This window comes from Galendromus occidentalis, unplaced genomic scaffold (assembly GCF_000255335.2).
Source record: "Galendromus occidentalis unplaced genomic scaffold, Mocc_1.1 scf7180000077442, whole genome shotgun sequence".
Classification (NCBI taxonomy): domain Eukaryota; kingdom Metazoa; phylum Arthropoda; class Arachnida; order Mesostigmata; family Phytoseiidae; genus Galendromus; species Galendromus occidentalis.
This window is the reverse complement of record NW_003805430.1, coordinates 209,514-347,611: the sequence shown is the minus strand read 5'-3', so window position 1 is coordinate 347,611 and position 138,098 is coordinate 209,514. Positions and strand designations below refer to the sequence as shown.

The following is a 138,098-nucleotide window of genomic DNA, read 5'->3' as shown; positions in this document are numbered from 1 at the left end:
ACATCAATCTCAGACCATCGGAGAACAGGAGAGGTGACCTCCTGCGTCAGCTCTGGAACCGCATCCAGAGCGATTCAACGTTTCTCGAACATCCATGGGAACAGGGAAAATGTTGCGATTCGGATATTGCTTCGCTTCTTGACGATGTTAGGCATTATCATATATTCTGAGCCCGTTAAGTATTTCTTCCTTGGCTGATGAAGGCGATCGGTGGTTCTCACATTTTTCCGTCGTTCACTCCGACGTCGGCGTCGCAGCAATCTCTTTGGAAGTCATTCCAAGGGCTACGGCTATCAGGGATCGAATCACGAAACTACAATACTTAGATTTCATTTCTTCGTGATTAGAGCTCGGCGATTTTCTCCGCATGCGTTATGCAACCTCATATCAAGTTCGAAGGTGGAAAAGACTCCGAAAGATTGGTTCGGAATTTTCCGGAGGGAGCGAGTGAATCATAGCGATCTGAACATTCGCGCTAACGACCGACCGCCCCACTAGGCGACACTGAGAACGAACCAACGCGACGAACAGCCGGCTGACTACAACCAGACGTAGAAAACTCCGACTCCGCATATCGTTGAAGTTCAGGAATATCGATTGTACCCTATCGGATCGAATACGTCGGACGGCCTTTAGGATACGGATAGGATCAATTCCCCACCCGAACGGAACTTTTTCTGTTCGTGAAGTATTCTTTGAGGTCTTAGTTGTTCCGTGTTACTGCGTCCCGTCCCGCTTCATTGAGGGCTAAACATCCGGGAAATCATCCAGAAGAAAAGTGTCCGCAAAGAATTCGAGACCCAGCTACCCTTCGGTCGTTGTACCCCCGGGGGGTTGGGTGTTCGAAGCTCTCAAGATCAGTGACACCGATTGCGCAGATATTCGAGATGAAATGAAAGAGTCAATAATGAATTTCGATTTCAGGTTCGATTTGAAGTATCATTCCTTCGTTGCGCGTTTGGGCTTTGGGTTCCTCAAAACACCGCCCATTGTGACCATCGAGTCTCCGCCGGTGATCAAGCTTGAAATGTTTCCGATCCGATGAGCCCGCAAAACGAAATAAACGACAAGCGACAATTGATTGATCTGGTGTTGCCGTAACTTTTGACGGGGACGCCGATATTCAACGGTCGGGTCACGGGGCACTCGCTCAATCTCCCTATTCAAGTCAAGTCGTGGCTCCAAATCGGCCCTGCGAGACCTACTTGATGCCAAGCATGCGCCGGTGCTCGTGACGGGAGACTTATGCTGTGGACAGAAGCAAGTACGTGATAACTTGTGGCCATAACTCTTAGGTCGAGTGACTCCGGGCGGGCTCGCGATCAAAAGAAAAGAGAGACAGAGTTCGGTGAACTCATTCTGAAAACTTTAGCGACACTTTCCGCACCTCTGCCTCCGTGACACGTTCGAGGTGACCTGAAAGAAGGTAGTCGAGGTCGAGGGAAGTTCCTCCTACTACTCTGAGCATACTCGACAAGAGACCACCCGTGAAGCGCTGGTCTCGATCGACCGAGCATTGTTTGAGATGCGTAGATTGGAGCGCGCGTCCAATGCAGAAAATGTAAATTGAGTGCTTGAACACGATCAGAGGAACTATTGGTCTCAGGAACTCAGACGGGGACCCTGTATTCAGAGGAGAAGATTATCAAAAGGTACTCTCTCGGTTTCCGCCCGAGCGTTCTTCGAGCTTGGCTCGTCTTTGAGGCTAGAACTCTGTGGAAATCCGATTCTAAGGGAGCTTTGGCTCAAGCTCCTTTACGCAGCGATCTGACGGGCAGATCCAGAATGTTCGTGTAAGTGATTCGCGGTTTGAACTTCTTAATTCCGGCGCACGGTAGCGAGTCAGCAACGAGTCACTTCAAAGATCTCGGCCGAGAACTTCGATACTTCTACCGAGCTGAGGATGAGTGGTGTATAATTTTTGGAATGCTCCGACGACAGATTTCAGGCGGCGTGTGCCGTGGTCTAGTACAACTTTCAAAGATGTTGAAAGCTCAATTCGGGTGCAAGCAGGTTTTCTTCGATTTTCGTCGATGAGTATTCCGTCGACACCAGAGTGTCAGACTTGCTCCCGTTGGACGCAGCAAGCGTCGGGGCCCTGCTGCTCAGAAAACTAGACAAAACACGGATCCCGATTCTCGGATTGAGCCGCGGAGGTAACCCTTTCCAGCGCGAGGCTGACCGAGACCTCGCGACTCCGTTCCGTCCGCGAAATCGTCTTTTCGTAGGGCACTTCACGCGAGCCCTTCATGCGTATTGACACAAGATGGGGAGCGAATCGCGCCGAAATTTCCGACCATTCCGTTCCGTTTGATCGATATTCTAAGGCGAAGCAATTGTCAATTTCTTCTCGTTCCACGATAGGAAATTGAAATTTTATCACGAGGTTACTGAAGTTCGGTTCGTTCCGGAGAGGGTTTCCTCCTCGAGCTGTCGAAACATCCGACAGGCTTAATCTCGATCAGTGAGGAAAATCGTGGATCATGTAAGCTATGAGAGAAATTCGGTGAGCCAGCCGTCGGAAAGAAGAGGGACAGCGGAGTGCCATTTTATTTTTCATCAAACCGGAAATGGACGACGATGAAAAAACCCTATGTTGGTTTAGCTGGCAATGAGCGCAGCTCCGAAACCAGAATCCCATGATAATAATGTTATCTCTGGGGTTCCCACAGTGACATTTCGTTTGGCATCAAACCGGCGACCGAGCGAGTGAGCGAGCGAGCGACTGAGTCAGTCAGCCAGAGAAGTTCTCCGAATGAGAAGAAGGAGAGCAAGGCCTAATGGGGGGTTTGAGCTCAACCGAGAACTGGTTCGGAGGAACGCGGAAAGAACATCGACAGATGAAGTCTCTCGCTTTCTCGCGAGCCGACCCACTGGCTGCCATCATCTATGTATGTACAATCAGAAGAAGCTCTACAGCTCAGCAAACCGCCATTAAAAATGACTGATCTGACATTTTGACAAGAACATTGTTCGAGAGAAGAAAATTTTCTGCTCCGCCGACAGATTCTACAGGGCTCTCCGATGCTCGGAGTCGTCATCCAGAGCGGGGTCGCGATTCGAGTCGCCGCCGACCGCGATGTGATGAGCCTGGGACTGACTTCTACATGAATTCTACTCGTTGATCGTCTGGTGTGTGGACTGAAATGTACCTCACTAAGCAGCTTGATTCCGGGTTCCATTTCTCCCGGGAGCTGGAGGAGTTCCGATCCCGGAGGAGCCGCTGAAGAACGAAGTGGAGAAGGTTCCCGCGATGATTGGGGGCAGCGACAGCCTCCAACGACGATTTCTAGCCTTTCAATATGACCGATGAATGTTTACCAGATTCGGACTGCTGATAACGTCGAAATATATTGAATTGCGCCCCCCTTACAATTACCCGATTTCTGGAACTGTAGCCGGATCAATCAACGTCGATGACATTGTCTATAGCGACGCTGGAGCCGGATTCGCAATTCAGCGTAACGACGGCGTCTGGTCGCTCACTTGACGAGAAGATCGTTCGACACCTACTGTCGGAGCAGATCACTCTCATTGAGGAAATTACTTTCGGATATCAAGAAGGGTGTTGCTCGATTCGGGGCTTGTGTCATGTTTGATTTCAGCGAACAAGGTGCCCCATGAAAACGGAGATGCTCCCTGCCACGAGCACTCGGGATGAGGATTTTCGCAGCCGGAGCCTCGATACGCTGCGAGCGAAGGTAAAACTGACGAGGTTGCGAAAACGCTTGATGTCTTGCTGTCTCTTGTAATGGCTCTGTCTGTCAATCACAGAGTCAGTCAGTCATTCATTGAGTTCACGAAGGGTTTCGTGTCACGGCGTATTGTGCCAAAGTATGACAGTCGTCCTCAGAAGGTAGGCAGATTAACGTTTTTCCAGCTGACTCGAAACGAGACTGGAATAATGTTTCTGCCAGTATTCATATAAGACGAATTTATCCGTGGTGCGCCTTCTGCGACCGGTCGGTTAGAACATGTCGGAACCACCAAAATTAGTTCCATGCTGCTGGCCCGGGCGACCGCGTGATGCGTAGACAGGTCCCTCGTGACACCACGGGGTGGGAATCCTTCTGTTCTACAACATTTAATGGCTCCGCAAATTTATGGCCTGAAAAGCCAGCCAGGAAAGGTACGAAAAAAAAATCGGTTGGCCTGTCTCTCGAGACCGGTTCAAGAGAACCGAAATTCTATCGAGACATGAGCCAACGGATCCCTCGGCGACGGACGAAGCGACCGAGGTCAGTTCCAGCCTCGTGAAGAGATGACGGCGCCGACAACTGTTCGTCGGACTCTTCAGTTGTTTGACGAAGCAAATCGGAACGGATAGAAATCCCTCGCCGGGATCCAACTCGAACGACGTTCGGATTCGTTGTATTGTGGCCTTGCGCAAGAAGAGCCCTTCGAGTTCTGCAAATGGACGACGACGAGGATCCGGCATGCCGATTTGTACGCCTGATCCCATCCTCTGATCAGTCGTGATCGCTGACTGAGGGTGCCACAGACTAGAATCCGAGCGACTCGATCAGAGCGCTCAGATATGTCATGAAGCCTGTCCGCAGATCAATTTCTAACAGAAGCTCACCGGAGCCGAAGAACGGTCCGCTGCCGAGGCACACTCGGCCGAGTGCGGGGCGTCCCGGATTTGGAGCCGACCGCTTAGCAAAAATGGGAGACGGGCATTGTTGGCGGTGACAAAAGGCCTTTGAGGAAGACTTAGATTTATGACTTATGTCAAAATAAAATGCACCCAAGAGGGATAAACGCATCGGCCTATAATGCTTCCTTAAGTACGTCAGTCTTTTCTGGAGGATTCCATTATTTAGTACCGATATGCGATCTGAAGTCTGGCGCCAACGTAGAACTCGCTTCTTGATTCAAGCAATACTCACGGAAAACTCAATCTGACGGACCCCTACGCGCTCTCAGCTACTCTAATAGTTTGGAACCCGATTCCATCTCCTCAAAAGAAAAATTAATCAGTGGAACATCGTCGGTCTGCACGGAGTGAAATCATCGTTTATTTTGGAGAGCAGGATTTTTTCGAGTCCATCGAGTTCGAGATTTCATAGGCGGCAGATTAAGCTACTCGGGGAGGAGGGAGCCTGAGAACCAAAGTCACGAGCAGTCCGGGTGAATCTCTTATGGAGGAAATGATGAATTCGACGGTTTGAAGAAATAAACTCCAATGAAAACAATGTGGCCAGGATGATGAGCCCAAATGAAAACATTTCACGTCATCAATCTAACGAAGCTTTCAAACTTCGCCGAGTCATTCAGCTATGGACTGTGCAAGAAGAATCAGTCGGTCCCTCTGTGCCTGATGCAACGAAATATTCGGCGCGACACAATCGAACATGAGGAATTTCCGAAGTGCCCACGATCCGCAATACCAAGGATGAGACGGTCGCCATAAACACTGCGCGTACGGGAAGATCCAGAGAAAAATTGAGACTGAGCTTCACCGAAAACACTGAGGCCGCAGCTCGCTTCCCTTGCTCCCAGGGTGGAGAAATGCCCGACGCAGCTTTCGTGGCCGTTGCGGTGATCGCTGCTCGGCGACTTCGACTGCGAGGGAGAAGGAAGACATCCCAGAAGAAAGAGATGAGGAAAGGAGGTGGGAGAAGGGAGAAACGGAAGGACTGCCCGACGATCGACGCTAGAGAGCTCTCGACCCATATGACAGATCAGATGTGAGTTTGGAACTCCCGGCCTCTACCAATATCAGGCCTATGGTGACCGGTCCTCCCTGAATGGACGAGACAGAATCACCTACGTCATTTCCGGGCTCCACTTTTGGAATTCAGTAGACCAAGCGGAAATTCCATCCAAAACTCCAGAGCCGCACAAATGCACTGGGAGGAATGCCTGAATCCTCCCGTCCATCGGAAAGCCCAATTCAATTTGGATCAAGGATCGATTGCAGTTGGTGCCCGGAGCGAGCGGGAGCGGTGATTTCAGCTTGCGAACAAGCGTGGAACCAGAGTCGGCAGCACTTCTGCCGCGGCGAAAACTTCTCAACACGAGTTTTGTTGACAATGCCGCGACAGTGTGAACAGCGGCATCAGAACACGACAACAAAAGCAGTGTTTACGGACTCTTCGCACTTTCGAGTCTAAACAACCACGCCCCCAAAGTTCGGCTCTTTGTTGCGACGACGACGCGACGCTCGAGTCGTAGCTCGATCGCAATGATGATGTCCCGAAGACGGCTCCACAGATCTATGGATCGATCTAATGGAGTGTACCTAACACGCTGACCGCAGACACAATGGGTCGGCGGAACCCTTCATCTTCGGTCGCTTTTCTGCCTTTCATTAAAAGACCGTTCGTTCGTTCGTCCATTCATTCAAGCGCTTGCTTTCACGACGCGATCATCGAGTCCTCAGGTGGCTATCGGATTGAACGCTTCATCTACGGACTACAACACATTGCCCGCTCCAGGTGAACTCAAATCACTGCCGCGGAGAATAGCGATCGATGCTTTGCGCGGTCCGAGGTTCTCGAGAAGGAGCTCCAGAGCTCGATAGGGAAGCAAGCCATCTCCGATCATGTGGGTACCTGTCGGATGTCGTTGACAGCTCTCATCTTCTTCCGTGAGATGCGCGCCAGCATGTTTAAAATGTTTAGCGAGCGACTCCCCACAAAAGAGAAGAGGATGTTGGACCAGCATCACCACCACCGAATCTTTGTCTGTTGCGGCATCACCATCATCGGAACGAAGGACAACGCAGTACATTAGAGATGAAACTCGAGACGGGCCGACGCCACGCCTCGATGCGCTTTTTTTTCATTGCTCATTCCATTTTCGGTTCGACTGACTCAACGAGCGAGAGAATGTTGTTGAATAAGACGCCGCACCGCCTCCTCTGTGTTCACGGAGCGGAAGGAATCTCAGCGTTCTGAAATAAGTAATTCGTTGCGAGGATATCCGATCCCGCGGTGATGTCTAGACATCACCTACCGCTAACGCGATTACAGGCCCTGGCTACAGTCCTGCAAAATCGGGAGATGACGGAGCTTTCTCGTCTCCGGACTCAGCTCTTGCCTCAGAAGCAGCATCGAGAACAGCCATTTGGAGCTCGAGGCTGAACTTCCTCCGTAGGGAATTTCGAAGCCCACCGCAAAAGACCATTTCCACTGTCGATCAGCCGAATAAATGAAAGCACCGGAGGAGCGAGCTGGTCGCTCGTACCGCCAGCCTGCCAGCCCGCGAACGAGCGAGTCAACCTACCCCAAGGACTTTTCGCTGCTCTCCTGAGTCACTTACCAACACCCCTGTCGAGTTCTCCAAAGTCCTCCTCCAGCGTTGCGACTAATCGCCTCGGGAGATCGAACACAAGTGAATCCGTTCAGAGGAAAGCGGAGCGGGTGCCTCGTATTCGGAACGAATGGTGGACCAATCCGCGTGAATAAATAACGTGGGAGTCCCTCGGTCGGCCTCACTCCAAGGGACAAAACTCCAGCGAATGTCGACTTCTGTATTTAGAGAGGCTCCGCTCGAATCGGCACGGAAATCGGGAAACGCGATCTCGCGCAGAGGAGTAATTGGGGGGGACTAGAGATGGACTCATGCCCGAAGGACAGTGTCTCCGGACCGATCCCCTCCATTGGCCGGTATCCAAAATCCTCGAGCTGTTTGACCGTCCCATAATCGTCTTACTGCGCCCTCGGAAAGATTTCTCTGCCTTCTCGGGATGATCTTCTCCCTAGAAGATTCTGTGTCTCAGATACGTGTCTCGGAAGCTCTTCAAGTTTCGCCGCCGGCTCTTCCTCCTGAGGTTCCCACGAATCATCGGAGTAAATCATGCAAGAAGCTTTTGGTGTTATAATGAAGCGAGAAGAATTAAGAAATTGCTCGCTCACGCCCTTCGTGTGGTGGGAAGAATAAATGTTAGCAGAACACTTAGCGGAGCAGCGATCCGAAAGCACTACCGCTCCATACTTAACTCGGCACGAGATAGCAATCCATATCGCACGTGACCGAATGGGAGAGCCCATACCTCCGGTAGTTCGGCTTCTTACGAACTCTGTCTACTCACAACGCGAGTGCGCTGATTTCCCCTCCAAGAGTGTGCGGTGAATAATGCAAACATCGAAGCGGGACTGCTCTCATGAGAGTTCAACCAGTAGAATTTCTCAATTTTCCGCAAAACCGGGAACGCAGTCGGATTTCCTGTGTCAACCAGTCTCTAGCAAGAAGCCCAACCGACCTAGAGTGCGGCGAATCAGGAACTCAGTCTCTCTGAGAGGAGCCGCGGCAGTTCTCGCGCTGATGTTCGCGGACGGCCGTCTTGTCCAGCGTTGGGGACGTGTCCCGGATCGTGCCAAACTCCAAAGTATCACTCTCGACGTCCCTGACTGGGGCCGCCGACCTGCGAAAATCATTCCCGGATGCTCGGTGCGGGAAAATCCTTAGTACGACAGCGTAGAGTTGATAGACGATCATCAAACCCCATCTGACCTCTGTCCGAAGACCTCGGTGAGATATCGAATTCGAATCACGTCAGAACGAGCTGCAGACGGCCGCGCCCGCCGACCATGCCGATCTTCCGTCATCATTGACGCTGTCGGATCTTTGATTCCTTTCCTCAAATACACTATTGATATTAGACGATTCCCAAGCCGTGAGTGACAAAGTCGGTATCTAGAGAGGACCGCCTCGATACCTTCCCCACGAAAATGGAGTCGACTCCGGGCTGAATTGATCCGAGTCAAGTGCTCAATCGTCATTGCAGATATGGTCGAAATGCATGACAGAACTCCACGAAGCTCAGATACTACGATCGCCATATCGTGTTCGACTCTAATGTCTGGGCTTTCCCTTTTCTCCGTCCGAGCTCAAGTGACGACTCGGATGAAGGAAAGTCTCGCTGCGAAACTTGGGAAAATTCTGGTCTCCGTCTCCAAGTTCCCTCAACATCCTGAGTTTCGAGAGATAGATCTCCCGAGGATACATCTGTTCGGGGGATAAATTTCAGGCAAGTCGACGGTGAATTGATTCGGAGACGACAGTAGCGAGATGGAATATGAAGAATACGTTTTTTCCTCATTCGGTCGACGCCGATATAGCCGAAGGACTCTGAGCGATACGAGTCATTTGTATGATAGAGGGTTCTAGTCTGCCCCAGCGAGATCTGCGGACCGAATATTCGAGGGAGCAATGCTAAGCAGAGCTTCATTAGAGTACACTTGGCTGGTCGGACTAGCCGAGGGGCTCCCTACACGACCGACTAGCCACCCCTCGAGCTTCCCCCGTCTATTCATCCCCTGAACTCTAGCACCTCCTAGTGGAGAGGAAACCTCTGGGTTTTCACCCTCTCTTGGCGCTCACGAAGTCTCGTATAAAAGCGGGAGAGCATAGAGTACAGACCTAGTACTTGCACGAGATAGCACTTCGATCTCAGCTTTTTGGATAGCTCAGCAGCACTTCCCAATGATGCTCACGGTTAGTATTCTAGTTCGTGGTGACTCGCGGGAACTCATTCCTGGTCGTCTCTCTTTATGGAGGGCGTTCTCCTCTTCTTTTTATTTTCTGCTTCCCGAACATTCTTTGAGCGACGAATCTCCCTTCAGATGGTTCAACCAGGCTGTACAGACATGTACTCAGCCGGATCTTTCATCTACTCTGACGAGGATATCAACTCACCGACTTCGTCCGAAGACCTCACGGATGAATCCTGCCGGAAGAGGAAGATTCGGGGAGATGCGACGACGGCACCCGTGGTTCAGCAGAAAGTCAAGAAGACCCGACGACTTCGTGCCAATGACCGGGAACGCAACCGCATGCACATGCTGAACGATGCGCTCGATCGTCTGCGGACCGTGCTTCCGGCTGCGACAGACGACAGCAAGTTGACGAAAATCGAAACGCTGCGATTCGCCCACAACTATATCTTCGCCCTCTCGGAAACTCTGCGGATGTTCGACGGGAAAACCGAAAACTTCAATCAGTCGATCGCAGCCCTTGCACTTCAAGGATCTCAAACAAAGACATGCGACCCCGCGTTAAAAGCCACCGTGCGCGAACAAGTGAACCAGTTGCAAGCCGCCTCGAAGCTTTACACCGACGACGTTGTCACGAGTCCAGACTACTCGGCCAGCACGGGATCACCGGTCAGCCAATATCCCGTCAGCGTAGATTTCAGCGACTCCGGTGCCTACATGAGCGAAACGAGCCCGGTCAGCTTCGACACACTGTATTGATCCCCCCATTCGGATCAGTATTGTTATTCTGTGATATATGTAGATATTTGATGGGGTTTAATTCGATTTGGCGAGATGGAGGGGGCTAGTCGATTGAACCTCTCAATTCACTTGCGCTTCTCTTACCACCAGAGTTCCATGTTATCGTACGAGCAACGACTTCCAGAGTATACACGATTGAGTCTGCGTGTACCTGATGATAATTTCAGTGACGATGTTATTTCCGAGTGAGACGGGAGCGAGAGCTGAACCTAGCCTAATAAACCTGCAGATATATTTTGAAATGAGAAATGAACGGATCTTCTTCCGAGCTTTGCTGTCAGATTTCTAAACAATGATAGCAGGTCTCCAAACCAGCCAAGAGATTTTCGCGGGCCGATCAGTTTTTGTCTCGGCTTCGCGTCGCCTGGGGGACGAGAGCTTTTATTGTTAAAGGAAAATTAATGCTCGATCATCTAAATGATAATTTCGACCTGACGAGGTCCCTCTCGTGTCCCCTGTGGCGAGTAACTCGAAACTCGGCGTCCCGCAGACGAGTGCTTGGCTGGCTGTCCAATGACTCGCTATATGCGCAGCGAGTCCGCTTACCGGACAGCTAGCCGAGTCTCTGTCCTGCGCTGCGCTAGCAAAATATGTATGTACTTCTTTCGAAGAGTATCCAGGTGAGCTTTTCCTCGGGAGAAGTACTGAGTACTCGTCTTCCGAGGCTTGCGGAGATCCTGGACATGGCAATTTCTTGATCTTTTTCGCTGGAGCTCGCACGGCAACTCTAAATGAATTTCACAGATATCCTCGAAGCGCAGTGATTGAACCTTCCCAACGCGACCAGGCAGTTCGCCTCCGCCTCAGAGACCGCGCCTATTAGGTCACTGGTCAATGCAGCTTACATGTACATGCGGCTACGCGGTGCCTTCAAACCTTGCGTCATGAATGTACATATATAGGTCACTTGGATATGCGGTCATACACCGACGAACGAAACTGGCGGCGCGAGCCTTCGAAATGGAAATGTATCATCTTTTTCGCTTTCGTCTACAACGCCTTGACTAGTCCATTACGAAATCGCCAACTCGACCATGTTCATGCGCGGCAAAGGTTCTGCGAGGCTTCCACGAGGGCAATCCCGCCGAATGCCCAGACAGACTCCCAACGAGAATAAATAGAAGAGCGTACCCTGCACTCCAGGCTATACAAGGGAGATATATTTCCATAGCGGGGAATTCGCGACCTGCATCCTCCGGAACGAGTAGTTCGCGAACAGAGCGTAGAACTGGCCATCCATGATGTCGCAAGTCGTCTCGGCCATCTGTGAAGACAGCGGCACGTGCCATATGTCGGAGCGTTCCTCCCGTGTTGCGGCGGCGAGCAAGGAACAAACCCGGTGGAATCTGTTACATATCAATTACAAAGCACAACACAAAACAGTCATCAACATTGACGAGGTCACAGGGAGTTCACGAGTTCTTGCATAGCCAATTTATCATGTACTACCGTTGAAACATCTTGCATTGCAGGTTCTGGGACTCCCTCAGTCGCCGATATCTGTCATCGGAACTCTTCCGATCGGACCGCCCAGTCTTCAGGAGAAGTCTACCGGCTATCCGACAATTCCGAGTTCTTTGGGGAGCCTATCGGTTCTCAATCTCTCGCGGCTGATTTGGCATTTCTCGCGGGGAACGAGACCACGATTCGGATGCTCGGCAGGGAGCTTCCTTGATCTACAAGATCTGTTGATGAGATTTCCGCAATGTACTGACTGACTGATCGATCACTTCGAGCGTATGGAGCGGGTGTACCAACGGACGACGACCTTGAGAATTTCACACCGATTAATAGGGGGCGTCCTCGCATACCTACTCACAGACCGATCTCGATTGCCGGTGTGCCGTGGCTCGACTCATCCTAGTGAATGGAACAGATGTTCAACTCGAGGACTTGGTCCCAGATCGATCGCTTGCCCTTCACGGACTCCGACATTCACAATCCCGACCGTTCCTTCAAGTCGACGGTCACGAACGGTCTCGAGGGTTCCTCTCGATCAGCGCGACTCTCGGAAGCTTTCCGGATGCTCCTGGTGGAGAACATCCGGACCAGGCCGAACGCATGGTGGTTTTCTGAATGTTCTCTAAATGAAACAAACTCCAATGGATCCAAGAGAGTCGGCTGACGGTTCTGACCAAGAATAATTCATTGAGTTCATTTGTTTCTGTACTCGCGAGGATGTGCCGGGAGACGAGTGAGATCCAGCATTCGTCCTCGAATGATTTATTGAAGGGGCATAAGAGCACTTACATCTTAATATTTCACATGGCACCCAACTTTGCTGGAATGTTGTTCTGTTGGATTATGAAGTAAGCCGAAGCCAGTTCAGCGAGCAGCGTTGCGCAACATCGACACCTCTCCTTAGCAGCAACCGGTTCGCCCGGACTCTACCAACTAGCTCGGTCGGCGCTGTTCGTACCAGTAGGTAATAGAACGAGACGAACGTCCGGAGTTAAGGTTTAAGGTGTAATTCAATCGAGACTACGGCTCAAAGCAAGGCTCGTCGGGAATCGAACTCGCCCCTTGTTCGTTCTATTGAGTCCTAACGAATTTCCTCCAACGGAGTTCCACGAGTCTCTTCTTGATTGCGCGAGAGACTGATATGATTGTGGGAGGAACGCTAGCGGTCACAGGGCTGGTTAGCTCAATGGTTTCGGGGGTCCAGAGTGGCTGATGATGATTCACTAGTACACCCGCTTTGGCCAGGGAGGGCTGAAGTTGCATTGTTTATCGCAAACAAAGGAATCCTTGACCCGCAATGAGAGGGTACGGTGGTCATCGTTTTTAGCGAAGACCTACTCCGAAGTCGTCCCGCGAAGACGAGCGACCAACCATAGTGCCTATCGAAACGGGGGAAAATCACCTAAAACCCAAAGTTCAGACGAGAAGGTATTCATATGATCGAGGATTGTTACGATCCATGAGTTCCAACTCGGGTATAAGGGCGCTTGGCTGTGCTCCACCCCGGACGGACGGTCGGAAAGCCCACCACGACGTCGAAAAGAAGTCTGTAGTGGAAGTAATGCCGAACGACTCTCGAGCGCTCACTGTCTGCCGGAATTCGAGGACCCTAGACATTTCTGATCGAGGAGATATATTGAAGATCAGGTGGCTAACGCGGGGTTATAATCAGATTCAGGAGGTTAGCCAGCTGTGTGCTGGATGACAATGGGGTCCTGGCAGGATATTGCGAATGAGGGAAGGCGGTGAAATAAGTACCTTCCCCGTAAGGACGAATCTTCGGAACGACAACCTGAGCTCCTACCATGAATTTCCCAGGGAAATCAAAGTCGAATGAATTCGGGATGGAGCCCTCCGTCCTGATAAGTTCACTCATTTCGTCTTTCAGCAGCGATACCCAAGGGCAAGTCCTCGGATGCCTCGGATGTGTTAAAGCTCTCCACTGAGGGGCTGCCCATACGGTCGAATGATCTCCTCCATAGTTTCCGAATCAATCGAATTCCTAGAGAAGAGTCTCGTCCATTCATCGTGGAAGATTTCAGCGCAGAGCGTGTGAAATTCAAGAGGTCCTGCCGTCATTTGGGCGTGTTCAACTAAGGTTCAGAGGTCATCACGCCCGAAAATTTGCGCTGGAAAGGGTTGAAATGACGCTGCTCACGCGGTCGCGAGCGGCAGCTTTCGCAGGGGGGTTCCGTTAGGAACGAGTCTAATACCTCACATTTACAATAGTCGCGAGTTACAGCCTGAATTCGAAATATAACTGCGGACCTCATTTTCGAGGACGTTGGATAATTCTGGGTCTGTGGTCGAGCCCGGGGAACGCTTCTGGTGTCTCGCAATCGATCGTCGCGGAGTCATCGATTCGCAAGCCCGGTAGCCTGATTGACCCGTGGCGATCGTGGAACTGCTCATCCATTCATTGCAGAACCAGTCGTGACTTCCATTGAGGAAGGACGAGATTCCAAGTCAGTAAGGCAAGCGTTGGTCGTTCACCTCATATGAGCCATCCGAATCGGTCAGATCCCATCCGGATATCTCGATCGAACTTCAGGTATCCTAGAGTTCCATAGTCATCGCGTAGGTTTCGACGAAAATCACGATCTGACGACCGAAGGAAGCGCAACGGTGGACTCTCCTTCTGGGAGAGGGTTTGACCCGGACGAAACGGTCCCCGTGTTCCGCACTTACTCTCGAGACGTCACGTCGTCCGTTTCGCCGCGCAGTCACCTCCTCGCCGATAAATTAGCTCGAAGAGATATCACTGAAGCCTGCGCACAACACCGAACTTGCTGCCTTTGTTTTCTCGATATTTCTGTCGCCTAGAACATGAACATCGCTCTCCGGATAATACCGCAGGATTTCTTGAATTTCCCCGTGTTTTTTTCCACGTTCTCTCTTGACGTGATGCGCGATCTCTGGCGACACTTTTTTTTCTCAGAGATGGTGGCTCTCATGTGATAGTACAGACATACGTCCCACGTCACTAGAACGATTAATCCCAGCCCCGGATCTGTCTACGGCGAGCTCGAACTCGCTGGCCGACATTGAGGAGTCGAGAAAACGTGCACCAGAATCCAGAGGACCGATGTCCAGGTGGTGGGACAATGATTGGAAACAAAAATTGAGCTCACAACAAAACTACGACGGCGTTTTTCTTCAATGACAATCCTCGCGGAAAGGGTTGCATGTTGTGAATTTCATTAATCTGGATTAGCGAAGACGAAAAGAAATGTTCTCATCAGTCTAGCGATGGTATGATCGATTAGACGACTCCTGACGACAGAGGCCTCGTCCGCGCGCTCTCGTAACTCTGAGCCTTCGCTGTTGAACGCGGCTCTCAACCACTCACTCAGTCAGTTTAACCTTTTCGAGGCTCCTCAGACAATGGAGCTCCGTCTTCGAGGGAAGTCAGGTGCTCGGGGCCACCGAGCGTTCGCGATCGTGGAAAGGCAGTCGACGAAAAATTCAAAACGGATATGCTGGTTTGAAGCTGCGTTTAAAGTCATATTAATCTCTCTCCCTGGCACTGGATGTGTTTCGATTCGTCCGTTCGTGCGTCCGGCGAGCAACGAAATTCGTAGAATGTCGCTAAAAAGGGGTGACATAGACAATGCCTGCCTCAACCACGAGTTGTATGACCTGAGATGTAGAGAAGAAAGCGATGAAGGTTGAACCGGTTGATTCTTCTTTCGGTTTTTTCGCTCTATCGTGATGCAACGTCGCAAGCCACCAGCTGCATTCGAGTTTGGTTTTTACCCTCACGACATCGAGACAAATTCGAAGGAACAGTTTAATGGCAATGTGGCGGCAGCCACCGTATATGTATAGAATTTTTGATTTGGGCACACATACACACCGCAGACAGCGAGAAGCCCGATCGTATCCGTCGCTCATTCGACCTGATCGTTTAGTTTTTTATCGCCAATTCTCAAGAAGTCGGAGCGAGTTGAGAGAAATCGGAATGGCCGCCTATCTTGGTCGACTCGTCCTCTAGATCGAGGCGAGCTCTCCAGAAAATGACGGAAATAGCTCTCGACAATTTTATCGCGAATCGGGAGCGTTCACAGGTCCGATCGTCTGATCTCCTCCTCGGTGGGACGTCTGGGTGCTCTGTGACCAGAGAACTCTTCCGCCGAGCTCGCGATGGCTAGCTTAGGATCAAGTCGGTGAGCCATGTGTGGTGTATCAGCGAACAATCGGTAATTTGAGCGCCTTCGGTCATTCAGAATGAGTATCGCTGCTGGATCAGTGTCACGATCTCCGAATATCTGCTCCGCAAAAAGTATCTCGTTTCTCGCACGACACCAGGCGCTTCAGGGTGAGAGGAAAAGAGGAGTTTCTCTTCCCGAGTGGCTCCCATTGTGGAACGTCGGCCGTCACCGATGGGTGACACATTAACAATTCATACCGCAAACTCGCGATTATGATCCGGGATACTTTTCACAATTTGCTGCAATATTTATCTTTGGTCGTCATTGATACAATGAGGCGCAGGAGAACAGCGGAGTGCTTTTGCTTTCTCTCTGTACGGCTTTTGCTCCGGCTCGTCATGTGACGGGGGCTTGAGGCAACTGCGAGAAAAAATCAAAAAAAGAGCTTGATTGGCACTTGAGATTGCAAGAGTTGTTTGTCTGTTGCGAACCCTCTATCACCTCGAAACATGAACGAGCGGAAGGGAGCGACTGAGCGAGTGAACGAGCGATATGCGGACGTTGTACTGTTGGCCAGAGTACTCGATGATGAATTTTCGAACGAATTGGCTCCATCATCATCAATCATTCGGGTCGCGATGGTTCACTCTTTCGACAGGACGGACCTCTTGTGAACCGGCTCACCGGGCCACGGGGTTCGGCGCGGAGGGACTGTTCGCTGCTATGGCGGAGTTATCGCAGTAAATCGTGGCGCCAACTAGAACCATGCCTAGACTCTCAATGAGCGGGAACTGCTTGCGCACAAAACTTACGCTCACTCGAAAGCAACCACTGGGTCAACAGCGAAGTCGATGCACATCGTTCGACCGGCCGACCGACCGACCGACCGACCGACCAAGCAGAAGAAAGCTACATAGACGTCAGGGCTGGTTGGCTCACCCCTGTCATTAGAAATTCGTCGAGTTGTCCGCCTGATCAATGATCGATTATCGTTGGGCGTCTGTCCAGGAAGACATGTGGCCACAAAAAACATCTTCCTTGTTTGAAGACGGAGGTCCGTTAGCTTGTTAGCGATAACAATTCGCTAACAAGTTCAAGAACCTCGGAGGAGAAATCTTTCTCAAATAAAAAGGCGACAAAGTACCACCATACATCAGCGATATGCTGAAGATGACTGGTTTCGGGAGGGTTGGATCATAGCTTTTTGAGCAGACGGTTTCCGAATATTCGAGACGGAAACTCAATGGAAACATGCGCTCCCGTAGTCGGGATTCGGGATAGCTTCTCGAATATGCAGGATGTCGCGCTGAACTTGAGCCTCGCTGGCATCTATTAATAGGGTGACGAAACCTCAACAAAAGATAGCACTTGAAAGCGAACAAAAGGCAGATAGATCTCTAAGCAAAGTCGGAGAGTATCTTGAACCAGTCTGCAGCGCATTCTCGGCTCTCGGAATAACTCAACAATGAACGCGTGCTGTCCTTTCTGACACTACTGAAAGCTCAGTATGTAAATCGACTTCCCAGAGCAATGCCCTCATGTAGCTTCTGTGACTAGCGGCAGCGGGAAGGAGCATCGGCTATCAGGCTCGGCTTAAACATACAACACCGGAATCGTCTTCCTTTTCAAACCGAGACCCATCCGGAGATCTTCGTGGCTTGCCAGCAGTATGTGGGTCCGAGACTCAGTCAGATTTGCTCCAAGCGAGCGGAGTACTTGAACCGGTCGAAAACACAATGGCGGCGGACTGTTCATACAATGCAACGGTGGAGCTGGACGATCGACTGCCAAAAGAGCGTCTAGCTTATCTATCTGTTCTCGTTGTTCGACCAGTCTCGTTGTCCTTGTTGTTGTCGTCGTCGTCATCTTGTGTCTTGGGCACCCAACGTTGACTTCGGTTCTAGCTGCGTCTCGGATATCTCGAATCTCTCGGATGTCACTCGAGACAATGTGTGGCCCCAGCGGGACGAGCTCGAACAACAGCCCGAACGGGGGATTCCGATTGTCAGTCAGAGCCAGATCAAGCGCTGTCGAGTAATGTCTATGAATTTGATTGCTTTTAGTGCTTTCATTCCATGCGTCCGTCCTGCATGGTTCCCTGCATGCATGCATGCATGCGTGCGCACCAGCCCGGTGGGCGTCCCGTGCAAATGCATGTAGGCTTGTACGCGCAAGCGGACACGCAGCAGCTCAGCTGCGGAATCGAGAGCCTCCCCGCAGCGGCGACATGATGGTGTCGAACAGTCGCTTATCATCGTCGTATCATCTCTGTACGGTGATTGACTGACTGACGGATCGATTGATCGACCGACGGACCGAGTGTAAAGAGTTGCCTTTTCGGATCCAGCCCAAGGCTCCGCATCGTTGCGACCGCATCGAATGGGCGTTTACGATCGACTGACACGTTGTACACGAGATCAAACAACTTAGTGGTTTGTAACTTGTCTCGCGACAACCTCGTAAAATGGCGATAACTGCTTTTAACGCCGTTTCGGTTGTAGCAACTTCTGCGGCAGATTATTCATCGGTAACGCCTTCCTGTGGCTGAGGTCGCGCTTCGACGTGACATCGAGGCGTGAGCTTCTCTTACACGGAGCATGCGGGTGGCCGCAGGAATTCCGACCGGGTGATCATCCCTAAAACAAACGCATTGTCTCCGGCTGCGTAGGGGGTTGGGATGCCGTACGAATGGCCATTCTGGACTGATCCGAGGAGGACCGACGGACTCTCGTGTCGGGAACGAAAACTTTTTCGTATCAAGGGCGATGCTAGCCCCACACGGTCCGAAGGATACAGCCGAGTCTGCGCCACCGTCTCGCAAGTCCATCGGAGCAGAAGAAGTCGAGTCGACAGAGTACAGTCGAGGGAAGGATTTGTTTTTGAGATCTTCATTGAGAGCGTGGTCGAGTCCGGTGGCCCTCAGTCCGACCGTTCGAACGCGCGGACGTTGGCCACCCGCACACATCTCTCGTTGGGATTACTCTCCTCTGATGTCCTAATCCTGGCTTCGTCCATTAAAGAGTGAGAGCTCAAGATCTAAAAATGTTTCAACCGGTTACATCGCCGTCGCAGCGATCACAGTCACATCGGAAGAGCTACGAGCGAATGCTGTAATCACGCAGCTGGACTCTCGTGCGCCGAAATGTATCGAGTTCCTATTCGTTCTCGACAGGATTCCTGTCTCGCTCAGTATGAGTTTCCACTCGTTCCATGTATCGATGGGTATCACACGTCTCGTGGCTCAAGCGACATATATAATTCCATGGAATCGACTCGCCTGGCTCTGGATGAGCTGTTCTCTTGGGTCATATCAGATGACTCACTCGGATCATCGCCAGAAACCGAGGATGAACTCGGTGTCAGAATCCTCAATGAACGTTGGAAGGAGGTCGTCTCCATCTGAAACAAACGCATGGATCGATGCACAAGCAGATGTCTTCGAGCAAACGTGTGGTCTATCGCTTTTGTTTATGTAGACAAGAGGCAAACATGGGCCACCTGTAGCTCGAGAGGAAAGAAAGTCAAGAGTTGAATCCACCTCCACTCGTTGCTGGGTATCTATCCCGCCGCCCAGAAAATTGTCATCCGACTGTTTACTCGAGCAGAGAAGTGCTGCCGCTCGATTCCAAGTGAAGTCAGTCCGCCACCAAGTCGCGATAACGAGGGTCGAAAGCCACGAATCATGATCATGGATCCGATTTGAAGTCTATGGCTCAAGTCCGAATACTGCTATCTTTGGAGCTCCGCGAATCCGTGAACATTGTCCCGCAACGACTATATGAAGGCGTCAACCGTACGAAGAGGGAACATGGAGGATTCGATTCAGATGATGAGACCGCTGCGCCCGATTAGATGATATTTTGCAGGAGTAGTAGACGCAGGAGGAGGAGGAGGAGGAGCGGGAACAGGAAATTCCCGCTGCGAAGAAAACAGTGTATCTTAGATCACACAGATCGAAGGGGACATCGGAAGAATAAATCGCCGGCGTTTATGTGTTCGAAGGGAAGTGTTTTTTGAGTCGGCTCCGACTCTAATAAGTAACTTGTAGCTGCCGCGGCGTTGGATATTGTGTGTAGAAGCAGTTCATAAAATGTTCATCCCGTCAGAACAAGGGTACAAGCAGAAGAGGCGTTTCAGCAAAGTCCACTTTACGAGTCTCGCTATCTGAATTTACCTTCGTCGACTCGCTCTGCTTCAATGAAACCACAAGGCCGAATCTATTAATTCGTAGACGAGCAAAGGGATGGTCGGACTAAAGGAGGGACCGGCAGCTGCGAAAATCCCCGCAAAACGATATGAAACCGAAGACCTGCATGAGTTAAGGGCTTTCGGGAGATAATCCCATCTAGCTGCATCGCTCTGAGGGCAGACCAGCACCGTGCCTTGGCGCCTGTTTTGAATAGGAACCGGGTTCGATTGAAAGTAAACATCGGAGTGAGACAACCGGCGGACGGGAAACCGTTTGTCCTTGACCGTCGATCGGAGACGTCGATCGGAAGTGAAACCCCCTCGTTGTAAAAGCGAAATTCTATTTGGTCTTCGGACGGACTTCACTGCGACCGCTCTTCCGGTGGGACAGAACATCGCCGAAGTGCAATAGTTGTAAATCTGTCGGATCGAAGATGTCCTCCAAGACGGAGCTTTCGCGAAGGTCGCACTCGCCACATATCGAATTAGTCCCGGCTTCTAATTGACTTTCCGGATAGAAACAATCAGCTAGTCGACGAATGCGAGCGCAGCGAGGATCTACCAACGCCTCTCCGAGGTCTCGCCCGAGTTGGTCGCCTGGCAAAATGCACAAGACAAGTCGAGTTGGGAATCCCCGATTCGGACATCCCTCGGTGATCTGTTCTGTAGTCAGAGAAACGCGCGAAGGAAATCCAAAGCTCAAACGAAAACATTGTCAGACTGGAGGTGTGATTCACCTGCATTGCAGTCACTGTGCCATCCCTTTGCCGATCAAATAAACAGAGCTGGATTCGGCCGACGAGCTTGTCGTCTCTCGGCTTGTGAATCCTCGCTCGTGAGTCTCGCTGAAGCAGGTGGCGCTATTTGCCAAGCCATCATTGATACTCGCTTGATCCGGCCATGCCATGCAAGTTTATTTCGTTCTGTTGGGCCTCCGCGCCCGTTGATTCGTCAGAACACTCGGTGGAGATGAGTCGCCCCGCCATCGAGACACTGTCTACGACAGGGGGAGGGGAGAGCGACAAAGGTGTTGTAGATCTTTAATTAATTTTATCGCCCTCGTGTTTAATCAGCTGTTCCATCGGCAGCCAACTTGTATCGTCCCATATCAATGGATGCGCCATTACACGCATATCACAGTGCACATATTTGGCCACGAATGCAGCCTTGAGCTATTTTACGAGCTTCCGTGAGGAGCCGATGTCGACAGGCGGAGACACCTACCCCTCGCATTGATTCAATGGATTCCTCTCAATCGGCATGAGCTGACTAATTCTTTCTCTTCTCGGGGGTATTCCAAGGAGATTCGCGGAATTCTTGACACTCGGATCGGAAGATTCTGAGTTTGAAACCTGCAGGTTCGGGGGTATTCGGAGCCCGACGTTCTTATCCTGCTGTGTCCTCTGGGATTGACGACAGGAACCTTAAAAACGGTGTCGACTATCACGGGCTTCAAAGGGTTGCCTGTTCGATGTCCTCTGCGACTCCCGCGTACCTGTCCAGGTGCACAAAAGATGAGCAGAGCGTTTTAAATTTCACGAACCCGCTCGTATCGACTTTATTCGAGATATGCTCAGCGCTAGATACACTCACAGCTTCGAGGATGGTACAGCTCCGCATCCGAAGAAATCAGATGATAAACTTCGACGCTCGAGTTGCGATTCGAGTACATATCGAATTTTTCGGGTTTTCGCCATTCTTCTCCACCGACTTGGGAAATCCATGCGGAGCAGCCGAGAAGGTTCAAGTTGCATTCCTGTCCGCCTTCCTCCAGTGTCCTCGAAATTAAGCATGATCTACATTCAAAAGTCCCTCCGTCTCTCTCGAAGTCTTGGAGCGGTCGGCTAAATCCGAATGCGGAGATTTATTACCGGAGCTCTGTGTGAGATCCTTCGATATCAAAACGCAGACCTTCTAATCTCGATCGGACACGCTTACGGAGTCTCCGTAGTGAGGTTCTTTCGCAGAGAATTTCTTCCCTTCGACAGAGGAGGGGTTTCGAAAAGTCACTCAGCGACACCAAAGCCCGCTCATAGATTCAAGCGATGTTTACGACCCTTTGACGAAACAATTCATCGAGTTTGTCTTCGGTTTGCGGCGCCGCCGTCGTATCCCTGCCTGTTGCGTAGTGCCGTGTGAAATGTATGTTCTAGTCTTATCTCGTTCGCCCAGTCTGTGAACAAGCGAATTCACAAAACAGCGACCACCTCTCCGAGCCATAGTTCGCGCACGATTTACGATACTGATTTTCTGTGTAACAAGTCGAGCCAACACCGTATGCCACACAGGCAGGGACTCAATTGTCATAGAGACTAAATTGAAGTCAACAGCGATAGCACAGCGATTGAGACATTTCAGAACACGAACTCTACAGTAAACATGTTACTCAATCGAGACTTCCCAGAGCTCGCTCGTGGTTGAGGTTTTAGGATTCGAGCTGTGATGTCTTCATTTATCCCAAGCGGAGACGATTCCTTCCCTTAGTGGAAAATGAAGTACTCCAGACTTGTGATGAGCACGATAGTATCACAGAATATTCCAAGCGAAATTTCCCGGTGATTTGTCCAGTACAGCCGGAAACAAAGTCATCGCAATGAATCACTGAGGGTTCTGACAGCGTCGAGAATGAGCAACTCGTCGTTTGACTAACTGCCGCTTGGGTCGCCCAGTATGCAGATGATTCGTTCATTGCTGTCTGCGAGCTGGTGTCGGATCTCACAAGCTGCGTGTTTTGCATATCTACAAGGCGAAGACAGAGGTCAATCGGAGATGAATTGCAGTTAAATTGTCGTCGAGGAGAGATCCGTGAGACTTCCTGCAGGAAGTGATTGTCGCTTGCAAATCAAGTAGGCGAACCCACTTCTAAGCGGCAGCTCCACGAGGTAGATGACGGCAGCGACTTCGACCCAGGGTGCCCGAAACGCTCGGATTTGTTGTGCCTCACAGAGCGTGCTCCAGCCGGATGTGAACCGGAGAAGATGAGACTTCTGACTTGTGAATATGAGCAACGGTCCTCCAATCGGACATCTCCTACGCGATACGATGACCGGAGACTCCTCCGCGGAAGACACTCTACGAGCTTTGATCGGGAACATGGCGTTCGGCTCCATCCGACCAGGGACGTCATCAGACCGAAAGACATCCGGACCCCGAATATCGGTATAATGATCGGGACCCTCTTTATGAGTGGGGGGTAATTGCAATGAGACATCTCCCCGATCGGAGGTCGATTGACCGTGTTTATTTTGAGCCTACGTCTGCAAACTCTCGCTCGGATACCACCCAGACTGTCATTCGGGTCCTCCAAACAAACGTTGAAGATCTCCTGTTCGATGGACAAAAGACGAAACAATTTGTAGCTCAATTCTCTCCGGTCCGCTCGAAGAAGTCTCCTGCTTTGGGAGGTTGACGGAGCCTCGAGCGCGTTGGGTGGTTGCGAGCTGGAACAGTGAACCATCCGTGTGGTGCATTGTGCGTCTGTGTCCGCGCGCTCTGTCCGTCCGTCCGCTTGGCAGCGTGTGTACTCAAGCTCCGTGGACATTGTGTGGAGAATAACTTTGGTAGAACCACAAAAATTAGCCTTTTATTAGCGCTAGGTTCAGGTGTTACAATGCAAGTCAAGTGGTGGCGACAGCTCGACGCCCGAGCACACTGCACCGAACAGACAGTGGCTTTTGTTGATTTTAGCCAGGCTTGTTCATTTGATGCCACTCGGAGCTAAAGGCTCACAAAGGGACTCCATTCATCGTTGTATCCAGTAGCTGAACGGTCCTGCGAACCGAAGACATCACAATGGACCCTGCGTTTCTCGTTTCCTCCGTCCAAAAGTAAATAAGTCTCCGTCAAAATTATCGATGAGCGATTGTTTTTCCCCACTTGCTGCGGATTCTCCCTCATCTTCCCTCAATCTGTCCATCATATTGACTAGTAGACCCTCCTTAGACTCGAATGTCTTCGTAGCAGCTTCGTCGCATCAGTCCGGACTCAGGAGGAGGGGAGAGGGCAAGGATCGGGAAGTGTGGAAGGTTCGCACAGGTCTCGGTAGGATTTTTTTCCGACGTCGCCCCCAGGAGTTGTAAAAAGAATCATCCCCAGACTCCGTGTGAGCACTGGTTCCTCGTTGCGAGTTGTGCGGCGCCCTTGCGCGGCCAGAATTAGGGTTGCCGAGTAGGTGCCTGAATATGGATGGACCGACTAGGATCTTCTGATCTTCGACTCTCTTTCAGGTCCGGGAGTATTCCGAAATTTCCATAGGCTGATCGCTCTGTTTCTCACCATCACGAAGTCGCGAGCCTCACAGTCTAAAGCACTTCACCGAGCGATATAACCGCGGGAAGTAGCGGAAACCGGAGTCAATTTTCCGTCCCATGAACCCAAATTTTGCCCTCAGTAATCCGTTTCCGCAAAAAAGCTCCGGATCCGAAATTTCGCGGATGAGCGCAGTAAACTCGATCCGACTCCTGCTCACGGCTCGATAGTCATCGGCATGTTCACTCACAACCGGAAGGGGCCTCCTCCGAACTCCGGCCAAACTCGGATTCGACGATAAAAAGGACTCGCTCGGAGCGACGAAATTTCGCTCGGCTTCGTGCCGACAGCCTGGAGAGGCAGTGAGATGGGGAGCATACGAGGATATCATTCCAAGTTTATTGTCGTCCGCCATTGTATTCACCATATACCTACTGCCGGCTAGACGGTCGATTGCCTGACTTGAATCGTTGTCTTCGAGTGTCATCAATGTACCGGCGTTTCTCCAAGCGATCGCGATTCGGCAAAATCTGAATGTATAGAGAACGATCATTAAAAAGCAATCCCTGGGAGCTTTCCCTCTTGCTGAGGTACCTTGAGGAGTCTCGGCATATCCCTGAAAGAGATGCGAGACCTCGATCAGAGATCCCTATCCTTGTACGGGGAAATAGTTCCTACGTGAAGTGTAGGTTGGCTCAGTGGTTAAATGAGATCGAGATGAACTTCTCGGGTTATTCGAGCAGTCACGCGTCGAAATTACAGCCAAAAACGAAGATGCGGATCCATGTAATCGTAATCCACTATTCCCAGAACCGTGTGAAAACCGGATAAAATTTCTGGAAGCCGTCCAGCGAGCGGGATTTAGGCGCTCGCTATGACGCGAGGATCGTGCGGCTTTTGGCGTAGACAAGGGAAAAAACGGAGCAGCATTTCAGGCGTTAGAAATTAAGAGCGAGAGAAAACTCAACGGGCAGCGAGTAGAGCTCGATACGCATTCGTACGACATGACGGCAAAGTCCGGGATTAAAGAGGAAAAATGGCTCACGGCACGCGGTCCGCCGAACATCTGACGTCGTAACTCGGGAGGCGCGTTTCTGAAAACAACTCCTGTTGGATGGGTCGGCTCTCTGGAGTCTGGAATATATCATGCCCGTGTCCTTCACAGGCCCGAGGCTCATCGATCCCAAGCTCTGTGACAAGTGATGATCGCTCGGGGACATTATCTCGAATTTCCGATCAAGATCTCCGTCTGCGGCGACGACGAGCCGATTCCGACCACGTGCTTCATGCATCGTCGCACGTATGCCCCTCCGATGATGACAGTCTAGGAAAGTGGAGAGGAAGGAAAACGCCGAAAGAAAAGAGAACAGAGGGAGAGCCCGGCGATCGGGAAAGAATTAATGTGCACAAGTTTGTGCGAGCACAAGGCTGGTCTGGAAATTTACGGTGCTCGTAATGATTTGACGAGTACTTTCCTCAACTGTCTAGTAGTTGTTTTCTGGTGCGCATGTCTTTGGAAGACCGAACTCAGTAACCCGTTGAACTTCTCACTGCTAGAGCTCTGTGACAAAGGATACGATGCGACTTACGCTGATCGCTGTACTTCTCCTCGTAGTTGTTCGGGGTGCGGACCCGGAGCAAGCTATCGACGACGATGCATCGGAAGAGACTGTCACCTATAAGGTCTGTTCCCCTCTTATTTCCCGTCGGATCCCACGAGAGTGATTTTTCTGTTGTCCGACAACTTCTTGGGTGGCGTTTCCACGGAGACCGTGGCATCGCGTGGGGAATCATTGCATTGAACTCTTGTTTCCAGTCATTGGTCGATACCGTACAAGGGGTTCTGAATCCTCTGATAGCGAAAGCGTACCCGGTCGTTTCTGATGTCGTCACGAGTCCGGAGTTGTCTTCAATGTGTTCGAGTCGCCTTTTAACCCTGCTGATCGGTGCGCGGAACAATCAAGTCTGGGCGTTCAGGAGTGAGTACCTTCGCGCATGAATTCGTATCCGAATTTCGCCGGCATTTCAAGCTCATGCTGAACGCAATGGCTCCTTACGTGATTTCAGTAATGGCTGCAAACGGATACGTCACCCCCAACGTATTCGAGGGGTCTCTGGGCGCAATGGGCGGTTACTCCCAGTGCGTGAAGACGCGAAATCTCGATGGAAACTTACGAGGCTCGTACTGTACGACTTATCTCACGCTGCCTCGTCACCTAATCGCCGAATTGGAGGGAGATTTCCAGAAGTACGGCTACATGTTGGTGTGTTCCCACAACGAAGGCAGGTCAGGGGGATGTCAGCCGAATTCTTCCCGAAATGCGAGTTCTAAGCGTTGGCCTGATCTGCAGGGACGTCGTCGGCTAGATGCTTTGGACAAAGCCCCGGTCTGGGGCTATACGGGACTGCGTATGGGACTCTGTTTCCTAGACGGTTGCACTGAGGACGAGCTCACATACGTTCTCCGGAGCCGTGAGTATCACGGAACGAAATAGAATCGGCAAGCGTGGATATTTCGAGCGAAATATTCTCCCCAAGTGACGATCGCGATTTCCCGTTTCAGTCCTCGGAGATTTTGGTTTGAACGCCACAGTCGTAAGCTGTGAGACGGGCGAAGCGCGACCTTGGCTCTGGAGACATACTCTGATAACGTAAGCGATCGGAACGGAGCTTGATCGTCGACGATTATTCTGTCGAGTTCCGTGAATAAATTGCTCGATTCCTCGCCGTACCTGATTTCAGAGTTTTCGGAGTGGTATCTTCCCTGCTGGTGTTCACGGGCACGGCGGCTGATTACAAACGCTTGAAAAAACCTGCCGAACTCCCTGTGACGAAGGCCACAGGTACGTTGCGTCTGCAGCCCGAGAGAACCGATGTGGGTGAATCCGGCATCAGAATAACATCGCGCAACTACTAGTCGACGGCTCAGCGCGTATTACATTTTCTGTGAGAACGTGCCCTCGATTCCGTAAAAGACCTCAAGGACGCTGCTCGATCGGGGAGTAGCGCGCTCATATCCTCGGAGCCCAATGAATTCGCGGATTTCGATCTCGATCCGATGGAATTCATTCGCTCCCTGATTTCGTCTCGGGACCTGCCGAAAGTCTGCTGATCACCTTCCAGAGGCCTTCTCTCTTAATAATCCCCGATGTTCACAGATGCACCCGAAAAGAGAATCCTGCCGTCACCTGCTCCTCGTCCGAGCCGGATAACCGAATTCCTGTTGTGTTTTTCCCTAATTAAGAATAGCAGAACGCTTTTTGACATACGTATCCGCGACAAGTCTCTGACGTTCCTCTTCGGAATGAGAGTCTTACTAAGCCTTTGGGTTGTATACGCACACGGCTTCCTACTGAGCAAGTATGATAACGTGGGTGAGTTTCGGGAGCGTTCATCTTCCTCTCGTACAACTACCAGCCCTTCATAGGAAATTTTCGAGAGGAGAACTCAGAGTTTGATCGGCACCGCAGATCCCGGCTTCTCGTTATACGAGATTCAGACTCGACTATCCCACAATCTCGGGCTCGGAAGTTCATATTTGAGCGTATCGTCGTTCTTCTTCATAACGGGTTTTTTGATCGGGTATTCGATCCTCCGCAAAGCTACGAGAATTCAAAAGAAGAATCTTCCGTTTTACTGCTTGCGGCAATATGTTCGACGATATCTGAGGTAAGACGTTGACCACTGTAATCTCGCGCAATCTTGATTCTGATCCTCATCGCATCCTCATTCGCGATTTGACAGCAAATTTCATTTTCAAGACTCACGGTGCCACTGGCTGTAGTATTGATGTGCTTCCTAATGTCCGATCTCGTCACCTACGGAGCTGCGGACAATAAAGCCGATTTCTACAAAAGAGAATTCGACTCGTGTGTTTCGCATTGGCCGAGCATACTCCTACATTACATGAACTTCCTGCCTTGGAAAAATCACGTAAGTTCCCCGACATCCTCTCTCGAAAGCCGCCCTCGCACGTTGGGGTCGAGGAGGAATAAATTCCGAGCCCACATTGTTGCCGGCAACGCTCCATATTTTTCCAGTGCCTAGAGGAAACATGGTACGTCGCCACCGAGATGCAGATTTACGTCTTCGCACTGCCGTTGACATTGGTGCTCCTCAAGTAAGGCTTGAATTCGGAAAACTACGTATTCTCGAACTCATTCGCAAAGGGAACTTCTGTCTGAAGACTCATTCGTCTGCAGATCCAGGAGAGCTTTTTTGTCGATAACCCTATTGGTCGTCCTGTCATCGACCGCGTACACAATGTACGCTACATGGATCGATGATCTTCATCCCGCCTTGTCTTTTGGTTTCCCAAGTCTCAAGTGGGTATCCTGATCGCTAACTACGACCATATCAGTGCAATCAATGCCCCCAATTAGGTGTTGATGTTCACGTCGAACATTCCAGTAAAATACTGCGAACTGCCGAAATTATTTACCACAAGCCGTGGAGCCACGCTCCAACCTACGTAATGGGCATCCTATGCGCTTACTGCGTTGTCCATCACGGCAAACTGCGCCTGAGTTTGGCAAGTGACCGATCCCGATTTTAACCGAGAACTCGGCGAGATCAGTATGGTACGAAAATCGACTTCGTAGGGCGCTCCCGCTGAAGCATGTGCATCTTCCCCAGGTCTCTCAAGCGATCTTATGGTGGTTCTCGATAATGCTGACGATTTCACTCATTCTAATCAACACCGTGTGGAACGGTGCCGAGGACGACAGCAGCATCGCACATCGACGAGCTCTCTACGCGTTCTACGGCTCCTCGTATCGGACGCTATGGGCGATTGCGAAGTTCTGGATGGTTTATGCTTTGGCTACCGGTCGAGGAGGTATGGTAGCATTCTCGCTCCGGAGGCACTCGATCCACGATCCGCGCGGTCGAGCAGCGAATCGGTCATTTCGTGATCCATAAAGATATATTACAGGCATTCTGTTCCGCTTCTACAGTTGGCAAGGATTCCACGTACTGAGCAAACTGTCATACGGGATTTTCCTCTGCCATTATCCGATCCTCCTGATAAGGATCGGAAGAGTGAGCACACCCTACCAATTGGATCTCTTCATCCTGGTGAGTGGGAGCTTATGGAAGCCATGCCGATCAGGATTTGCGAACCTCAACCTTTAGTGAGAAATCCGGAAATTTCTTCCGTGTTTTGCAGATACGCGACGGTCTGGGTCGTTGGGTGCTGGCGATCGCCGCTGCTACGATTCTCCATCTCTTCTACGAATTGCCGGCGGTGAATCTGGAGAGATTCTTCGGGAGACGGAATTCCGGTGCCAGGCCCGTGAACGGACACAGCCACAAGAAAATGGAATCATCATCCGCGCCAGAAAAACCTCTACAGGTCATGGTCGTTAAGACCCCAGACGAATCGAAATTGTGAAGAGATTCTTGGGAGTTCGGCCATTAGTGCGATCTGTCCATTCGTTGTGTTTTTCCCGAATAAACGCATCGGAATTAGAGTTGAGTTCGGCGACGATCCGTCCCGCCACGATTCCGATGACTGCCATGATGATGTCGGCGCACATGAGCTCTTGAACAATGGTTCCGAGATGCGAAGATTGACTCGAGACGAAGCTAACTCACTGTATCTTAAGCATGAAAAAAAACGACCTGTGTCGAGTGACCTTTGAGCGGTCGTCTTCTCGAACTCGATGAGAAACAGAGACCCGGAGGCTGGCATACTGAAGACCTCGTCAAATGTGAATGACCAACTTTGATGGAGTGATCTCGCCTAACGGAACTTAGAGGCCAAACTCTCCAGCGGCTCCAGGAAGGGTGCAGCGTGACTTCGGATCGAGCCATGGTATCTGACCTGTTTTTCAGCATTTCAACCGTCATTCGGGACCCAGCAACCGATCGGCGGTGTCATCGAGTCTGGTCGTGGCTCGACAGCTATGTGTTGATTCAGTGAGTTCTTGGGCTGTCTGGAGACGCGTCCTGCGACTGGAATGCAGAATGCCGGTCGGTTCACCCCACCCGCTCCGGAGCGTCTCACAGCAAAAACGCGTCGAGATCGGCGATAGCACAGGCTACAGGTGGGGAAAGTTGAACTAAAAAGTTCAAAAAAGACGGTGAAGAAAGGATATCCTTATTTATGTATGCGTCGCCTTCATGGGAGAAAGCTCGCGAAGATTTCACCCAAGCGATCGGAATTATTCCAACACTGCATCATTCTACTCCGACAATTTGTTCCGTTCCGCGTGGTGCACTTCTCCTCGATTGAGACGACTAGAATTCTCGATGGAGAGCGGCTAACAGCTCCAGCGAAGAAAATTATCCGACCCTCAGCGAGTCGGACACCATGAATGGGAACTTCACGGCCTCAGCCGACGAAATGTTCTCGGCGTCATCCTCGGTGTGACGTGGTTACGAGAAAGAAAACTAGCTTCCTCGAGAAAAGTCAACAGGAGAGCCATCGACGATCCTTATAGTACGCTCTCGTTTTAGGCCTTTGTTTGAGCTTCCCATAGCCACGAAGACGGCAAACACACACGACGATCCGACCGCTTCCTCTAAAAATCCTATGTCGCTCAAACATTACCTCGGTCAAGTTTTACGAGACCGAGCTACGAATACTCTCAGGGTCGTACGAACGTAGGATTCCATGGTCGAGTCAACGCGGCGGACACCTTCGTGCTAGCCATTGGGCAATTGGCCAATGAGGAGCCGACGCACAACGGGTTGTCCGGGGACGATTTCTTATCGAGCCGAAATCATTACAAAGCTGTCTCCAGCATGAAGACTTTGTCTCTCTCCTATTACTTCATCAGTCATGGCGCTGTTTCTTTCCGAAATTCTGACTCTTCGTCAGGATAGCTCTTGTCGAGCTCGATTCATTGGCTCAAGTCGCCATATAGCAGTCGATTCGAAAACCTCGATGAAATGGATTCTGATCAGCCTCCGGAGTCTCGCCTTGATCTTAACAAAATTGAAGATGGCCGATACAATCGAGGTCTGAATGCGATACACGGAATATTCATTAAATCGATCGATATCGATTGCTTCTGTCAGTCATTCAATGGTATAGCCAAGGTTTTACTGGGACATGTATGGGTTGCTTGGCTTCGCTTGTCTTTTTGAGCCTCCGGACTGACGGCTCCCGCGTGAAAAACAGAATCGCTGCCTTGGAAAATGTTCCTCCTTAACGTGATTGTGGGAGGAAGGGGGACGAGAGCTGCTGACGGAAGGTACTCAATCGGAGGTTTCGAGTGAGTTCGACAGCTCAATCTTGTCTCTTATAGAGAGAGCCATAAGTGATGATTAGGGCCTGGAACTTCAGGCAGAATGCCATAAATGCCAGATTTTGCCTTTTTCGGCTTTTTCGCGAACTTTTGCCTTTTTCACGTTTCGCCCAGGCATTTTGCCTTTTTTGCCCCAATTTCAGGCTCCGGGTAGATGATATCCGGCGCTAGAAGCATTCTCGAAGCTCGAGAGAGCCCGTCCCATTGATTCGGATGTCTGCGTCGTGCAGCGATTCCCGTTCGAGTGACGTGCCGAGCGAACACCTCTTGTTTTCAGCTGGGCGCTCGATAGTGGTTTTATCGAGAAGATTCAGGTGTACGGATTTCCTGCTCTGAAAATCCTTCCCTTTCGAATTGTTCACGGCGTTTCTCTTAAGATAAAGTTGTACGCGATGCCGAAACAGAAGTTGTGTTCGAGAAGGAAGAATGAACTCTATGTGAAAGAGTTTGGAGCAGTAATTTTCATGACCGATGGAATCGTGCTCACCTGCAGGGTGTGTGAGAAAGAGGTGAACACAGAAAATAAATACTTTGTGCAGCAGCACGTTAATTCTGCGATGCATCAAGAACGCATGAGGAGACCCTCAAACGGAGATCAAAATCTGTGTCTCCTGAAGAACTTCCTGGATTTGTCGGAGAAGGAAAGCCATTTCAATATGGATCTATGTCAGATGTTGGTCGAAGCGAACATTCCCCTCTTCAAGCTGCAGAATCTCTCCTTCCGGAGTTTTCTACAGAAGTACTGCAAGAATGAAATCCCCGATCACACAACGCTGCGCAAAACCTACCTCAAGAAACTGTATGACGCGACGCTCCAACGAATTCGCGGAGTGGTAGGTGACAACCGAATTTGGGTGTCAGTGGACGAGACAACTGATGCTAAAGGGCAGTACGTTGTCAACACGATAATTGGCTGTCTGAATCCCGGGGGAACCTTCGGAAGCGTTTCTCATCGGATCAGAAATTGTCGAGCAAACGAACCATGCGACAGTCGCCCAGGCGTTCTTAAACTCTCTGAGCCTTTTGTGGCCCGAGGGAATTCAACATGACCGGGTGCTACTGTTTGTCTCCGATGCAGCTCCGTATATGAAGAAGGCTGGTGTCGGACTAAGAGTTGTTTTCCCGAAAATGATCCATTTGACCTGTATAGTCCACGGAATTCATAGGGTTTGCGAGGAAATCCGGATTCTGTTTCCCGAAGTCGATTCTCTGATCGCGAATGTTAAGAAAGTCTTCCCCAAGGCTCCGTCACGTATCCGAGCCTTTCGAGCCAAAGCGCCGAATTTGGCACTTCCGCCCGAGCCGATAGTGACGCGATGGGGGACATGGTTGTACGCCGCTCTGTATTACGCAACGAACTTCGATACCGTCAGGAGTGTGGTAGAAAATCTGGATAGCAGCGAGGCCGCTACCATTCGGAAGTCGAAAGACTTGTTAGAGCGTCCCGGCTTGAGAAGCCAGCTGACATTCGTAGCCTCGAACTTCGCGAGTGTGCCCGGTGCGATCACGAGCCTTGAGAACTCGAAAAAATCTCTGAGCTCGACAATCGGATGCTTTGAAGAACTTGAGGCGAGAATCAACTCAGCTGAAGGTTTCGTCGCCGAGTCCATCCAGGAGAAGTTCAAAAAAGTGAAGGAGAAGAACCCCGGCTATGAGGAACTGGTCAAAATAAGGGACGCACTACAAGGCAGGAATACAGACGCCGTGATTTCTCATCTTTCGCCGACAGAGATCTCATGTTATAGATATGCGCCTATGGTGAGCGTGGACGTTGAGCGCTCTTTCTCACGATATAAAGCTTTGCTATCGGATCAGAGACATGGTCTCACCATCGAGAACGCAAAATACCACATAATAGCCATGTGCAACCCGCATAATCGAACATAATAAATGCCTTTTTCGGTCGTTTAAAGTGCCTTTTCCGACGATTTTTGATGCCTTTTTGCCTGCCTATTTCCGAGTTTTTACGTGCCTGAAGTTCCAGGCCCTAGTGATGATGATCGATTCATCGGAGCGGGTTATTATACATAGTGCGAAGGCTATCAGATGGTGGGCGCGACCGTTTGGACGCGACCGTTTAGGCGCGGCTGTTTAGGTGCGACCCATTTGGGCGCAGAGCCGTTTGCGCGCGAGCCATTTGGGCGCAGAATTGTTTGCTCGCGGAAGTCTTGGTTGTCCGGTGAACGGCTTACGGTTTATCACCAACTCTCGTCCCAATCGCTCGGTTCCTGTGGAACGACAATCTGGATTACGACTAGACGGAAACGCCGGAAATACTTCCCCGTAGGCTTCCGAGAGCGAATCATGAGTTCTGAGTGGATCCATCTGCGTATGAAGATTATCATGCTCTTGGCGAAGAAAAAAGAAAGCGCTCGATACGAACACGGACGGCATCGGAGGTGCATCCTATTCTTTAACTTAGGGCTTCGAATTCTCCGCTCAAACCATACTATTCGGGATGAGCGAGTATTTAGGCTTAACTATACGTATTGACTTTTGGACGCGCGAGGCCAAGACGTGTCACGTTACTCTGACTCCGGCGATTCAGGGGCAGTCTGCGGTCCGCTGTTCGATGCCTGCATCCGGAAATTCCGTGCCAGCCCACGCAAGTAGTCCACCGTTGTCCTCTGACCGAATTCTCTCACAATTTTGAGAATTCGCCCATCGGCAGAGACGTACTCACTGCGCTTCGGTTCTGGATTGTGACCTGCGACGTATCTAGCATAAATTACATCCCGACTCTGTTGGACTTTCCGGATACCGTCTACGAACTTCCAAAGACTAGGATGATCAACCCCAAACTCGCCCTGCAAACGTCTGTGGGCTGCTTCGGCGAAATTGTTCGTCCGAGCTTCACCGTCCACTGTCTGTTGGTAGACGGACCACATCGCGATGGGGAAGCGAGCGGGGGCGCGGACGATTTCTGCGCCGGGAGCTAATCTCAAACGGCCGATGTAGTTATTTTCGAAATGGTTCAACACGGGCATCAGTTCTTCTGGCAATTCTGGTGCTAGTTCGCCCCTCGCGGTATTGAAGTGTTACGGCGGGACAAATGCGAGAGCCGGGATCATCCGAGCCGACAACGAGAAATCCGGATCTCGGTTGTACCGTTGAATGAGACCAATATCTCTGAGCTTCGCTTTCATGTTTTTGACTAGATGAAAGAGGCACCTGTTGATTTCAGCATTCGGGAAGACACTCCGGAACCCGTTGACTCTCGGCCGGCATTTTTTCTCGGATTGACGTCGAACACATAGTTAGTCCTCGTCGAAAAACCTAGAAAGCGTTGAACGACATCCACAGGAGCCTCGATTGCCCGTCCAACCGTGCCAGGACATCCATTGTGTGATCTTCCACGGATCGGCATGCATCGAAGTCGCTGCGAATTCGATACCTTATACTCGGAATCTAATTTGGAGAAGTCACGGGAATGGATTCCTGAGGATATGCGCATCCGTAGGATGAGAGTTTGGGAATTTGTTGCGCCGACATAATATCTTGTGGAAACTTCGTCAGGGTCTGGAGCTGTCAGTGTCTCCGTCCGGGATATAGGATAAATCATCCATCATCCCAGAGGTTATAAGTGATGATTAGAATCCCTCACAAACCAAATGTGATTGCAGGTAGACATCGCAATTGAGGCTCAATTTATTTTCGAAAACATCTGACGGTATTGAATAGGGGCGCTTCCTCGAATGAAGTTCATGCAAAATATCATGCCAAGCCTGGTTCACCATGAGTTCATGAGGGTCGCCCCAATCCTGAACGAGAACTATGACCCCCTCTCATTTTCATTCATTGCGAACACGCCTCTCGTCGGAAACGAGAGCATTCGCTCCATCTGATAGAAGACTTTTTTCGCCGATCCGATCAACAAACGGTTCTGGCAGCGTTGCAAAAGCTCGAGAGGGAAACGATCAGCATCGCAAATTGGGATGAAGAGGGAAACAATTCGCACTCGAAGAAGGCGAGTCTCATCTCCCTCTTGGACATGTTATCTCTAGAGCTCGGAAGTCCAGGGATTTCGCCATGAATGCCTACTAACCGATGGCGCTCCGGAAGCCACGCAAATCTCTCATCAGACGGCACCGACGAACGATTTGATGCGGCGTTTGCCCCGCCTATCACGCCTGTTTTGCCTATTCTAAGGTATTACAGGGCCTTTTCGCCGGCAATTTTCGGCAATTTTCAGTGCCTGAACTCCCGAGCTCTAGTAATCTCCCTTGCCATACGAATAGCAAATGAATAGCTACCCAGAAGACCAGGGATCTCTACAGTCAAGGAGTCGGACCGCGATTTCGAATCAGGATGCCCCCCAAGCATTTCACAAAACCTCTATTCACGCCCTGTCATTTGAGGCTGTACAGGGAAATGCCAATAAATCGCCTTCGGTAAGCGTGCCGGGGGTCATCATCCGATACAGGTATAGACTGACACTTTGCGCCTAGAATCTGCAGCTACATGGAAACAGCTATGAATTCCTACTTTAGCAGCTCCTCGAGCTCAGACAGAGTTAAGTCACTACGGTTATCGCACATAATCGATAACGTCTCATTCGAGTCTGGATTGAGGAATGGATGTATGCAGCGAGGAAATCCGCTGGCACAACCCAAAAAGAAGAAAGACACTCGCCGTCATCCGCGGTTTTCTCTGCTCTGAGTGGAGGATTGCGCGGAATCGGCGTCGCTGCCGAGTTCGAGTGTTCCCACAAGATGGAGCCGGAAAGCTTGCTGAACGGCGCTGTATTCTCGCATGATGACACCAGCGCGCTCGGCCGGAGCACGAAATCCCGCCAACTCTCCCGCCAAGGAAGCGCGGATATTCTCTCAGCCGCGTGTGATCATTGAGCTGTTTGTGCTTCGACGTGAGAGTTTTCAAGAGAAATCTCGAGCACTCGGAGCCTTGGCTCCACGCTAGCGTCCCCACCCGAGCCTTGGCTTCGATTTTCGCGTATTTCCTGCAACTTCTTCCAATCGAGAGCCACGAAGACGCGTGACCCACTCTCAGATGATTCGATTGCACGCCACCCTATTCGGCTCCCGTCTCGCCCCGATTGAAGATTCATAAGCGCCTGGAGCGGGCAGGGTTGCTCCTCGGATCTTCCAGGACGGTAGCGATAGAAACCATGAACGAGAACTTCAACCAAGCAGCATACGATTCCGGCGACTGAGGTCAATATTAGGAAATTGATCGGGACTCCGTGTCCTTGCCCTCCTGTGGATTGCTGCTCGGCTCTGAAGAGGGCGATCCGTTTCAGGATATCTTCGTTCGCTTCACTTTTTCTGCTGCAGCAACCGTATTTTTCTTCAATCGTTTTTTTCATCGACCTTGAATCTTCTTCTATTGATTTATCAAACGGCGCTCGGAGAATGTCGGATGTCAGCATTAGTAAAGCATACTCGTTCCATTCGGAATTATCCGCGTAAGAAGCGATGACCCTCACGGGCTTCGAGGCCCCCAGGTTCGGGAATCTTACGATGCCGAAGAGTTTGGGGAACAGAGTCCACGTGCGATCATCTCTCTGCAGCGGGATGCGATACATGTTATCGAAGCCGAAGAAATTGCGAATCCGTTCGAGGTCGATTCCTGTACCGCACACGATCAGTGTCGTCGGGGGAAGATCTTCTTGGGCGGTAGGCTCTAGGAACATTCTCCAGAACGTGGACGGCGGCTTGACTCTATAATTCCGTGATTCGACTTTGTAAGTAGATGACGAGCAACCTCGGAGACGAGCAACCCGCATTCCGCTTGGTACACTGATCGTTGAGGTCATGTCATCCACCAGAATCAAAGTGAAGAACATGTTCGCCAGGACCCACATGAAGAGCGCGATCGCGACTCGACGTTTCATTTTTCGAGAACCTTGAGCTGATGTTTCCAGGCCGCATAGTAGAGCCATGAACGAATCGATGAATGATGCGTCGCTCAGCAGCCAAATCGATGATCCGAGAAAAAACATGATGGCCAAGTTTGATTCATTCAGCACATGCCCTCGTATTCCGGATGCGACAGGATACTTTTCGAAACCGGCCGAGACAAGGCCATTGTCCACCACATACGGTATTCTAGCAGGGACTTTCGGCAGAAAGTCATAGATTGCGAAATGATAAGATTCATTGACGCAGGGCTCGAGATCGCTATGAACGGGGAGGAGAGCATATCCGGCGAACGGTTCACGGAACTCCATGTCCCGGAGGGTTTGTGACTTTGACGGTAGATGGGGACACGCTTTTCTCGTATCGCTCTGACTCCAGTACGCGATGCACGCATTGAACGGCATCGCCCAGTGGGTGTTTTCAATATTCATTTTGAAGCCGAACGGAAGCTTCACGGCTGATTTCCGGATGCAGACGGTGCTGACAGGAGTTGTTGCGCCGAGCGGAACATTCAGCATGATTGTTCTTTGAAGTCGTCTGGAGAATGCTCCAGCTGGGTCGCGATGGCCAAATCCACTAATTCGGGGGCTCGGGTCATCACGACCAAGAGGTCGGTCGCGTTTCTTCTTCGAGGGAGTTTCGAATACATGTGCACCAAGCTCGTTATGCGTCGATCCACGTTTTGAATACCTGAATAATTGTAGCAGACGAAAACTACTCTCTGCATTGGTCGAATCCTTACGTCGTGAGAGAAACTGTCGTCCAGAACGAAGCTCTTGAAGTCTCTGGTCAGGAGCAGGTGCGTCGAGGTCTTGAACCAGCTCCTGAGATTGCACTCCACAAGTTCGATTAGGAGCCTACTTCCCCCTTTGACCATATCGACCTCGCTCATTATGTCGGCCACAAACCCTTCTTCGATCACCGTCGCTTCATACCTCGTTTCGAAAGCTCCGTAGAGGCTTTCCTCCTCAATCTCCGCGTCTAGAATATCCTGCTTCGGACCCTCGCGAATGAAATACAGCTGGGCCAGAGCGATCGCTGTGAGACAGCACAGGCCGGCCCCGAAGTACCTCTTTCTGCGCCGAAGTAGCCTGAGGATCTCCATTTCATAACGAAAGGACCCCGCGGAGTCCCGTCATCCGAGGATTGAAGCTTGACTTCAGGCAGCCTGAGGACTCCGGGACAGTTCTACAGTCATGGAAACGACGGAATTCTCTCTGAAAAATTGATCAGAAGAATCGATGAAACTTCTCCGTAGCTGCGTGGATGGAAAATTCTCTGGATCGAACGCGGCGAAATGGGAATATCGGACCGGAATCGATCTTGTCTATCGAGACACGTCGCATCGATTGCCATATCATGGAGGATATCTCGTGGAAGAGCTTTGTTAGAGCTCTTCATTCGACGCAGGTGGGCGTCCTCTCTTTTTTGCACGGCTTCGAGTGTCAGCCAACACGGCAACGGTTACCCGATGACTGATGAGTTGATGAGATGAGCATAACACGGATATCGGGCATCGTTGCCCAGAATGTTTATCCAGGGTGGGAATACCCTTTCTGCCTGAGACACGACCGACCGCAAAGCCTTGTAATGCCCCACCGGAAAACGACAAGTATCGGCCAAGTCACGAAGTACTAGCATCGGAGAGCTTGATAATTTATTGACGCTTCGATGACGGATTGAGTACACTAGGAGAAGTCGACGCGACGGAAAGAGCAGATCGTTTCTGCAATTCATTGAATGATCATGATCCATATGATGCGGCTATACTGATATCAGGCTTGTCTTGAGGCGACCTTAACTCTCGGGGTGTCTTTCGGGACATGCAGAAACATCTGCCCGGGCTGTCTCTCCATTTCAGCCTGATATTCCAGAGAAGGATCGTACACCCCGTCGTCGGCGGGTTCCAGACGCACTGACCGTAGAATGGCCGCCATGAAAATTGTCAGCTGATAGATGGCGAATCGTTTCCCAACGCAGTTTTCGGGCCCCTCACCGAAACTTATGATTCTTGAGTCTTCTCGCCGCCCCCCAAATACCTCTTCGGCTTGGATAACGACGGCTCGTGGAAACGTTCCGGATCCTTATTGACAGTACACGTCGGGACGTGAATGGTTATACCCTTGTCTAGAGAAACCCCGGCTATCGTACATGGCTCACTCGTCACTCGGTCGGTGACGAAGTCCATTGGATACAGCCTCAAGGTTGCCCACATCGCAGCCCCGAGATATTTCATCGTGTGATAGTCTTCGAATGTCACGTTGTCGGGATCCGAGATGTTCTAAATGACATCCCGGTGAGCCTTCTCCTGCATTTATGGATGTGTGGCGAAGAGGTACATGGCGAAAGTTAGCGCATAGGCTGAAGTCTCGGAGCCAGTTACCAAAGAAATAGTCATTTGGGAGATGAGTAAGTCGTCTCTGAGTTTTGGGTTCGCTTTCTGACTCTCCAGCCAGGAATCGAGGAAGTCCAACTCTTCCGGATTCCTGATCTGCTCCCGACGCTTTTCGAGCAGCGATCTCGAGAACTGGTGGAAGTAGTTGTCAATTTCTTCCGGCGGATACTCGACGAAAGGCAGGTATTTCAGAATACTCGGGAATGCCATAATCAGATTGAATCCCAAGCTGCCGTTGAAGAAGCCGGTGAAGCTCTCGAGGAATTTGTTATTCGGATCATCGAACGCATCGATGTCCAAGCTGAAGGTCACGGCTGCTATTGGGTTCATGACTGCAGCGTGCGAGTAATGAGCCGTGGATATCTCTTCATTGGTGTCCGCAAGTTCCTCCAAGTTCGATGTGAGGAGGTTCGCCGGTCGTTCGAACTGATCTCTCATGAGTCTCAGTTTCGATCCCGTCATGACGTTCCTGCTAAGAGGCCGGACCAGTTTCCATTCCTTGTACCTCACTGCGGGAACGTCGTGATTTCAAAGTTTCGAACCGGTTTCCTGCGTCATCGTTCAAGCGTGGGCTTTCGAGAAGCTACTCGAGAGGGCTTCTTTGATCCCCTCTCGAGAGCTGACCCGCAGAACAGGACTCAGACCCGAACACGTACCGTATACGCTTCCATATTTCTTGTTGTATTCTTCGATCGAATTGAAGATGTCCACCCGGCCCTCGCAGAAGAGGAAATAGTAGAGATAGCTGCCGTACGATTCGTAGGGTATACCCTTATTCCTCCAGTATGTAGTTCAGTCGGAGCTTTCTCATGATGCTTACAATAAATCAGAGGCGCAGAAATGGAATGTTCAAAAAAAATCGCGAACCGGTTGCGGTATGTACGGGCCTAATTCTCGGGAGGGGTGTTCCGTGTCAACTCGTCAACGGTGATGATAAGACTTGTCTGTCACAAGTGCGGATGACTTTGTTTATGCTCGATTTCTTTCTTCTTTCTTTCGCCTGAGAACGATCGTTGGCCTTCGCCGTTCGCCGACCGAGGAACTCCCCTCCGGACTGCTTTGCACGGGGAAACATAGGCGTCCCAAAGGTGATATGTCCGATTCATATATTTCGCGTAGCACGGAATTTCGTCCAGCGAGACGCAACAAAGTTTTCTAGTCGGGTCGAGCAAATCGAGTCACTCTCGTGGCCCTAAATTCTGGTGGAAATTTTCAGACCGAGACGGGACGAAAGAATCTGCACGAGCCGCGACCGGAGCACGCAACCAAACGGAATTCAAGCGAACAATGAGTTGAAGAAGAGTCCTTGGCTGCGACGAAGGCTTCGGTTCGCATCCGCCAAATCTCAGCTCCAATTTATGGCCCACGGGTCAAGCAGCGATTTTGCTCATTGTTGTGAGCTAATGGTGCTGCGGCTGCAAATCTCCGTTTTGTCAATGGTTTAGGAAGAGTATATCTAAGGCGTCCTCTTCTCGGTCTTCGAGAGCACTGCAGCGCGACCGGAGGACTACGACAGACTGAGAAGCCGGTCTTACTAATATTATTCTTAGGATTATATATTGAACTCCGATTGAACTATTCAACGAGCGGGCAGAGGAGAACGCAAGAATAGAACGAGGAGCTAGAAGCTAATCTAATAGGATTATCCAGAATGGAGTGCTGCGACTGCCCTTAGGTGGTCTCGATTGCGTGAGAGGATCTCCAGGTCCCGCTGACCGGAGACTCCACGGGGTTTGTTTAGTATCCGGTGTTCGTTTCTCACTGGACTCCTCCGAACCATTGAACGACCGACCGACCGATCGGCCGACCAAGCGTACGAACGAGGGAGCCCGCTCCTGATGCTCGAGCCAAAACATCATTCACCTCCAAATCTGTGTACTGGCCAGTCTACGAGAACGAGTTTTTGCTGTAAGTTAATATGAAACGAATCTTAGGTTTTCTATCGATCCCATATCCCATGGATTGGGCGAGCCCTCGGCCGTGGGCGAACCGCTCCCAGTGCGGACCTGAGGCATCAAGAGCACTGAATTCGTTCAGATACTAATCGAATTCGTGATACATGTAACCAGAGACCGCCCGAACGGCCGCTTGATTGCATGCAAATCGTCAATGCAGAGGAGGCGAAGGAATGCGGACGGAACTCGCGGCTCGGGTCTCTCTTCAACGCAGAGTGATCTTCCTACACGAGTTTCAGTATGCGTCGTTGATCATAGATCACGAGAGTGCTCCAGACGACGGCGAGTTCGCTGTATGATCAGAAAACTCGCCGACCGATTTTCCCTCGTTCTGAGCAACTTGAAGCTTGAAGAAGTAGCTACTCAGCATTAATTGAAGTTGCAACGTCTCAAGAGGCAATAGAGTCCAAGCAGGCCGAGCCTCCAGTGAGGAGTTTTACAGGTCGCTGACTTCTTTACATCTTGTGCTCCCCGTCTGGGACTTCGGTACCCGATGAGTTGCGACCTTCTGAGATGGGAGTATCCGGGACATGAGTTCGTGGCGTCAATCGAATTTCCAGTCGAAGACGCCGGGGGAGTCGGAAGCTGCTGACGGAATTCCTCGGCGCCAAACAGCTCCCAGTCCACTCATTCTGTCGAGAATGAACTCAGGAATGAAGAGCATTCTTCGCCGTCTAGTCGCTGCACGCCCCCTCTCGAGTTGGAGTTGGTCTTCTTCCTCGGCAGGCGGAATCGACCGGGCGTGAGGCTCGTAATGGGACAAAGCATCTCTCTCTCTCGAGAAGTTCGCGTAAGAAAGCCAATGATCGAAAATGCAGCTGGGTGACTATGAGATATACAAAACTGATTTGAGAACGGGGCCAGTTGTCGAACAATGGAAGAGTTATGCCTCGCAAAAAGTCTATTTAAGTCGATGCTCCTAGTCTAACGGCAGCATCACACCACGGACAAAGAGCAAGTGTGAGCAAATAGTGTGATGAGATCACTGCGGACCACCTCGGAGATTTCTCAGGCTGGCTTTTATCATGTAGATTCTGACTTTGAATTTCAATGGGACGTAGTATGGTAGCCAGAGATGGCACGTATTCCGTAGGTCACTAACGACGAGCCCTTCGCAGCAATTTGAGATTTTCTTGTCCTGTCGAAGAGATTCCGAGAGGATTTTCACTCAATCGCCGATAGTGGAACGAGACCGTTCGTTCGATCAGAACCTCGGATTCGAATCATAGTCCGACGATGCGCTGCTTCCGGATTTACCATCGGGTTCCAAAGAAGCGGAACGCTCGGAGTATAGATTCGATTTGAGAGTGTCAGAGCGGTGTTGATGCCGGGTTTGTCATTGAATTTCTCTCGCGACCGAGTGCCCGCGCAATTGTCCCCCACCAGCAACGAGCTCTCTCAAGTACTACAAACCAATAGCGATAAGCTATCGTCCCTCTGTCCCTCGGCGATAAGCACAGGTGTGATGTACATGTCAGTGTGTGGGGACCCGGAGCTCCGAGGCGAGCCCAAGCGCTCGTAGAAACTCTCCCTCGTAGAGTTCTCGCTCTTCAAACGCTCGTTTTTATCCTCTGAAACAATCGATTGCCACAAGACGCATCGCCAGAGGACTTGCGAGGGAGACTTTTTGAGGTTTGTTTCGTCCAATAGACTCGGTGTCCGCAGGAGTTTGTGAGGTTTTCCGCTCGAATTGAATCGACGATAATCGAGTTAAGGGGTTTAAAGTAAAGTAAAGCGAGTTCGGGGCTTACCGAATGCTATAAATTGGAATCTTCGAGAAATTTCGAATAATTTTCCTCTTACGGAGCCCTCATCGTCCTGGCACTCCGAGGAGACCTTGAAAGAAGAGATTCCGCCGGAGTCCGCTCTCCGTCAGACTCTAGCAGATAGCGGTCTTCGACTAGCGAAGTGTTCGGAATTGACGACAGTGAACATGAACAAGTATTCTCGTTCGCTCGTTCCTACTCGACGGGGTCCCGAGCAGACCCGGGGACCCGATGGGGAGCGGTGTAATCACTCTCTCACTAAAACACCATTCCATTCATCTACTCGGTCGTGCAGGCCAAATTACCACCACCACCGCCACCACCAGCGGCACCACCATCTATGGCACACCGGCTCTGTTGTCCCAACATTGTTCGCGGTAGCGTTGCGAGTTGACTCATTCGGTACCGCTTGCAATTGCCGATAGCACGATGAGCTGTAACAAATTCGAGTCCCTGGGCTTCAAGAGAAGGAAGGAGCGAATACAACGCAGAGCGTCAACTTTCGGAGTTTCAGAACTATTTTGAATTCGGAATGCAGGAGGAAAGTGGTTTGCTGCAGCCATGCTGCTAGGGATTTCCGAGAATCGAAAGAGTAGGTGGGACTGTCGAAAAACAGCATCAAAAATCGTGAGGTGCTGAAGTCTCTCTGATTTGAGGACCGTTGGTTTTCTCAGCGATGTCGATTAGAGCCTGTCAGGGCCGATGGAGCCGAGACAATGAAGACCAATCTGCGGAACTCGTGTGCACGGTGAAATTTCTTGGAAAACCCATTTGACAAATCCGAGCGCTGGACTTGAGATCTTAGAGCTGAGTCATTATCGCTCATTCTCGACGACCTAATGCGCCTGAGGAGCGCGCGGATTGCCGGAATCAGGCGAAAATCTGCTTCTCTATATCGTAGTTGAGGTCAGTAGTTCTTTGTCTGGCCGCAATGCATTTCACTCGCTCCTCTGTCGTCGACCCAAACTGAATCCGAACATTGCTGCTGTACCCCAGCGCGTGAGCACTTGCTTCTCATTTGCAACAATTCAGTCAACCCCTAGTCGAGTGGTAGGTGGTGCCCGCCGAGCTCAGCTTGAGCAGGAACAATACCACTGAGGAAGAGTGCATAAATTCATATCTGCATATTGCGTTGCAAAGAGTTTCCGAGCGAATTCGAATAATCGCTCGCGGCTCGGAGCCTCTCGATGAAGCGCATTCGGGAAAACGCCAGCGCCATTGAACATCGCACCGTATTTACGCAGTCGAGACAACCTCATCGCTCTCGCCATGTCGCTGCTTCTCCCGATTCCAATCGAGCTCAAGTTCGAAGTACTCTCCATACCTGTCGGGACAGACTTCGCGAAGATTCATTTCTCGTACATATAATACCCCATCAGCCTACCCACATCGTCGTGTCTCCGCTCTCGCGTGTTTTAATCGAATTAGGCTCCCACAAATCCGCGGACCCTGATCACCGTTCTCCTTGGTTCGTTTCTCCTGTCACCACCTTGTTCCTCGTCTAGTAGCTTCTTTGTACCATCTAGGATTAGGCGCAGGTGCCCACAATGCGCTGAACGCTTGTCATGAACATTTCGCATCGGATCGGGGAGCTTGTTAAGCCGCCGCCGCCATCTCCTCCGCAAAGACTCTCTGACAAGTTGGACTGCATTAGCAACCATCGATTTGAGGTGCTCTGCGGATTCGAGCTCGAGCTCCAAGGACGACGCGGGGACAAAATTTCAGGAACGTTCAGCCATCCCGGTGAGATCGACCGCCTCTTCCTGCCAAACCTGGATATATTCTGAAAGCATTAATTTGACGAGAGATCGTACTCCTCCCTTGCTGAAAAATTTCCCGTCGTCGAGTTTGCCTCACGCAGACCGAATCGTCGCGGGCAGCGGAAACCTGTGTGATAATGCTGTGAAGCTTCTGACGCCTGTCAAAGGCAATCAGCTTGTCGATTCGATCCAGCGGTTCGATGGCGCGATCTGAAAATTTTGCAACAAATTCTTCGAAAATCGAACCCTTTACGAGAATTTTCACAGCGACTCTGAAGTGGCGGCCGAAGAGGCTTCACAACCCGTCTGTGTTCCTTTGTCGGTATGGTTTTTTTTTCATCCAAAAACAAACAGTGCGTGCGCGCCCGCTTCCAGCAGCGACTTCGCGGCGAGAACTCCACTGGTTCAGAGACAGATTTGTTTGGTGAGGGCGAAAATTGAAACTTTTTTTGCCCTGATTTCATCCACGCCAGGTCCACCGCCGCCGCTCGCACCGCTGGCCGCCTATTCGAGTGTCGAATTCAAATGGGAGATCGGCGTCGATTTCGATACTTTTTGCTCCAGTGGTCGCCTGAGCCGGCAACGTTGATGATGGTGGTCGGAACGCGAGTATTCGACATCCCACCGGCTGATCGGACAAACTGACGCAGAGAGCCAACTGCAAGCTTCACGAGGGACTGGCATTATTGCAGAGCGCATTCAGCAATACATCAATCGGATTCGAACATGGGATGGATTTCGTTTTTTGGCTCGAGACTTCGGTCGGAGCTTCCTCTCGCTGAGGGGCTTTGTGTCCCGATGCGTCGGGCCGAGTGCCTGGCTTACGGTACGAATGTGTTTATGTGACGAATTTTTGTTTTCAACTGCCGAAGACCATCGGGCCAAATCAATAAAGGGGTCCATGTGTTCACCTATTCACATTTGGACAACAACGCTAAGAGCGGCATTCCGAATGTTTTTGTCCACCTCCCAAAGTCCGAACTTCACCTGTCGACTTTGGCGCGAGGAACATCCTAGCTCCAAGAATCAAGACGGCCACCATTCTCGAGAATTCTCATCCAGGGAAACGCCGAGCGCTGGAATCCACCACGAGCGCTATCGAGGCATCGTGGAGTGTCTCTTGTCGAATCTCGTTCAACGCTCTGGAGTGGTCGTATCAAGCCGACGAGCCAGCGCACCATCGAGCGAACAGGCGGACGAGCAGGCAAGCAAGCCAATAGAATTTCACCCCTTCGTCTGTAAAGCCATTGTTTCCTGTCTCAACCTCGTATACCCTTAGACTGAGCGGCTGTTCGAGCGATCGTCTGCCCGCTCGCTCGCTCGATCGCCCGCCCGTCATTCACCTTCTATGTTGCCAGGCTGTAGGTTGCTGATGGCGCTTAATTCTTATCGTCGAGAGTTCTAATCAACTCCCCCCTTGTAACAGTATCCTTTCATCCCACTCCCCAAGTGTTCACTACTAAACAGCCCGTACCACCTGCAGGATGAACTGTCATTTCGGATCTCAAAGGATAAAGAAACGAAAATCCAAGGACTCTCTATACTTGAAACTGCCTAAAGCCGTCGCTTCGAGCACGCCCGAGCCTTTTTCGTTCCAAACACATGCTGGAGAGTTTCAGGTCTAAGGCTGTTTCCTAATTTTGGATGGATTCGACTTCGAGCCCCCCCCCCCTCCGATTTCGGTAGTTTTGAACTCCTGATACGGTACCTCGCTTCCAGCCTCATTCTGAGTGTTCTAGATTCTCGAAAATTAAGGGTTAGGGACACAGTCGGTCGATGCAGAGGTCCGCGTTCTTTTTTTTTGGAGGACGGGCGAATTTTCACTATGATATGCGGCTGAAAAGTCTCATCGACCGTGAAGCTACTCGGATCTCAAAGAATTCAGTGGTGAAGATTGCCTATCGATGGGAAATTCTGATGACGATGACCCTTCGCGGAAGTTGAAATCGTTCCCTGCGCTCAGTCAATGTCTTGACTTCGGATACATTCCCAATTTGTCATCGCGCTGTGCCTCGCAGAGTGGATCAAGTAATCAGGAGCACCTCATCATTAGCCCTATAATTGAATGAGCGGTCCTTTCACCAGAACACCCCATGAACCAACCCGGAGTTCGAAATCGAGTTAGCGACTGCGCGAGCAGCAACAGTTGAGAGAATTTCCTTCGCTCTCGTGGTGTGAAATTCTCAGTTTGGACAACATTCGAGAACCAACGCTGAGGAAAAAGATACCGGGACTGGGATTCTCTGTTGGAGAAGCATCGGAGCTCACCCTCCGTCCTCCTCGCTCCGGGTTGGGACGCTCTTTCGAAAAGTCAGGTGATCGTCTTCAATTTGTCCTGTGCGCTCCGGAAGGTTTCCTTATACATTGAGAATCGAGACGGATGCATCGGTGATGTCCCTGCATCATTAGCGAGCAGTCCTGCTACTCTAGGGTCCAGCCTTGCGGGCTCGTATGCTTCGCGTGATTTAAACTTGAGCGGATTTCGCAAACGCAAAGGCGAGCATGGAGGGCCTCCACAAAACGGATCCGAAAACTCAAGGACGTCTCCCCTCTGAGTCGACCGCTCCGATCGACTTCCACTTGGAGAGCACACTAGAAGAATGGAATACGATCTGCTCGCGGGCAGCGGAGAAGGACGCGGAGCTCGGATCCAATCCAGACCAAGTCCCAACCCCCTGCACGGGTCTGAACACGCTCAAGAGAATGAAAATTCGGGAAGAGGAATCTCCGCTCGAGATTTTTTGTGGAGGAGATCTGAAAAACAAATCAGTCGGACCATTCGAGACACTTGCCGCCGCAACGAGAGTCCAGGCACGGCTGCAGTCGGCTTGAAAACTTGAAAACCTCTCCAGTATCGATCAGAAGGTGCATCGCAAACTACTTATCGCGTCGCAAAATCGAGGTGATATGGAAGAGTTTTCTGATAGAATTCCTGGAAGCTGTTGGATGCATCGGACGCGGAAAGGAAAATCGCGAGGTCCGGTATCGCTCCTGCGATCGCGAAGTCCACTATCACCCTCGAATGTTGGCCGGAAACTCCTTCTCTCGGAACTTCAGAGTGTTCCGCTGACTCAATCCTCGAATCACTGATAGAAATCGCTCGCGGGAATTTAGGAGAGGACTTCAGAGCATTTTCGCAATGAGGCGTAGGCATTGGAAGTTTAGAATCATGTACCTGAATTGATTCAAACAAGCATTCATGATATCGCCGAAATTTCTTCAACCCGGGCTCGCGGCGGGAAAGGGAAGTGAGCTGCATCTCTCGCCGAAAATACGTCGCAAGCGGCTCGATCGCGCCGAAATCAATAGTCCGTGGTCCGAATCTCAGATTACGAAAGACTACCAACAAATCTTACATTCCATCCTTCCGGAGGTTCAACCCGAAGGTTTCCTAAATTATCCCTGATGCTTTTTTCGAGAGAAAAGATCAATTACATCTTAAATGCTCGGGACTTTATTAACATGAGCTCGCAGTGGCTCCCAACATCCATTGACATCTACCGACCGAAAGGTTGCAAGAAGTTCAAGGGATTCATCGCCGCCAAAAACCCAAAAGGATTCATCATGGGATTCATGGGTCCGCCCCCGTTGCGGCCCTGACCAGCTTCAGCTGTAAAGACGCGCGTCCAACGCAAATAACATTAGCGAGATCGGCAGCGCGAAGTTTCCTTCTCTTCAAACTTGGAACAGAAGGTATCGCCCGATAGAAAACTCGGTGTTGGAACATAAGAGGCTGTCCGGAGGACATTCCGGATTCAGCACTGAGACTTCGGAGAGCGAGAGGATCTAAGAATGGTGTGCTCGGAGAGCAGCCGGATAAGTGTACTCACGCAGCATTTGAGCCGACGCCGCAACTAGCACGTACGCGAACAAAACCAAATTGACGGAAGAAATCATGCTCATACTGATACGTGGGCGAGAGTTTTGGTCCCGGAATAGAACTTCTGCGGCTGTCTTATACTAGTGTGAGATAGCTCAGTCGGGATGCAAATGACCGCGAGTATATCCCGTCAATCGTGACTCAAATCGCTTGCGGGTTGGCACGCGCTCAACATTCATCAATGCTGCCTCATTTATAGCACCGTAAATCCTATTGCATTAAAGCTAGGAGTCAAAATATGTGGAAGCACGATATCCACAGCTCCGTCACAGCTCTGCATCCTCGAATGTTCTGATCGGTGAGTTACTTTTCGCCGCTCCATATCCACCACAATTATGACTCACGCGTGACGAGTAACGCCTTATGCGTAACGAGTGAGACCGGTCGCGACAGTTTTGCGACGCGCCCGGCTGCCGTATTCGAATAGAAACATACATGGATATTTACACGTAAAAACACACGTCCCCAGTCGCTCGGAGATTTCATCATTCCATAAACGAGAGGAACCGGCGCAAGAACAATGTATGTATATGTGGGAAAATTCGATGTGCTCACTAAACCACAGCCTGATGATCATCTCCCGGAATGCGCTGGAGATTCTCTTTCTTCTCGACGCGGTATCACAGTTCGTTGGGTCCTTGCTCGGGGTGTTGGATTTCGTGCTCTCGCTCCTGTTGAATGATGCTCTCAGAAAGGAAAAGCGCGACAGTGATAGGCACAGTTTTGCAGCCGTCCCTCGACACCTGCACTCCGTCGACATCGTCGAAATGGATACGGTCCATTAGAGCCTCCATGTCGATGTATCGAGGGTTCGCATCTAGTGCTTTGATGACGTCAATGGCGCATTTTTCGACGCACGATCGAGGCATCGCCTCGTAGAGGATGGTTTGGTGTTCATACTCGTTCGTCAGGAACGTCGGCAAGCTCTGTGAAATGAATGTACATTTATCATATTCAGGATATCAGTAAGCATGCGTATGGACTTTCTCCTCTGGTCCTAGTGTGATGGCGACTGACCAGGACCGGGACCGACAGATCATATGCCGCACATGACGAAGGGATTCGCTCACCGTGTTGCCTTCATACGAGGTGATGACAAGGAAAACGAGAGTTTTTTCAAACTTCAAAGCTCGCAGGATCGGTTTCAATTTCCCCTCTACGAAAGGGGTATCTTCCGCGAGATCTGGTATGTCATCGATGAAGAGGAAATTCAGAGTTGAGGCATGAATATTTCCGCGTAGCGCTGTGACGAGCTGATCTTGAGTCATCTTGTTCAGATCACCCTGGAAGATCGTTAAGGGATCGGGGTCAGTAGGTTGACGAATCGCCGGGGACGATTTCGTGGCTCATGATAATAACGTCATTCCGCTCCGAACGGATCCTCTCGTACCGACCTGCTCGTGAGTGGCTACAATTTTCTTCCACTTGGGATTGACTTCGCGAAATGTATCAACTGTCAACGTTTTGCCGGAACCCTCGGAACCCGCGAGGAAGAGAACGACAACTCCTTCGTGTTTTCGTTCCACATATCCGCGGATGTGGCCCATTAGAGCTGGAAGGGAGGCAGGGAGAGAGTATTATACCGCGATACTCATGTAAGACCAAGCCTGAAGACGCCACTGGAGCCGAGGATTGAAAAATGTTTTTCAGTCAACTCACCATCGATAGCGGCCTGTTGACAATATAGGTTCTTGTGGAGCGCATTCTCCAGAGATTTCAGCTCGACTTTCTGCATGATGGGGAAATTGTACATAAAACTCGCGATAATAGCTACGCCGGTGGCCATCAGAACGCTCATGCTGACTTTGAGCAGGAGGTACCAAATATGTGTCTGAAAGGATGGAAAGTTCGAGTCTCAATGTGTCGCGGGAAGCTCACAGATAAACTCTATGGGTTTCTCTTCGCAGTGTTGTGACTTCCTTAGGCCAAGCGGAACGGATCTCTCGATTGGGACTCTCCCGTGTGCAATATATCGATTTGGAATCATGCAAGTGAATTGGGTCTCAATTAGATGAAGTCTCGACTCCGAAAGTAATTCTCAACCATGAAGTCAGCATCGCAGCGCTATTGCGAAAGAAGGGCATTTCTTTTCGGGGTCCCTTCTACGGATATTCTGCTCGCCCGGAAGAGCGATCATCGACTTATTCACGACGACGGCGGGATTCTTAGGCTAATGAGCGAGACAGCCCGACGAGATTGGTTTTCATCGCGGATTCGGACTCGGGTAATAGACCATTTATTGCCCATTCATGTAGATTGGATCCTCGGCGCGATGAGATATTTATTGCGCCTACGGGTCGGCACCTAGACCTCGGGAGACTTGCAAACGGAGGAAGTGTCGACAACAATGACGAATGGTCCATGGCTTCGTTGATATGATGGGAATGGACTTACATCACACGCCGCCTCGAAGGGTTTATGAATTGACAGCGAGGAACTCGATCGACTTGATCTGTGGCGAGGGCAACTGTGGTGATGAGTGGTTATCGATGACGCGCCGTTCAGAGAGGACGTGTGCGTACTGTGCGTCGAGAGAACACTGATGTCTTCGTCGTCTTCGTCTTCTCTCCTAGAAGAATGGAAACTTGATTGAGAAACTTCTCCCGCAACCTGATAGAGACAGATGAGATAGTCTTAGGGTCGAGGAAACCATAGAGGTCGACCGGAGATATTCATGCGGCCAGCTAGAACTCACCCACGTGGAGTACGAATGGTGCAAATACTGTCGTGTTCACTCGCTCCACTCGTGGATAAGGTTCTTCTACGGCGCTTAAACTGAGTCTTTCTCCCTCGGAGGGACGAACTAAGTGACCAGAAAGGCGGTTAAGTTTTCCGACCCTCAGATGAAGCGTATATACATTCCACTGAGCACAACGTCGACACATGAGGGAGTAGCGATATGAGAGTGTCAAGGCGAGGAGAATAAATGCCATGAAATATCCCCAAATGATAGCGATGTCGAAGAAGCAGTTCCTCAGGATGAAGTTTCGGGAAAAATCAGTCGAGCAAGGATGGAGGAGAAGGTCGACCTCAACTTTATTTTTCCGGCCAATGTAATTGAGTGGAGATGGTGACCATCACGGCATTCCATTGAACATTCTCTCTCATATCCATGCACAAGCAGAGGGGAACAGAGGGGTGTTTCCCGAAGTATCAGACAGAGTCCATGTCATCCAGAGAGCTGCTGTTCCGGCTGGTCTAGGAAGTATTCCGTATGCAAGGTCATTTCCTCAAGGATGCGCTTCAGTAGATCGAGTTCAGTTTGTTGGTCGCAAAACTTCAGGCTGACACTGACAAAAACTTGGCAGGAGGTCCTCCTCGCAAGCTTCTGCGATATCGTCTCGCTGAGGGTGCTCATCTGTCCACCGATCAATTTCGAAGACACGGCCCCCGGCGATTTGAGGGATGGAGGCATCGCTACGCTGAGACTCGAGAAGGTCTTCGAATCGTCGCCGATCCATAGACAGAAAGACTTATTCATCCGGATGACCAAAAAATGAACTTTCTGCCCATTCGGCAAATCACCGGAAAAAGTGCTCGATCGAAACGCGCTCATGATCCACACTGAGAGCCCAATTTAAACATCCACGGGGGAAGCTTGTATCATGCGATCATCGAGCTCGGAGAGGGGCCGGCGGCTCGCAATGGGGGACCTCGATGCGGAGCGGGTTCGCCCTCGACCACGTGAAGCAACGAAAGGAGAACGCGATTCTCAGGAAGCGCGCTGACAGGCAGCCGGGAAACAAAACAAAGGCATCAACTTATGGATCCAACGAGCACACGGCCGCTGCTGATGCTCTCTGCTACTACTACTGCTGGTGCCGATGCCATTAACTCGATTGAGAGGAATCGTTGCATGCAACTCACTCGTAGAAGGAACCGGATCGCATTTTCAGAGTTGGCCTTGTGAAGCTGTATTGCACCTGGATGAGTACGCTTCGGCTATGTCGCAAACACTAAGAAAATGCACGATCAACGGGAGAAGCAGCATCTTGGATACGTACCTCTGACAGCCGAGTTGGACGCATGCAGCGCGCGCCTTCAAACGTGGATAGAAGCTTCAGAGATCGAAACGCGCACTCTCCACTCCGGAATCGTAACCAGAATCATTCCGAGAGGTTGGACCGGAGGAATACTCCTGACAAGTAGCGTTCGCTGCGACGGGCAGAGAGATAGACGCGTAAGAAAAGGCAACGATCAGCGGTCTGAATCCAACTGCGACCGTTTTGGAAGCGATAGTCCAATAGGGAACCCCATTTGTGTTTACACGGCGACCGACGACAGTCGGCTGTCACTCGTGCTGCTACAGCGCCTCCTGCGATCCGCGCAAGGATCCCATTTTTCGGCTTAACTTTTTTCATGGTCTTGATACTGAATGACCGCCCGAGGGTGCACTCCGTGGGTGAATCGGAGAATGAACTCAGATCGAAGTATCAGCCAATGAGGAGTGAGCGGCGTGAGCGATGTCAGAAGTTTCATGGGTTTCGGCATGAGAGCAGAAGCTTTCTCGGGACATCGATTCTTAAGGAGATATGAGCCTCAAATGGCTCTGACGAATGGAAACATCGCATCATGCTTGAGTCTTTGACCTGTCTGCAACACAGGACCGGCGTGGACTCCGGCAATCAGCACGGGGGGACTGAATTTCCAGCCCATGACCACAGTATCGGAACCGATTTTGCATCCGGAGCTAGATGATCCTCGAGGTGTGATTTTCGCTCCATGAAGAGGGGGTGAATTCAAGGAGGATCAGATGGAGCCCTCGCTTGACCAAATTCAATGATTGACCGTGAGTCAATCATATACAACATGTTCGAGAAATCAAGTCTGGCGGGACGATTCCGGGATGCCAGGGGGATGCGCATGCCGGGGTACGAGAATTCCGGTAAACCTCGTAAAGTTTCCCATCGCGCTGTGATGGGCAACTATAAAAAGTACCCACATCCCGATTCATGGTGGAACCGGTGAGAGTGTATCTGACCACCTGAATGGCCCTCCGAGATCATGGGTATATTTCAGACATCTACAGCGCCGAGTGCCGTTCTCCGAGGGGAATTCGGGGCTTTCCCGAGTTAGAGGTCGAGGTCAAATCAAAAGAACAGAAAAAGCAGTCATATGGAGAGTCAAGTCTACGTTCCTGAAGTCGAGAATCTCAGCGGGTTCCAGAACGATGGCGCGGTTCCAGAATTACCCCGATATAGCTGTCCACTACGAAGCATCCGGCAAATGAGCGGAACGCGCGAGGCACACGGTTCTCGGTCACGCTGGATCTCGCAATGTCGAAGGTAGGCAAGCGTTCCGAATGAGCCCGTCGGAGACCATTGTACAGAGTCATTCGAGCTCGGGAAGGGCGGGAAGAGCCGCCCGGTCCGGCGCGAAACCTCAGCAAAGATCATCAGCCCCCTTGTATTCCCCTTTCGTCCGAAAAACTCAATTGAGCGCGAATTAGCTCCCGAACCTCCTCAACGGGTTCTCCCAAGGCTTCATTATAGTACGATTATCGAACAGGATCGTAGAGAGATGCGAACGAGCCACACTGAGTGTACGGTGTAGAAGAGGGTGCAAAACACACACTGTATAGGAGGTGGCGGCGGCTGGCGGAGGAGGGAACGTAGACACTGCACTGACTGCTAAGTGAGCGACTACAACAGTAGCAGACACAGATGATCTCTGTGTGAGGAGTTCCGATCGATATGTTGTTTTGAGTGATCGTGCGTGAATCTTTGGTGCGCTTAGAATGTTGAGTTTCCTTCGCCGTAGATAGCGTCGCTTCTACGGACGAACCAGATCAAGGTAAACGATGGAGGGCTGCAGAGCCTGCAACGGCGAATCGCTGAACTGCTCTCGAGCCGGACAGTAGCTTGTCCGCCTTGTTGCCATTTCGAGAAACCTCTCGCGAGGATTGGGTTCACTCATAGAGATTTCAATAGAGCCTCCGAAAAGTCGCTCCCTCCCGGAGCTTGGCAGTCGAGCCGCAATCGATTAACCGGGGATTTCCTTTCTGTCGATTGCAGATGACAGCGAGTCACAAGGGATCCGGAGCCCATTGTGGCTCCAGAAAGAAAACTCAGCTGTCATTCGTAATTCGGGATCCGATCGAACGAGAACACCGCTCCGGCATCAACTCGCTCCAGTTCGATCCTCAGCTGAACCTCCTGTATTCGGCCGGTAGAGATTCCATAATCAGAGTGTGGAATGCGAGCGGTTACCGAGAACCGAGTTATAACCAATCGATGGAACATCACACCGACTGGGTGAATGATATTGTGCTCTGTTGTGGTGGCCGCTACCTGATCTCGGCGAGTTCGGACACGACAGTCAAAGTGTGGAATGCTCACAAAGCTTCATGTTTATCGACGCTTCGAACCCACAAGGATTATGTCAAGGCACTTGCCTATGCCAAAGATCAAGAACGAGTGGCCTCGGCCGGTCTCGACAAAATCATTTACCTATGGGACGCCAACACGTTGTCCGCTTTGAGCGTTTCGAACAACACGGTGACGACATCATCTCTCACTGAGAATAAGGACAGCATATATTCGGTTGCAATGAACTCGGCGGGCACGATCATCGTGAGCGGGTCGACCGAGCGGGTGATCCGGGTTTGGGATCCGCGAACGACACAGAAACTGCCAAAACTCAAAGGTCACGCCGACAACGTCCGAGCCCTCGTGCTGAACCAGGATGGTACGCGATGTCTTTCAGCCAGCTCCGACGGCACCATCAAACTCTGGAGTTTGGGCCAACAGCGGTGTATCGAGACGATCCAATGCCACCAGGAAGGCGTTTGGGCGTTGCAAGTCGATCCGAACTTCACCAAAGTCTACTCAGGAGGCCGAGACAAGAAAGTCTACGTAACGCATTTGTCAAACCCCGAGATAAGCGACGTCGTCTGCGTCGAGCACGCACCGATTCTGAAGATGCACCTCACCAACGACGGCCATCTCTGGGTCGCGACGACGGACTCAAGCCTACGGAAATGGTCGCTGGCGGACGAGAAAATAGGTACGGCGGCGACTACTCTCGAGAGAAGCGAAAAGAAACCCGTGGCAACCATAAAAGGGAGCGCCAGCATACGGCAGTGTAAAGTATTGAACGACAAACGCCACATTCTAACCAAAGATACAAATGAAAATGTTGCTCTGTACGACGTATTAAGAGGTAGTAAGGAAATTTTGGGGAAAATCGATTTCGAAGCCGAGGTGAAGAAACGCTTCAAAATGATCTACGTTCCGAACTGGTTCACTGTCGACCTGAAAACCGGTATATTGTGCATACATTTGGAGGATCCGGACTGTTTTGCGGCATGGGTCTCCGCGCGAGAGGTCGGCCTGACCCCTCCGGAGGGACAGGACCCCAAAGTCAACCTCGGATGCCTAGTGCTGCAATCGCTGTTCGAATACTGGCCACCTGCGAAAGATGAGGAGCAACATAGCCTCGCCACAGATTGGCCCGAGATCTGTGTTCCAAAACATACTCCGCTAATTTTGACAGATCTATCCGAAGGGAGGACGTTGGTTCGGATGCTGGTTGGAGACGCCAACAGGGAGGCGGAACAACAGCTTCTGCACGACTCGCTACCACTCTGGGCCACCGAAGTCATCGTGCAGAAGAACATGCCGCTTCTGATCAAGATTCCCTTCCTATTGCTACCTCACAATACGTCGACGGGGATCAAACCTCTGAGACGGGAAAGGCTTTCAGCGATCGACATGCTCCAAGTCAAGAAAGTCATCGAACACGTGCACGAGAAGGTGATCGGTCAGAACTCCCAGGAGGGGGGAACTGGTGAGAAACCCACCGCGGCCGCGGCTGCCACCTCCGCGACGACGGCAACGGCGACGAATGCAAATTCAACCGCAGCCCCTGCGTCGACGACGACGACGACAACGGTAGCCGGACCCAGCCCCGCGGACTCTACGACAGCTACGGCAGCTTCGACAGCTGCCGCAACGACTGCGGCCTCGACGGCCGCATCGAATGTCGGCGCAAGCTCAATGCCCGCCGCTGCGTCCCAAGGTCAGGTCGAACTTCTCTGTCACGATCAAGTTCTCGACCCGAACATGGATCTCCGTACGGTGAAGCACTTCATGTGGAAAAGCGCCGGGGATCTCGTCCTTCATTTCCGGTCGACCAAGTGATCTGTTACGTTCGTTGAGCTCGTTGAGTAATTCCGGAAGAACGGGGTGGTAGACCCAGAGCAAGCGATGGGTATATGGAATCGTCGGATTCATGACTATCGTTCCATGTAATAAATTATGTAAAGATATATACTTGAATTTCCACACTCGAATATTTTCATCCCCACTTAGCTCTCCCAAAAGTTCTCTCGAAACTATCCCTGATCTCGCTCACGTCGAAAGTCTTTACTAGCAGCTTATAAAAACAGGTCCTCTCGACACGAGCGGTGAACGAACGGCCTACTAGTCCCTGTGAACTCGACGCGGGTGACTGTACCTGAATCTCCCATTCCCAGTTTGCCCCTCTCACCCAAACTTCCCTATTCGAAGGTTTCGGTTCCAACGGCGCGCCTGCGGGAATGCGTTGCTTTCCCCCTACTCCGCCTTTTTCTGCCCGAAGAATCGTCATTGGAATAAGGGAAACTCATTTCGCAAGTGTCTTCATGCCGTGCCTCGACGGCGTAGGCGAAGGACATCGCAAGGAACAGATTTTGACATTTCAATATTGAGTCTTCGGTGTGAGCCCTCCATAAGCCTTCCCGGGATGTCACCGGAGAGGTCCGAAGAAGGATCAATGCACCTGATCCTTTCCAATGAGCGAGTAGCGAGCGTAAGAGTCACCATCTGCCCACCGGAAGATTCTTCCTCAAAGTGAATTCTAAGAAAAGTGCTATCAGAAGCTCGTCGAGATAAGTTTTCGCAATGAACGGTCTGCCGGGGCAGAGCGGCGAAACAATGAGACGAACAGGTGTTTCTTTAAAATTCAGATCCTCTGGTGCAGCTGAACTCTCACGGTGGGTCAGAGAGCTGCTCCACGCGCCGCGCTATGCACCCTCGCTGTTGCGGTTTGCTCTCCGAACAGACGATCAAGAGATCGTTCTCTCCATCGGTTCGAAATCAACACAAACAATCCGCCGTCCCTGTTGAGGGCTTTCCGAACGCCTCGCGACCCGGATTGAGTTCATTTGAAGGTTCGTCCACTCCATTGTTCCAGTTCAAACGTTTCAACCCCCCCGAAATCCACCGGAAGCCGTCCTCTGCGATGTAATGCGAGCGCAGTGAAAACTGAAAACATACCTACGTGTTCCCGAGGAGCGCCGATCGGACAGATCCCCAGCCAGCAGCGTCGAAAGAAGCTCGGAGGCGAAGCATGTCCCTGAACACGACGAACAGTTATGCGAGCATTCGTAGGAGTGAGCGGCTGGCCAAAAAAGCCGTTTATTTCGAAGAGTCGTTTTCCGTCCCATCAGTCCGCAACACCGACCGAAACACGACGGTCGGATCATCAGTGGATAATCTGGAACCTCGGCGGGAACGTGCATCCATAGCCGTTGATTTCCACCCCGATCCCATGGAAAGCAGAGACAGTGTGCGTGGAACTTTTGGGAGACAGAGTGTTCGGAGATCAATCCGGCGATCACTGCAGCCGCTCGCGAACATGCTGACGACGGGCCGTAAACGAAAGGGAAACAAGTGTGAACCACTCTACGAGGATCCAGGTAGGTCCATCTGATTCGCCGCTGCTTAATATTTCATCAGGCGTACCGCTGTGAGCTCGAGAAAAAAATTCCATGGCGGATGACCTGTTAGCCGTTGGAGTTACCCCGGGATCGAATCAGCTATTGGTCGCCGAGAGGAACGCTTTCACATTCAGTCGTATTCGGAGGCATCGCCAAGGACACCGACGAGAATCCGTTGGCGCGCGACGTTCCACCGGCGAGCTAACGGTCGAACAGGTGCCGCCGTCTCTTTCTTACGTGACAGTCCCGCTCCACTGAACAACGTGTGCACAAAGCGGGCTAGTGAGCACTTGGTTCGAGCTGACATTCCTGTGCTTCGATATCTGCTCTCGGGAGGAACCCTGGTCTGATTCAAGCACGGGTAATCGAATAATCACAGGATCCTTGGAGCTCTGAGCGGATTCAAATCGGAAACCTGACTACCGGAAGAGCTTGATTCGGGAAGTCCCTGTGGTTTCAGTATGTGCCTCGATTGAATCAATCAACCCCCGTTCTTTTCAGCCAACATGTCCTGTGTGAGGAATTTTCGCAACACGGTTCGTAAGTCGACGCTCGATTTCGATGAGGCGCTACCTCCGGGAAGAGCTCAGGGAGCGCCGAATTCTGGCGAACCGCAGGAAATACGACGTGTCGCACCAGCTTGCCCTCGACCTGTCCGGAAGGTTCCGCGTGAAGCCCCGAAGCCGATGCCGAGGACCTCGATCCTTCGTCAAGAAAACGCTCCACCGATCCCACCCCGACGACAGAGTATCGAGGAATCAAAACCCCCCTTGGCGGCGAATCCGCTGAAAGAGTCTCTCAGAGAGCTCCGAAATTTGGAGCCTCGACGAGTCTTGCGAACAATCCAAGAGATTCCCGTCAACTCGCCCAAACGCAAGATCTGCGTTGAAAATTTCTCGGAAGAAACCGCCGACGATGAGAACTCTTTGGTCGAGTGGAATCCGGACAGAAAACGCCGTAAGACAGTCCGATACCAGAGCAATAGCAGTTTGTGGCTTTTGAAGGGCAGTGGTGACGCAGGTAGTGGAAAAGCAAAACTTCGATTGAGCGTCTACGTCAACTGCGGTCACATATCCTTGCATGGTAAGTGTTCCTACCCATACTCCTCCCCACCTTATCCCGTTGATCTCACGCTTCAGCCGTTCATATTCCATTGGGAGCGTTCATATCGACGGCGAGATCATTCCGGCGCGTGAGGGAGGAGAGGATCGGGTAGATTGAGACCTTCATTTGATTAGTTCCCGCGCGTTTCCACGTATGGAAAACTTTTGCCAGAGTCGCATTGCCTTGATCACGCTGTCCCTTGATCGTGACAGTCTACTACTGCAACCGAACTAATAATTCTGAGTGCTGCAGTTATCCGCGGAGCGAATCTCCCCCTCTTGCCCGACCAGCACGAGCTCAACTCCTACATAAAAGTTGCTGTGGAGCCGAGAGACTGCAGGGTTCAGCACAGATCGCAAATCGTTCCGGCGACTGTGGACCCATTCTACGACTTCAGACTATCATTGTAAGACTCCTCTCAGAGCTCCCTCTCTCGCTCATTGTTCTGGCGGAGCTTTCGCTTGGGTAGATTTGCGTCATTCACATTGACCGAAACTTTTCTTTGTCTCTCACCAGCGAATTCCCCGCGACGCCGACGCAAGACGAACAGCCGACTCTCCTGGTGACAGTATGGCACCGTGATTCAAATTCTCGCCGAAGTCGTCTCCTGGGATTTCTGAGTTTCCCCATCAGTAAAATCGTTGAGGCGAATCGCATCGAGGGCTGGTTCCGCCTACCGAGCTTGGCAATAACGAAGAAAACGCAATTATAGCTAGAAAATAAAACAACTTGTGCGCTTCTTGTAATGGAAGATTTTCATTCCGAGACATCCTAACGTCCATGAGGTGAGGTCCTGGTTCAGGTGATCGGGTCGCGACAAATGCGGGCATCCTCCGTGTCGATTCTATGCCCGATCTTTCTTCATGAGCCCGCCGAAGTATTGCTTCCAATAGATCTCGTTCGGTCTGATCCCGAGCAGCTGGGACGAGGAATTCCGCATTCGAGACCGTAAACAGGTTGAAAAACGATGGATGCTTCTATCCACCTCGCGATCGGTTGCTGAAAGATCTTGCAGTAGGATGTAGGCGTTTCGGGCTTCCGGAATTATTTTCGACATCGTTTCCTTACACAGTCAACGCAGATCCTCGTGGCCCCGATATGTCTCATAGGTGTTGCTGGAAGCAACCTTTTGGAGGAAGCATAGAGCAGGCTCGCCCCGAGAACTTCGAGAATCTCCGCCTAGGTGTAGTCAGTGATCTCGGATTGTATAGGTCCTGATTCGGAAAACTAGGTCTCTTAGCCCGAATTCCTATCTTCGGGCGTTCATTGTGTTCCAGGATGGGAGAGAGCGGGGGTCCGAACCCTTAGAACTCCAAATGACTCGCCTTGGGAGGGTCCGATTGAAGAGAGCATGCAAGTCGTGGATCAATGCGCGGGCGAGATCCACGAATAAAAACAGCAGGAAGGTCAGGGGGTGGAACGGCGTGAGAACTCTCCAGGGTGTCTTGCCGTGCGGGTTTGCCAGTTTTACATGCGAGATCTCGAGTAGGCACCTGCAATTACGGCAAGCACGCACCTGCAGTTTTCATTCGAGAGAGGGCGTGCGAAAGAATTCGTCGCCCCGCTGTGCTGAGATCTGCTCTTGTTCAGCACTACTCTCACAAGATGAGTCTCCAGGAGGGCGCGCCGTTTCCGAAAGCGGATTCCGCGTGTGATGGGACACTCACACCTGATGAATTCCCCTCAGCTAAGAGCTGCTTGTGCGCTGGGCGAGCAGTTGCAGACTTTGCAGCCTCTCTCACGTATCCTAGCTCGACGATATACGGAAAGCAGAATCTAATTCGCCACTAAATCGATTGGGGTCATGAAGCATCGGTTTTCGCTATTGCACGTCACTCCGGTCGTACGTCCAGAACTCACCTACGCGTTCGTATCGAGCGATAATCGGCGCGGTGGAACGGAAAGCCGAAGGAATAAGAGAAAAACGACGGAAGCACTCACTAGCTTGGCAATGTCCAATACCGAGTCTTTGACTCGGGACCAGCCTGAATAAGGGTCTCTCAGGGCTCCGGAAATATGCACTGTACGAACCAGGACGACAGGAAGTTGACAGAAGTGAAGTAAGTGCTCGCTTAGCTGCTTGCTGAAGCTGTGCGCACTTTGAAAGGTCTCTTGAAACGAATCGACCCGCTGGTCCATCGTCCGAGGCTCATGTATCGCTCTTTTCGTCAGCGTTCGAGTCAACTGCAAACACAGAAGGATTGAGAGTTCTCGAGTAACTTGACCAGTTTGGGTCGTATGACCGCTTGCGATTTACCAAAAGACTCTGCTGGGTAGCGTAGAGCTTCTCTTCGAGAAAAATGCGGTTCACGTGCGTAAAGCAGCTTGATCGTGTGAGTACTGCTCTCAGATTGTCCACTCCTTCGCAAACTTTCAGAAACTGCTCGAGACCGAATACGTTGTGCAGAATCGGAGATGACACCGAATCGATATCCTCGGAGATACCTGCACAATGTATTGCTACCTGCGGGAAAGTGAGGCTTCAGATAAATACGTCGAGGACACATCGAGACGTGCGTCGGCGTTCCCCCCTCCCTCCTCTTCCCTTTTCAGTCTATACCCTGCCCCCGAACGCCACGGAGGGAGAAGAAATACGGAGTACCGTCAAACGCTTCGGAGGGAGAGAAAATACCCGTCGAGAAAGTTCCGTCGGAGTCGAGTTTAGGAACCTCAGAGAGTCCCACGGCGGCGGTCGAACGCAGCACGATGAGATCACGAATGTTGAGTTCCATCAGGGGTTTCGTAATGTCACCTTCAGCGACTATCACGTGCTGGAAAGATTCCCGCGGGAGACTGTCGAAGATATCTTCTCTCGCGGGCTCTTCGAACCGCTCCTGTGCACCCTTCCCGTCCTTCGACCGCAGCAACACGAATACTTTCGCCGGTCCGCACTTGAGAATTTTGAAGAGAACTATCTACAAGGAGAAAACAGATATGGGCAACCTGGTGACTTTCCCATGGTGGGAAACTTGATGATCGACACTTCCTCTGGATCTCGCTCCGATTCCGAATTCATCTCACCATTCCTATTCCACTCATAGCACCGGTCAGGAACACGACTTGTTGCGAGAAGAATTTGGCAACGAGGCTTCGGCCCACATCATACATCATTGAAGAGGATTTTTGAGAGACAACTTTCTCGATTCCATGTCCGTCAGACGGTCAGACTCAGTGAAATCTCTGGTCTAGGGATGAAATCGCGCATCTGTTTACGTTTCGGTCATTGCCGGCTCATAAATGAGCGGGAGGATATCGGCTGAAAGCTCGTCAGTATGAAAATCTAGCGCGACTTTGTTGTAATGGCATCCGACTCAGCAGTGAACGCAAGACGCGAGCCTCTGACTCGACGTGAAGAAGCCCTTACGGAATTTCCTGAGATATCATCATGTTCATGGTCTCGATGGGCTCGAAAGGAAAAAGTTCGGATCCGGAATACGTCATGTTTTTTATTATATTTACTCGAAGAATATCTAGCAGAGCCGTCAACTCTCGTCCTCCGAACTCTGCCGGCGGAATTCGACACCACCAAGAGCGAGCCACGCTCGTTCCGGCGAACTTGCTCGCTTCTCCGACGCTTCCTCTCTAACAACTGATAGACTTCTATATACACCACATATCGGGGGAAATTCCGTGTCTCTTGACATCTATGTGGCCTCACTAATTGAGCGGCAACAGATTCCCAAAATTAGAACATCTATCGAGCACTGGAGTCTGCTTTCCCGCTGCTCAGCAGCATCTACCTCGACCCACGTGTTCGACGGAGAATCGGATTCTCCTCCGCACTTGTCGCTCGCTTCCAAGATCGATAAGGAATATTCTGGACCTAGGTACATACAGGAATGAAGGATCGTGAGTTCTTCCACAGCTCAACTAGTCCTGGACTCTATTCAACATGTGTAAAAATGTACAATGGCAAACGGGCAGTTTGGCGGTTCATAATTTAAAACGTCGACTCGAGGACAGCTCGTCAAGCCTATAGTGACGTCATGGCCGGCGAACTCGCGAACGATTTCGGCACGAAGCCGTACTTGTTCAGGCGGGGACTGTAAACCCACAACCAATCGCCTTTTTGACGATTGAGATCAGCGTACACCCATTCTCCCCGTTTCACATCGAGCTCGTCCTTGACGTGGCTCTCGTAGTCGTAAAGCATAACGAGCTCCGAGCCTTTGGCACGATACGGTCCCGCTTGATCATCGATGGCGTTCTTTCGAGTACTGCCGTCGCTCCTGAGGGAGTTCTGATTACTTTTGCCGGCGTCGATTTTGAGCGTGCTCTGTTGGCTTTTGCCACCGCTCCCGCTGGATATGTTCGATTTATTACTTGGATGATGATTGTTCACAAACGCGACCTCGTTGTTGTTCACTTCGACGCGCATTGCGTTATAGGCGTTGATCACCGAACTGTTGTGGTAGGTGTTCTGAGATATCGTCCCGGATTTCGTATCGTAGCGGTATTCTTTCTGACTCTCCAGGTGCTCTTGTTTCTTCATCGAGGCGGGCATTTGACTCGTTGCCTCTTGCCGTGTCGTGGAGCTGTGCGCTTCCGACGCCTCGGGACTTTGAGCGTGCGATTCGATCATATCGGCTGGATACACGAAAGCTGACGGTACGAAACCCTCTTGACCGTCGGAACGCAAGACCCAGAACCACTCAGAGTCCTCTCTGTTGAGAACTGTGACAAGCTCGCCGCGTTCGACGCTGAGATCGTTCTCGTCTCTGGCAACGAATGTGTACAAAACGAGGTAACGGCCGGCTGGATCCTTGAAGAACGGGTGTACTTCGGTCCGGCACGAAAACGTTCCCACGGACTCCGCGTCTGAGTGAGCGATGCTGCTTTCCAAGGACGATTGGTGATGGTCTTCGGATGTTCTATCTGGGGGGATCAAGAGATGATCGTAAGGCATTCGAAAATTCAGACGCTCACCGAGGATTTGCGAAAACAAGTGAAAATTATTCCTCTTCGCTTAAAAACGTAACGTGTGTGGATCTCTACCTCGCGGTTTTTTCCTTGCAACGTTCAATACCATATCGGCCAAAGCTGTTCCCAGAGCCTCACTGTACGATTGCGGGATGAAGCCCTGTCTCGTCTCGTCTTCGCTCACGACGTAGATCTGTAAAACACGAATGAGTCGATTGGAAACGCGTCTCAACATCCCCCTCCGACGAATTTATTGAGCAATACGGTCGAGGCCTAATGAAAATGCTTCGCTTATACGCCACGGAGACCTTTGATGTGGAATCCGCTTTATTAACGCTCGAATCCCTCCCGAGACGAGTCGAGCACGGACCCCTCGAGTTTTTCTGAAGAATTGAGAAAGTTCCCATTGTTCCCCTGAACCCAGGTCCCTCAAGCTCCCATAAGTCTCATAACTCCTCGCGGAGCACTTCTGACCTTTGAATGTGAAATTCGTGTGTCTCAGACGATACTCGCATAAAGACAGATTATACCTCAAGCGTCGACTCCGAGCAGAACTCGAATCCCATAAAAAAGGTCGCAACGCTTGACGAGGTATGTCCACTTTTTCTGTGAGTGTTGATCCCGATCTACCCTGGTAAACCGGCAGACGCGAGATAACAACAAACAAAGTTCTTATCGCACCCAAAACTCGAACGGGCGTCCCGAGCTGCGGCTTCTACGGCGACATTTTCTCTCGGGCGCAGCAGCTACTTCATGGATAGATACATGCGAATATCCAATTGCGTCGCACACAATTGACCCCTGAACCACCGCCGCCAAATGAGTCGTCCACTCGCTGTCGATGTATGTATTTTCATGAATCTACACAGCAGATCCGTCCATCTCGGGACCTACGATCACATGGAGAGGCTCGAGGAGGACCCAACTTCCTCGGACTCGTGGAGTGCGAATGAAGTTCCGCGACCCGAGTGGGAGAGCAATCGTTGCACGATGCGACGTTCCGTCGACTTACCCAGTCGTTATCCTTGTAGAGTATGTAGACGATTTCGCCCCTCTTGACTCCCAACTCATCGTCCACTTGTGGAATGAAGTCATCGATGACGACAACCTTCGAATTTGCACTGAGACCCCGTTCTTTTTCGAGTCCTACCCTGATGAGCGTGTCGATGCTGGACGAACCGGTGACTCTTCCGATTTTCGGCGTCGCAATGCTCTCCAATCTTTCTTTTTTATTACGAGATCTCCCAAATCTGATGGGACACAAAAACGCCATGACGGTTGAAGCCGAAGTCGCTCTTCGCGACAGCTACGGTGGACAGAATCGTCGTTTTGCGACGGGGACAACGTCACTGCCGAGAGAACTACACGAAACTGTACTCCGAACAGAGCTCTTCCGATGGTCAAGCGCCTCCACCTTCTCGGTCCTGCCGGACCTTCGGGTTCCCAACAGCAAAACTCAGCAAGCCTCCGATAGATGATCAGGCTACCAGTCGTCAGCTAACACGCTAATCACACTGACTGTTGATGAGTCCGGTGAAGTTTATCAGAAGTGACTCCAGAAGCCGCTGTCGCCGCTGACAACAACCTGCTTCGTCTTCTGCAGCAGCATTAGCGGCGGCCCCGCTGCTGCTCTCCTCTCATTCTTCTCGCCACCTGACGACGCTCCAGAATCCCGCTGAAACGGCGGCAGAATTTGTGGAGCACCAGCACCAGATCGACAGGTTTTGCGACGGAAGCCGCGGGCTCTGACTTCTCGTTTCGATCTATCGTCACAATGAGCAATTATTGGCCTATCGGATTATCGACACGCATCGCCGTACCGCTAATCGCGGGAGCAGTTTCCCCGCGAAAATATAATCGGTGGCAGACTCATTCCCTAGCAGAAATTCACCTGTGGGGCTTTATCACGGTGGCGCGGCGGCGCTAGCCCCGATCTCGCCGAGTCTGCACCGAGAGGCGCCTCGGGTTCGCTCGTGTGACTGAATGGGATTCGGAGCGGCGGAGCACACCTGTTGTATGAACGGACGTACACGGGCTACCGCATCGACCCCTGAGTGAAGGCACCCCACTATTTTCGGAGCAGATGGCGCAGCTGCATCGGACGCAATTTTTCTGTTCGGAGGCTGCATGCCGGCGCCGTAGAAATTGCTTTTAGCGCTCGAAGCTGTCCAGTTTGACCCCAGCTCCGTAAGTGGTCGATGATAACAAGCGAACTATGTGGAAGTGGCTCTGGCCATTCATGTCGGCTGCGGGGCAGCTCTCTTGAGTTTTCTGCGAGCCGAAACTCTTCTGTGAACAAGCTGCCCTATCGAGCGCGAGAATCCATCCGTCGGCATTGATCTTCCCTGAGAGGAACTAACTCGCGGAATGCGGAGAAGTTCGCGAGAAGGACCTCCTCCAAAAATTATCAACAACAAACGTGCTCTTTTTCTGACATAAATATTTTATTCCGAAGAACCGTAGACCATAGACCATATTTTCGTGGGATATTTCGCTTGCACCGAACTGGAGAGAAATGAGAGAAATTGAGACTCTTCAGATGACGGGACGGGAGGTAGTGGCCAAGGCATGATAATACAATCGAACAGCTTACATCGAAGAAAATACAATACAACATTGCTAAACTATCAGTGGTTGTAATGTCCGCGAATTTGGGGAGGTCCATTATTATCATGGTTCAAGCCTGAACATGATAAACTCGAGATATCACCAACATCGTTATAATCATTGTCTTAGAATCAGCCATAGCTGTCAACGAGGTTGAGAAGGCTCGATTGGCGAGGGCTACGCGCGGCCGCCGCTGGAGCTCGAGCACTCCATTCCAGTGACGCTCGGCGCAGCTCCGTGGCCAGGCCATTCTCGAATCACCTTCAAGCTGTTGCTCCATCTCCATCATCGTCTTCATCTTCAGCTAGAGCTTGAGTGCTCTTCTTCTCGATATTATCATTGAGTTAAATCAGTCTTCGTCAGCGCGTTGATACGCTTGGATCAGCCCCGATCGGACCGTTGTCGCTACTTCGGATAAGCAGGACGAAATAAACCTTGCAAACGTAACACAGTCTCATAAGTATTTTTTCTTTGTCGTTCTTGGAGTTGATCATCGTATATTCCGTTTGTTTGTTTGTTTCTCTTCCGAGTTCTCATCTGGATATAACCATCATCATCGCTCCTACATTCGGCTAGATCAAGAGTAAGACACACGTTGTAGTACCTGCATCACAATATTCCGAGAGCTGTAAGGCGTCTGTGGGACTCAGGGAGCGTCTCGCGCACAGCCCGTTCCCATCAGGGACACCTTTCCAAAAATCAAAGACAAAGTGGCGAAGGAAGCCAACAACGAGGATTCATTCCGGAGTTCGGAGAGCACATGGACCAACTTTCGTTGAACTCCGACGCAGGCTTCCCCGGATCGGTGTTCCGTAAATTCCGTCCGACTACGTACTCGAACTCATGGTGGACAACATAGGAAATAGCTTCGGGCCGCGCTCGGGAGCCCGTGAAAAGGCGTACCCAGCATCGCTTTCGAACGTTCCCGTCGACAGACAATTGTTCATTTCACCCCTCGAATTAATGGCGATGCGGTTTTGCGGACTCTCTCGGACCCTTTGTCCGCTCACACGCAGTTGCGAAAACGTGAGGGAACCAAATTATCTCTCGATTCGCAAGCGCGAGCTTCGATATCGAATGAAGCACAACTGTCGTATATACGATGGAATCCACACACTAGAGTTTTTTCGGAAATTTTCGAGATTCAGACTTGAATATTCTCGCGGCCTCTGTCTCCGGATATCGGGCGGGTTGAGGCGACCGACCGAATGAGCTCCCCAAGAGAGACCGAATAGAAACCACGGTGATAGATAATGCCCGGTTTTCGCATCTGTGAGACAACTAGATTTACTGCGAGGGTCGTCGAGCTGATAATGTTTCTTCTACGTGATATTCATTTTTCCTGGGGGGTTATCGCATCCGCAGCCCGCGCTGGATTTTTTTCCCGACGAAGAAGATCGAAATCTCCTCAAAGAAAGATCTCGGATGCCGGGCCTTGCATCGGGAGGGGGCCTTTCCATCAAGTTGCGTCCTCTTTGATCGAATCGGCGGCAAGAAGACTGTTCCTCATACGGAGCATGAGAGGCTGACTTCTCAACGACTCTCGATATCTTGCTCGGAATGAGGTCACGGCATGGAGCTTGCATACTCCGCGTCGAGAAGCTTAAATCCAATGGATGAAGCATGAGATTCCGGCTCCATAAAACGATTCGTAAACTCTGCATCGATCATTTAACCTTGAGGTTGAGACTCCAGAATTAATGGACACGAATGAGTGGTCAGGTTTTACCTGCTATTCCTGTTTTGAGTAAATGCTTGAATGTTCCGACGTTCGGGAAATTAAATGTTACCTGGTGTGTGTATCGAGCATTGAAGGGACGAATGTGTGTTCCCGTAATCAGAACCCAGGTGAATCGTTCTGAGAATAATTGTCGGAGTATCGATGGAGTCCATAAAACAAGATTTTTAAACACAGACGATCGTCATCGACAGATCGAACGAAACGCAAAGCTGTCGCTTGAAGTCGTCGTCCCCTCCATTTTTCTCTTCTGCATTTTCCGAGTATCGAGATCGTTCTGGTCGACTCTCTACTCCTTGGGCAGCGACTTGAGGATTGCGTGAACTTCCTCAGCAACGGCCATCAACACGAATTCGAATTGGGCTTTGGTTTTGACCATGTTGACCCTCTGGTCGCGCACGTGTTCTAGGGTGGCGGCCACGTCGATTTCTTTCGCGCCTTTTGCGATCCTGTTAAGCACCATGTCCATCAGAACGTAGGTTCCAGTTCGACCCGATCCATCGCTGCAGTGAACTACGATCGGACAGGATCTTCCGCGGTACGACCTGTTCACTTTGCGCCTGAAATCCAGGAGGGATTTCGTTGATGGTGGAATTCCGTTCTCGGGCCATGAGAGGAAGTGGAACTGGGTGACGGTACGGGTCTCTGACGTCTTGAGGTTCTTCAGATAGAAGCTGCGAACGAGGTAATCGTCGCACCACACGTGCTCGGAAACGAGGTGCACTTCGTAGAGACCGTAGCTTTCGGATCCTTCTTCGGGCCAGTAGCGATGACACATAGACACTCCGTTTTCCATGAGTCGGGTCAGCGTGACAACGACGACTCCGCCTTGTTCCCAGACCATCTGCGAGGAAAGTATGGAGAGAAGATGATGAGATATTCGGTTTCTCTCTGCCCCGGAGGCATTTTCCCCTCTCCCTTCCCCTCTTCCCGAGGACAGTACCTGCCAGAAATCCGCGGCCGTATGAGCCAGAGGTCCCTGTGTGGCAATATAAGCTGGGTTCCCAGGGTCGTGGTCAGTCTGTTCGCCGAAGGAAAGAAAGCACGGAATGAATAGGGAGCGAGGATGTCATGTTTCAGTAATTAATTACCTGTTATCCACAGTGGCGTAACGAGGCGAGTCCGTAGCCGCTCCGTAGGAAGCCCTGCCCGACAACCCCGACGGGAATGGCGAACCTTTCGTGAGCCGGATTTTCGAAAACGAGAGGTCACGGAGCGAAATACATGTTCCGTACAGTCGCAGTATTACCCGTTTCTAGCTTCCAAATAATTTTTTCCGCGATATTCACGGGACACTCGGAGAGCTGCGTAATTCACTCATTCAGTTCCGTCTAGAGGTCATGTGGTTCCGTCAGATACCTATTCAATTTTGAGAGTGCTCTACTTAGATCAATTGGGTATGTGCTGATAGGGAGATTCGCCTCTAGGAGTGGAACATTGTCCGGTCAGAAATCGCAAGCTCACTATCATGGGCGAGGAGAAATCCGGAGACGACTCGAATCGCGCTAAAATCGCCGATCTGCTAAATGTCTGGGTGCGATTGGGCGGCTCCAGACGATTGCTATCCGGGGCGGTCGACCATTTTCCTCTCGTTACGCCACTGATTGTGTGACTGGAATTTAGAAAAACTGACTCGTTCAATCGCCTTCTTTCTCCGGATTTACTTACGATCGCGGAAGCGTTCACGTAATCGGAACCGTTTGGATTGCTCGCGTCGTTGAGGATGACTCGAGAATGATCGTCTGGAATCGGGTGGAGAGAAACTTTATGTCGTTGACCACATACGGATTTCCATTACTTCCTCCCAAGGCAACTCGTTCAACATGCATGCCACCGAACGCGAGATTCCTCTGTCCTGGAAGGGTCCGGACATCACGAGGATCTGGACAGGTCGTGAGTAATTCACCAAAAAGAGATCCGTCCGGAAGGATGCTGTCGCAGATAAAGGAAAACCAGCGAACAGAAGACGGTCGCCGAGCGGTGACAATCGCAGCTGGTCGCGCAGCTCTCATGCTAGGATTGCTTCATGGGATTCCTTCGAGTGTACAAGAGTCCCGAGGGTCATTCCTCATTCTTCCTCGCAAAATGAAGACGGCAACGATGGAATCGCCGTTGTGAATGCGAGCAATGGGACTCCATCCGACCATCACTTACACGGCAGAGTATCTGGGTAGCGGTTCTTCTTGATGTTCTCTTGCTTTTCGGCCTGAGCCGTGGACGAGGGATCGGCTTCGTAGGCGCACAAACTCTCCCATTCTTCTTCCAGTCGGTTCTTCGACTTGATGTGATCTTCCATGTAGGACTGCATAGATAGAAATTATGCCTTATCACGTGAGCCGACGTTGTCGAAGAAAAAAAATGAATCTCAATGATCTCGTCCTCGTACGACTCGGCCGCGGTTGCGAAAATCATAGAGCACTGCGTCGTAAGAGCCGATTCGCGCTCTGAGTCTTCTAGAACAACTTACGAGAATCATGTGTCCGGTCGATATATCCATGCTCGTTGCCACGGGCTCCTCGCTCCTGGAATCAGTTTCGATAAGACTAAAACGAGACTACGTAATCCATCTTCTCCATTCCTATCAGCTTTTATATATAGAAGATGCGTTCCATTGTATCGCTGCTGAATATAGCATGGATATGGCTTGTTTTGCAGGGAGTTTCCAAACACTTTTCCACGAGGAGGAGCTTGCAACGGGTACGTGATGTCACGCGCATTGTTCATCGTACACGCATCCGCCCGCTGAATCAGAGCCCCGTATAATATTCAACACGGTTACGAGAAGGAAACTTGAAGCAGAAAGAGTTTTCCGCTCACCACGAGGAAGTCGACGAACGCGAGCTGTCCGACTGCTGAGAAACGATCTTGACTTTCTTCGGAGAACCTTGAAGTTTCCCAGACTCTAACGCAGCGGCCAGAGGGCTTTCCTTCCCAGAGTCAGCCATGCGCTGGCGGCACAGATCCTATCGATTCAATTATGAGCATCGGGTTAAAGCATGGACTCAGAAATAAGACCCGACGTCATCTATTTCCGCTTGCTCTCAAGCCCCATCAGGGCAGGAAATTCCGGTTAGCAGCACTCAGGAATTTCCTGATCAGGGCATCGCGTCTGACGTATATATAATGGACACAAGACTATGGGATTTCCAGAGTCCTGCTAACGAGTTTGAGGGCAGATGTGAGCGTTTCTTCCCTTAATGTCCGGGAAGAAATTCCTGTTCCCGACCTGGCATTCGGGGTCCTCACCTGATAGTCGAACTTTGCAAGGGGATCGTCTTCTCCATTCAAATTATGGAGCTTCTCCTTGCTGAGCTGATGTCGGCGGACGACGTATATGACGGATATTGCGAGGAGGACTCCGACTACAGACCCGCATACGACAAAAGAGAATAAAAAGAGATCGCCGTTCCGAGGTGCAATGAGCTCGTACTTCACGCCATCCCCAATTCCAGCTCTCGAAATCGTGAGGTTCGTTTTGTCTCGTACTTCCTGCTTGAGTTTATCTGCAAGAATGTGTTTTGCTCCGTGAGGTGGAATCCTCTGCATCGATTAGTATTCCATCGATGAGAAGATCCACACCATCCATTGGGTGTGCCGGGGGAACAAAGCCGAGTTTCATCAGAGGAGTTCTTTGGGAAAGTTCTCTGGGCTCTTATTCATCGCCAACCGCCTGAACCCACCGAGTCTGTTGATCATCTCTGTGGCGTTGATGCCTTTTTCATTCGGAAGAACCTTGAAAGCGACCTGGTCTCCGCTGAGACGCGATTGCGAAATCGTCCCGGTCGGAAGCTCGAAGAGTTTCTCTAAGGTGATTGTCAATCGACTAGCGTCCTCTTTGGTCACCGTACTGGGGATGGTCAAACATTCTGGGTCAAAATCTCCGAGACATTCTCATCGGCCATCTCGAGAGCAGGTCGGAAGTTCCCAAGTTCGATTGGTCCAGATGAGGCTTACGCCTATCCAGAGCGAGCCAGACCTCTCTCGCCGATCCTTTACCTTTTATCTACTCTCTCGATGCTGACGTAAGCCGTGCTTGAGTCGACGGGCTCAATACCGGCAGCGGTGCTGTATGGATCGAGCATCATCATTCCTTCTGCTTGGCGCACCGGGATTCGACTCAATGTCTCGTCGGGTATTTCCGCGCGCTTCTTACCGCCATTCTCTGGAAGGTACGGGGCAATTCCAAATTAGGAAGAGCTTCACCTGATAATTCCGCTCGACCCAAATCACCCGTCTCGACAATGACTTCGGCCGTATCAGACCAGGAATAAAACGAGGATATCGGGCCGCCAGTTAGTAGAAACCTGACGCAGCCCATCCACCTTTACTAGGAAGAGAGCTTGGATGGGCGCATTCTCGATCAGCATCAAGTGCCCTCTCCGCGGAACGGCCCGGAAAGGGATAGGTGGGAATGGACCGATCAGACGAGCGAACAGCGTGAGATCCTCACCGAAATCGTTGGATATATCCTCAGGATTGTCAACCTCATGGAGAAGTTCCGATTTCATTTCTCGCATGGCCTTGAGACGTCTCAGTTTCTGTGTCTGAAATGTCGTCATCCCCTGACTCGGGACCTTCATTTTGGAGTGTCGCCGGAATGCACGAAAGTAAGAGGGCAAACTGAAAACACACTTACATATTTGTCTACATCTTCCTCGTCGTCGAACTCGCGATAAAAATAACCTGGACCCGGTTTCTTGGTATCCAAGCGCATCGGTCGTCTGAAGGGATCAGCCCGGATCTTGATCTTATCAACAAAAACCGAGTTGTCTGGCGCTAGTTCCTCTAGTTCATAGGTGACAGCCTCATCGCTTACGCCAGGCTCTCCGTTCTGCTGGAAAGTCAAATAATAATCAGAGAATTGACGAGGGAATCCTCCCTGTGTCCTCGTAGAAGATTTCGGCGATCGATGACTGAATCCAACGGCCACGCGAGAGGAGGCTCCGAGGCACAGGCCCCGCAGCGTCCAGGAACAATTGGCGAAGCTTACCTGTTCTTTGGAATCAACCGAGCGTCTATTCTCTTCCTCGAATTCGCGGTCTACGAGCGAAGCTAGCTGCTGCAGAGTTGACGTGTCGCGTAGCTCAGGTTCGTCATCTTCTAGGAAGCTTCCCTTTCTAATGGGTTTTAAATTGTCGATAAAAGAGGAGTCTCTGACCTCTCCCAGATCATCTGAAATTCAGGGATTAATTTGAAACAGTCGCTTGAGAATGAATATTAGCGAGGCTACCAGCCTTCGTCTGGGGAACTCACCGTTTGAACTTCCCGTCGCCCACAGATTATCCTGAATAACTTTCGCCAGCGGGTCCTCGTCTTCTTCTCCGCCTTCATCTTGTTCTTCCTGATCTTTATCGAAGAGTTCCAGCTGCCTCTTGCGCAGTGTTCTCCGGAGCTCGTTTGCCTGATCGGTGAACGCGGCTATGGCTCCTAGACCTCTGAGTTGCCTTTCAGGATCCTGACCCTCCCCCATGATTGAAGTTGACGTCGACATCGGAGGAACGAAGACCTTGAATGTTTGGAGACCGACTCAGAAATCGATCGACATCCGATGGCCTCGACGGCTTGGTCGATCATTAAATTCTCTAAAGAATTAGTTCCTTCTGCCAGCCGAGCGAGACGGTTCCCTTCGACTTCATTTCCTCTCCCGTGGATCCCGGCATGCCTCGATAGACCACTTTATTCCCCGAAGCTATTTTCGCTCTCGATTCGGGAGCCGACAGAAACCCGAGAATCTCGCTCCGCTCCTTCGAATATTCGATATAGGAGGATTCCCATAGATTAATCCCGATCGAATCTGAACCCACCTCATCTGCATAGGTCTCGCCATCGTTCCGACGTGACTCGACACCAAGTTCGCCGGCGGAGAGGTTAGGTGTGTAACTGTGGGGTAGACAGCGGTTAGGCAGATGCAATTCCTGGGGGAACTAGAAAGCTACTAGATAGCCCGTGGTCAACGTACCGAATGTAAGCTTGATCTGCGGGGTCCACATTAGAGAGCTGCGGCTGCGACGGCGACGACACTATATCGTTGCTCTGAAAAGCGAACACGGTTCCTCATCAACAGCGACAACAATGATCCCAATGAAGCTCCCGGAGAAGGTACCGAGTTCGCTCAGAATTCAGAACTGTCCCAGACGGGTTCCCGGGGACAGAGGATGCCCAAAGGCTGACCACAACATTTCGGGCTCACGCATGTTCCCTCCTCCCTCGCGTTCCCGAATCCTCGTCTTGACGCGAGGATTCGTGTTTGGCTAAGTTGTGTTCTCCTACAGAATACAGGGCGTTACTTGCATGCAGGAGGACTGCACTATAATCAAGCGAGTTTGATGCCGACACGGGATGCAGATGTCCCGATTCAAGCGCCGACCAGCTTGCGAACTACACGAATCTACATTTCAAGCGGTCTGCTCTTAATTTGCAGACCCCGTACATCCATCGGCTCCGTCAGGCAAACACAGCTCACAACGTTCGTTGTCTAGCTCAGCTCGTCTCCATCCACACGAAACCGGGAAGCTCGCGAGTCGATAATTTGTGCATGATCGCTCGCTTTGAAAACTGATCTCTTCAATGATTCCCGGCATCGGAATACCGAGACAGGGAGCTCCGGAAGCCGGGACTTATGAGCCGCCGCGCCGCGAATATCCTGTCTGCGCGTCTCGATAGGGTATCGACGCAAAGAGTCTTCTCGGCTTATCGCAAGCCCGGGCTTTGTCTCGCTGAGCGAGGGAATCCCGATAAGGGGATCACCCTCCTTATGAATGGGAGCAGTTTAGCTTTTCCCCGAGGTGAATCTTGATTATCCGGCTGCGAGATCTCATAAACCTCGTGTATCTCATTGCCTTTTGGAGGAAGCATGGCAGTGAGGTCGTATAGTGAGCGTTTCTACGCAGCATTTCACGTTCGGGATATGAACGGACTATGATGAGCACGAATAACACGAGACGGAGAAGAGGAAGTTCGGGAGCCCGTGTGTTTGTGGAGCGCTCCCGGGACCCTTTCCCGAAGTCGCTCGGAGAATCTTATTAGGTCGACCGAGTTATTCCTTGGATAGGAGCTCGGCACATTGATCTATTTTGGAGGGGGGCCGGAAGGGCGAGACCTTATTTTCGCGTGGGTCGCGGCGATGCGCACTTTTTCTTCACTGGGGCATCGAGCGAGTACGCTGTCCGCCGATCTGTCCTTCGAGCATTCCTTGAAACTCATGGAAGGTGAGAATACATGGAAGGCACAGCGATACGCATCGCAAGGAAATCGTCGTACTCGGTGAGAGAGCCAAAGCCTGGCTCAACTCATGTCGCTAAAACAAAGGATTCCCGGAAGCGCCGACTTCCGATATATGATCCTCATCGAGCTTGGCTCGCATTGTCGGAAGAGCGATGTCTGGGACTCAGGACGTCCTGCTCATTGTTCGCATTTTTCCAGGGTTGATGGCGACGACCGACCATGGAACGGGATCTCGCGTGGGCTGCTGCTCTCGAATTCATCGAGTAGTAGCTCTCCCCCCCTCTTCTCCCGATATATCGATCCGGCTCGATATACTTTCTCTCATGCTAAAACTGCGAAGGACGCCACGAGCTCGTCGAGAAAAAGACCCGTATCCATCGCTTGATCTTCTGCAGTAATCGGTGAGAGGGTTCTAGCGATGTCCGGTTCCGTGTCAGTCCACCATCATGCAGTATTAGTTCGGCTTCGCACTCTCCCGCTCCTGTTACGGGAATCGCGCGGGCCTACGATGTGGTGGAGTATTCAATTCAAGGCGAAATTATCACTTACCGTCACGGGTTCGGTCAGCTTCAGAGTGTGGGTACAACAAGTCGGATCGTAATCCAGCCCCTCTCGAGCGTTTTCTAGTAAGCAACTTATGACGCATTGAGTGTATTCGTCTTCCCAGCGATAACCGTCCTTCCAGAGGTCCGCCAGAAGCTCTTCGAGAATTCTGGGGTTGACTGTTTCCGTTGAGAGCCAATCCGCGAGTTCGGAAGAGCTGCGACACGATCCAAACAACCCATCTTGTAGAAGGAGAAAAAAAACGACTTTAGCGTACCTGTCATCGTTGGATGTCCTTGCGTAAGAGATCGAATCCCGAATATGTCGCTACACCTGTCGCGCACACGTAACTAATTGTCTTATGTCATCTCCAGCCACGGCCAGGATACCGTCGTTCCCCGCTCAGACGTCATTAGAATGCATACAAATGAGCTCTTCAATGATGGGGGCGCAAGTGTTGCGTTGATCGAGATCATGCGTAGATCTTAATAAGGCGGGACGTTAGGTGGTATGCGCCCCGACTGGATCACTTTCAGACCAAGAGCTTCCGTATGCGGGCGTGGTTGGCTGTTCATTTTCATCGGAGTTCAATACCTGGCGATTAGCTTCGACCCTAATGACGATCGCCTGCAGGTCGGAGCCATCGGTGGGGCGTGCTGATAACTATTGTTGGCTGATGCCAGTCTCTGAACCATTTCGATTCACTACCTGTAATTCGAGCCGAAGCCCGCAACTCATGACCCGAACGGGAAACCGAGCGATCGCGTGGACAGGATACTACGGTCGTAGGTATCAACAAAGATCTCTTTGGCCGACCTCGAGGGATGCGGCCAATTTTCGCTAAATGATCCCTCTGAGACACATCCAGACGTACAGCGGCGGAGCGAATAAAATAGGAACGAGAATCTGTTCCGTGATAGACTTCTTCATACAGAGCAGGGAACGTTGTTTACGGCTTTCCACCGGGGATCAACAAAAGAACAAGCGGGGCTATCTTTCCAAGGTTCATGTCTGGAAAAACGGACGAAGTCTACACTACACCGAACGATTTCAGATGCAGCAATACGTCGCTCTCAACTTTCTACCGAGAGTCGCCGACTACAAACACGACAGACACAGTCGCGCCCGAGGGAATTGCAAGAGGGAGACAAACATGGACCCGTCTCGAGCAGAAGGGTAGCTTGACAAGTCGCATCCAGCTGTCGACGATAGGGACGATGTTGCTGCGTGAGTCGAATCCTGCATATACCACCGTCCGAATTCTTTCCCATGATTTCCTGGTTCGGTGGCCTCAATTACCCTGGCTGGAATGGATCCCCCCTGATTTCTAAGCTCCAGGCATCCGATCTGGATTCAGCAAGTGTAAGGTTTCCAACCACGATCCTGTGAGGCTTCATGCTCGCTTTCCTGTTCGGTTCTCAATCAGAGTAAACTCCCCCGCATATCTCTCTCGACAGTCATTCAGTCTATGGAGCAATGATTTGTAGATATCCCTCATTCGGCACTACCGAGCGCCGCGATTCTAGCTGCAAACGTTCCTCACTCACCGTTGAGACAATATTCTTCATCCGAGCAAATGGTGTCGTCGTACAGGCATCCTGGGGGGAACAAAGTTTCCATCAATCCAAATCCTAACGGAATGGCTCGATCATCTATCATTTGGAAAGTGTTGAATCGGACAACGGAAGAATCCGCCGGAATCGTTTGCCGGAGTTCATCCGCCCGATGAGGATTTATTCTCGTCAAGCTGTTTTGTTGTCGGCGAGAGTCGAGTGCAACCCGACACGATTACGAGCAGAGCGAACTTTGCAAACGTCTGCCAACGACCCCACGAAGGGTAATTATCACAAGACCTCTACCGAAAGCACTGGCTGAATCTCATTGGGGTTTATTGCTTGTCCTTCTCGCCCCGAAGCGCTACAATCGCTAGTCAAGGTCAAGGCGCAGGCAATCGCGACTTCGATCATTCGAGGGAGAGAGTTCTTCCTTTCCCGGAACGAACCTTGTCCCATGGAAGAATCTCGGAACGGGAAAGCCCTCAGATTCGGAATCTTCATCCCCGTAATCCTCTTACAATTATTGCTGGGGAATGATGGAGCTCTCCAGAGGAAATTGGTTTCTAATCTCGCCGCCGGAGCAGAGATGAACGAATCGGATGTTGATTCGCCCTGAACGTTCGTCCACTCATACCTTGCGAAACGAAGTCGCATGAATTATGACTCAACTGGCGGAATCAGCGTCAGACAGACTGCCATCTGACCATTCCAATAACATCACTCGCTCTCCGAAAGTCCCGAAGCTGCCTTCGTGAGCCACCAGCCCAACGTGACGCGGAGACTTTGGAATGCATTCTCCAAGCTCTCTTGAAGTCGGCTCTACACAGAGCTCCAGTGAAGCAAACGAACCATAAGGAGGCCAAGTCACGACGGAAATCTTCCGGCGGAGTCGCCGCGGCGACACGTAATCTGGCCATACGCCTTGGCACTCCCGGAACGTGTCATCATCGAGCCAGTGTCCCTGAATCGCGAAACGCGCGATCATATCCTCACGGATTCAGAGGAAGTTCTCCGAAACCCGTCTGACGTCTCTTGCTATGGGGTAGGTTCCGGTATTTCGTCGTTCGTCATAAGCTGCTTGACGCTGGCAGGGGCGTTCCCAGGATTTTTTTTTGGGGGGGCCAGACTAGGTTTCCGGGGGGCCAGAGATCCAAAATGATGAGGTACCCTCTACTCCTGCATTACGCAAGAAGAATTTTGGGGGGGCCATGGCCCCCTTGCCCCCCCCCCCTGGGTACGCCACTGCACGCTGGAGAGAAGTCGGAAAGCCTGCTAAGACGTCTGGTACGGTGTTATTCGAGCCATCGAGAGCAGGTGAGGCTCGGAAAAAGGAAAATGTTTCATTCTTCGCCTTCGGAGAGCAGGAAGAGGGAGCGTGGGCTCGTGAGACGGGAGCTGTTTTTTTCTGAACGGCACGCCGTGCAGGGAGAGGAGTAAGTTCCCGAGCTGTATGTTCTCTGTTGTATTTCACGTTCGATTGCGTTCTAACGAGTTTTTTCTTGATAAGCACAATGTTGGGGGCAACAAATTCGTTTAGTAGTACTTACCGAGACCATTAATTGCTTCGGCTGTCGCGAAGGCTAGAGTCGAGAGCGTAACGAGGGCGACTAGAGCCCATTGTTTACGTATTTCGAATTCTTTATCGTACATTCTAAGCGACGGAGTCCATAATACGGAGAGTGTTTTACCCTGTAATATACGAAAGAATGCCAGTTACTCTCGAAGGCCCGTCTGAGACGGGATTCCTCAGCACGAGAATTATGCACGTCGGAGGTGGGCGCTATAAACGATATGATATGTTCGCCTCACGGAGTGAATTCGACGAGCAGATATAACATATGAAAACCCGAAGCGGGAGAGCGGACCCCATGAGGCAGGGTCGCGTCGGTGCCAGACTGTGACTCGTCTGGTATGCTACGAGGAGCTCATCTGACCTCAGCGTGGAGGCCCGCGAATTCGTTGGATGAGGGACTTCCGATTTCCTGCGGGGAATCGGCTTTCCGTCTAGTGGTATAATGGCCTCGGTGACTCGAGACGCATACTGTTCCTTGCTGTGGACGTTTTGTGGAATGGACGGAGTCTATTCCATTCCTCAATGAGCCCGCAAGGCTCAGAACGGCCTAAAACGTCACAGACGATCATCGACCACTGACCGCGGGGCGACTAGGTGGATTCTCCGAAGTTAGGGCTCTGAGGCTTTTCTAACCTTTATCGATATTCTAACCGCCCCCGACGCATTTTCCTCCTCCGCCGCCCTTGCGCTTCCTCTCCTGTACTTCAGACAGCGCAGTCGACCCGCACGACGATTCCATTTGAGACATCCGAGGAAGATTATTCGGCCGATCAGGTTTACGAATCAATTGTCTCTCGCACAACGAGTCCATCGTAGCATTCTGCGTCTGAGAGAGATGCGTAATGCATGCAGGGAACTTGAGGCAGGAGCAGATCAGGTGATTTCCCACCGGAAGCTCGTTGAAGCTATATCCTACCGTCAACCGTAGCACCAGCTTAGCGAGCTATCAACGACGCAATCGCTTAGAAGTGGGTAGGACAAAACCCAATCACAGAGCCCCTGTCCTAGAATACTCCACGCATCTTGAGCCGGAGCAATTAGGAGGCAGACCTCAATCCGCGTCAGAGAGCGCTTAATTCACGGCTCACGGCCTTGTCGGTATTGGAGGACATACGCTCCTTCTGGCTCCTCATTGCGCAGGGATAGAGTCATTGAATCACTCGGCGAAGGAAAAAGAATAGAGTGAGTGGAAACCACTTTCGCAGAACGGCGCTACTCGAGCACCTCGCTTTGAGCTGCTTCAAAAAGAAGACTCAAGGAACTCTTAATCAGGATCAGACCGGAGCGCCAAGTCGGAGCTTCTTGAGAGCATTATTGAGGTCGCGGATCGCGCGAATCATATCTTCCTCGTTTTCTCGGTCAAGATATTCGGCCAGAGTTCGATCCCTCCACGGAGGTACGTCAGTCAGCAATGTCACAATGACCGTGAGGCGGCATTTGGCTGAGATTCCAGCCAAGATTCACATCACTTTGATACCAAGCTGACTCATGCTCGGTCCCGCTCGTGGAGTCGTGGAGAAGCAGGGGTTCACCTATTCATTTCCGCTGACAGAGCGTCGATATCTCTTGTGGGAACCGAGGTCTGGGAGCGACTGGGTAGTTGAGCGCAATTTCCGTGAGCGGCCCGTTTCCGGTACAGCTTTCAAAGGACAGATCGTCCGCCGTAATCATCCACACAGTGCGCATGCACGTGGGCTTTGTAGCGAGGATCAGACCTGATGTACGACGACGAGCATAAAGGAAAACTTACAGTGGTTCAAGTTCTCGTCGGCGCGCATTTTCCGCGCCACACGCCAACAACAGCGTCGTTTACGCTGCCGAGAGGGAGGAATTTCCAGTAAACAAGTTTCCTTTGTCCTTCACGTTCGTTCGGGAGTCCGAGAGCCTTGGTCCATCATGTCATCTCGTAATTAAATTCGTCGATTCGTTCCGACTCGAGATTAGATATTTTCTCTCTCCGTGAGCTCGGAATCTGTCCTTCAGAATCTCACGCCGCGTCTGCCTACGGTCTAGCTGACCGTATAAACTAAGAGGACTCGGAGGCCACCGTCAAGCAGCCAGAGCACGTGGAGAACTCGATCCGATTCAAAGCGCAGAGCTTTCCGAGAGATCCCGTCTCATTGCGGCACGCGAAACCATCGCTCCGCTACCCGATTTGAACTCCGAGCATTCTAGGAAAGGGGAAACCCAAGCCGCATAAAGCTCCCTCGGACGGTTTTTCTGCGCAGAGTATCCCGGCCGCTCCACTTTCGAGGTCAAGTCCAATGGAGAACCTGTTGAACTCTGTCGCAAGCAAATCGCCCGACGTGCGGCCAAACTCCCCGCGCATCGAAGCGGAACCGAAATAGGAAGAGAAGCGTCAGCCGATATCGAGAGATCTTGACAATGGGTGATCCTCGAGGCTCCTTCTTCGGATACCGATAGCAACAAAGTGTATCGAGCCTTCTGGATAGCCTCGCGCGGACTTCCGCTTGACTCCGGGGAGGGATGGCTTCTCTTTCGAATGCCCCGGGTGCGCGAAAACAATGAATGCCTACTCCTATTCACAAAAGCTCTTTTATTCAGAGCACGATCCTCACTTTGTCCGACTTCTGGCGAGCTCGGCGACCCTTCGCTTCATCGGACTCAACAGCCGCGGACGTTACTCCGCCCGAGTTATTTGCTCTCTCACGAGCACTTACTCTGTCGGGCTAGGAGTTCAAGAGCCAGCGATCAAGCTGGGAAAGTCTCGAAAACCTCGAAATATATGTCAAAATGGGAGAGGGAAGCAATGCGGTCCTCCCGCAGAGGGTGTTCCCAAGTAACCCGTTTGTGCTCATGACGTGTCACCTTGGCTTCCCTTCGCAGACGACAAGCCAGATAGAAAAGGAAGAGTGGAGACTCTAAGCCACTTTCCGAATCGCCCAGAAGAGGAGTAGGTCTATTTTCGGACAAAATCATCCTGTCAGCCATCGTTTCTTCACGGAGACCGAATCAGAGCCATCGGATGACCTTGAGATAAAAAAGCTCCAACGTTCGCCGAGGGAAAGATGACACGGATTCGATTGGGATCGGAACCTTGCTCTCCACATCGATGATTTTTCCCTCCTCGTTCCCGGGTGCTGACGGTTCGCGGCCGGTATCGACGATGAAGGTTATTGACTTACGGCTGGACCTCCAAGTGATTTTGGGCGAGAACTCCGGAGAGAACCGCACTCCTCCAGCTGAGCCCATGACGAGACGAGGGAAGCGTCGTCTGTTCTCCACCGATGCGATGGAGCAAAGCTTCGAGTCTTCCATTCTCACGTCCCAATGAATAATGCCTCCGGACCAAACGCTGCTTCAAGCGTCGCAATGGCCCCAGTCTCCCTCAAGTTGCTGGAAACTCGCTTTGTTTTCCACACCTACCCCTTCTAAGGCCGGATTTTACTCCTGTGTGACGAGTTTACGGATGACGCGATGGCGTGGCTTACGGCGCCAAACTAGAACTTTCGCGCATCCCGCTTCCACTCGTGATTCCCGCTACCCGACAGTGTGCTCATCAGCTGCTGTCCTCGCTGGAACGGGGCGAGGAACAAAAATTGCGCGTCCTCGTCCTCAAACCCGGCGAGCGAACCTTTTCAGGAAAGCATTGGAGCGCACCACCCAAAAATAGAAGATCCCAATTTCTCAAGGTACCGGAGCAGATCGGCACGTCGAGCTCGCGAGGCACTGCGTATTGCAGGGTGAATTCCACCAGGGTCGAGTGTCGGATCCGAAGGGCCCTCAGAATTCCCCGCGGATTTCATGTGCAGGCTCGCAGACCTGCTGCTGCTTCAGCTCGGGGCGGAATGATTTCCCTCCGTTAGCTCAGCTCGAAATTCGCATCGGAAGCTTTCCATGCTGCAGTTCGATGGGGACGCGAATAGATGAGTGATTGAAACGGGATACCAAGGTCACATTAAGGCGGACCATGATGATTTTGACCGGATCCAATCTTCCCTTCAGGACACCGTAGTTGACTATGCATGCCGAGGGCGACCAGCCGAAGCGACAAGTCTCTTCATTAGGAGCCCAACTGTCAAACACGGCCGGTGGAGTCCCGGCTTAGGTCGGATACTTTCGGTATCCGAGATGCGCTGAGATGAATGTTGTTTTCGCCTCGCAGAGACCCGCTCATGAGTCATTCGTTCGGAAGTTCATCATCGTGTCCTTGTGAAAACCGCGGCACTACTCGAGGTTGGAATCCAATGATCTTCCGGCGGTCGACGGGTGACGCTGAGAAACTCGAAGCCGCGAGGAGTCTCGTCCATTAAAGATATTCAATCGACAAAGAGAGCGGAGGCCCCCTCCGTAAGTCTATAGAGCGAAAGGTCGATTTGTGACGGCACATACGAAGCTTCCAATAGGCGAGACGGACGACGTTTTGAAGCGGCATCGAGCTTACGAGAAGGCATATGTGCAATGACCCCCGTCGTAAATAGGGAGCATCACGACGATGTCGATGCATGAATGACCCGAATTCTCGGAAGCTACATCGAGGAATCTCCGTTTAATCCTCGATGAAAGCCCGGTGCAACGGAGGGACTGACTCACAACTGGGACTTCGGTCCCAGGGGCTGCTCATGTCGATTGCATCACGGCATTACGAGATGAAACTCAACACGGCCGCAACAGTCGTGCACCCTCATGCGACGAACGCTTACCGCTCAGAGGTCTCGCCAGAGCGGAGCCGCTCACGTCGGGGAATGATGAAGTGCAGGACCGGAATTGTCTTCGCGCCCATGTGTTTGTCTTTCGCAGCTCGCTAGCGAGCTTAATCGCGAGCATCGAGGGACCTTTTCTTCCCTTAATCCCCGGAACCTGAGCGAGACACAATGCGGCCGATCTGGGAACCTCTGGCGGCGACTTCACTAGGCCAACGTTCCAGTCTGCTACGAACATGAGGCTTACAGATCTTTTTCCCCGGCCTGGTTTGGTAACGCTGTCTCGATGGTTAGAATAAGAAGTTTGTGATTCGGTGAAGACGCCGGCGCCACTTCGCGAAGTGCCACGAAGTCTCTTTGTTTCCCGTAGACTTGTTGGGGCAATCTCTAAGTTCGGCCAGACGCTGAGAGAGTAATCCGATTTGTTTTAGTGAGGTCTTCATTGTTGTTTATGGTTCTAGTCTCGAATCTATTCTGGGCCGGGTTTCCAGAGAGGCGGGGTGACTTTACTTGCGAACCGCCGCTCGCACCGCTGCGCGGATTGCCGAGGGTAGCGAGGTGCGAACAACGAGTCTGTGCTGTTTGCCGCCATCGTCAACTTTCAAAGCGTCCGAACCGCCGCCAGGAGGAGTCTATCGCTCGTTCCCGCGCTCTGTTCGAAACTCCTAAGACATAGAGATTCCTCCGCATCGGTTGACCATAGTTTATCACGTCATCTCGTTTAGGATCGATACGCGTCCTGCCAACAGCGATCTTATTCCAGTCGTGTGTACACAATCGCGCGCACACGTAACTTTCGCCCGCGGCGGGGAAACGTGTGAACTATCTGATATTTGTGCATCGAAACTTTCGACAAACAGCTTCCTGATCCAGAGCGAAGATAGATTCGAAGTTGACACAAGCAGAGGTATCCCCTTCGATTCGCCACCATATACCAATCGATCCTTCGCTTCACATGAGATCTCAAATCAGTACATGGGGACGGCCGGAGCGATCGTCATCCGGCTCGGGAACGCCGATTAAACGCGTTACCATGGGATCCTTTGCCGGTCTTCCTCGGGCTCGCTTCTCATCCGAGAATTCTAAGGATTTCATTTCGGCGATTTCTCGGGCTAATCTCGAATGTCTCCTCGCAGTCGTTGAGCTTCCATGAAGTCGACCCAATGAGTGCAATGGGGTCACGAATGAAGCGGCGAAGAGGAAGCGCGGAAGATTTATGGAGCGAAACAATGGGAAGGCTGAAGCGAAGAAACGCTGCCATTGTTTCAGCGATGTTTCATTGGACGGAGGATACGGTCGGCATTCGACGAAGAGTCCGATACGATCTCTCCAGCTCTCTCGACCCGGGACTATCAGTTACGCCATATGTTCACATATTGGAGGGACTGCAGATAACTATAGCCTCTCTTCACGAGATCCTCCCGTCGAGTTAGAGCTCCCGCTACACAAGTTGTCGATTCTTTTCGAAAAGACCGACGGAGAACAGGCGAATAACAGGAGCTCCGGATCCGAAAACCACGTGCATTCTCGTCCCAATTCGGAACGACTTCCCACTATGCGACACATAAATAGAATATTTAATCCGACTGACTGAGAGAGTACCGCTTTCATAAGCGGCGGATTGCTCGTGGGTGCACCAGTCACCCGAGGAGCTGCGGGCTTTTGTGTTGAGTCAAATTCAGTAAAGTTCCGGTTCATGTTACATGAGAAGAGAGAAAAGTCTTCCGAGCTGACAGCTCGCTTTTTGAGTGGTTCATGAAAGGAAGCAGCACTTCGCCGAGACAAGGAAGAAGTTGATAAAGGTCTCTTGAGGGAACTCTGGAAATGTCCACCTCGGAGCCCGGGAGACAGGAGGCAGCTGGGGTCGCTGCAGGTGTCTCGGAGGTCTGTACACCGTCATCTGCCTGGAAAACTATGTTTCTCTCTCGCAGCCAAATTTTTATCTCCCCACCGAGTCCTATGAAGCTGACAAGAGGGGCGGGAAGCGAGATACTTGAAGAACGGGAACGGGAGACGCTCCTAACCTGAATAAAAGTTCAAATCTCCGGTGACGAGCGACAGCCAGATCGAATCGGAAGTGCTTCGATTCCCTTGGGTTTGGCGGCGCTCCCGAATTATCTCCGCTCACATCAGGGAAAGCTTTCGGCAGTCCTCTCATTCCAAAGAAACTATGCGGACATCCGGAAAAGCTCTAAGCTCCAGCTAGAATGTAAATCGGACTCCTCCGAGGCTCGACGAGCGACAGAGCATTTCTCACGATGCTGCGTGCCCTGCGCTCCGTCGGTACTCAGCTCGAAGGAAGCGGGACCGCTTATCCTCCCAGATGTCGAAGACGAGTTTTCGTATAGTGACACGATCAGATGTCATCGTGAGATCCGTTCAGAAGCGTGATCGGAGAGAATTATGGGAACGATTATCGATATCCTCAGCTCCCGAGTGCTCCTCAGGTCAGTCGTCGATCACGAATCGGAGGCGGAAACAAAGCGAGGTTTCCGGTCACCGTATCATATGCGATCTCCAAGAGGTCGGCGGGAGCAGCACGTCGGACTGAAGAGACTTCCGAACCTGTTCTCTTAGAGTCACCGACATGTCAACTACGGGGACTTCCCAAATCACCCTCCGGAAACTGTGGAGAAGGCACACGATGAGCTAGAACATCGAGTTTACTTACAATTTATGGCAATATGTTGGACAAGACGCTGTGCACACTTGTAGAGGAGTCCTTTGCAAAACATCGGCAAACCAATGGGGAGCTGACGGTCGCAGGATAAAGGCCAGCTGAGGACGCATGCGCGTGCTGACGTCAATGCTCTCCAAAGGGATGCAGGGGGCGCGATATCCTGGCGCCAAATACGAACAACCCCCGCATTCATCGAACAGGTGGTCGTCGACTTTGTGAGTGGCGATGTTGGACAATTCATCCCGATGTGCAGGACAGAAGACTCTCCGGCGAGGGAGAAGTCCTCACGAACCCCTTGCGTGGTTCAGTAATGCTATAGGGGTCACGCGAGCGCGATGAAGTGACATTCGGACAGCTTCAGACGAACAAAAACAGCATTCACAGAGCCATACGTGTCGACAAGCCGAGTCCATGATCAATGATGTGACACATCGGGAACGTTGGTCAGCGGTTCCCACGACCTGCTCACGATTTCATCCGGAAATTGACCATTTGAAGCTCCCGGGTTCTGCTCCTGAGCATTCTCTCGCCTAATCAGAGTCGTGCTCCCCTTTCCCGGAGAATCATCATACACTATAAAGGCTCAGACAATTATTGGCCGGCGATTTCTTGATCGCTGGGTGAGCCGAAGCTGCGCATCAGCCTGGCACGTGGATTGCAAGATATCTTCCATGAAGAATCTTGCCTTCCAGTTTTCATGGGATACCGTGTAGAACAAAACCGTGAAACCTGATTGGAGGTATCATCTGTGGAATATTCACCTATGGGACGCCTCTTACCGCAATATCATTGCCGAAGATCAGATCATCCGGGTTTCTATTCTAATTTCCCGTTTGTACGATCTCAGCCGGAATATCACGGGAATAACTCGCGACCATACATAGATTCGATCGATGGCCACCGTATTATATATTTTTGAGCCTTACTCGGGAATTGAGTCAGCAGACCTCGAGAGGGGGTAGATCGTCGAGCATCGTCTGGAGTCACGAACTTCTCTCGGCTCTCGACTTCCTGTGAAACTGCAAGCTTGGCTCCACAGGGATATGAATCCCCGGTTACCGCCCTGGCAAGAAGCCTCGACGAGTCCCAATGCCTTACTTCCTTTCTTCATCAGAAGTCGAGGATGGCGGAGATGCTAGATTTTTTTAGACGAAAAGGGAAATCGGATCTCCGCCGTCTCCGAAGCCGAATATCGTTGCAGAAGGAACCGACCCGGCCTACGATTTGTTTTCAAACCCCGCCGCGAAGGCCGTGAGACTTGAGACGCTTTGTTCTCGAAGATAAGAGCTCGAAGCTTCGCGTATTGGACTCCGGTCTTGATGAGCAAGGGCCGACGTCCACGACCCAGGGAGCTCCGAACGACGCGACGCATTCACGGATCTCGGGCTCGGTTAAGGGCTCAAGAGCCGACAGGAATGAAACACGCCGTGACGGACCACGGGGGGGGGGGGCCACGCGGGTGCCGGCTCGGTCTTCAAAGCAGATCTCGAGCACAAGAATCAAAAAACACGATCAGCCTTCTTCGATTCCTTCACAAAAAAATGTTATGCGAAGGCGAAGCGGACGCTCCGAGGTCGTCCGAAATGTTCGATGAATCGAGCTCCAGAGAGACCGAAATCGACAGGACCGGGATGACTGTTGGCAACCATACGAGAAGTATACGACCGAGAAGCCGAATTCTGTCTCCGGGATCGCTGATGAAATCGATGAGGGGGAGACAGAATTAGAAGCGAGAGCGGCAACGGCTGAAGAGGCGACGTTACATCATAAGTTGTTGAGAATAATCATAGAGCGACTGAAAAACAGAAATTCCCCAAATTCCCCGAGGGTTCCCCTTTACCACTCACGTTCCCTCGCGGCGAGAGATAGATCTAGTTATACAATCAACTCAGAACGCGTCACATATGGAAGCATGCGACGAACCACCCCAGGATATTTTCGCTCTTCCGGGAGAAAGCACGAGGGAAATTCGTTTCGAAGGCTCAGGGGATATATCTCAGTCCCTCCGGAAGATATATTGGACATCGCGAAGCGGATCGAGAACGTTCTCCGAGAGTCCGACTTCCGAGGAAGTCCCGTATTTCGCGAGCTCCGAATAGGAAGGGTAGCTTTTCAGACACGAGTGCTTACCAGGGAATCGAATCTCACAGGCTCCAGCGGTGGGCTCCTAGACAGCCCGATTCATCCATGGGATTCACCTTTTGGGATGAACATCCGATTCCAGTAGTCCCCTGTAATGAGGCCCCGGAATGTGTGGGTGCGTTCACCGACGTCACTCGGAGAGACCCCGAGCGGAGTCTGGTATGCTGCTTCCCACCGGATTGATATGATTGCTCCGCGCATTCGAGGTAAATTTTCAGTCTCATGAGAAATATTTTCCACCAAATGACGTCTTCGATCATGTGAGGAGACTTGCGCCCCGTCTGCACGCGGCATGGTTCCTGTTCGGAATGCGACTGAGGAGGTGCACTAGGAGGAAGTAGAATTTTCCAGGAGACTGATGCTCGATCTATCCGCCTCCACGAACCAGAACGTCTGCTTGGCTGAGAATGCGACCGAAGGAAGGAAGAGATCATTTCCGGCATCGGCGGGACAAGATCACCCTAGAAGTCGGAGAGTGCTCTAGAAAAGCGTCAATGATATTCAATACAGCGCCATTTTATTGAGAATTCTTCGAGAGGAATCGAATCGTAGAACCGTTCCGGTCTGCTCTCGAGGAGAAGTCAATGGAGCTTTCGCTTTGCCAGGTTGTCCCGAGACGAGGATCTTGGCTTGCGGTAATAGCGAACTTATGAGTGTTTGGAACTTCGGACAGTCTGGCGTCCGGCGAGATCTGCTGAGCCCCACGCAACATGAACCTATAGGACAGGCTTGATACTGAAACGCATTCGGTACATCTCCCCGGCCGGCCCTGCGAATAGTTTAGAGCTAATAGTTTCCGGATCAATGGATACTACATTCCTGACGCCCAAGTGATCCTTGATTACGCTCATGCCGTCACAGGCACAACAGTCGAAGACATGCGCGGGAGTCTCCGATGCCCGACCGTAGGCGGGTCCACATGCTAGAGTACTCTGCAAGGCGCGTTTCAAGTCGTGCTGGAGCGTGATCTCGCGTGATCCGATGTATTACGGCGCGATCTAGGGTGAGTCGACTCGAGATCTGATTGGATCACGAAAAATTGCGAGATTCCGACCTCATGGCGCCCTGTCAAAGCAAGCCGGCAAGGATCGGTATCTGAATCACGTATGTCCGGTAATTTTGAGTCACCAAATAGAATCCTCACTGCTTCCGCAGGCAGAGTCGCTCTATGCTGTAGCGTCCCGTGGGCTCGTCAGCTCCACTAGGCCTTGAAAGCATGAATGAGCCCCTAAAGGAGGATCCGGTGAGCTTCAACGTTCGGACCTAGGCTTTCCGTAACTCCAGACTCTGGGAAGGCTGTTTCGAGAATATCTTCCTCGCTTCGACCGTTCCTGTTGCCCGTGCCTGATGCAGACAACCGAGAAATTCGTGAGAATGTCACGGTGTCCTTCGGGGAGCCACTCCTGGGACGTCTGAGAGTCAAAAAGCTCCGAGAGCGTGGCTATTCCCAAAAAATTAGAGAAGACTCGGCGGGACGCGATCGATTCTAGCATTCTAGCCGAATTCGACGCGCCGCTGACCTCCGGATCAGCATACATGGCTTCTGCGAAGGCGGCTACTATGTATCCGACGGGATCGAGCTCATCAAAGGACAGAGGCGGACCCTGAGCCAAGAGCTCTCGAGCGACCAGACAGTCCCCGCGCACACGCCAACATCATCACATAGAAATCTCGGCTCGCATCATTCCAGCGACTTCCACACAACACTAGTCCGACGAGTCCTCCGTCTCTGCATTCGAGCCACGACAAGGCTTCGCAATCGCGGTCATCGACCGCAATAAAGGTTTTCTCCCAACATGAGGCCCTAGGGGTGACAGCGAACAAACGCGGTATTTGATGAAACGAAGGGTTCTCCGCCGAGTCTAGCCACGACTCTGAGGATTGTCCGAGCGCCAGACTTCGGCGGAGGCTCCGACAGGAAGCCGAACCCGGTGCGCTGTTATGCAGGAGGTCCGCGAGTCCAATCATCTCAGCCTCATTCTCAGGGAGAACTGCTTCATTTCTCCGGGAAACTGAAAACTCGGGCGAACGCGCAGAGTCGTTCCAGGGAATCAAGGCCGAGAGGGAACTTGGCTCGAATCGACGTGAGATTTCCACCATAGACGAATTTCCTTCTTGTGTTCTAGGATTCTAGAAGGTACTGCAGTGAAATCTCGTCGCAACAAGCCTCGGGGACCGGCAAAAGCTGCTCCTTGTAACGAAAGTTAGCTTCAAGGATACACGTTGCAGTGAGATTTCACTGCAATCCGTCGAAGTCGCCAATATGATCAAGCTCCTCCGTCACGAAGAAATCAAGAATCGATGTTCATGGTGACGGAATTGTGCTGCTCCCTCCGGTCGTTTATCGGGTTTCGATGAGCCCCGAGAACTGAAGATGGGTTTTATCCTGCGCTCGAAGTATGCGCGGAATGCAACTCGTACGGGAGCAATTCACGCATATACGATCACTGGATACGATCGTTGGTGATTGAGCCTCCGCGATGACCGGCTTGATCCGAGCCTGCTTTCCGGACGGCCCCAGCCCCGCCCCCTACGAAATTCTGACGCAATTCTATTTTTCCGATGTATTCTTCCTAGATTTCCCACGACAAAACGAGTGAATTTTCATCGTTCACTACACTCGCTGCGGGAAAAGCCTCTGAGGGATATTCCGCTTGAGAGCTCTCGCGGATCTGCCACGATACTTCCGATTGCTTTCCACCATCCGCCACACAAAGCTCGTCCGCGCACCTTTCGACATACTCTAATAACCCTAGGACGGAGAGGCGGTTCGAAACGTTAGTCCAAGTGCCTACTTTACCCACTGTATGAGTGAAAATCGGAGGAAATCGTAACAATCCTCGCGACCTGGGGCACGACCGGAGGGAAAGTTTTCCGCGTGTCTTTGGCGAGCGAGCAATAATCTTCACGAAAACGATTCGCGCTCCTGAGTGCGGACGTACATTTGTGTATTTCAGCCTCTAGGCTGAGTTTTCGTCGAAGAGAAGAGGAAATATGCGCTCTATGTGGAGGGATGTGTCTGGTCAGCCCAGCCCAGAGGTCTGTCAGAGTCGTCTCAGCTTCGCCATGTGGCAGCTGTTCACCGAGCGGGGCCATTTAACGCTGAAAAGACCGTTGGAAGGGTCCCCATCTCTCGCTGATCAAAAGGCCGTGAGAAATTCTCCCGCACTTTCCATCTTAGGCTGCTCCGTCCACACGCTTGCTTCTCCTGATTGTTGAATTGCATTCTACTGACCATGTCCCGTCAAACCTCAAATCACGAACGTGATCTGTTCCACAGGACCATTAGTAGGTCGCTGAACAGCTCATTTCCTAAATACCTTCACGGAGATGAGGCCAGCTTCTAGAGCAGAGAAAATCAGCATGACTCGCATGCAGCGGCCTCTAGCAAGAATGAGTACTCATCGATCTCTCCGCAGAATTGTCACCTTCTACACACATCGAAGTCAATTAATGCCATCCGCTACGAGGGATTTCTAGGTCAGATCGTCAGTAAGTCGGAGCGCTAGTCAGTCGATGCTTGTATGAGGTGTCTACTTCGGACAAACAGCCAGCCGGAATCGAATCCTGGTCCCCCAACCGTATTCCTAGGTCCCATCCCTCGAACCGTCCCGGCCGATCGAGCCTATGAGGGTAGTTGATTCCTCAATTCACAGTCCCGAATCGGAGAAGTCAGAGCACGGTTTCTTTGATTTTTCGCGTAGTTGTGATGCCGATGCCCCACCTCTTCAGTAGAAACGAATTTCAGGAACCATGTCCGCCGCGACAACACATTCATCCACAGCCTCGTCGTTGGTATCCCTACCCACCATCTTGGTAACGGCTCGGATTCATCGGGTGTAAGTCTGATACATCGAATCACCTCGGCAGCTTCTCTTACACGGAGAGGCGATGTCCACTCAGTCAGCTACGAGGCAAGAGCGACTATCTGGAATAAGCGGCGCTGGACAGTTGTGGCCGAGCGCCCCTCGTGATCTCAGAAATAGTGCGATCCTTATTCGGATCATTCCGGCCTACGATTTCGGTCGGAGGAACCGGATATGATCGCTCGAGGCTCATGGAACCCGACTTTGCTCAAAACTCAATTCAATAGCGCTTCTTTCGAAAGGGTTTGAAGTACTTCAGGAATTCCTTCTTTCTGACTTCTTCGGGGTATAACTTCGGGGTTACTCTCGAGAATACACGTCGCCGATTGTCGAGTTGGCGGATGCGGAACTTTCGATCGAGCCCCCGGCCAGGAATTCCCTCCGTAGGTACAGTCGTCCCCCGCACAAGTTCATATACAGTCACGGGGTCGTTGGATGTCAGCGTTGTATGTAGGATTTTCAGAACTGCTGTATGATATTGCGCTCGCACCCGGCAGCTTCCCCGCATAACCTGTGATAATGACAGGCCGGAAATTGAGGGATAAGAGCTTTCTCGATGTGAGCAATCGTATGCGGCCCAAGGGGAGTCCGATATGTGTGCGAGGGAAATCGCGAAGAAACTCAACTCCCAAACGCACTACGTTGGAATGCGAATCCAATCCCAATCCTAGGTCCCACGCGTTGCTGTTTGCGTCGATCGCTCATCTCCCTTCCCTCAAAGATGAGTTCCCACTGGTCATAGAGTCATCGGTTTCGGATGAGTTTTCAAGTCTTTTCGCCTCAATACACCTCGTTTCTCGCTCCTCCAAATTCATCGGATCGAGCAGGTGAGGAACGGTGTCGACTGATTGTCGGTTCCTTCCCGGCTCGCATCAGTTCCGACCGAGCAGCATACGCAGGTATCGCACTGGAGCAGCCACTCAAGGACTTAGCAGCGACATCGATTTCTCGTTCGAATTTCCACGAGCTCACTGGGAGAAGAAAGACGCAGACCGAAAAAACATGCATAGAGAGCTCCAGGGTCATTCCAGCGGAGATATCTAAGTATATGTAGCTCCGCTGTCCGTATCCGAATTAGATACCGATCAGTCTGGCTGTATTACCTTCAAGCCACTCGCGGCTCGAAATCTTTTGCAGTTCTGAAATGAGGAGCCGGATCTGTGAGTAGGGGCCTACAATAGTGGGACAATACAGACGAACCACATCAATATTTTAGGATGTCCCTCCATCGATCGAGACCCGAATAATGCTCGAGGTTGTCCGCAGAATCGAAATCGTCTCAGATTGGATACATGGGATTCCGGAAGCGGAGCTATATACAGGTGGCCCCGATAAAACTACCAGGGAGCTTTTTGACAGGTCGTAGGTGTTGTCTATCGCATCGCCGTAGGCTCCCCAGACAGCATATTCTCCCTGCGGATAATGAATGCTGACGAAGCCGTCTGGCAGACCAGCCTGCTGTTTTGCGAAACTTGAAATAGCCCTTGAGGAAATTAGTCGGAGCACTTGTTTGAGCGAGAGAGCGATATCCCTACTGTAATATTCTCGAGTTCGGAAGACCTCTGCCCCAAGAGGAGGCCTCGGAGCGAAATAATCCTCATCTAGGAGCAAGTGAATGCTACATTCACGAGATAAATCTCTAGTGAAAACATGAAGAAATCAGCCACAAATGATCAGCTGGAGCTCACCGGAAGTTTCAGGAAAGCGTCGTACCGCGAATCCGGTATTCTTGATGCGTTGCATAAAACCCCCTGCCGCTGCATGCTACACCCGGCTCAGCTGGACGGCAAGACGCTGAAATTATCTCCTCGCAGACGAGCATCCTCGAAAACTTTTCCTCATCTCAGAATTTGGGAAGAGCTGAAGTTCGAGATCAGCATAGTGGGAGGAGTTCAAGGTGTCCGAGGAGATCCATTCCAGAGATGAGATACTCAGCTCCTCAGGTATGCTCCCGCGGTCGTGTGGCACCAAACACGCAATCAGCTGTCATAGAAAATATTAATTTTTTTCCGGATCCGGCGGACCATCTGAGCCTTCTGACCAACGGCAATGAAATCAGATACAACCGGCGCGGCGATGCAAGGAACGGGACTGAGACATCGAGCTCTCCGATGCGAACGATCCCAGAAACGGAATTCCGAGGTGCCCTAGGACAGAGGTTCCCAAACGGGGTTCCGTGGCGGATTGCGCGGAACTTTAAAGCTTACCTGCGGAACCCCGGCGGAACCCATAGGCCCTAGGGGTTCCGTGTAAGAGAAAGCTTGGGAACCACTGCCCTAGGACATACAATTGAGAAATGGAATATTTAGCTTCCCAGGTGTGCTCCCGTGGTCCTCCTAGCTCTCAACAGGCCATCAGTTGTCATAGGACGCCGTTCACATTCGACCGAGGGCAGCTGTTTCTTTCCTACGTGAGTTGAGCAGAGGACTGACTGAGAACCGACCCAATCGTACCTGATAATGTGCTCGACACTGAGTCGGAAACGGCTCAGGGATGGCTTACCGACAATATTTGCGGGACGAGTCCGGAATGCAATACTCGGGCTGTCGAACCTTCGAAGAGCGTTATCTGATGAAGTGATGTAGTCGAATCGTATCATTTGATCTTCTCTCCCGCGTCAGATCTGCGGGCGCCATTCTGCAATGGATACATCAAACTTCTAGACGAGCTTGGGATGATGGATATTTCGGGGTGGTTGTCATTAACTCGTTCTCGGCTGGAGTCAGGGCATCTTCCCTCAGATGCTCCGAATCGACGTTTCTATGCACAGAGAAATCTAGGGACTGAGTTGATTGTACTCTAGCTCGGGTGAGCTTATTTTTCAGAGCTCGATTCTGCGGAATCCCAGGATCGAGACCGGAGGGCCACGCGATCCAGTGTGCAGATGCACCAGGGAAAAAATCCGACACTCTTGTCCAGAAAGAGAAATCCGGTCGCGGCTCCACTTAGAAGAAATCTCAGAGCGCCGTCATTTCCCGCGAGTCAGGAATCGGGGGTGGTACCCGGGAATACGTGGATGATAGGGCTTCCACGAGCTCGAAAACGACTGCCGTTGCAAGAATCGTCAGCACTCTATTCGACACTCGATACAATGCCGAAGACTGTGACATCGGCCTGTCCTTGGGTGATCCCAGTCGAATATAACGCCCCCGCACGATGAGAATACCAGGGATACTTGAACGCTTACGTCGAATAGTAAAAAAAACAATCAATTCGTACCTATGTGCGGAGCTGGCAGCTTTCGTACTCGTCTGTATACCCTCCAAAATCGCAGAGGAAGGCTCCCGCATCACGTCATTCGAAGGGGAAGGGGAAACCTGTCACCTTTATAAGGAAGTTCGAGTCAGGGTCTACTCTATCTTCCGTGGTCTAATGCCGATATGAAGTTTGTCCTCCTAATCGCCGCTCTCGTAGCCCAGTTCAGTACTAACTCTTCGTCCGCGCATCGATCGGGGACTCGCCAGAGCTTTTCGAGCAATTTCTCACGTATGTGCTCCTTTCAGGGCGTACACCGCTACTGATAAGCAGATAGCCAACACTTGTAAATATCCGAAGTCGTACCAACGCAACACTCGACTCGAGGACGTGAGTTCTGATGATGGCTACAGGAGGAGAAGAATCCACAATCCGACAACATTCTATCGAGGATCCTGCGGGGCAGGAGATCGACAGACACAGAATCAATCGCGTCCTATTCACAGTATTTCGGCAAGGAATCGCTGATCGTCTCCATCGAGGACAATAAATGCTTCAAGCAGAATATCACCCAAGACCAGGATGGACAGCAAGTAACATGGGACATCGACAGCGAGTCATCGGATGACCTGAAGCCACGGTGAGACTTAAACTCGGGGAAATCGACTGGGTCTCTCTCGAAGATTCGTCCTCGGCCGAGAATCTCCATGTGGATTCCACTGAGCTCTCCTTTTCTCAGATATGTTTTCGATCGAGAAAACGATGGAATATACAACGAGGTATCACCTGACGACAGCTATCGGCAATACATCATCCCGACTCGCGTCGATACTACCATTTACGTAGTCAATTGCTTCTGTGAGTACTTTCGGACATGAAGTTCGGATCTATCGAACATGTTCGCTCTAAGAAGCTGAGAGTCCTGAAAATTCTATTGCCGTTGTTGCAGCCAACGACACCGCAGTGATCTGGATCGTCGGTATTCCCACCGAGGAATGTGACTTGAAGTGTGCTAGAGATTCGGTCAAAGAAGACGGCTTCGAATTCTCCGATGGCATTTGTGATGATGAGCAATCATGATGTGTATGATTATTGGAATGAAGCATTCATTTTTGATGCCTGGATCCGTATTCGTTCATGGAAATCCACGAGAGAAGAACATTCCACTTAGTCATGGGTCATGGGGGCCGGCCGCGCGTAGCAGCGAGTCAATGGTGAATGCGGATAGGAACAAGTCGTCGATCATACTCCCATAGGTCCTTCCCTGCCGCTTGCAGTCTGTGAAACGTCCACCTTCGGGGTCGTCTCGTTCAACGCAGCCTCTGCGATCAGCGAATGTCCTCAGACGCAGGGATGGAATTATCTGATCGTGGAAGCTTATCCTTGCGCATACCCAGCCGTTTCCGAGAGTTTTTGCTGAGTCAAATGTCCACTGCATGGCATTGGAGCATATCCAAGCATTCCAAGGCCGTGTGCATATACAATTCACTTTCTGAGCCTTCGCGGAAATTTCTCATGTCGCTCTAGGCTTGGTCATGTTCTCATCATTCAGAATTACGGGACTCAAGGACGCGTATCCATATGATATCCTACGAGAACAGACCCGGTATAGGTACTTGAATTCCTGGGGTACTTTGGTATCTGAATTTCGCTCGCTCATTGCTCCGGAGGGAATAGAACCGCTCCGCTTCGTTCTCCCTTATTCTTGCAATGGGCGCTTCGTAGACATGACGACGAACCATGGCTTTGCCCATCGAGCTACAATGCGATCGAAAGTGTGAATGAATACAACACTGATGGCATAAGCGGAGGTATCATCGGACCCCTCTCCTCCTACGATGAAATCTGGGAAGAGCCCCGATACGATTGCCTCCATTCCCCGAGCGACTGCAGCTCTGCTTCGGTGGCAGCCGAGACTTCCTCTCGAACATTCGTTCCTATCATTCGTGTCATGGCTGTCCTCCGAACAGCTTCTCGCCCAGCGGCGTTCCTGCCTAATGTCGTTCGTGGAAGTACTGGAGTGGATTTTGAGCTCAAAGCATCGGGACTGAAATCTCGAACAGTAACCGCTGATCACAAATCAAATATTCTCGGCAAATAAGCTCCTGTGGTTGATGAGTCGAGCTGAGCGAGAAGAACACGGGGAAACCGATCGGCCGAACGAGGCAAGTCAAAAATGATCCGAACAGCTCGAGATGCCAGAACTCATCCGGAGCAAGGAGTCGCGACGAAGCATGGCTTAGGGAATTTGAGCTCTTCGTGAAGAGCTCTCACTCGATTTGGTGGGCTGATATGTGTTGTCTGTGTCAGATTCTTGGGTTTTCGGTTTCCATCCTGATACTCGGTGCGTATGGAGACGATTGGGTCGCTGTTCTCGTCGCGAGGGAACAGCATTCCATAAGCTCGAGATTTTCGGAGCGAGATGTCGCTTGTGTACTGAGTACTCTCTCAGAATCTTCCCACCCTTTTCATAACGTGTTGCCCTTTCTCAACTAGTCGGAAAGCCTCTCTCGTGGAGCCTTGGCTCCTGCTTGACTCGCTGCGACATCGATTTCGATCCGTTCGATCACGTGAGAAGATATCCCGGGTTCGACGCCTGTTAGTTTTCGACAGTGGAGAGCTACAACGAATGAGCGGATTGCATCCGTTCCTCATCTGCTCCCGTCCGAGGAGTTGCCCGGCCAAGGTTCCTGTCAAAAATCTTGTGATCATAGCGGCGGAAAGGGATGAACTCTCTCGACGCTTTGTCGTCGTAACGTTTAATAAACAAACAGATTGTGACGTGACCGTCAGGGAAGCAAGACGTGTTCTCACTTGCTCATTCTCGGGCATCCAAACTCAATTCCGAGAAATCAACCGTTCGCCAATTCAAGACTGCCGTGTTCCCCCCTTCCATATTCCACAGTTCCGCAGTTCCTTCACTCAGAGAGTCAGCCCATCGCTCATCTTGCAGCACAGATCGATTCAATGATTGGCATCCCATGGATGCCGCGTGAGGGATTCTCTTCGCGGTGGGCTGAAAATTCGTTCGCCTTCCGCGGCGGGTCGAAAAATGTTTCTCAGGAAAAATGATCACATCCGATGGAGACTGGGCTAAGGGAAGGCGGAACAGCCGGGACCTCCGAAAGATTTGACAGTGGGACGCTGGCCGCTTAGGGTCCTCCTACCTTCTCTCGAATGTTCTTTGACGATTCTCTCATATGCGCATCGATGGTGCATGGACTTCACGTACTCCGCGTTCGAGGATTTCGGAGAATGATCGCTCCGTGACATAAGGCGAGTGGGGCCGCGCTTTTCCCGTCTGGGCTCTATCGAAGTTGGACGATGCAATTGTGATCGAGAAAGCGACACGATTGGAGCTCATTTGGTACGAGCAGAACTGGATACTTGGCGCCGAAAATATCCCGTTATGCTGTCGGACAGCGTGTGTTCCTCTCTAACCTCCTGCGGAAAAAAAATCGATTCCCTCCGCATAGGCAGGATGGTAGGAAAAGAAACGTGAGACAGAGGACAGTAGATCCCCGACTATGAAAGTATCGAAAACTTACCTTGACTTTCAGGCTAGGGTTTTTCTGGTGAACAATGGTTGATTTCATCGAGGCTTCGAAGTGTTCCTTTAGGACCTCTAGTGAATGAAACCATGATGACTGAACTTGCGTTCTAAGCGGCGATCGTTCCTTCCCTATAGACCCACCTCATGTCTTTATGTACTCTATACGCTGCTAGACTACGCGAGGGGCCAATTTAGAGCGGGACATCATTTTCCGCCCAAAAACTTGAAAGGTTTGTGGCGTGGAAAATCTCCTCAAACCTCAAGCATATCACCGCAAGCTCCTGTTCTCGCCCGTTTCGCTACTTATCGCCGTCCTTGGTCGCTTCCAATCACGGAACCTGCAGTGAGCGCTCTTCCCTCGGAAATGATTCGCAGCACAGATGCGATTGTTGTTTCTCGGTATACCTGGCGGAGTACGTCGCAACGGCGCGGCGTCGATCGGCGAATGCTTCAATCCCCGATCGAGAGTTGCGCAGGAGCGGGCCTCATTTCTCATCGGAGAGGTTCATTCCTCAGTCTGTGAGTCGCTGTGCCGTCACCGTTGCAGGGGAGCTGAGTCCCTATAGGGGGTCAAGTCAAGCGCTGAGGCACCGAGTGATCATCAAAGGGGCTTGAAACGATCCGATTGACGTGGAATAGCTGAATTTGCAATCCAGAGGGGGTAATTCCCCCTTCCCTCCCTTCCTCACACCTCCGCCAAAGTGGCCGGGCATATGGCAACAAGGCACTCTTCCCTAGGTCGGACTTCCGGGTGACATTCTGGGCTGGAGGTCGAGCCTCCAGTCACTCACACAGGATCCTGAATCGTATCCGGAAGCTCGTGGGCCGAACGCCACTTGCTCCAGGAGTTCAGGAACAATCTCGCAGAGCTTGCCCCACTATCCTAAGGAGTCACGACTCACACAATTATTGCAGACATACCATTAGACGAACGGCTCCTCGCATTCGGGGGAGAGCCTCCTACGGTCGCGGAAGGGAAGCTCCAGAGTACAACTGTGAGACGAGATTCTGCTCGAGGCACATGGGCTACGGCTTTGCAGCAGGGGATCCATGTGGCGATGTTGCGCATGCTCTGGGAGCTTAGAGGAGGAGCTCCCTGAGCAGAGTCAATCGCCATTACCCACCAGTCGAAGGAAATTCGCATGAATACGTTTTTCTGGCATTGACTGGGTAGAGACCGAAACCCAATTTCTGCCGATGTCCGGCGGTCAATGACTTCCCATCGAGATCGAGATAAGAGCGTTCCGCCGCACAATGGGAAACAAGGATAATCCTCGCCCTCCGCAGCGCGAAAATCGGTATCGTCGCCGGTAGCCACACGGGTCATTCGGATCTCCTCCAAGCAGAAAGAGTGTCGTTCGGTCACGGCGAATCCGAGCCAAACGGGGCTGAAAGAGCCTTCAACAGGAAAATTAGGTCCAGTCGTCGAAGTGCCCTCGGCATCCTTTGAGACAAACATGCTCCGCGGAGCACTTAGAGAGCTTCGGTAAGAGATTACGGGGATTAATTCTCAGCCAGATGATACTTCCTTATAAGCTCGGTCCGTCCAATTCCAGCCCAAAGTTCCACTTGATCCCGCTCGTGAGATCGGGCAGGCTTAGCAAGAATTATATCGTAGAGTGGTTAGATTGCCGAAAAATCGAAAGTGCGACATCGCACTGAAAGCGCCCTTAATTTCCCGGCTGTGTCCACGAGTTATGAGGCTACCGATATAATTCAACCTTATTCTCCAGTCTCTCGACGGCTTCGTCCTCAGACGGATTCGGGAGAGCTCTTGGAGCTTGCTTATGGGAGAACGAACGAGCGCTGAGTCCTAAGATATATAATACATAGTAAATAATAATCTGGTTTATAAAATGATGTCCGAATATATTATCAAACCCACACGACTCCAGGTGGGATACTCACTGTATAGCTGGGAGTCTCAATCTCTGATCTCAGCGACTATACCGACGATCTACCCCTCAGCCTCGTTAGGATCCGCTTTACCAAGACCAAGATGCCGAGCGAACGATACAGAGGCGAACAACGATAGACTCCAGCGTCGAGAAACCCATACGTCAAAGATCACCTTATGAACCCGGTACCGCAAGCGATGCACTGAATCGAATGCTCTAAGTTTCGCGATCGCGCCCTACTCCAGATAACTGCATATTAGCGAATGATGATGAAAATAATATGATAAGCTCTCCGCTCCTGGATAAGCAAGCCCAGGTGAGTGGCCTCGCAGGAGAGACTCGTTAGCGAAAATCGAGCTCCATGATGACACGATTATCTTCCGTCACGGGTGACTGCGAGAGCTCGCAGGTCGACAAACACGGGCAATTCGGTGAGCCCCGAAGCTCTTAATCCTTTCTGAAGCTGCAAAGGAACACATGGCAAAACTGGTTTCGATCTTATCTCTCCGCAGATCTCGCGCTCGCGGGAAGCATCCATCTTCCAGTGAGAGATTGATGGTCCAGTAAAAAGAGGTGACTCTTAGGACCGAAATTACACATCCACAGGACGACTCTAAGCGGCCGCTTAGCCTGCCTTATATCTAGAAACCGCTTTTCTCCAAAGGTCGTTGGTGGGAGAATCTGCGATATCGAGTCCGAGAGATTTTCTCAGATTGATTCGACGCCGGAACCCACAGGATTCCAGCGGGAAAGGGACGGAGGGAGCCCGGTGGGAGGGCGTCCAGAATTCGCTTCCCATTATCATCGGTGATTCAACGGCTGGGAATATTCGGTGACCAATCCTGAAGCGCTCAGGCTCATGTCCCACGAAGGATGAGAAATGGAACCACTTCGATGACGTCGCAGGCCGCGAGCGGCGGCATCGCTGCGTTTCACTCCACGGAATCCACCGGAATCGAAAGCAGGAGAAACAACATCAGCTGCTCGGTTCTCAATCAGACCCGCAGCAACCTGGTGACCTAGTCATCCGACGGCAGGTGGATTCGACATGAGGGCTCAATGTTCCCCGCAGGGAGCGCCGAGTACAAAAAGGCGCCGAGCGAGACATCTGTGAGCAGTTCTAACAATGCTGGGGAGGTGTTTGATTCTGTTCACGAGTCTTCTCCTTGGAGGTACGTGCGAGAATCGATTCCATGCGATTTGGTACTTGTTGAGGCTTACGGTGAATCAGCTGGTCATGAGTGCTTCGTATTTCACTTAAAAACGGGAATATTTGAAGGCGCTGTCTGCTCGGCGATCTTCCGCGCCGGTGGAACTACGGAAGTGGATCAAGATCTCGATGCGACGACCGAGGGCGTTTCCCCAGGCGGGACGAACGCGAAAAGTGCATGCCTCGAGCATGGATTCGTGAGTTCCCCTGTTCTAGATCTGGTTTTCAAACATTCCCGAATGATAAAGAAACATCGTCTCGAGCTCGAAGGCGATGATTGGAACGGATGTAAAAATTCTTCAGCTCGGAGTATTTTACGCGGATATCCGCTGACCGCCGGAATCGTTCACAACCAGCAAGTTCCCGCAAACAGACACGTGTTGATCGCATTCATATTGCTGCAGATCAATTCCGTAAAGCTTGCAGATTAGCCCTTCTTATCGATAAGAGCATTCGATCATCGTGGGAATTTGGTCCCATCCGAGGTTCGTTCCGCCTTTGACTCATTGTTCCTCTGCAGACCTCGAACGCGATGGCTCTGAATTCCGGGGTGAGTTGCAGAGTGCAGTGCATCGAAGGCCTCCATTACGCTCTGGTGGCTATGCCAGATGGATCAAAATGTGGTCTCGGTTTGGTGAGTGGAACAATATAAGGACTGGCGATTAAGAGCAAACTTTAGAGTCTGATAGGCACGAAGATTATGGAAAAACGATTCGAAATGCCCGCTCAATGGGCGGTGAAATCTGCGTCGACCTTTCTGGCAACAATATAATCCTCAGCCTTCAGGATCCGCAACCTGCGATGCAAGCGGTGTTGCGTCGTAGAATCGACTTCGTCGCATGCGGAAATGTCACGGCTCTCGCGCCCGATGATAAGAGCTAGCTGTCACATCTGACTATGCTGCTTCGATTTTCGATTTTATCAGTGATCGCGAGAAGAGCTCTAATCGATGACGTAATAATCGAACACGTCGTCTCATGGAGTTATTATCGAATGGATTACAGTCGAACACTGCAAACGTCATTTCACGTTCGCTTAATTCTTTTGGCCTGTGAATTCCAGATGTACCGAAACCGAGTTTGTCGGAAGGGTCAATGCATCCAAGGCTTGTTCGGTGATTTTTTTCCCTTCAAAAACGAAATCTAGTCGCAGCGCCAGCTCCGGGGACGTCAGAACTCGACGTGGAACGCAGGGCGCGTCATAAACAAATCAACTTCCGAATGGATTTCGTAAAGCAACCGAGCCATGATCAGACACAACTTGTTTTCACCATCTCACATGTAAATCCAATATTCCAACTCTAAGTCACAGGCAAAATAAAGTGGACCGTTTGACTAATGATTGGAGTTGAATCGCTGCTGACGAGCGTCATCGGCACGAGACCCGCAGATTCTTCCGCATCGGACGCGATGATGGGAATCCACGAAGACTTCCTGCGTGATATCCCAGATGTTTAGAAAATAACGACAGGCAATAATCAATCAATCAATTGGTCGGTCGCCCGGTCGATTGAGGACAATGATTTATCTCTCGTCGGGCTCGTAGTCCCGCATTTCTGCTCTATATTTATGAAAAACAAAATTATATCTTCAGTGTAAGCTTCTCTTCAATGACTGCCTAGCCATGGATCAGCTCGGTTTGTGCGGAGAGTAAGCTTCAGCCGACGAGCCATGTCTTCATCGTAGATAGCCCTGCAGATCTCATAGTTGACTCGCCGACGCTTGAGAGTAGGTCTCTCGAAGTAGCGGTTCCGTCTGTAGATATCGAAAATGCCTTCGATTCCTGGAAACAAGTAAATGGATCGCTGTGAGGGATACATCTCCAATTATTGTTTCCGTCGAGACGCAGCGCATGGAATTAAGGGCGATCGGCTCGGAACGAGCATGAATTCCTCCGTCCTTTACGAGATGTACTTCCTTGTCGACTGGCCGGAGCTTGCAACAGCGAGCTGCGGAGAGACCGCGATCCTTCGCGAGGGAAGACTCCGTGGATGGAAAATGCCTATGTTCTAAAGGTATGAGGGCAAGGGCAGGAGCTGCAGAAGCTGAGCAACATCAGATTTCAAGGAAGACCGACAATAACGTGGGTCCTTCCGGTCCGATGACGGTGAGCTGCGTAACGCCACACAAGGTTTGATAACCTTCTACGCCGTCTGATGGCCTGGCAGCAGAAAATCTGCTCTGGCCGATATTTACGATCTGTCGACTGAGTGACTCTTAGCGGTTGCTGCCTGCTCGGATGTTTGCTTGCTCGCTTGCTCGTCTACTCGACTGGAATGTCATTCACTTGGACGGCCTGAGGGGCGGGCGGCCGGTGGGCGGACGTCAAATGTCGTCATAGGTCCGTCGCATAAGTTCCGAAACTGGAGCCGAATCCCGCAGTGTGCGCGGATCCTACGGCGCGGATCCTACGGCGCGAAGTATTTCTGGCCGGTGGGCAACCTCAGACCCTCTCACCGCGGCAAGACCCTGGGGCATCCGTTAGGAACTGACGCTGAAGTCAGGGCGTGTCGAGAAGGCAGGGGACGATTCGAGAACTCGTAATCGGTATCCTTAATTTGCAATGTCTCACCTAGGACTCTGTTCAGCTGCCGGAACGCTTCTTCGACCTTCCCGTTCTGGACGAGAATTGTCCGACCTATGAACATCTTATGCCTCATGACGAAGAGATCGGGTCTCGATCATGCACAGTACGACGGAATCGAGGATAAGAATTCCTCTTGGAGGAAGATATAAAGGAAGAAACGCGCGAATTCCGGTATCCGAACGGTCGCTGTTGTTTACAGCGCTACGATCTGAGCCATACGGCGCTAAGTGCCGGAGATGCGCACTGCGCGGCGCTCATTTTGAACAGCCGAGTTCCGTAGCTAACGAAGTTTACGGATAAATAAATCCCAGCGGACGAATGTGCTCAAGAGCTTTCTAGGGAGAGGGGTAGCGTCGAAAGTGAGTCCGGATTTTCCATACTATGCCATCGCGGTGTTACTCAGGCCGAGACCGTCGGGAGGAGGTCTCCGGCCTACTCCCTTTCTCTCGGAACAAGGTCCGAGCTCTGGGGCCTCGAGTGGCGAACTCGAGCCGAGTGAAGAGCTTTGCTTTGAATTATTTTGTTGAGATCTATGGAGAAAATTCCCTCGAATAATGGGTGAGTCCAATGATTTCTTAGAGACTGTAGATACGACCCAGACCGAATATTTTGCCTTGACGGCCTTGAGAAGCCTGTTGGTCCCTTTCGTACGTCATAGAGAAGGTGTGATGGGTGTTCTCCGACTTTGCTTGTATCGATCCGTGAGTCGGTCAGCCAACGTCGACAGACGGTCTGAGATCATGGAGGGGAATCAGTTCTGGCCAAAGATACATAGTATTACATCACGTGCCGCGACTCCGACAATTCTTTTGGTTTGGCCAGAAGACGTCCCGAGAACTTCCTCTATTGTTGACTCTATCAGGAGGTCGGGAAAATTACGAGTCGACGAAGAAAACGTCCTCGACGATGTCGAGTAACGCATGAGCTCTCGTCGCCACCGGATCCGATGTGAATCGATTCGCGGTTTTTCTCGGCGGGACGACGTCCCTTCTGGTGTGGATAGGTCTGGTTCTCAGGCGTGGCTCACTAGGCTCACCGATCTGCCTGCCACCCAAGATGGAGTCGAAAATAGGTGGAATGTCGACGTTCGGCGAGGAAAAGCTGGCTGCTTCTTGCGACATCCTGTACTCGAAAGCGATATCTGATTACGAAAACATTATTTTCTTAGACCACGCGATTTAGTTAGACAGGGGCAACGCGGTCGGGATTCCCTGCGTATGGCGGTGGACTTTTCAGAAGCATCTGACTCGGCTTACACATTCAGACAGTGATATCCCCCCTAATTCAGAGGTTGTTCCAGAAATGGAATTCTGAATGACCGGCATCGGATCGAGATTATTCTCATTCAGCTTTTGCAGGCTGTGATGCAAGATTCAGACTTCAAACGCGCAGCCTGTGCTATATTTATCTCGGCAACTAGTATCAGCCGCGCGCGAGTGCATACAGGCCGTAGGGAGATCGACGGCATCATTGGTCTGTCATTCTTATGTTTCATATTTTCCCATTCGAGGGACAGGAATTTCGGGTTACTGGCCTCCCGAATGAAGCGCTTCTGACACAGGTACGATAACTTCCGCAACGGGACGGAGCCTTCCGCGAAAATCCGATTCACCGAACAGAATCAGGGGGGAGCTGGAAGAATTGGACAGGACTCCCGTCCTGGGGGGAAAGTACCCCAAGAGCCCGGCCGGCGCCTTCACTCCGCATCTCACAGCCGTCTACGGACGAGAGCTCCCATACCCAATGGTTCAAGCAGGGGTTCGAAACCTCCCCGGGAGCGAGTCGAAGCGAGTATTGGGCGCTCTGAGGAGCGTTTGTTGGGATATCATTGAACGATTGCTGTACAGAGTAGTTTGCCGCTATGCTGAGGCGTCACTCGACAGGCCTGCGAACGGGTTTCCTTGACTTTGTTTGAGGCTGCTTACAGGACATATGAAACGGTTTCGGTAACCCGAGAAGTTCGTATTCAATCAGACGCTTCACAGTCATTTTGTAACTGTGAACACAACTGTGGAGCTTGTTCTTTCGCATGTTTGGATCGTTGTCTGACGGCGGTAGCGCCGCAAAGTGCCGGCACGTCCATCGGCATTGTTCTAAGAGGACGATTATGTCACCGGCGACACGGCGCCTCCGAGCCTCTCGATAGCGTCTCTTACTCACAACGGAAGAAAACTAAGAAGATTTCCGAGCTCCTCATTAACGCTTCGAGCCCGCGTGACGCTGTAAGGGCAAAGCATTGAACTCGTCGTTTGACCGATGCCGAGGTCCATGCACTCCCTCTCGGTATGCGGTCGGGGGATGAATGTCTCCGGGAGACTTGCTCGATTAACGAGTTAGCGTTTACGGAGCACCTGAGAAGGAGAAGCTCGCCGGAGCTCCCTCTAACTCATTGCTATCTTCTGCCGCGTGATGAATGAAATCGTTCTGCGAGGCGGTCGTCGGGTTTCGCTAATCAGAAACGACGCTCACTCAGCGGCTGCCGTCATGTCGAGCCGATACGTTGGTCTGGTTTCCGATTCAGATTTTCTCAAGATGCCCATAATCTTCCCTGAAAGATAAAGGGATGCCTTGATCGATTAGAAGCGACATGGTTCCTAGCTCACGACGGGTAGTCAGGTAGGTGACGGCGCTGGGCGCATTCCGATCGGTTCTGGAATTTGTTCGCCGACTGTCTATGGAGCTTTGTGTGCAAATGGCAGCGACCCCATGAATTCGCCATCATTAGGTAGCCGAAGTCACTTCTGACTGCCGTTCTACTCGGGAGCGGAGCCGAGTCCGCGTCGTCCGTCACACGGTTTGATTGTCTCATCTCCTGCAGAATTCCGCTTCTGACAGTAGTTGCTGCTCGCGTGTCACAGCGGCATCTGCTCGGACTCTCCGGCCGTGCGTATTTTTCTTTTGACTTCCTCACTCGTTCTTCCGTACGACATGTAGTGAAGATTCGATCTCGATTATCTGCACTGGAATGAGTGGTCCTCCCTCGGGGAAGTTTCATCGTCATGAAACCGGAGACTCTGAACTGGAGTTGAAAAGGTAAAACCGAACAGAGGAAATCGCGAAGCTGCGGGAGCCTTCACCGTCTAGTCTTTTCGAAAAATCGTACCAGGCGGACTATAGAATCGATGGCGACGCGCGAACCGGCAATCTTCGAGCCGTGGGCGTATGAAACCGAAAACTCGGGGTGAGTTCTGAAGGCTGAGCCCTCGTGCAGTGGTATTTATAGAACTCGAGAGGATCGTCTTCTGTCTTAGACTAGTCCAATTTCGCGGTGGCCGTTTCTGAGTCGGCTCAATCCTGCCTACTGCTGAGCCATCGAAGTTTGTCATGATCCGGTTTCTGAAGCTTGGTGACTGGCGGGTGATCAGCTCGATCGCAACACTCGTCTCTATTTCTGACTCCCGTCTTCTCGACAAAGGAGAGCTGGACACCGAGAAGTTGCTTACCGGTCGAGCTCCACAAGTGCGGTGCCAGAGGACGAACAAATATGCTTGTCGACTTTAGGATCGAAAGGAGGACCCAGGGGGAATTATAAGACGTCGCTGAGCAAAGCTCGAGATTCCGCCTCAAGTCATTGCAACTTGGATTAGTGATTGTTAGAGTTTCTGGGCATCCCGATGGTTCATGCGCTCGTTCCCTCCGTTGAGAGTTCAAGAATGGCAGCTCCGGTTTTCTGTGAGGTTTCGGGAAAAAATTCCCGACCCACCCATCATTATTTAAGATGAATACGAACCCATAACTTGAGTCTGAGCCGTGAAACTTGGATCCAGATGTTCGTTCCACAAGGAAACTCTGGCGATTGTTGTTCGGTGGTGTTTCGCCGAATCGAATCTCCAGTCAGCGTTTTTAATTCCGGCGTGACTGCGACGCGAGGAGCTCTGTTCTTCGAGACAGAGCTACTGTTTAAAGGAGACATCATCTCCAATATCAGCCTGGAACTACTACGCACCGCTTTTTCGGATCTATCCTTATATCGTACTAGTCTCAGAATGAAATGCTCAATGGAAATTGGATCCGTGCGGTTGCGGAAATCCGTCTTTGGAAATATTGAGCCATGCGACAAGCGGGAGTCGATTCTTCCATCGGACCTCTGCGGATTCACTTCTTCGTGAATGCCCCTGTCCCGACTCGAGAGAAGCAAAAGGGGCTGGACGACTGACTGAGTTGTACTTATATTCTCATGAGTCGTTCGTTCCTTGAATGATTAATCGAATCGAAAGAACGGATTAAGCTGTTCTTTCGCTCGACCGCGTGTAATATTTTATCTGAGTTCGCTTCATGCTGACTACACGACACGCCGATTTCCTCCGTCGAACAGGCTGGTGAGCGGCGAAGTTGATTGTTCTAGGCGTGATCGGGTACGTTTAGTTGACAAGCCAGCAGTTCCGATAATAATTCTCTGAGAGAATACGATTCCGAGTCAAGGTGGCACCACGTGTTGTGAATCCTTGGGCTAACTCAGGTCTCCTTAATTGGAAGCGGTCAGGCTTCTTATTCGCTTCCCCCGGCAACTCCTATTCCTATTCATTCGCAACCTTGCTCGCTGTGTTCGCCCTCGCTGAACGTCGACATAACTCGCGATTCTATTTTGAAATCACACAGCTAGATATGATAATGCACGCCGACGAAATCCAATTGCCTGTCTCCAGGAGGGGTCGTCGAGATGGACAGATTCTTGACATGTTTCCAAGACGTGTCATGTGCCAGGCGCCACTTTGATTCCCGATTATACAGAGAGAAAGGACGATATGATTGCTGGGCGGAATTGCACTTCCGCTCGAGCGATTCAAGAGCTCCGAGGCATGGCTCGGCCTCTGATATCACGGGAAACCCCGGGGCGGGATATCGCGTCTCATCCCCCAAGTAGTGAGCCAGCGAAATGCGATGGCGTTCTCGATGGAATTTGAAATTCTCTTTAAATGAACCCGGGTAGCGACGTACATTAACGATCGACTCTGCACCTCTATACGCCAGCCGCATGAGACTGCAAGTTTACGACTCAGATGGAAAGAGCTCCCGTCCCCCCATCGCACGCGAAACTTGTGCGAAAATTCCCGGGAGATGTCGTCGTGAGAGATGAGCTAGGTCGGCCGAAAGATCGGAGCCTACGTTTTTCCGCGTGACACGTATGTTCATTAGATATATGCGGTCCTCAGTACAACATCGAAGGATCAGATAGGTGATTGGCATGAAGGAAACGGATGAAGGAAACTCAATACCGGGTGGAGCTGTCGAGCGAAAGGGTCTGACGTCGCTAAATCTCGCAGCAAAATAGAATTAGAGGAGGCGCACCGGTCGAAAACAAGCCAAGGTCCTCGAATGGGTTAGAGCCGATTTAGTCTGCGATACGGTGGGCTTTCGGGGGGTTTTCCACGAAGAAAATGGAACATTGTCGATATTGATACGTGCTCGAGTTCAGCGTGGGTGTATCCCGTGTGAACTCGTGATAACTTCGGATCATCACCATTCTGACGGAGGCGGTAATGACCCGACTCGCTTCCTAAAATAATCTTAATCATATATGTATCGGGAAACGATGAGCAGCCCCCGTAGCGGGCCCGATCTCTGCGAGCCGGGTTCCTCGGGAGGATGTCGACGCGCAGAAGGGAATTCCAGTCAGAACCTTTCTCACGCTCGCTGCGCGATAGACGGCAGCCTCCGCGATGTGCGAGTGCCGTCGGATTGCTCGGTGATGCGAAACCGGGAACAATACACACAAACAAACGCCCACCCTCTCTCTTTCTCGAGCTTAGGGTTCCGTGGCAGTAATCCACGTCAGGATTCGTCATGACGGAACCCGACGGTGTTGATGTCGATTTTGTGTGTCGACCTGGTTGTGGGTTAGTGAGAAGACGTTCCGAAATGCTCAAATGGGAAAGACAAAACACCGCCATTCGTCATCGTTGTGGGCATAAACAATTTCGATTTGACCTCGAAAGCGAAAACATGGCTAACCGCTGGGCTGTTCATGCCCGTCGTCATCATCCGTGCTCGGATCAACACCTTCTCGATAGGAGACTGAGAGGACGCCTTTGGTGGAAAAACAATGCTCTACTTGGATCGGCCATTTCCAATATCAACGCGGACCGATTCCACTCAGCCGACGAGGCGGAGATTCAGATTGGACTGAAATCAGAATGAATGAGGAAAATTCTTGCTGGCTGTTTAACAGGGCGAATCGCGATACTTTGAGGATGCTCTAGAATTCCCTACAGGGTTGCAACCTTTCCAGTGAAACCATTGCACCTCGAAGCATTTTCGAAATGACGATGACACTACAAAGGAATGCCGTTCTCTGGTATTGTCGGCTGGTAGGGTCGATCTGAATCACAGATGCCATGGCAGGCAGATCCGAATCGATCACATTGACAGAGTCTCGAGGAAAGTTTGCGGGATTCCAGGCCACTTCACAAGACTATTGACGTTGATTCGACCGCTTCCCAATTGCTCTGGGCGAAGGCGGAGGGGGGTTTGAAGCCTATGACTGACCGAACTCTTGAGCTCGACTCGCGCGCCGCGGGCACGTAAGAGCATGAACAAGCCACGGTCACGAGAGACCTGCCTTCATCCGCCCCCATGGAGACGCGGGGCGATCGTGTCAAGAACGAATTCTAAGACTTCCGATAATCGAGAAAATACTCGAAATGAAATCCATTTACGGGACTCCGTACAGAAAGAAATTTTTTTTTTCGCGGCGAGATTCAACTCCGGCCGCCGTGAACGATATTCTTCTTCTATGCTCCCAGACTCTGGCGGGTAGGAAGCTGTTGTTCGGTCTAGCTGGAACGGATGCGCTCGACAGACGTTGTGCGCGGCTTCCCCATGACGCGGCGTCGGTCACGTGCTCCAGTGACTGTGTGGCTCGAGGAGGAGAGCCCTCGGAAAATCTGGCGCTATTCGAGAATTATCCGAATCATCGGAACCGAGAAGAGAACTAATCAATGTCTCGCCTGCTGAATATTCCTCCTTGACTCTACTTTCTCTTTCTATACATCTTCTCTCTCCACTGTCCTTCGCTCACCGCTCTATCTGGCAACTTGATTCATGATATACCGCAGACTTGCCGACGAGGATGCCAAATACGATAATCTTTCGTCAGATGATCATGTCCATACATCTATCCGCCCCAATCTAACCACTCGTCCCTCTGTCTGAGCATTCACCCTTCGAATGGTCGTTTTCTCTGATAGTAGGTACTTCAGTCAATCAGCTTCTTCTGACGACAGCCATTTGTCTGACACTTTCGAATTATCTCGGAGAAGTTTCCTTGCCGACCGTAATGACATCTGTCTGGAGTAAAAGGATCATTGAATCTGTTTTCTTCTTCGTCGACGTTATTTCGCCATGAGGCTCCCTATGATTCCACCCCGTTCGGCGGCATCCGACTTAGCTTCGGACTGGAACTCATCATAGTTTTCCTCTCTCGGTCCTCGATAACTGAGTTCCACGTGTTCTGTCCGGAATCACTTCACGGACATCTCACTTCGCGGAGAATCCGATCCGAGAGGAGGTCGAATATCGAATCCTCAAGTCCACGTCACGTGACATGCATGATTCGAGGTCCATGCTTGCCGACGCTCGATGTCGAGCTTCGATTCGACCGCGCGGCGCTCTGTCGGTCGTACCGATCGTTCCCCCCCGGCTTAGCGATCGGGCTTTTAAAAAAAATCTCTAGAGTTTAGTGGAACGACGAGCGAAACGGTGGAGTGAAGAGTGAGTCTAAGATTCCTCTCGTATTGGTTGTTGAACTCTGGAGGCGAGGGGAGAAGGCGAACCGAACAGAAATCGGGTACCCATCCGAAGATCAGACTTCGGAAACGTGAATGACGTAGAGTCGCAATCCAATCTACCGCTGTCGTGGTTTACAAAGAAGCAGCTAAATCAACTACACAGAATGTCAGTGTCCGATGCTGTCGTTTGACGACGGATAGTGCCTCAAAACCTTCCCGTATCGGAAGCAACGATCGTCTCCCGCAAAAGTTTTCTAAATCACCCCAATGAGCAACGATACGCCCGAAGCATCAGGGATGTGAGTTGATTTCGCGGTCTCGAGCTCCGCGATGGAAGTCGTAGGAGATCGGTGAGCTATGGCTCTTAACAGAGCGAAGGAACGCACGCTCCTCGATCGGAACTGGATACTCGCTAGAAAAGAGCGGGGCGTTCGATCACGGGGAGGAAACTTTCACTTGAGTTCGGCGGCGCGCGATTAGTAAAAATCACTGGCAGCAAAACGATCAAGGACAAGAAACGGCCAAATTACATCAAATCGTTTTCTGTGGTTTCTTGGCATGTTATTATATTCCTTGGCGGCGGCGGCTGCGTCAGATTAACACGCAGTCAATTCGTCAAAGTTGCCAGATTGCCACGCTGTGAGGTTAGTTGGAGTCTTTGCGCAAGTGTCTGTCCCGAAAAAAGAAGAACGCAAAAATGAAAAAAAACGCCGTCGTCAATCGCCCCGGCGGCCCGTGTCGGCGATCCGTCACGGACTTTGTGGCAGACACTGTAAACATTGCGGGAGCGGACTCGTTCCTACAGAGAAAGGGAGATTGTCGCCGCAATCATCATCAGAAAACTGGATCTCAAGAGCGACCTTGATTGGAGCAGCCGACCAGGGGACAGAAAATAGAACTTCATCGCTTATGTAACATCTCATTGGAGCTTTATGGACACGAGCTGGCATTCGAGAAACAGTTCGGCGGGTTCCCGGACGCCAGGATTCGCAGCCAAAATTCGCCTCCGTGTCGTCCGAACGGCCGAATTCCCACATTCCGATGCGACCTTGGATTAACGGTGCCCAATAATTGTCATATTTTCTGGCTCGAATAGTCTTGACCCACATTTTGAGCTTCGTACCTGGTGTTTCGGGATGATTTCCCGAGATCACTGGCTCGACATGTGAATTGGAGCTCTAAGCTGATCGAGACCCGGCCAGCCTCACTTGTCATCCCGTCCTAAGATCCCGGGTGAATCATCCTGCCAATCCTCGGATCGACAAGATTCCTTATCTCGAACTACCGGAAGTCATCTATCATCTCTGCGAGCATCTTATTCATTCTCAGTATTCTCATTCTGGTCGTTCGCGACTTTCATTTCCCGTGATCCCACGCAGGCCTCCGAGTCGTTTTTGACCTTTTTTCCAGTCGGTAATAATATCTCATGAGAGTGCCCGGAAACCCCAGATCTTTGGACACAGAGGGAATAGCCTCAGGTAAAGTCGTATTTTATACCGGTCCCCGCTTGCTTTCAGAAGTTCGACGGGAGAGGAAAGGCCTGTTGCGCCTCCACGGAAATCTAAGAAGATCCAGGAAGATCTTCAGCCCATCGGAGTTTTCACCAGGTGAGCGCGAAGTCTAAAGTCTGACGAATACGTAGATCACTCTCTCAGCACAGTTTTACTATCACTGAGCACGCGAGGTCACGGTTGGAGAACACGTGATTGCCGACGCATCATGTGAGACCTCGAGAGTCCTGCGGATAATTATTGTCTAATTTGCTAGAGCTCGTCAAAGCTGGAGGCTCTCTCTAAGCATCGATTACTCTTTAAGTAATCTCCCCCAAGGGCAATTTTCGTCAACATTTGAATAATAATCGAGAGTTTCGAAATCCTCCCCGATATATGTACATGATGATATCTCCGACAGAACTTGCCTTCCCCGGAATCGAACCCATGCCAAGAAGTCGCCAAAATCTTTAAGAATGAGGAGGATTCTCTGACGAGAGCTGAAAAACACATTTGTTTCCACACGATCTGTGTGTATGGTCTGACCCGATGACGTCGAGTTCCGACTCTTTGGAAGTCGAGCAACCTTGAGTGACTGACGTGCTTGAAACACTGTTGAGGTGAGCACCGACGTGGTTTGGCCGTCCATTACCCGCCTGTTCCTTCGCCCGCGTATCAGGTGTCAGTTCGCCGCGCGAGAAGATTGCGCTTTCAGATACACCGGCAGGGGACATTTGTCGCGACGGCTGCCTCAATGTGTCTAACGAGAAAGTTGGTATCAATGTAAACATTGCATACCTGTAGCGGAGAGCAAGGGTTCGTCGCCGTCGCACTTGGATCCTTAGATCGAAGTCCGAAAGAAAAGCACCGGGTGGAACATTGACGATAAAACAGCCGAAATCGGAGATTCGTCAACTCCTCATAAAACTCGAACTCACGGAACGAGCAGTTTCGCGTGCCATAGCTTTCCTGGATTGTGGCTATACGACAAATGATCTTGACACTGCTTCCATGATTGAACGCGGAAATGCTCGAGGCGAGCAATTTCGATATGATTGTAGGAAATTTATCACAGGATATCGCTGTGCTGTTTTGAGCGCAGAACCACGATGTGTCGGCGAGCGTGAAATCCGTGCATTTCTTTGGACGCTGTTTCTCACTTTGCGGTTGTCCACTGTTACAGTCCATCAATCTTGAGGCTTCCTTAGTCGGGTAGATGGATGGCGCTCTGAATTCCGTTGTGCATCTCCAACGCATTCCAGGAATTTTGCCGCGGAGAATCCGATATCTGTTCCGCGGTCTCTCCGAACTACACGTTGCGAGAGACTGGGCGTCCTAATTCTGAATGAGAGCATTTTTTTACTCGTCGATTACTGAATCGTCGCGAATTCGACGAGTCTCTCTTAGTCCATGCTCCTACACAGAGAATAATTCGTGGAAAAATGGCGCGGAAGCCGACAAAAAGGCAACGGTGGATTTTTCACCAAGAACTGGCTTCGCGCTCCTCGGAACGATAATTCCTTTTTTTTCAGACGGACGCTCGAAGTCTGGAAGAGCGTGGTTGGATCCGTATCCAAAGTCGCAGGTGACATCCGAGTCGTCCAAGAGTTGTTTCGCCGCGTTGACATTTTCCCATCACAAGCTCAGGTGCATGAAATGTTGGAGCTGAGCCGCGAAACGAGACGTCACTCCGAGACGAATTTCACCTATGGCGCCTTCACTTTCTACGCGGCTGAGATGAGATACTCGGAGCGAAAGTGAGTGAAGCGTGCTATGTGTCGGCTCTATGTCCCTGTCGGCGGAAATTCCGACGAGTTTTCAACAAGAGGAAATTTTCAGAATGAAATACAACCAGCGACGCAGACTTTCGTGTGGATCCCCATCTCTACTCCGGAAACCCATGCGGCTCATGTCTCAAGCATCTTATGATGGTAAGTTGAGCGGGAGGAAGCTCCAAGGGTCATCTGCCTCTTAATTCAGCTTTGTGCCATTAGAAACGCCGTCTCGTCTCAATCGTCGGCGAGAGTGCGCCTATTATTCACGGATTGAGGTATCTGGGACGGGATTTGAGCATTCGCTTATATATGAGGATCGAGTACTATCCGGATGGAAATTGAAAGTCCTAAGGTCCCGGAGTAAACCCGCGCAATTAAATCATGCGCTTTTCGAGCCCATATCGGAACGTTTAGAAACCTAGGGAACTTTCTCAATACTGCACTGGATGTCCAGCTCTTGACAAAGAGGATAAAATCTAAGTCCGGGATAAAGACCGGTGACGATAGGAATCATTTCCTCTCCTCAATATCCGTGTTCATGAAAGAGCGGACGTCAGAACTTTCGGAACCACCACTGAAGGTCATGGAACTTCGCGTGGATCTCCCCGGTGCGGATATCTTCCCCGAGCGATGCTCTCTCGTGTAATTATCTCACCATAAAATAAATATTTCTGAGCATCGCAACGGGAGGGATAACCTAACCCCCCAATCAGAACAAAAATTATCCCTCCCGTTGCGATGCTCGGAAATGGTTAGGTCCCAGTAAGCCGAAAGTTTCTTGCTATCTCAACTTTCGGCGTACTGGGTTTCGGTCAGATGAATTTCGGCGTTCTGGGTTTCGGCGTGAAAGTTTCGGCTTACTGGGTCTATATCGATTGGGGCCGTAAGTTCCGAAAACTGGGCACTGAATTCGCGGGTTGCAGAGTGCGTTTGAGTCCAAGCAACGATGCCTTCAGAGCATAATCAACCTCCCAAGCGAAACTCATGAAAAACGAGCGCGCCTCGTAGCACTTATCGCGTGCCTACCAATGAAAAGTAGACAGTTGGGCAATCCGACGGCAGGGGAGGATTTGTCATCCCGACATTGGTTGATCGGTCATTCCTGGGCCGGTCCCTGCAATGATGGCAGTGACCACTATTCTTCTCGAGAAATCATTGTCGATCGTTGGCATATCATCCCTGACAGAGACCAATTCTCTTCGTCTTCGGAGAACCGGTCGACAAGCTAGTGTTCGATAAAGGCGGAAGATCATGATGTTCCGTTGATCCGGTGATGTCTCTATCATTGTGTCTAGCGACCCAGATCGGTGATGCATATTGTGGTTGTGAGGCCGGCGGCATTTGTGAATTGAGCCGGCCCTTTGGTTTGTTGGCCAGTGGCAAGCCACCAGAAAATTGTCGAATCTCCACGAAATTCGTCTGTGGTGTCGATGGCAGGATGGCGCGCGCGACGTCCTTTTCACAGAAAGTGTGATGTCAAACAATATTTTCGAGACAATTCAGCATACGCTCGGCTCCGGGATATCGGAAGCGTCAGAGATAATCCTATCAGTGTGGAAAAAGCAAGTATTGTTTCGATATCCGGGAATAAAGAGTGAGTCGATTATTTCAGCAAGAATCGAACATGGAACCAAGAGACGGAGCCTTTCATGCCCCTACCCAACTAGGGAGAACTCTGAACCCTCCTCAGGTGACGACGAGGATGGAGCGAATCTTCATACCATGAAACCATTTTTCAATTTTATGTAGTCCGCAGCGGCAATCGATCGTGCGGAACCGAGTCTGGCTCCAATGAGTAGTCTCGGCTTCCGCAACGCTAACTTCCACCGCGGTTGTGTGCCCTCGGAATACCAGAAAACCTAGATTAGGTGTTGTCCGGACGGACTCCGAGACCTTCCCGCCGGGCGAATAATATCGGAATGATTGCGTGACTCTAAATTCAAAACTGGGTTAGTGATCTCGAAAACAACAGATTGGTCGCCCGGAAGAGCTTTCGACGGAATGCACTCTTTTACAAGATCCCAAGGAGTTTTTTTCCTGCGATTCCGGACGGAGTCCTGTGTTATGACATCAGTCATCACATTCTCATTCTCGGTACGAGATCCTTGTTGGAATCAGAGCTGTCGACCAGAGGGTGTCTGGAAACGCGATACGGTGAGGTGATCCTTCCGCGTGATCTACCGTGGGCCATCGTGAGCTTCGGTGCCTGGTTCCGCTATGCCCCATGCTCTCGACCTCATTCTCTAGAAAATGAGCCAGGATGAATCCTCCCTCATGGGAGTATTTCTCCGTGTCGTATAACGTCTGCATGGATTGTTTATCTGGCAACAATGCCGCCCAGGCTTGAGGTTATAATCTACCGGGGAGCTTTGACAGATTTTGGCTCAAATTCCACGTCCTGTTTTTCACTCGACCCACCTGATACACCCATGCAGCTCAATTTTCTCCACCGTCTACATCTCTACTTCGATTTCAAGAACATCGTGGCTTTCCGATCGAAGTTTGGACATTCGAGCTGACCAGCGTCAATGCACGATTCGGTCGGTTTCAATTTCGAGCGTTGTTTTCTTCGAATCACTTGAGAGGATACTCGTACTCAACCGCGAAACTTGTGGAACCGTTCTTAAGCGACTGAATTCAGCTGTTTCCCACACAACTCACGAGCGTTCAGATGTCGGAATGCATTCGCGAGAGTTCCCGGTGGCCCCGAGAGCGAGCCAGCTGGACAGAGCGTCGAGTACCCGGGGACTTGAAATGACCGATTTACCTACTCGGATCGAAAGTCTGGGCGCTGAGCGATTCCAGTGGAGCTCATTGAACTATCGTATTCGCGCACTTGGCGGAACGTTGGAGCTGCGAGGATACCTTTGCTCCCTGCCAGCGAGAGTGCTATTTTTTTAGCGTTATCAAGGGAGCTATAGTTGTCGTATATTGGGGATTCGCGATAGGCTCTCAGAAGGATGAGCAGGGTTTTACTGCACCAGTCGAGCGGCAGAGCCTTGGATCGAATCGGTGGGAGGAATTTTACACTGTCTCGATAATAATAATTGTCACGGAACGCTACTCCGAGCTCGCGAATGCTGAGGAGCGCACATACGTGTCACGGGGAAATTCCATATGCGAAATTTAGGAACTTCGTAGTCAGCATCCATTCTCGGAAGGCCATGTGCTTCCGGAGACGGGCCATAATTGTCTATAATAGTGTCAAAAAGAATTGTTTACCTCGATGTCTACATCGTAGCGCGCCAAGTGTTTATAGTCTCCACGCAAATCGACTGCCACCGCGTGAAGATTATGCCTTGCATTGGCTCGTTGCGCCCGACCGTCTATCGGTCGTCTGGGAGCCTGATTGAAACGAGGTAATGTTCCTTGTTGTTAAACAATCGCTGGTTGCACTGCGATGGCTCTCGCCGACGTCCTCACAATCCGACCAGAATGATATCAGCCTAGCGCATGGTATCGGGTCAGCGATCAGGCAGCACTACAGGACAGATATCTCCATTTTCCCTCCTCGCTTCCCCGGCGGCTTGCGTCCCGGGTAATCGGAGATCGGATGCAATCGCCTGTGCAAATCAGGTATTTAGCTCGTGACTCGTGACGCGCGTTCTCTCTTTCTTATTCCCATCCGAGGTCAACATCGTCATATAAGCCTCATTGATTTCGATAGCCACCTCTATTCGGTAAAACTCCACTGCGGGTGACTCTCGATCGAGTCGATCCAACGGCGACATTTCCCGCGGCAGATTCGCCGCAATCATCATCGTTCATGTCAGTCCGCCGTTGATTGTGGCAATTACATTCTCGATTTCGATGTCAACATTACGCAACTCGAGTCCAGCATGCCATGTTTTGTGATATAGGTCTCTTATTTCGTTCTCGACCTGCTCCGCCTCCTGCGCGTATTCCTGTGTCGATTCAGAACTTTTGACCTGACCTTCCGTCTCGAAAGAGTTGCGTGACGCATTCGTTCCACGGAAAACGCACAGAAAACTGTGCTCTGTGGACTCGAGGGTCTCCTGAACCCAACGCTTATAGCCTCTCCGAGGGATTCCGGGTTTATGGGTTGACCGAAAGGCTACGTGCTACCCGTCCGCATGATCATTGGACCTCAGGAAAAGTCGAACAAAACATCGTATAAAAACAGACGCCACCGAGAACACGTGTGCATGAGCGCGGCCGGATAAGGAAAGGCTCTTTTATACACAGCGCTCAGAAATATCTACCGGTCTTCAATCGTGAGCAAGCGAGCGAGCGAGTGAGAGGTCAGAAGTCACATTCCTGGAGGCCTACGATGCGCTCTCAGTGTCGGTTATGCATCCGACCGGCCATAGACAATATCGTTACTGCAGAGGAAATTACGTCGACGAAGATAATTTTGGCGCGTTTCCCCGATCATGGACGGAACGGGGTCCATCTACCGTTGATGAGTCGTCCACGTAAAACTATGACGTCGATGCTGACCGTGTGGTTTCAGCCTGATTATCTTCAATTTATGGCTTTCCTAAATAAAACATGTCGATGAAAATTAATTGTTAGCTCCGCTCGGTCGCGCTCGACAGTGTCTCCGTTTTGCGCGGTTGCAATGTCTGATACACGAGGTGCCCGCCATGCGATCGGTGCAATGAGTCCGAATCCCCACGCGAAACGGCAGGGTCTTGTTCTGTTCGATTGAGGACCCCGGCTCGCACCTGATGCGTGTGTTTGACCGATGCAGAGCGCGGAAGATCAACTTCTGTGTAGAGTTGACCATGCCCCCGAGCCTCGATCCCGAGCTCTATCCGATGCATCCAACGCCAAGGTTAGATGTCACTCATCGGTACCGGAGGCCTTACGCACGAACGGAGGGCATGGGGAAGGAACGGAGGCCGTATGATGCACTCCTTGAATCATGTCTGCATCGTATGATGAAGGTTTTGCGTAGACAGAGAGGGAGGGATCGAAGGAGTGAGCGAGGGGGGAGAGCCTTACGGCAAAGTCAAGGAAGGATTCCGAAGGACGGAATGTGATGTCAATTGTTACGAGGGGAGAATTTTCGGGGTCTCGGAAAAAATCTCACCGATAAATCTTACGAGAGTGCCCATCTCTCATTGCGAAGAGAATTGAGAGCGGTCGAGCCGCTCGTGGCTAGTTAGCTGGCCGGCTGACAGTCTCGACGGGCGAGACCAGACTGCACGGCTGACAGTGGCCATGTTCAAGCGGAGTGAGTGACACAGGCGAGGGTGCCCGCCGCAATGGCCCTTATAAGCGGGAAAGCTCACAGATTGGGCCATTCTGTTGTGTGTGAGTGAGGATTTTGAACCTCTAGTTCCTCTGTCAGATAGACTGATTCGAAAGTTGCACCAATGGCCAAACTCTCTGACGGCTGAACCCTGAACCTATTACGCTGACCCTGAACGGACTACTTTTGATTCTTTGGACAATTCTCAATACAACCTAAACGTGCGTGATAATGTCGATAGTGGGGAATACGCAAACCGTGGCGTTCGAGCGATTTCCATCCGCCGATGCATTTCCTGTGAAACCCACTTCGAAAAATGCTGCACCGCGACAGAAAACCGGGGGACCGGACGAGACCAAGAAGGAGGTGACGATTGGACCGTTTTGCACAGAAGGTAACTTGATGTTCGTCTTTTGTCCTTTTCGACGCTCGCGACATGCTCGATCGTAACCGGGCTATCGCCGGCCAACTGGCAGCTTTCAACGGCTGTAAAACAGTCTAGATTTATAGCTGATAAAATGCGATTGACCATCAGAGTTAGTTCGGACCTGAGCCATTCAACTCAGTTTGCTTCGAATTTCTCAATTATACTCTCTGGCAAAGTCTCTGGACTATTTACAATCCGTTTCGCGTGGAGGCAGGTGTGATGTCTTGCGACGGGCTCGATTCCGAGATGCGGTACTAGCTCTTCCCGCGACTCAATTTACGAGAGCTGTGTGCTCATTTTCATCCCGCCGACTGCGTCGAATTCTACACCGCGATCAGGCGGGAAAAAACCTGATAGTAGAGACTTGATAGCTCTTATGGATAACAGTAATGGGTTTCCCCTATCGTGAACGGGTCATCCATAAAATCCGAGCGGAGATCGCTCTATTCTGTTCTTCCCGCCCAATCCGCGAGTGATCCTCTATCAGAGCTACAGAATGATCGCACTGAACTTCCGGGAGTTGCTCAAAATGTGGATTCCGGGCTCGAATCGAGACATTTGAGGGTTGATTGCCGACCTTCGAAAATATCGTACCTAATTAATGAAAATGAAATTCGTGGCGGGCTCTCCCCTTGCATGAACAATTCGAAGGTTATCGGCCTACGGAGTTCATCAAGGGTGGACCCGGGAAGTGTCGGGACGACAAAAGAAATCGAGGGGATAACCTGGGCAAGCAGATCGCCGAGATGCTCTCGCGATCTCGCGCCAGGGTCGGCTGACGCTGGTCCCGTGATGGGTGTTCTCGAGTCGACTCTGATGACGCTCTAGTCGTCTGTGAGCGGCAATGAGAAGGAGCAGTTCTTGGAGAGTAGGTCCACTGATGCATCGGAAATCGGGGTCTCCGCGTTTTTGGAGTTCAGATTGTTTCATCATTCTACCGACGAACCCCCTGGAGTTTGATCTATCTGAATACGTCGCGTTCGCAAAAAACGGTTCTTGAGGGGGTCTCCGATCCCGGAGTCGCGACTACAATTACTTTCGTGTTGTCTCCCCTCCCGTCGAAAGATTTTGTGATTGAAAACCCCTCCTTTTTTCAGTTTTCCTCGGTGGATCATGTAATCCGACGCAGTGGCGTAGGGATGAGGCCATTCCCGCGCTCAAATCCGCAAAAGTCACGTTCTACAACCCGGTGAGTTGGAGCTTTCCTTTAAATTCTCGATACGTTGTCAACTTCTCCTACACGAGGCAAGAACGTCCCCCGGAGGGGATACAGGGCGGGTACGGTGCGGCGCTAAGCCCGGAGCCTTGTATCAGATTCTACGCCGCATGGCTAAACGAGCAAATGTTCTGAGCCGGCGACGATTCGCTCGCGCCCAAGCAGCAACGTAGAATCATTGTGACATAGCTCATGATGGCATCGGCATACGCGACGCACGAGCGACGGACTTTGTGGGAATAGCTGGAGTGGAAGCGTCGCGATCCGTTTTGCCTCCTCATGACTAATTGTTGTTTTGTCAGATCGAGCATTTTTATAACGCTCTGGAATGTCAGTTTATGCCTCGACATTGAGGAATGCATTTGCGGGATGCTGGCGACCCCTGTCATTTTAACGGAGGAAGCTCTTGCGCCGTAAGATGACAACCTATGAGGGAAGAGGTTATCCACTCATGATAGCGTTTCGTCCTCGCTGCGAATGGAAAAGAAGGCGCATGATGAATATTCCAGCACACATGCTCGTGTCGCACGCCGCAGCTTGAAGAAAATTTTCCTTGGGTCTAATCCGAGAGCTTTGGGAGTTCTATTCATGATATTTCCATACGCTTGCATAATGAACGAGAATCTAGTCGCAGGAGCTAGAATTGTTCGTTTCGCCGACGTGAAATTCATCAGAGCGTAGGCTTCGACAGATATTCTGAAGATCATTCCAAATCTATGTCGAGGGATCGCGATTGCTCCGACGTGGATAATTTCCTCCACGCCCATTCCCACGTGATAATCTCTCGTCTGCCAGGGGACACACCACTAAAATGAATGAATTCCTCGTTTCCAGCAAACGGAGGACTGGCTACCTGATCTCATAAACCTCGAACAGCAAGCGAAGGACCATGCTAGGGTTCTACTCTTTGTTCACGACAAGGAGACGAGATCGCTAGCAAGCATGGTCGAAGTCGGCGAGAGGTCGGCCCTTAAGAAGCAAACCTTGGTCTTGGTCATCGAAGAACTCGGTGATCAGGTGATGGGCGAAAAACTTTCCGAAGGGTACGTTTAATGAGGGCGAGGCATAATCGGCATGGCGGCGCGAAGGAAGCTCACGAAATACAGACAGTTCCGGCTTCCAGTCGAGAAAACTGAGGGGATCGATAGAATCAGATTCTCGTTGAGCACGAGGTGCTTCGAGCGGCTCGAACACGTTCAGCTCGGAATGTCGTTGGTCCGGCCGCTAATCTTTCTCGGTTGATTTCTGTGTGGAGCGGCATCCTTTCTCGCTGCCGCGCCGCTGGGAATGTCTCATCTTGCGATGAACGTGCAATCATCGTTCCGATTCGCTCTAATGGCGTTGTCCTGACGATAGATGATGATCTTCAACTCCCTCAGTGATCGAGATAGCAATGACGTCGGATCTTGATGGCTCGCCTATCTTGGCTCCCATCGGTCGAACTGATTGGGAGACGCGAATGAGCGGGAGAGAAGAAATACGACACTTTTCTGTTTGGTCACTGGAGTCGATAAATATACACGCACACACATCCGCACGTACGCGCGAACTCTCTTTTATCCCAACTAATCGGTTTTCTTGTCTCCGACAGGGAGCTCAAAGAAATGCGTCGCGGTCGTAACTACATGCGCGATATCGCAGAAATGTGCGGAATCCGTGTCTTCACTCAGATCCGCGAAGCGGTGCAGAGCTGCATCGATATCGTCAAGGGGACCTGCACCAAGGCCGAGCTCCTTCCGAAGAGCGACGGGGACCTCGGCGAGAAATTCATGTGAGCATCGCAGACACTGAGAGCATCTGCGTCATGGTGGCCATCTTGGAGGGTGTCTTGAGCTCGGAAGCCTCATCCTAACCGTTGACCTCTCTCCCCTGTAGAAACACTCGGAGAAGCATTGATAATTACTCTACCAACAACGAGCTGTCGCTTGAAGAAAGAGGTCTTGCTCTGCAGGGGCTCTGCGGCCGGAGCATACCAAAAGAGTACCAAATGAGTGAAAAACCATTCATCAACGAAACCGAGTTCCTCATGATCGTTTCCGAATACCGTTATTCGTTGAAACCCCCATTGATACCCAACTTCCTAAGGACGCGCACGTCTTCCGATAAATGTCCTGTTTTCCACAACACGGTATTCATCTGCGGCCCAGTCGGCAATCTCGACTGGAAGAGGGATATCGCATGCCCTTACTTCACGTGAGCATTCAAGTTCCCAAGATGGATCTTCGATGAAATCACGCTCATCATTGGAGGCACGGAAATGATTTCCCTGAGCGTAGAGAATTTTCCATAAATTGGATCCGTTTTCCGCTGCAGGAAGCATCTGATCTCTGCGCGAGAGAGAAGCGATCCCGATGCTGAGCACCTCATGCCCATGGAGATGAAACAGATCCTGAAGTGCCGAGTTCTCCTCTTCGTGTTCCCCAAAGATACGTGGGGTGCAGCTGAAATGATCATGGTGAGCATTCGAAAGACACGGGCTCGCTGGTCGATTCGATTCCCGACCGCGGATCATGCTCTTCTGCTGATCCACTGGCACGAGTGACTTCGACTAAGGCTCACTCTATTTAACAGGCGAGCTATTACATTGCTTTGAATGCCAAGAAGGTGGTTCTCTGTACTCAGCAAGTCTGCGAGAACGTTCCGGTTTACGGGGAACGTCTCACGCCGTACCAGGCCAAGGATTACAACCGAATCCGTATGTACCTCTCGGATCAGGCCTCCAGAAATGGAGTACCAGTGTACGACAGCATCACCGAAGCCGTGGCGAAGGCTGCCGATCTCGCCAAGGAGTAAAGCCACGCGACGAAATTCTTATCTTCTTCTGAGACATTCCCTCATGTGCGGAGCGCTTCAGCTCTCTTGCAAGAACTATTTTACGACTCGAACGGAGACAACCCTCTGAGACAACTGCTCCATCGTCGATTTTAAATCATGTCGTGCTGGATCAGCGACCCTCCGAACCGACAATCACGAAGGGTCGCTGGTCCACTTTTTAGCGGAATTTCCTATTTTTTTTCCTCAGGACAACGCCCGTCGCGGCTCATCTCGCGCGGACGTGAACGACTGTTATCGATAAAGCGTCATTTCATCACTCTCAAAGAATTTTAATTTAATCATGAGATGGCGTTGAATTCATCACGTCTCTCCATCGATCTCTGTAAAGATTATCCGGTGATTACTTGTCGGGGCTCATCGCTGGCTCGCGCTCTCTGCGAAGGCTGCAGTGATTCACTTCGGACGTAGCGACTGTTCCCCACTCATATCCGAAACGTTCCGAAGACAACTCTGACTCTGAAAAGCTGATTGAATGTCTAGCGTTAGGAGTTCTATCATCGAGGGAGCCCTTTCAGCGCTCTGGAGAGTTCGGAGAATGCGCGAGCATTCGTCTGAAACTAGAAAGCCAGCTCTCTAGAGCACTGTGAACCTTCTCGACAAGTCATACTAATAGATGATACATTTTAAATAAGGCATAAGAGCCCATTCATTATCACGTGTTGCTATTCGTTGGAACCGTTGCCTGGAATGACTGTTTATGAAGCTGAGAGCATCCTGTTGATTTCGAATGTCACGATATGAATGCACATCGCAATCACTCATATGAGAATCATGTAAAACCGGGACATACGTTGTATAAAGCCGATGGAAACATTTCGTCGATCGTTGTTGTACAAATAAACAAACATAGAAGACTTCGAAAGAAGCTATTATTTTCATCTTCGAGGAATATCGTTTCGAGCGAGCATCACATGAATTGCCTCGCTAATTGCACATCAACCCATCCCGTATGAATATCGTGACGCAACAATCGTTCTATACAAGCTCTCGAAATCTATGAGGTTCCAGGAGATGATTGAGGAACGAGAATGAAAAAATGTGCTTGATCTCGTGACACTTGCTCTGTGGCTTAAGGCTGGGCATTTGATAGTTAACGAAGGAGACCAGATACGCGAGTTGGTCCAGGGCGGACACCGGAGCTTCTATCTGGATTTCCAAGTCATTGCGTACCGGGTTCCACGCGGGGCGGAGGTATAGCGGTCCGGAAGGGTATTGCTGAAGAATTCGGGATAGGGAAAACGGCTGGGTGCTCATTTCACATCTCCATTTGCCTGAGCTGGGGCAGCCTACTGCTCGTGTCTCGACCGGTCGAGGATCCACTCACACGACCAGCGCGGCGACTCGCTCTGTCAGAGCAAGGATGTACCCACGTGCACGTCACCGGTGCACCTTGATTCCAAAGGTGCCTATATGAATATCCGCTCCTGACAAGGGGTTTCGTTGCTGGATACAGTTCTCGAGGAGCAAGAATCTTCTTAAGATATCGGAGCCGAGACCCGAACAGTTCCGCCGATTGATGAAGACCTTCCGGACTTCCGGTAATGTTTTGCCCGGAGACGGGAGGATCCTCCGTCTTGAGCAGTACTCGGGAACCTTCGGGAGGTCCTGCGAGGGGGGACACCTCGAGAGCTTCCACCTAGATCGGATGAGAACCCCTCGGCCGTCGACAATCGACTTCGCTTTCGTTTCTTGCGAAGAATACCAGCTCTCTAGGAGCTTTGATTGTCCCCGAGGGCTCTCGCGGAGCTCTTATTGATCACCATCGGCGCCGCGACGAGCGGAGAGGAATCCGCAGGAGAGACTGCCCCGATCCTTGGAGGTGAATATAACCGCGTAGATTTATTGACTCATTTACATAAACTAAGAAACACCGTCCAACGTCTACTTCGAAGGGTTGTCGAGCTCGATCTGGGGTTCGGTGAACTTGAAGTCGGGGAATTTAGACATGTCCGCACCTTCCGCACCGTATTGACGCCGGGCCTTCGCGAGCTCGTCTTTGTATTGTTTCTCGAGCTGGGGTGTCGGATCGAGGAATACTTTTCCTGGAATATATCGAACTCGACTCAGATATCGGTAGAAGGCGCGTGTGAAAGCTCAGGGCTAAAAGTTCGAGCGATCCGAAGGTCTGAAGAACTGCGCCGGGTCCTCGGTCCATGCACGGTTCGGTAAAAGCGAGGTTCCCCCATTACCCTCTCAATTAGGAACAGATTGATTCTGAGTCCCGGAAAGGAGCGGGTCACGACTCCCAGATAAGGGAGACTCACCCTTCGATTTCGATGCGTATTCGCGAACTTTGTCCACGAACAACTGCTGGATGGGGTCCGAAGCCTTCGCGTAGACTACGGCCGAGATGCCATAATTACGTTTGAGCACGCTTCGGGTAACCTGAATCGCTCTTGTAGACACAATCATTTCGAAAGTTGAGATTTCACGACTGCCCTTCAAAGAGAGATTGCCGTGTCCTGTGGCTGTGGTACTTTTCGTCTTGTTTTGAAGTGCGAACGCCAGAGACGCTCTTCTGAAGGGTGAGTTGTGTGTGGGATCTCGTATTCGGATCTGTTGAGCGTATTCGAGACACGCTCGGGATCCTCTCGATTCCTGCGGGGCTTATAAGCGACTGATAGGCTTTCCGTTCGGAGCTGGAAGGCGTCCAATTCTGCCAGGACGGTTCAAGCTGATCTGTGGTACGAGTGTGGTACTCTCGTGAAGCGAGACTCCCTCGAGAGAGACCCGGGCTCTTCGAAGCTGCTCACTGAAAACGCACCGGAGACATCAATCGGGAAGAAGGCCGCTCAATCAGAGATTCCCCGGGAGAATTTGCTCGACGCTCTGAAAATCTGTAGTTTACTTTCTTCAGGCGTAATCGTCCTTCGCTCTGCTTGCGGAAGTGGAGCGAAACGCTAAGGCCAGGAGAGAACTTTCCGGCTATAGAAGGAATGGATACTCGCTGAAACTTCCCAAACGCTCATTTTACGCCCATGGAGCACGCATTCTGACAACCGGAACTTGTTGTGGGCTCTGGTGTCGCGATTGATCCCATGATCGTTCTACAGAAGTTGGGTCTTCCAATATATTCTAGAGGGAGTTCGTCTCGCTTGTTGGAGAGCTCATCCGCAAAGTCAGTCTGGTCCGAATGCGATATCCATTCCCGGAAAATTGCAAGTTCTGCTACAAGATCTGCCGTCTCAGGGATGCGAAGCCGACGGCTCACCCCGTTGAGGGTGCATACGGGAAAGAGCCATTTATGGGAATTCGGGCCGTCAAAAAATACGTGGAAGCGCGGAAATTCTGCGCTTCGCGCGGTCGATCGATTACGAGGATTTCGAGGTGGAAACACCCTCTGGAGCTCGATGCTTAATGATGAAACTCGGAGTTCGGCAGCCGCTGGCCTCACCCTCGAGCCTCCGAGAAGCCACCTTCGAGGGAAGCATGGATAGAGTGAAATCATCGGCGAATGTCATGATCGGCGCGATAGGAGTGGAACCGCCCAATATCAAAACTACGGATATCCGACCTCCGAAGGTTGAAGGTTCGCGGTCAATTGTTAGTCGAGCCCGTACTATACCAGCCGAGGGAATAGCAGCACCAGATAATTAAGCATTTAAGGATTCTCCTTACGCATTATTCTCGGAGGTGAGAATACGCCGCAGAGAATGCGAGTCATCCGTTCCTAATCCGAGCGCCCTCCTGAAGCGCCGTTGCTCGAGTTGGCCGGTGGATGCTGATCATGGATGAACGTCAGGGTCACATACTGTGAAGGGCCACTATTCTATGAGAAGTTTCTCCCGACCTCTCATTCAGACTCTAGCGTCTCTTTTGCAATTCGTGAAAATTCTAAGCAGCGAGCCCTCATCGGAAACATTCTGTAAATCGCTTCGTTCCGTAAGGAATTACCAGAGAGGGATAGATTCAGCATATGATGTATGTTGAGAACGATATAAGCTGGATTTTCACCGAATGTTTGGAAATCGGGCAGAGACGTCGACGAACGCGTGTATATCAGGAGGAACGATCCGACGGCCCGTCATGATTCGTTCCTCCCCCCCTCGCAGAAGCTGTGCTCTTTAGCTTTAATCTTCGCAGATGGAGCTCTATCCGACCACCTTTCCCTCGGAGACTTCGGAATCCCGGTCCGAAAACTCCTTCGAATGTGTACCGGGAGCTGTTGACGACTCCGGGCCGCGAGGTGGCTATTTCGAAGCCTCATATTCCCCATTACGTCTCCGAGGTGGAGACATCATAAACTTCATCTGCGGGAAAGGGGCCCGTTTGGGCGCGTTTCCTTATTTTAAAATCTGGAAAAATAGTAGGACATACGTCAAGGCCTATAGAGCGAATGTTCATTCACGCGAAGCGATTCTCCACCACGTAAATCACTCGAGTTCGTTTGCTCGCGGGCTCGCCTAATGTGCGAGCTTGTTGCTCGAGGATTTGACATGTTTATGAGCCGCTAGATTTGTTTGCAGTCGGGGAATGATGCATGATCCGAGAGGGAAAGAATCCCGGCGCAGTCAGGTTCCCCTCAAAACGAAATCTACACAACCGCCGGTGAATACCATCTGAGGGAGAGAGGAATTCCGGATAAGGCAACTAAATAGTTCTCTGGTTTCCGCGGTGCCGAGCCCTGAACGACTCGCTCTGGAAAGCTATTAGCGTAAGGCTTTCGGCACCACCAGCCAACGATTCGAAGGTTTAGGGCTTATGCGGTGGGAGTTGTGGCCTATGAATGTTTCCGACCGTAGTTTCGCCGCGCCGGGAGTCTTTGGAGGCCCCGATGCCGTCGGAATTCTCGATGACGACGGTCTCTCGGTATGCCGAGGACGACCAAGCGCCTCCGACGGTGTTCAGCGCGACGGAACAATATCTCTCTTGAAATTCGGGCACAGCCAGGGGATTTTAAAGCAACGACTCGAAGGAGTCGTTAAACTGGAAAGGTACGACCTCGTCCCGCGTAAACTTCGGAATCGCAATGGAGTGGAACATGCGATCCCTTGAGACTCAACTTTCCTGCGCCGGAAAATTTACGACGGCTCATTTGACGGCTACCTGGAAAATCTGACGGCGAGTGAGTGAGTTAGCAAGGGGAACCTAATGAGTTGATGTAGACGCCAGTCATCCGTGTAAACGACAACCTCCCTCAGTTTCAATTACGCTCGGTCTCTTATTTGATTACGCTCCGGAACGACTTCGATGAGACAGCTCGAGCAGAGGCACTCCGAGCTGATTACAACAACAAGCGAACAGCGAGCTTCGCCGTTTGTTATTGCTGATTGAGCTGGAGGGGGTTTACGTCTGATCATACACCGTTGTTCTCCCGCTCATTATTCGACCTCGCTCCGAGGGAATAGGGACAAGCCAGTCATTCCCGTGCACCGATTCCCACAAACGAGGATCTCAAACACACATATGAACGAGAGAGCTCGTTTTTTATGAAAGATTCCCGATTCAAGAGAAGGTTGTCCCACATCCGATGCTTGATCAGGTGGAGAGAATCCGCGGCTCCGGAAACCATAGGAATCTTCCCGAAAGCATAAACGTTCTTCTACGGAGTTGAGGCAACCCTATGAGGAGCACGCGACGACGGTGGAGTTAGGCAGAGAGTCTGGTGGTTCTTCCTTGGAGAGTTGCCTCAGTTGATGCGCGGGAAAGCTCTTTCCACGAAACTTTTTGGTTCAGTCCCTCCCCCGAATAATAACCGGACTCAAGGGGTGAGGTGCAAACTCCCAATCCTCATCAAAGGTCTTGCGGTTCTCTTGGATAATGCGGTATCTAATCCGTTGCCACGTAGCTATTGTCCATTTCTTCGGCTATAGCATCGGGGAGTTCAAGCGCGCCGTCCAAATCTTCGATCCTGCATTGAATTCCCGTGACGAATCTCGATTTTTCCGCTCCTTTCTAGTCCGGTCGCTGACGAGCTGGTATCTAATGTTGTTGTTGCTCCTACTGCTGCTGCTACAACTGCAGCTGCTTCTGGGTTGCCAAAACGAACTCCGAGCGCCCCCTGGACTCTAAGTAAGCACTTTACGTGCTATGGGGAACTAAGAGCCCTTTCCGCAACGAGTGGAAGGGAGACGTCTTGTTGTGGCGAGCACGAGTTGAAGCTGGGTCTTTGCCCAATTCAACAGGAGCACCAGAGAAAGGGCAGGTGGCGGTGTGAATCATGCTTTGGAGACTCTGTGTTCAGGAGGAGACAAGCAGAAAAAGTGACACCAAACGACGCGTCGGACATTACCGGCCTCACTCTAGGCTTCTGTGAGCGCAGTGGATCAGCCGAGCGCTGCGGACGTCTCGTCCCTCGACCAGGGGTGGTATGCGAGAAAGAAGCAGCGAGCTGAACGCCGCCGGCAAAACAACCTCATCGATTCTCTGTATTGATATGGCCGCGGGACCAGCGACCTGTTGACTGGCTCGTCCGCTGGCAGGCTCGCTCGCTCGCGTGCCCAAAACTGTCCTGTCTGCCTGTTCTTATAGAGAGATAAGCAGATAAGATCATTCATCACTTTATCTGTATTTTATCTCTTCCGTCAGACGCAGCCAGTCATTAGGCAGGACATTTCCGAAATTCCATTCGCCTTCAACTGTGAATATCGGCACCAGGTTTGAAACCATCGGAATCCGCTCATCGACCCACTCTGAAAGTCTCGTACATTCGCTTACGGATCTGTTGCTCGCCTGTTCGGTGTACTCGGGTGAGGAAAAATCTTCATCGTCGATGAGTTGGCCCTGCTTTCCTGGAGTTTTGGAGAAACCGTCGTTGCACCTCGGCCGTGTGTTCGCTGTACATTGCTCGATGTGCTCGATCACTCAGAAGCGACCGGATATCAACGACTGACACACAATCTACAAGTCACCGGGCCTATCGTGGTAGGTCAGTGACAGAGCAGTTTTATGCAGTCGTTCTAATTCTGTCCTCGTGCGTAGTCAATCAAGCTGTCTGTCAGTCGGAAACAATCGACGTAATCTGGACGCGCGATCCCGCGAGTAATCTGACAGAGTTCCACCCGACCGTCGTCGACGATCGGGTTCGTCCTCAACATCGCGAGATCGGCATTGCTAGCTCACGAGCAACCTGTACGCAATAGGAGTTCATAGACAGGCGGAGTAGCTTGAACAGTGTGCGAGACAGTCACTCATTATCCGTCGCCTATCTCTTCGGACAGAGCTGTTCGAACCAACCAACCAATCAATCAATCATCAATAACAAGTGAAGAACGACAGTAGTAGCAAAAACAATCCAGGCGAACTGTCTTTCCAACCAACATTCCACGCTACCAGACAACCAGCAAACCCCATCATCCCTGTAGTCGCGGCATCCGTTGCGATACTCGCGGCAACCACCTACCTTACTCAGTTCGTTCCACCCCCAATCCAACATCGATCGTCGACAAGCAAATTGAGCAGCTTGTGTTCCCAGCTATCAATCGATTAGTCAATCCATTCATCCATCCACCCATCTCTCGTTCGTGAGCTTCTGATTGGTCATCGAGGAAGTTTCACGCGATATCTTGCTCCCTCAGCTTTTATCTTCCCGTCGGGGTAATCGAGCGATTGCACATCGCCTAGAATCCCGGCAGAGATCGGAATCCGAAGAAACAAATCAATCAGTCAATCAATCAATCCATCGATCATCCGCCGAGCTATCAGCCAACCATCGGACGATCTGAAGCCGGACCGCTTTCACTGACAGCATCAAAAGGGGGAACAGGCCCGATTCTTCGTGTTTGCAAGAAATGCATCGCTGAGCCACCATTCGAATAAAAACGTGTTGGAGGGTTCCCAGCTCCGTGTGAATGTGAACTTGAAAGTGTGAGTTGTGAACTCGAAGTCGTTTGTGAACATTTCAAGAGGACACCGACCCAATCGAGGGAGCGACGAAACAGGGTGACCACCTTTGACACCGTTCCTGCCCATCTCTTCGGGAATCAACACCTGCGGTTGCTGCAACAGCTGCGGCAGCAGCAGCAGCAAGCGACAAAGGGGAAAAACTTCCATCGATCAAGCGATACTAAAGCCAACCACCGGCATCACCTCAGCCGCAACATCAGAGCGACTCTCGAGCTCAACAACGGAAAATGGGCAAAAAGAACAGCAAACTGAAGGGGGAAGTAGTTGCCCGGCTCGCCAAGGAGACATATTGTGAGTTTAACGTCATGGACGTTCGCTGCTAGTACATAGTTCTTGTTGACATCTTGTATAAGGACCTGATCGCGGCGGTCGTAATTTCGAATTTTTTCGGTGCGTGTTGAACGTCGCTGACAATCGACTTTGCGCTCGAGTTTCCGCTCTTTCTCTCGCTTGCGATCACTGCAAGCTAAATTGAGATTACGCAGGAAGTTCGACCTTTTATAGCTCCGAGAGACTTGGCCGACGCAACACACGGAAGCCCTGCTCCGAGAGCGAGCGAGTCGCGGCAACAAGCGAAGTGGACAAAGCCAACGCAGTTTTGACGCAGCACACTATGGATCGCGCGAGGTGACGACAAGTAGGCGAGTTTCATACAAAGCCCGTCGCCCCCGGCAAGAGCCTCTCGTCTTTTCGTCTGTTCGCTACGGCTTCCATCAACGAGGAGCCCAGCTCATTTTTTTCCATGGAAAAAAGCGTTGATGGGAGAAGGCATCATTTCAGGAGGCTCGCGGCCGGAAAAATTCAAGTGCCGCCTAAATATATGCGCTCTCCTCCCTCGCAGAGTTCATAAGAAAGACGGCCGCCGACGACGACGGCATCAGCGGTAACGCGCTGCCTCCCACGAATACAGGCGAACCTACGGCGCGGGACGCGTAACTTAGCGAGCGGCGAAAGGAGGCGGGTGGGCGCAAGGTCTAGATACCCGTTCGGGCTGTGTGGCCTTCTATTTATAGCAATCATCGTTAACTACTGCTGGCTGCTCACACTTAGTGCGTCTCTTGAGAAAGATGCCCCGAGACTGCCGGCTCTCGAGCCCGCTTTTTCGGTCTTCCTAGAGGAATTTCTCGTCGCTCCTGCGGCTGGCCGGGGCCCTGTCTCAGCTCCTGAGACTTCTTCCGATTCGACAGCCCATGGCGCGTCCCAGAGAAAGTTCTGCCGTTCCCGCGTCGTTTTCGGCTGGTCGACGGAATTCGACGACTCTGTTTTTTTTGTCTGCTCCAATGCTGTCGCCGTCTCGTCAAAGTCGCTTGCGTTCCTGTTCGTTCAGTCCGTCTTTATTCTATTGGAAACAATTTGTGAACAATGCTCGACCCGGAGACTCGTCTGTAATTCACCCAAGGAAACGCCCATCGTTTCGGGCGCTCGAGCGAATTCCTTGCCGCGGGGAATTTTCCCCGCCGCGTCTTCTCCCACACCCGGAGCGGAGGAACAATATAGCTTGTGGGTCACACTGAATCAATGATGATTTTCTGCTACTTAGCGGCCGGGCTACGTGCGTGGGTTTTCAATGAGCCGGGCGGCGCACGGGAGAATCAAGCGGGGAAGTGAACGAACTTGCTGGCTGAGCGGCTGCGGATTCACACTCCCTCGCCGACCTCTTCCGCCGCGAACGTCGTGAGAAGCGCCGCGAGAGAGCGCGAGCGAGGAAATTGGCTGCGCAACTAATGAATGATCGAGGCAAAGAATGAGAGCGAATAGAGGACGGGAGCCTGATATTGCTCCGTTATGACGCGGAACTCATGCCAGTATTATTTGTAATAGCGCAATCGAGAAGTGCGAAAGACACGGCGAAGCGCAACGGCGGCTCATACGCGAGAGCACCAACGACAGATACAACAGTTAGAAGGAATAAGGCGATTGGCGGAGGGCTTCTCTCCGAGCGCCCCGATTCCGATCGCCGCGCCCAGACCCGCTGAACTCGATGTTCCTCGCGATCCGAATCGGAGAACTCATTCGAGGCGAGCCGCGAAAGGTTTTTCTTTTCCATTCCGGCGTCCCCCTACGGAAGAGCTGCAATTAGAACATAATTATCCCCGATTAGCTCTGTCCCGATCGGGCGAGCGATGGCGGGCCGACCGGACAAGAAAGAGACTGATGAGTGGCTTGTCTAGCAACGGACACACTTATTCGACTCGGTTGACCCGGAATCCGCCCCTGGCAGAGCCGTATATCCGGGATGCTTTTCGTCTTCCTGTATACGGCCCCGCTGTGCTCCTTGCCAAAGAGATAAACACAAACAGCAATGATCGGCTCGAGGATTACGAGCAGATCCCCTGTGCAGATCCCTTGTGAGTGAGACGCTGCTGGCGCGACTGTGACGCGGGAGGGCCAGTCTGTTCAATGGATTTCTCCCGACCGGAGAACTCAGAGTATCGACTCTTTCCATTCTGACCCGCTCATTGAAGCGGGCCATTTCGCATGCAAAGCCGCTCTTTGCATACTTCGTCTTCGTTTTTTTTCCGCCACTATGACCGCCGCCGCCGCTGAAGACGCGATCAGAGCGCGTTCATCCTACTTCCCCACCGTATCGGATACATCGTGGCATAATAATTGGCAACATCCAGAAGGCAACGACGTCGACCGTCGTTTGACGAGACGACAGGCAGCGAGCCCGCACGCTCGTCTCACAATCGGGTTGGCCAAAATAAGCCCATAGTAAAAAGACACGCAGCAGGTGTCGGAGAATGCAAGCCGGAAGACCATTACTCGAAGAGCCTTGGAACGTGATCGAAGGGGAAAGGTAGCGCTACAAGGAGAGCCTAGCCGCCTCCTCCGTATCGAGGCTTTGACGACTGGAACCGGTGTAGGGTTACCGCCCATCGGATCCGAACCTCAGGAGCGGCTCAGTTTCACTTGGGCTCTCCTGGGGCGATCGATTTTCGCGCTTGATATCTCCAGAGTACCTGCGGGCTCGGCTTCAGGACCGATCTCTGCGACCGTCACATTCTGGCAAGTCGCACGCGTCGTGCCGAATTCGGAGCGTGAACACGGATTAGCAGAGGCTTGACAACTTGTCGCCTGTTCGACGTTCTTTTCGAGCGCCACTCGAACCTGATCTCGGCTCTGAAACTCGAGCTGCTTAGCTTGTGCTCGCGGAGTAAGTCGTTATCCTCGGCGGATGACGACGCGAGGTCACGCGAACCCGAGGAGTGAGCGGTGCTCCCTGTTAACGACGTGATATACGTAAGGACAGCCATCGTGAGCTGAGAGGAAGTGATGGAGACGACATAATCAATATCCCAATCAAACATTTCGCTTTTGGGACAAAATTAAACAGCTAAGCTCCCGATTTCCAAAATTATTCCTCACCCGTCACATTTGAGACGTCGGCGTCGGCTCCTCGATTGTCGAAGTCTGGATAGAGCGCGAGCGGGGAAATGAAAAGGAGAAGCCCAGAGAGAAATGGTGGGTGGGAAAGTAAATCCTCGCGAGGCATTTATGCATTTAGGCAAATTTTCATTTATTCTCCAACTTCGCATACGCTCTGATCCCAAATGCATAAACGTACCTACTGTATTCCATGTGTTCGAATTCGACGATCAATCGACTCGAGCGAGTGATCCGCCCAT

General features: G+C 51.3%; 13 protein-coding genes and 1 pseudogene across 14 annotated transcripts in view; 8 read left to right on the top strand and 6 right to left on the bottom strand.

The window, feature by feature from the left end:
* Positions 1-9,432: 9,432 nt before the first annotated feature.
* Positions 9,433-10,202, top strand: LOC108864255 (neurogenin-1-like). Its single transcript, XM_018639513.1, has 2 exons — positions 9,433-9,444; positions 9,573-10,202. The coding sequence occupies exons 1-2, from the start codon at positions 9,433-9,435 to the stop codon at positions 10,200-10,202; spliced, it is 642 nt and encodes a 213-aa protein (XP_018495029.1).
* Positions 10,203-25,691: 15,489 nt separating this feature from the next.
* On the top strand, positions 25,692-29,684 carry LOC100908786 (O-acyltransferase like protein). Its single transcript, XM_003743324.1, has 16 exons — positions 25,692-25,793; positions 25,908-25,975; positions 26,109-26,271; positions 26,360-26,556; positions 26,644-26,764; positions 26,856-26,943; positions 27,035-27,135; positions 27,451-27,666; positions 27,763-27,961; positions 28,054-28,225; positions 28,333-28,412; positions 28,495-28,617; positions 28,703-28,823; positions 28,928-29,129; positions 29,226-29,368; positions 29,460-29,684. The coding sequence occupies exons 3-16, from the start codon at positions 26,205-26,207 to the stop codon at positions 29,682-29,684; spliced, it is 2,055 nt and encodes a 684-aa protein (XP_003743372.1). The 5' UTR covers positions 25,692-25,793; positions 25,908-25,975; positions 26,109-26,204.
* Positions 29,685-31,937: 2,253 nt separating this feature from the next.
* LOC100908645 (uncharacterized) lies at positions 31,938-33,432 on the top strand (annotated as a pseudogene).
* Positions 33,433-39,423: 5,991 nt separating this feature from the next.
* Positions 39,424-43,244, bottom strand: LOC100908507 (cytochrome P450 3A40-like). The gene is made up of 4 exons (XM_003743323.2): positions 43,185-43,244; positions 40,473-40,587; positions 39,805-40,325; positions 39,424-39,702 (listed from the first exon to the last, which is right to left on the bottom strand). Exons 1-4 carry the CDS (start codon positions 43,242-43,244, stop codon positions 39,424-39,426), a joined length of 975 nt encoding a protein of 324 aa, XP_003743371.2.
* A 6,352-nt stretch (positions 43,245-49,596) lies between these two features.
* LOC114828224 (uncharacterized) lies at positions 49,597-52,101 on the bottom strand. Its single transcript, XM_029111464.1, has 6 exons — positions 51,873-52,101; positions 51,572-51,746; positions 50,837-51,008; positions 50,572-50,729; positions 50,248-50,460; positions 49,597-50,103 (listed from the first exon to the last, which is right to left on the bottom strand). Exons 3-6 carry the CDS (start codon positions 50,973-50,975, stop codon positions 49,798-49,800), a joined length of 816 nt encoding a protein of 271 aa, XP_028967297.1. The 5' UTR covers positions 50,976-51,008; positions 51,572-51,746; positions 51,873-52,101; the 3' UTR covers positions 49,597-49,797.
* A 3,090-nt stretch (positions 52,102-55,191) lies between these two features.
* LOC100908363 (WD repeat-containing protein 48) lies at positions 55,192-57,318 on the top strand. The gene is made up of 2 exons (XM_029111463.1): positions 55,192-56,965; positions 57,104-57,318. Exons 1-2 carry the CDS (start codon positions 55,192-55,194, stop codon positions 57,316-57,318), a joined length of 1,989 nt encoding a protein of 662 aa, XP_028967296.1.
* Positions 57,319-58,272: 954 nt separating this feature from the next.
* LOC100908221 (uncharacterized) lies at positions 58,273-60,717 on the top strand. The gene is made up of 4 exons (XM_003743321.2): positions 58,273-58,856; positions 59,379-59,960; positions 60,234-60,387; positions 60,498-60,717. The coding sequence occupies exons 1-4, from the start codon at positions 58,508-58,510 to the stop codon at positions 60,691-60,693; spliced, it is 1,281 nt and encodes a 426-aa protein (XP_003743369.1). The 5' UTR covers positions 58,273-58,507; the 3' UTR covers positions 60,694-60,717.
* A 3,237-nt stretch (positions 60,718-63,954) lies between these two features.
* On the bottom strand, positions 63,955-66,279 carry Dlish (Dachs ligand with SH3s). Its single transcript, XM_018639549.1, has 5 exons — positions 65,914-66,279; positions 64,956-65,094; positions 64,491-64,856; positions 64,305-64,346; positions 63,955-64,169 (listed from the first exon to the last, which is right to left on the bottom strand). The coding sequence occupies exons 1-5, from the start codon at positions 66,172-66,174 to the stop codon at positions 63,955-63,957; spliced, it is 1,023 nt and encodes a 340-aa protein (XP_018495065.1). The 5' UTR covers positions 66,175-66,279.
* Positions 66,280-69,384: 3,105 nt separating this feature from the next.
* Positions 69,385-87,539, bottom strand: IA-2 (tyrosine phosphatase IA-2). The gene is made up of 19 exons (XM_003743319.3): positions 87,478-87,539; positions 80,117-80,258; positions 78,561-78,611; positions 77,020-77,255; positions 75,206-75,279; positions 75,051-75,126; positions 74,500-74,752; positions 74,237-74,418; positions 73,883-74,080; positions 73,556-73,790; positions 73,243-73,408; positions 72,927-73,093; positions 72,493-72,749; positions 72,064-72,209; positions 71,714-71,768; positions 71,401-71,548; positions 70,915-70,988; positions 70,190-70,267; positions 69,385-70,090 (listed from the first exon to the last, which is right to left on the bottom strand). Exons 2-19 carry the CDS (start codon positions 80,217-80,219, stop codon positions 69,536-69,538), a joined length of 3,054 nt encoding a protein of 1,017 aa, XP_003743367.1. The 5' UTR covers positions 80,220-80,258; positions 87,478-87,539; the 3' UTR covers positions 69,385-69,535.
* A 9,304-nt stretch (positions 87,540-96,843) lies between these two features.
* On the top strand, positions 96,844-97,807 carry LOC100898033 (uncharacterized). Of its 2 annotated transcripts, none has more exons than XM_003743254.2 (5): positions 96,844-96,912; positions 96,998-97,079; positions 97,196-97,329; positions 97,429-97,547; positions 97,639-97,807. In XM_003743254.2, the coding sequence occupies exons 1-5, from the start codon at positions 96,875-96,877 to the stop codon at positions 97,767-97,769; spliced, it is 504 nt and encodes a 167-aa protein (XP_003743302.1). In that variant the 5' UTR covers positions 96,844-96,874; the 3' UTR covers positions 97,770-97,807. The 2 variants fall into 2 exon arrangements, with proteins under 2 accessions (XP_003743302.1, XP_003743303.1); XM_003743255.2 differs by having other exon boundaries at positions 96,847-96,879.
* A 7,032-nt stretch (positions 97,808-104,839) lies between these two features.
* Positions 104,840-106,252, bottom strand: mRpS21 (mitochondrial ribosomal protein S21). Its single transcript, XM_003743253.1, has 2 exons — positions 105,922-106,252; positions 104,840-105,132 (listed from the first exon to the last, which is right to left on the bottom strand). Exons 1-2 carry the CDS (start codon positions 106,007-106,009, stop codon positions 104,957-104,959), a joined length of 264 nt encoding a protein of 87 aa, XP_003743301.1. The 5' UTR covers positions 106,010-106,252; the 3' UTR covers positions 104,840-104,956.
* A 7,267-nt stretch (positions 106,253-113,519) lies between these two features.
* On the top strand, positions 113,520-127,483 carry raw (NDT-like domain-containing protein raw). The gene is made up of 12 exons (XM_003743252.2): positions 113,520-113,646; positions 115,181-115,270; positions 116,686-116,910; positions 116,993-117,084; positions 118,541-118,618; positions 122,388-122,540; positions 123,671-123,762; positions 124,624-124,832; positions 125,381-125,560; positions 125,665-125,982; positions 126,103-126,244; positions 126,361-127,483. The coding sequence occupies exons 3-12, from the start codon at positions 116,810-116,812 to the stop codon at positions 126,580-126,582; spliced, it is 1,587 nt and encodes a 528-aa protein (XP_003743300.1). The 5' UTR covers positions 113,520-113,646; positions 115,181-115,270; positions 116,686-116,809; the 3' UTR covers positions 126,583-127,483.
* Positions 127,484-128,439: 956 nt separating this feature from the next.
* LOC100897596 (ATP synthase-coupling factor 6, mitochondrial) lies at positions 128,440-129,102 on the bottom strand. Its single transcript, XM_003743251.2, has 2 exons — positions 128,889-129,102; positions 128,440-128,666 (listed from the first exon to the last, which is right to left on the bottom strand). Exons 1-2 carry the CDS (start codon positions 129,034-129,036, stop codon positions 128,506-128,508), a joined length of 309 nt encoding a protein of 102 aa, XP_003743299.1. The 5' UTR covers positions 129,037-129,102; the 3' UTR covers positions 128,440-128,505.
* A 5,594-nt stretch (positions 129,103-134,696) lies between these two features.
* Positions 134,697-138,098, top strand: part of LOC100907800 (frequenin-1-like) — a 52,241-nt gene continuing 48,839 nt past the window's right edge. Inside the window, exon 1 of the mRNA XM_018639543.1 lies at positions 134,697-134,760. Coding sequence (XP_018495059.1) covers positions 134,697-134,760 — 64 coding nt within the window. The remainder of the gene's footprint in view (positions 134,761-138,098) is intronic.

What these genes read in the sequence shown, in the direction of transcription:
- LOC100908786 (XM_003743324.1), top strand. Translation starts at nt 26,205, where the DNA reads ATGTGTTCGAGTCGCCTTTTAACCCTGCTGATCGGTGCGCGGAACAAT. An exon ending in GAGCAAGTATGATAACGTGG is followed by an intron (nt 27,667 to 27,762) that starts GTGAGTTTCGGG and finishes TCGGCACCGCAG; the next exon opens with ATCCCGGCTTCTCGTTATAC. An exon ending in TATGTTCGACGATATCTGAG is followed by an intron (nt 27,962 to 28,053) that starts GTAAGACGTTGA and finishes TTCATTTTCAAG; the next exon opens with ACTCACGGTGCCACTGGCTG.
- LOC100908507 (XM_003743323.2), bottom strand. Translation starts at nt 43,244, where the DNA reads ATGTACATCACACCTGTGCTTATCGCCGAGGGACAGAGGGACGATAGC. An exon ending in ACGATAGCTTATCGCTATTG is followed by an intron (nt 40,588 to 43,184) that starts GTTTGTAGTACT and finishes TGGAGGAATAAG; the next exon opens with GGTATACCCTACGAATCGTA. An exon ending in CCCAAATGACTATTTCTTTG is followed by an intron (nt 39,703 to 39,804) that starts GTAACTGGCTCC and finishes GATGTCATTTAG; the next exon opens with AACATCTCGGATCCCGACAA.
- LOC114828224 (XM_029111464.1), bottom strand. Translation starts at nt 50,975, where the DNA reads ATGAGCGTTCTGATGGCCACCGGCGTAGCTATTATCGCGAGTTTTATG. An exon ending in TTGTAGCCACTCACGAGCAG is followed by an intron (nt 50,461 to 50,571) that starts GTCGGTACGAGA and finishes ACGATCTTCCAG; the next exon opens with GGTGATCTGAACAAGATGAC. An exon ending in CCTCGTATGAAGGCAACACG is followed by an intron (nt 50,104 to 50,247) that starts GTGAGCGAATCC and finishes TTCATTTCACAG; the next exon opens with AGCTTGCCGACGTTCCTGAC.
- LOC100908363 (XM_029111463.1), top strand. Translation starts at nt 55,192, where the DNA reads ATGACAGCGAGTCACAAGGGATCCGGAGCCCATTGTGGCTCCAGAAAG. An exon ending in CTCCCAGGAGGGGGGAACTG is followed by an intron (nt 56,966 to 57,103) that starts GTGAGAAACCCA and finishes ACTCTACGACAG; the next exon opens with CTACGGCAGCTTCGACAGCT.
- LOC100908221 (XM_003743321.2), top strand. Translation starts at nt 58,508, where the DNA reads ATGTCCCTGAACACGACGAACAGTTATGCGAGCATTCGTAGGAGTGAG. An exon ending in CGGTCACATATCCTTGCATG is followed by an intron (nt 59,961 to 60,233) that starts GTAAGTGTTCCT and finishes TGAGTGCTGCAG; the next exon opens with TTATCCGCGGAGCGAATCTC. An exon ending in TACGACTTCAGACTATCATT is followed by an intron (nt 60,388 to 60,497) that starts GTAAGACTCCTC and finishes GTCTCTCACCAG; the next exon opens with CGAATTCCCCGCGACGCCGA.
- Dlish (XM_018639549.1), bottom strand. Translation starts at nt 66,174, where the DNA reads ATGGCGTTTTTGTGTCCCATCAGATTTGGGAGATCTCGTAATAAAAAA. An exon ending in TCTACAAGGATAACGACTGG is followed by an intron (nt 65,095 to 65,913) that starts GTAAGTCGACGG and finishes CGTGTTTTACAG; the next exon opens with ATCTACGTCGTGAGCGAAGA. An exon ending in GACACGGCAAGAGGCAACGA is followed by an intron (nt 64,347 to 64,490) that starts GTCAAATGCCCG and finishes TGCGCGTCGAAG; the next exon opens with TGAACAACAACGAGGTCGCG.
- IA-2 (XM_003743319.3), bottom strand. Translation starts at nt 80,219, where the DNA reads ATGTACGATAAAGAATTCGAAATACGTAAACAATGGGCTCTAGTCGCC. An exon ending in CGACCGGACACATGATTCTC is followed by an intron (nt 71,549 to 71,713) that starts GTAAGTTGTTCT and finishes CTATCTATGCAG; the next exon opens with TCCTACATGGAAGATCACAT. An exon ending in CGGCCGCGGATTTCTGGCAG is followed by an intron (nt 70,091 to 70,189) that starts GTACTGTCCTCG and finishes CTTTCCTCGCAG; the next exon opens with ATGGTCTGGGAACAAGGCGG.
- LOC100898033 (XM_003743254.2), top strand. Translation starts at nt 96,875, where the DNA reads ATGAAGTTTGTCCTCCTAATCGCCGCTCTCGTAGCCCA. An exon ending in TCGGATGACCTGAAGCCACG is followed by an intron (nt 97,330 to 97,428) that starts GTGAGACTTAAA and finishes TCCTTTTCTCAG; the next exon opens with ATATGTTTTCGATCGAGAAA. An exon ending in TTACGTAGTCAATTGCTTCT is followed by an intron (nt 97,548 to 97,638) that starts GTGAGTACTTTC and finishes CCGTTGTTGCAG; the next exon opens with CCAACGACACCGCAGTGATC.
- mRpS21 (XM_003743253.1), bottom strand. Translation starts at nt 106,009, where the DNA reads ATGAGGCATAAGATGTTCATAGGTCGGACAATTCTCGTCCAGAACGGG. An exon ending in GCAGCTGAACAGAGTCCTAG is followed by an intron (nt 105,133 to 105,921) that starts GTGAGACATTGC and finishes ACTTGTTTCCAG; the next exon opens with GAATCGAAGGCATTTTCGAT.
- raw (XM_003743252.2), top strand. Translation starts at nt 116,810, where the DNA reads ATGTTGGAGCTGAGCCGCGAAACGAGACGTCACTCCGAGACGAATTTC. An exon ending in GTCTCAAGCATCTTATGATG is followed by an intron (nt 117,085 to 118,540) that starts GTAAGTTGAGCG and finishes CGATTATTTCAG; the next exon opens with CAAGAATCGAACATGGAACC. An exon ending in GAACTCTGAACCCTCCTCAG is followed by an intron (nt 118,619 to 122,387) that starts GTGACGACGAGG and finishes TAATGTCGATAG; the next exon opens with TGGGGAATACGCAAACCGTG.
- LOC100897596 (XM_003743251.2), bottom strand. Translation starts at nt 129,036, where the DNA reads ATGATTGTGTCTACAAGAGCGATTCAGGTTACCCGAAGCGTGCTCAAA. An exon ending in ATACGCATCGAAATCGAAGG is followed by an intron (nt 128,667 to 128,888) that starts GTGAGTCTCCCT and finishes GATATATTCCAG; the next exon opens with GAAAAGTATTCCTCGATCCG.